Source organism: Macrobrachium nipponense, chromosome 5 (genome assembly GCF_015104395.2).
Source record: "Macrobrachium nipponense isolate FS-2020 chromosome 5, ASM1510439v2, whole genome shotgun sequence".
In the NCBI taxonomy this organism is placed as follows: Eukaryota; Metazoa; Arthropoda; class Malacostraca; order Decapoda; family Palaemonidae; genus Macrobrachium; species Macrobrachium nipponense.
In genome coordinates this window covers 79067815-79211993 of record NC_061107.1, presented here as the reverse complement: position 1 = coordinate 79211993, position 144179 = coordinate 79067815, and the positions used below count along the sequence as shown (strand labels likewise).

General features: G+C 43.2%; 2 protein-coding genes and 2 pseudogenes across 6 annotated transcripts in view; 2 read left to right on the top strand and 2 right to left on the bottom strand.

Moving 5' to 3' along the window:
- LOC135215449 (metastasis-associated protein MTA1-like) overlaps positions 1-21820 on the top strand; it is a 234983-nt gene extending 213163 nt beyond the window's left edge. For 3 of the 5 annotated variants that reach the window (XM_064250125.1, XM_064250124.1, XM_064250123.1), the window contains 2 exons: positions 16643-16946; positions 20095-21820. In XM_064250125.1, coding sequence (XP_064106195.1) covers positions 16643-16946; positions 20095-20227 — 437 coding nt within the window. In that variant the 3' untranslated portion in view covers positions 20228-21820. Of the gene's footprint in view, positions 1-6753; positions 8394-16642; positions 16947-20094 lie in introns of those variants that run through there. The other 2 variants (XM_064250126.1, XM_064250127.1) reach the window with 2 other exon arrangements.
- A 24804-nt stretch (positions 21821-46624) lies between these two features.
- On the bottom strand, positions 46625-48232 carry LOC135215837 (uncharacterized). The gene has a single exon (XM_064250790.1). It carries the CDS (start codon positions 48230-48232, stop codon positions 46625-46627), a length of 1608 nt encoding a protein of 535 aa, XP_064106860.1.
- A 25849-nt stretch (positions 48233-74081) lies between these two features.
- Positions 74082-135181, top strand: LOC135215836 (mitochondrial S-adenosylmethionine carrier protein-like; annotated as a pseudogene).
- Positions 135182-139141: 3960 nt separating this feature from the next.
- Positions 139142-141401, bottom strand: LOC135215448 (peptidyl-prolyl cis-trans isomerase-like; annotated as a pseudogene).
- Positions 141402-144179: the final 2778 nt, after the last annotated feature.

Below are 144179 nucleotides of genomic sequence, written 5' to 3'. Positions count from 1 at the left end.
GTGGACAGAATTTGAGCAGTATGGCCCAGTAAGCAATGAAGACCTGGCAGTATAACCTCAGTGAAAAGCTCATTATTTTATGCCTCTCTTGTTGAGTACTATAATGTAGGGTGAAGTACCGTATGCACTTCATGTCAATTGGTATGTGCATTTTGTCTGCTGATTTTATTCTGGGCAAATAGCCACAGTTTTATACTAGCAAATTGGAATTTTCACAAAAATCTTCAATATGCTCTGTACTAATACATAATCTACAAATAGGGAATTGTTCATGTTCTATAGATACATAATATAGAATCTCTTTTTTTTGTTTCACACCTGTTTACCTTCTTCAAGATTACAGTTTTAGATGGTGTTACCCTTCCAATTCTCATTTAAGCCCAATAACCATCATTTTGGATCCAGTCTAGCATCAGTTATATGACAGTACTACTTTGTAAGTCAAGTAACCACTATAAATACACTATGGGTTGGAAATTTGAACTTTCCAAGCACGTTTTCTTTCCTCAGTGAGTGCATGTAGTGGTTATGAGACCTGACTAGCTGACAAGAAGACTTTTGTTCAATTTCTGAATGAGGAGGGAAAAGGGTATTGTCATGTAAGCGACTGTAATATGTGTTTTCCTGTATGATGGGTGTGGGGCTCAGTCTTTAAATGAGAATTGCAAGGGTTACACCATATAAAACTGTCACCTTGAAAGAGAAAATATATTGGTGAAAGAATTGCTGTAAGTTTAGATTGTTTGCAAAAATAAATCATTTTTAGGGCTTAAGCAGTTTTGGGATCATAACAAATAAGTACTACAGTAATTCTGTATAAGGCAGTGGGATTGCATGTTCCATTGTAGGAATGAGTTTTCAGATGGTAATGAATTACTATTTTAGATGTGATAAATACTACTTGAAATTTAATTTTAATGTAGCAGTCTGAAAAATATCCCGGTTACAGAATGGTTGCATGAAAGAATATGGGGATATTGTTAAAACATAGCAGTTCTTAATTCTTGCATCTTAATTCTTGCAAAGAAATCTTTTCTGAAATGTTCATAGTAATCTGCAAATTTTGGATGAACACCCCTCAGTTTCAAATAAGGTGGGGCACTGTTTGCTTCGTCAAAATAATATTTTTAATTGATGCCTGTTCATTCTTTTCTGAGTACAGACAGTACTTGATCTTTTCTTCCTTGGTAAGCAAAGACTTAAGCCCACATCTGATCATTGCAAGCTGTGATAGTTTGTAAATGAGGAATTATCATGGTTAATAGCTTATTCCATCATAGCTTATTAGTACTTTGCATGCTTTGGTTTGGTTGGTTATCTTATTTCAGCCCTTCTTCCAGTAGGGTGCCCTCACTTCCAAACCATCCCATATTCAGATTATTACCAAGTCGCTGGCAGTCTTTCTGGACTACTGTCTCAAATAACAAGCTTTGTCCAGTTAAACCTACCATACTACCATGGTTAAACCCATGTTACAAGAAAAGACAATGGAAAACAGCACTTCCCCGACTACGTATTGGTCATAAAAAATCTAATGCACTCCAACTTGATGAATGGATCCCCTCCAGCACTGTGTCTAACTTGTGTCACTTTTCTCAGTATCCCATATAATCCTTTCTGCCCCCCAGACACAGTCGCACACAACCAAGCATTTCCCAGCCTAACCTCTCCCCCCCATCCACCTTACCTTCAAAATATTCTCACTTAAGCAGAACACTTCTCCAAAGAAAGTGTAATCTACTTCCTTCAACAAATAAACATTTTTCTTCATATATGACCTATCAAACATTCTTCATCAAATATGACCTATCAATCACTAACTCTAACCATACTTTATCTGTAAATAGCATAACATAGCACCATATGGTCTGCATGACCTGGTGTTTATGGATATTAATTCAGTTCAATTATTCCAAAAGTGAGTTAAGTTTTACCCACTGCAATGCAATGCTTTTATTGGTTAATATCCACTTCTTAAATGATTTTGTTGGTTTCCTGATGTGCTTATGGTTGGTACCACTGTTACTCGTTGGTTTCTATAAATGTGCAAGTGGTTTAGTTTGCACTTGCTAGATTTGCTTTAAGCACAGATGTTAATAGTCTCTTGCGTACACAATTTTTTAACTTCACCGGTTTCCAGCTGGTGCCAAGTTATTTATACTAATGTCAAGACCGAAGGGTTGTTAGTTATGAAAAATTTAAATTAATTAAAATTGTCATTTTTTTTTTTTTTTTTTGCTAATACCTTTATTAGCTAAACTCTCAACCTTGGATCATATTTCCCTTCACCTTGCCTTCCACAGCTATTGTATAGTGTTCCTTCGCTTATTATGCACAAGGACGGTTTCTCCTTATTTTTCAGGCTTACAATTTGGCCTACAGAATGTTTGTTAACTATTTGTTAGTCATGTCCTTAAGTTTTGCACAATTTTGTTTTGCTGTGTTTTCCATCACTTATTTGGTCAAGCAGGATTTTGCTAGTGAAGTCAATGGCATTGTAGCTTGTTTCAGAGAAGTGGACGTTCATTGAATAATAGACTATAAGGAAGGATGAAGCATATGTATTCTTATGGCTGCATGGAAAATCATTTTTGCCCCCTTCACTTCTTGTCATTCCTTTCCACCACATTTAGGTACAGAAATCCATGTAGGTTAGGTTTTCATTCAGTCGAAGTCCATGCTGCATTGTGGTTTCTTAAATTCCTCCTCCATTAGTAGGTCTGAACTAAACTGTAGTCTTCCTTTGCCTGACTGAATAAAGCTTACACCCTGATTGTTATTCAGACATTGTTAGTTGCCTTACCTTTATTGGAAGAAGACATGCAGGTAGGAGTAGGGAGAGAGATTCTGGCACTGATAAAGCATTGTTCATACAGTGCTAGTATTTTAATATCTTATAGTAATTTCTTCACACCCAGATCAAGCTTTTTTTTTTGCCTAAAAAAAAAAAAAGCACTTTGCTGTAAAGTCCTTGCACGTAGATAGATAGGTATATATAGGTAGAAATAATGAAAAAATAAATCACACTAAAAACTAATTAGATCATAGCATAGCTTAGCAAGACTGAGTCTCATGGTGAAATATGGAGAGTTGTCAATGTTGCTGTTGGATTTTTGGCAGTGTTGTAGTTGGATTTTTGGTAGTGTTGTTGTGTGTTACATGTATACACTAGTCAACTGGAGTGGGTAGTGTAAATTTGAGAGAGAGAGAGAGAATGTTGTACAGTACAAACATTATTTAATACTGCTTGAAACTTATTAGTATTTAATATGTTTCAGGAGAGTAAACTATGTTGTTAACAACTCTGCACCAATGATGGAGTTGGTGTCAGAAGTGCAACAACTCCTCTAGTACATTTTATATAGTGTACTGACTTAAGTGATTTAATTGATATTTATATGCAGCACTGCTACACCATTCATCAGACAACAGAGAAACATAGCGTTAATTACTTCTTAACATGTACAGTGCCAGTGATGTGCCGGTATGTGGCAGTGCAGCAAAAATTCATTGTGAATACTCTACAAGAAGTTTGGGTAGTCTATCATGATCAAGTCTTGTTCTTTCCTAGGTTATTCCTAGATTATACATGTCCTATTAATGTCATGTTGGTTACCCTCAGGAAAAACAAGGTCAAATTTTTATTTTCCTTCATAATTTTTTTCATCATATTTTGGAGATGTCTGCAACCTCCTTAAAAGAGGATAATATATTTTAAATGCTTGGGCTTATTACTGCTCTTGAAAGAGGATGATATATAAATTCAAGATATTAATGATTGAATACATTTACTCAATATTCCAGGCGTTAAATTAATTTCTGAACTAATTGTAATACAATCAGTAGAAAACTACCATGTCATAACCCAACCAAACTAATTATTGGACCTGCTCATGAAGTAGTAAGCTGCTTTGACTGCATACCTTTCTTGAGAGAGTAAATTCAAGCATAGTATTTGAACATATATATGAAGAAATCAAATCTAGTGAAGAAAAAAATGTGTTATATAGATCTAACTTTACATAACAATAAAGGTGGTTGAAGTATACAAATCCTACAGTGCTCGTGACATGCACCCAGTTGCAACACTTGCATTTCATAATGTCTAAAATTGGATAATGGTACAGACTCTTCCTACTTGCTTCCACTGTACTCACACCCAAAAAGAGCTTGCGAAATTGAGACTAAAGATAAGACATAGCCTAGACTATTTTGATATCTTGCATGAATCTTGGGCTGAATTCTGTCTCTTTCTTACTAAATTTTTTTCACAATAAAAATAGAAAACCTCCTTAAAATACCATCAAGATTAAAATTAAATCTGTGTATAGTGTTACTGATTTGTTTTCATATACGTATTTCTTTCTTTGGTTACCAGTTATAGTTGAATAAGGTGATATTAAGAAAACATCCTGTATACAGTAGGGTATAGATGTTTTCTGTGAAAGGTCTGTCAAGTGCAGAATAGGTTACCGTACAAAAGCTTTCATGTACCAGAAAGGAACCCATGTAATTAAGTGAAGATTCCTGAATAGGCAGCAAAAAACTATTAAAGATCTGGTGAAAGTATGTTATGCTAGCCTAGGCTTAAATGGTATGGATTAGTTATTAAAGATGTGGTAGACTTGAAAAAAACTTTATACAAAATTTTAGATATGAGGTAGGAGTCGGCACCCAGAGACCACACTGGAGAACAGTATTCCAGACAAGGAAGATACCAACTTTTTGAGAAACAGAGGAAGGAATGTTACTTATATGCATATCAGAAGTCAATTTCTCATCAAAAGTTGCACCTGAAATCATAAGGTTAAATTGAAATATTTGAGGTATGACAACTGAGCCCCACATCATCTATCAGGAAGTCTTTGTGTTTGAGAGCTTTTCAAGATGTCAAAGTAGTTAAAGAAAGTGACCATGGTTGCATACATAAGGAACAACACCCATACTATTTTCATTGTCATCAGTAGAGTATTTTAGTATGGGTTATCTGGTGACAGCATTTTTTGGTGGCCCTCATGAAAATTTCCCAATATTAAATTCCCTTTTCCCAGACAACCTAAAGATGGATTTCATGCAGTACCCTGTCAGTGTTCAAGAAGATTGTGATCATTTTTAATTCAGTAATGATATCTGAGATAGATATGCTTTTCGTCCTTAAGGACATTAATTGGAGCTGTTTGAGATGTATGCAACAGCTCATATGCAGCATGCCACTATGCCTTTACTCCAGAACCTTGTATTGTGTAGCAGTGGTGCGAAAAGCAATTCCAACTCGATGTAAGAAAGTATTCTTGGGAAATTTAGCATCCTTTGGTAATAGAGGTTTTGGGGTGTATTTCTTTTTATGTTGTTACGAGCGAAGCAAAGTCCCACTGGAAACGGGCTTATTTCTGGTGACCCAGCCGTAACACTGTTCAAATGCTAATATTTCCAAAAGTATTGAAGCTAAAAGAAAAATCCTTTTGGCAGATAAAACCTTATATCTTTGAATTTCATCCCATATAATATTCTTGACCACTCTTCACAAGATCTACCCATGTGTTGCCAGATATCACAAGATTCCTTGCTTTCATCTGCTTTTTAAGTGGATCCAGCTAGGCGCTAGAAATGATCCTATTGTTAAGGCCTCAGGTTTGTAGCTATGAAAAATACAAATTGTCTTAGAAAATTTGTCATTTTTTAATTTTAAAATATAAAGTCACATTTGAATTGCTTTAATTATTACATTCCCTAATGCTATTCAAATGCTAATATCTCCAAAATTATTGAAAATGAAAGAAAAATTCTTCTTAGCAGATGAAACCTTACAAATTTAAATTTTATCCCATATAAGATTTATTTTCAAAATATCATACATTCACATTTAAATGATGTTTTAATTTTGAATTGTAATTTTTGCCATGGCCCGGTTCTAATGCTTTTCAAATGCTAATATGTATCTCCAAAAGTATTGAAATTAAAAAGAAATATATTTCAGCAGATAAAACCTTACATCTTGAAATTTCATCCCTTATAAGATTTATTTTTAAAATATCTAATTCACATTTAAATTATGTTTTATTTTCTTAGGCCCTAATACTACTCAAATACTATTGAAGATAACAGAAAAATTCTTTTGGCAAATAAAACCTTACATCTTTAAATTTCATTTCATATAGGATTTATATTTAAAACATCAGTCTTACTGGAAACGGTCCTACATTCAAATGCTAATATATCTCCAAAAGTATCAAAGGTAAAAGAAAAGTTCTTTCCGCAGATAAAACCTTACATCTTTCAATTTCATCTCATATAAGATTTATTTAAGACTATTTGAAATGCAATTAATGATGATGATTATGTAGCAGAGAGTTCATAGATACCTAGTTAACCCGTTGATGGTTAAACTTGAAGTTTAGCTAGTTATCCCCTTTAGGGCATCCTATTAGTGTGTATTTGTTAGTCATCTTGGTAGGGAAGTTCATATTTGCTGATCACAGAACAGAAAAGTTTGAAATTCAATTTAATCAGTTTGAAAGTTTGCAAGGAAATAAAGGCACAATGTAGCTCTTAGCAAGAAGCATTACCGCACGTAACATGCTGAGAAATCCTTTGCCATTTAAAAATACCTTCCTCAGTATTGAGACAATGATTTAATCAGAGGGGCATGACAATTTGAATGGAAAATCTGGTCAGTAGTAAGCCAGAAAGGCTGGCTGGAAATTAGCCAGTTAGCTAGCATGGTCCTTTGACTGATTGGCACTTGCTTTTCAGATGTCTGTCTTGATGTCTTAGGAATGTGGTCTCTCCCCAAGTGTTGGTATAGAGATGGTAATTATCTCTTTGGAGAGCATATATGGAAATCAACCAGTATATCCAAACATGTAATGTAAAGGACAGGAGATTTTTCCCTGATAAGTTCGATATGACGTCAGAAGTGAGGAAAGTCGGAACTTTTCCATATGTATTTTCGCATCAGCCATCACATCGAGCAAAGCACACCCGTGTGGACGTGGCCTTAGGCATGATGTCTTCTGAAATGATCCATTGAATAGGCCTTTACTTGTACCTTGATATGCTTGAGAAGATAGACAACTGGAGCTATTTTTAAGTTGTCAGTCATCTTTTATCACATCTAAGTAGCATTGTATAGTTAACGGTCAAACACATTTGAGTAGATTCACACCAAATCTTGTTAAGGCATAGTATTTTCGTAGCTATTATTATCCTAGCCAGGGAACTGCTCTCTTAATTGTCTCCCTGCGTGAGCTATGTAAGTCAGTGGTTTGTCTGTTGTATACAATTTCAGCTCCCCTTTTGATTGGATGCAGGTGTATAAATTCTCAAATGGAGCTCCATAACAAATGAGAATCTCACCATCTAAGTTAAAAGGATCTTGAGAGTGTGTTTACGTGGTTACCCTTAAAAATGGAAGTGTAAGGTTGTGTGAGAAAATTATTTGAATTCAAAAAGCATGAAATTCAAGGTTGTATTTGTTCCTCCTTCAGTAGCCATCCTCTTTTAATTTCTCAATCTCAGTTTGCTTTTCCCCCATGTATATGAACTGAATGGAAGTGCATGAGGATCCCTTGAAAAGTTAAATCTCATGGGGTTTTATTTATTTGTTTATTGTCTCACAATTTTTCAGTTGGCTGTCAGAGACATAATTCAGCCCTTCCCTAACTTCAAAATTGGGTGTTTAAGTAGATAGCCTTTTAAGTATTTAGGTGTTCAAGTAGACAGCATTATGAGTTGAATTTTTAGTCCTTTAATAAAATTTTGGTGATGCATGCATGCTTTCTTTTGTTGGTCCCAAAGTAATTGACACTTTTAGTATAATTTAAAAAGGAAAACAGCCAAAACATGGTCAGATGGGGGATTGAAGTTTGATAACATTATGTCCTAAGTTTTTTCAATATTAATAAAAACATTATAAATTGTTTATACCCCATGAATAGGTTCAGAAAATCTCCTCCAGTAATATAGTATATATTCTACTGCTCTTGTCAGTTATTGGATTTTAAAAATTTGAGGAAAATAGGCACACTTGCTTGGGAAGTGGACTCCAGATTTTATTTGTTCCTCATCCTGCACAATCTCAATGTGTTTTTCATAATATGTATATCAGCTCTGAATGTGACTGCATGAGGTTTCCATAAATTAAAGCTAAATATCTTGGGTATTTACTTATTTCTCTGCTTATTGTCCCATACAGTTTTTCAACTGTCTTACAGGAGTTATGAGAGTGAAATGTTTCATCCCTTTGATAATTTGGTGGTGCATGTGTTCGTTTGTTGGTCTTAGAATTCGTTGTAGGTAAAATACATTTTGTTCTGGCATAGCTCCTATGAGTTTAAGAGACAATTATTTTTTATTCTGTGAGTGTTCATATGTGGAACAAAACTGGGTCTTGACTTTAGGATAAATCATCTGGTCATTGAAAACATGAATTTATTTACTTTTCAAATATTAATAAAAAAAACATAATGGATATTTATAATTTTTTATACCATGAAATAAAAACATAATGGATATTTATAAATTTTTTATACTATGAAAAACTATAGTAAATTTTATTTCCAGTGTGTGTGTGTGTTCACGGCCTTTTCAGTGGCACTATTGTAGCCACTATTATTGAGTTGTAGGATTTCATTCATGCCATTTCAAATTCACCAAGCCTCAGTAGAATTCAGCAGTCCAGGTTTTTGTTTAATGTATTCATTGTTTATTGTCTGAGATTTCTGTTTTGAACTTGAGAAAATTGAATCTATCATATCCTTTGTAACGAAATCTTACATGAATGTTATAATTATTATTTTAACTTGTTTATTATAAAGGCCTTGACTAGGGAAAGGCATCAGCAAAACTTGTCTTATTAGTATGTGCATGTAAAAAATACTGATTTTACTACAGATATGAACAATAGTATATCAGAAAAAAAGTATTGCTTACAAATTACAAATAACTTTCGTTCTCAATTTGTAATTCTTGATGGAATTACTCATCACATCTGAGTATATTGTGATTAAATTCCAGTATTTTCTTTGTGGTATATAATTGGGCACTATTTATAAAAAAGCATACCAGGTTTTTAAATTTCATCTATCAGGTGTTTTTGTTATTCTTTGTTTTGGTGGACATAACTACACTTATTGATTAGGTAAGTAGTGTTTGCATTAAACTTTGATAGCTCTTGTTTAATGTTATACTTTTTTATTTGTATTCCCTAGTATTTCTGTAGGTAAGTAGGATACCAGATATTCTTGGTACTGTAGTATCTTACTGTAAATGTGTTTCCTTTCTTGAAAAAGATTTCTGAATTATATTATTGGTTAGTCAATACCACTATTATGTTGATACTACTGGGACACTTTCCTACTGCCATATGGTTCATCCAGAAGTTGCATAAATGTAAAGTAAAAATGTGAGAGGAATAAGATTAAAGCTTGGCTGGTAATTTGTAAGAGATATACAAGAAAATGAAGAGGTGCTGAGTAAACTTTCAGATCATCTGAGTGTCGTGCATGATAAACTGTAAGTGGTATCCAGTATAGTATGGTCAACTCCAAAAGTCATACAATGACTACTTGATTCCTTTGGACATAGTGTACCTTATTTTGAGTGTCCCACCTTATGGACTTAGAAATATGTTTTCTAGCACCAGTATGAGAATAGTAATTACCTTATATGTATTCTAAGAGTATAAATATATTCAGCATCAGTGATTGGCAGGTGCAGGAATGTTTCATAAGTATATAGAATTACCTGGTGAAATGGACCCTCATCATTTGTTGTAACTGAAGTAATGATTGGTTCAGAAAGTGCAAGGGCTGGTCTAGTAAAATTTAAAGTTGGTTGAAAAGAGGTAGACATAACAGGAAAGATAGCATCAAACAGCATCAAACTTGAGGATACACGATTTTGTCAGCTTCAGTTGGAAAATCTGTATTACAGCCCCTTGTGACTAGGTTAGCCACCCTACTTCTTGTATGCAGAATAATCAAAGTCTAAGGGTCATGTTTTCTGGCTGCTACAGGCTCTTTTGAGTATACAAGCTGTTAAAGTAAAGTCTTAAGACAGGTGAGAAGTAGATGGGGTAACATTTAGGTAAATCTAGTACAGTGTGAAAAAGGGGATTTATTATAATAGCGAAGTGCATCCCAATTATAAAAAGGTGCAATAACTGAAGAGTCCATATTGATGATATGATATGTCTGGCACAAGTTGCAGCAGGAGGACGACTTATAAAATATAAAAGTTCAAACCTATGGTAAAATTGGTGATTCTTTTACAAGGACCACCTAATACAAAATTATAGAAGGAACATTAAACGGTATTGCGCAACCCAATAGGGGTCATTTGCTATAGAAAATAGGAAACAGCGGAATAGAATCTTATGAAGAGCTGCTGAGGATTGAATGTTACACAGGGAAAAGATATGGTGTCAGAGTTCATGTTTAGGGAGCGGAATGTAGTTGTAGCATGTCCTTGTCAAATGAGGATCTCTCTCTCTCTCTCTCTCTCTCTCTCTCTCTCTCTCTCTCTCTCTCTCTCTCTCTCTCTATCTCTTCTTCTCTCTCTCTCTCTCTCTCTCTCTCTCTCTCTCTCTCTCCTGAAGTTTGCAGACATTTCTGAAAGATAAATTTATGCGAGGTTAGTTTGTAGACCTTGTTAATCCCACTGTATAGCAGGGTCAGCAGCTTTAGTAAACTTTCTTCATTTATTTCTGTTCCCTGCATCTTCCCCCAGTCCCACCTCACCCATATCCCTCCTTACCACATCCATCCGTCTGATCTGCCAGTGCCCCATCACTGGCATGATCTTAGCCCTCTTCTTATACATGGCCATAGTATCTCAGACAAGCTTCCCTAGCCTTCTCCTTTACATTACATACACCGCACATTCTTATATCTTGACTCTCCCTCCTTTGCAACAGTGATGTTCTTGCAATCCATCTCATGATTCTCATCTCGGTTCTCTCCAGCAGTCCCTCTTTACTTGTTAAGTGCCCAAGTTTCTGCTCCTTATAATAGTACGGGCCTGATAACTCTCATAAGTCTTCATTTTGAGCCTTAATGGCATTTTCTTGTCTAAAACTACTCCCACTGCTTTCTCAGTACCTGTTACTATACAAGTGACTGACAAACTTTTAATTGCATTTTCAGGCCCAAAGCCCTTATCCAATCACCCTTTTCTCATTTTTGCTATTATAGCCCCTTTTTATGAATATTACAGCACAGTGTTCTACTTTTGAAATATACTTAAGAACATTTTTATTAGGTGTCATGTATGTTTATCCTCTGATATTGTAAGATCATATAAACTACCTTCACCCTTATTATTACTATTAGTTCTTGTTACATTTTCCTGTTTACTACAGAGAATTAGTACAATATGCTTGTTTTTCATGTCGGAGAGATAAGCAGTGGGATGGGGGTGAAATATAGGGGAAAATTTTTAATAGATTTCAAGTTACAATGCACACCTGGTAACATCTTATAACAAAATCATGAGGTAATAAGATTCTGTAAAGCTCTATAAATATCTTCCTAAAAATGATTCAGAGCTTATCCATTCTATGTATACATACATACATTGTACCAGGCACAAAAAAGGGAATTTTTGGCACAGAAAAGGGAATTTTCCTTACTGAGTTTAAATTTTCATGTGTCAGTTGAAATTGCTTTTGATTTTATGTGTGTGTATCATTCTCAAATGATTGCAATACACAAGGAAATCTAGAAAAAGTATTTTGTATCGCTAATTTGGCAGAAGTAAACCAATGAGACGAGAGAAGTGTCTGCCCCTCCATCTTCCCCAGCCTATGTTTTCTTTCCCACTTACTAGAGAGGTAAGGGAAGAGGTGGGAGAGCTACTTACAAATCCTAGATACTAATGAAAAAAATGAGGCAGACACACTTAATGGTGTCAGTTTATCCTATGCCTAAAGAGCTTTTGTTATGAGAAAAAGAAGTGATTTCACACTTGCAGTTAAGAAAGTTCCTAAGTTATATAAAATTTTATATCTACCCTTTTGTTTCCTAACCAAAAATCATTCTCTTTGAAAAGAAGCTTCTTCCAGCATACTGCTAAGAACATAAAATTTCTTGCCTCCAAATCTATTATTATAATTATTATTTACAACCTGATGTACCCAATCTGTATTAGGCTTAATATCATCAGAGAAGTGCAGGCTGCTGCAGCCTCTGATGTTTGTTTTCTTCTAGTTTTTTTATTTAAATTTCTTTTCTCTTCTAGTATTATGTTGTTCTTGTGTTCTAATAGGTTTTTGTTAAATATATAGATGCATGTCAGATTTCCTGATTTAAAATAATGTAAAAACAAATAATTCTTTCAAACCTCAGAAACACTTTATATTCTTTCTACTTTTTATGGTTTTCTGACACAAAGGTTTACTTTACTTCACTGCATTCAGTAATATTGTATATATGTTCATATTACTATTGTATTATAAAATACAAAGAGCAGTGCTTTGGTTTGGAAATCAGCTGAGGGCAATTGCAAGGAAAGTTTATTGTGCTGTATTGAACTCAAATCAGAGCGATTTTCTTGCCTCTAGTTAGCAGAAATAAATCTCTAGATACTACTCTTATTGATATGAGGCAAGGTTGTTTTACGTTATATGAAGTGTTTTCAAGTCAAAATATCACTTGAATACATATCATTGTCAACAAAATTGTTATTTTTTCGTTAGTAGATATCCCCGAGGGCTTGTTTATTGCGTAAAAAATCAACAGATTGTTTAATATTTTAACTTGATTTCATCAGAATACTACGAGCTTTACATATTTATCTTGTATTGGAGTGAAAATGGTAAAATGTGTTTTTTCATGCCAAATAATATTGATTAAAATATGTTTCTCTCAAATTTTGTTTACGGTTGAGTTTGATGGTTGTGGCAGTTGTCCTCCATGTTGCCAATGCATGATAATAGTCGTTAGTAGATGAACATTGTTTTCTCAGCTTCAGCTACAACTTGCAGCTTGAATATAGCAGTCTATGCCCTTGCTGATCCTTTCTCCATACCGAATAAGGATATACTGTAGTAATGTAAAATTATATTCGTCCTATTCTACTTAACGTCATTTGTAATATAACTATGGTAATTTTTTACTATCGTACAGTATGCAAGCAAACCGCTGTTGTTATCGGATTCGTTTCATAATAGATCAGCAGTTTATGGAGTTTGCGTTTACACAAGGAATACAATATTCCTTTTCAATATACAATTTCTTCAGTAAAAGAGTAAATAACATTAAAAAGACCAAATAACAGTAAAAAATTATTATAAAAAGTGTTCGGTGCTTCCAGTGAACCCTTTCTGGGCATGTCTGTGTGTTCGTGGCTTGAAGCACGGTTTGCAAACTGGAACAAAATTTTTTTGAACATCTGGTTCGTAACCTGATTTGTTTGTGAGCCAAGGTAGTACTATGTACTGTATTGCTGATTCTGTCATTTTAAGCCAGTCAAGGACATTCTTTCATTAAGTCTATGAAAAACAGTCATGTTCTCTACACATCAGTGCACTCAACAAATATTCAGTGAAGTTAACTAAATGCATTGCTGTGTAGAGGTATTATACATGATTATATTTTTTACATGGCTGATGTATATGTAATGAGTAGTATAATGTTGAGGCTAGTTGCTTAACACCCATATAATAAAGGCATTTGTTTAAAGCAAAATTGACTATACACTGTATGTATGTGCCCTTAGACAGTATTAACTGACATTGTACACCGAGACGCTTTATTATTCTTTTGTTTTTATAAGTATGGCAGTTACTAATAACAGAAACTAATAAAACTTTTAATGTTGAATTTTTAAGTTTTACATACAGGCAGTCCCCTGTTATCGGCGAGGGTTCCGTTCTCGGCCGGGTGCTGATAGCGAAAGCCATCATTAACCGAAACTCAGCAATTTATGGTGCTTATGTCGCCGATAACCAGTTAATGGCACCAATAACAGGGTAATGTCACCTCTGTTAGGTATGTTATTGCGCTATAAGTCATTATTGGCACCTTTTGGCACCGATAACTGAAACTTGGCCTGTTGTGGCACCATAAGTCTCTGATTTTATGGCACTAGTCTAGTGCCATAAAACCCTATCACCATTAACTGAGTCCGTCGATAGGGACTGCCTGTATATATATACATATATGTATTGTGAAATTGATATTCCAGATAATTATTGAATTTTATTTCATGTATTTGTTAGCAAATTTTTTTTTATTTATTTATCTGCAAGGGAAAGATATTTCATCTTATGGCATCAATTTAAACACATCTAGTGGTTTCAGCTTATGAAATTGTAATGAGAGAAAACAACTTTCAATTGTATACTAACACATAAATTTATTAGGCTTCCAGAGAGGTGGTGTTTCAGTAGTCTTGCCTGAAGCAATACATCACAAGTAATTATTTAATTGCCTTCTATTGTACAGAAACTTGTGTATTTTATTAAAAGCAGATTAGGGAAGTACATAATCATAAATACCATTGGCTTATGAGTAAATTTTTATGGGTAAATTATTTAGCCGTTATCTTATCCTGTTCATCAGTAAGTTTAGAAGTGTGCCTTTCTTGTCATCTATGAAGGTTTATAAAGATAAAATAAAGTTTTTGGTCATACGAAATTTAAATATTTCTTTCTACTTGAATAAATATTGGTAGGGCTGACCTAATCTTGGCCTTCATGTTTTCCAGTAGAAGCCTTGAATTAATTTTTATATGATGGCAGTGGATATCAGTGCCAATAACCGGAAATTGATGCATTTTGGCTCTAGACAAGACCCATAAAACCAGATTGCCAATAACATGGACTGCCAGTACTTGAGAAAAATTGTAATTTAAAGTGCATAAGTTGAAAGGTCAGTGGCTTGTGATATGCAACTCAAATAAAACGGGTACTGCACTATTAACGTTTTAAAATTTTTTGGATATTGCCGGAAAAAACTAATTTTAAACCACCTGTAGTAGCTAGGGAGGTACAGGAAATGCCTCCCAGTTATGTTAAATATTTCTTCAATTAATAACCTAGTAACAATTGGATTCAATTACAGTAACAACTACCTGACTTGTGAACATGTTATGTTCTGGAGAACCATTTATATCTTGAATTGTTCGTAAGTTGGTTTTTAATATGTAATCCCTTTTTTTTTTTTTTTTTTGTACCTTCCCGAGTTAACTTTGGAGTCATGGATTATACTGTTTTCACTGCATTTTCAAATTATGCAGTATTATAAAGAATACTTTGAATAATTGAACAATAAAAAGAAGAAAATAAAATTGAGATTTATGCAGCATTCAAAATTGAGTATTTTTCCACGCTTGGAAAGTTTTGAACTTGGAGAGAATTTTGAAGCAGCAGCCTCTGACGTTGAAAGTTCACACAGTAAACAGCCTGCACTTCCATTTATTGACAAAAATACATACTAAACATTTCACTTTGGGAGAGGAAATACGTATTTAATATGGTAATTCATCAAAGAACGAGTTAAGTAAGGAGGGATATCTTACAATTATGAACAATTATTCTTGATTGTAATTAAGGAAGGAGTTAAAAGAATAGGTTGTTTTTCCTCGTGCTCTGCTGTTCTTTGCAAAAATTCTTACTGACAGAATAGGTGCACAGAGCAAAATTTTAACCTGTGACTTTGTCTGCTTGTATCTGAATGTTTATAAGTAGGGTTGTAACTGTATAACAGTATTAGTATGAAAATAATAGTGCACGAGTTGTGGGATGGATAAGGATTTATATTTTGTGTGAGAGAGAGAGAATATTATCGTATTTGTGGCAACTGTGTACACAAAGTTGTAAAGGGATTTCAGTGTTGTGCATATTGCACCTATCTTGGATCAGTTATTGTAAGAAAATCTTGAATTTTTGTTGCAAATTTGTGCTAGTGAGAATTCTCTCTCCATACAATAGAAGTTAAGTGGTTGATTGAGTGTGTAGCTTACACCAAATTGTATCTTGGATGAGTTATGAGATAGCTTAAAAATTATTTAATTGGAATTTTAAGAGATGTCTCCTCAGTACACAGTATTTTAGATTTCCATGATGTTTGGATATAGATTGCTCTCAATGGAATGTTAATCATTTGAAATTAATAATTTTCTGTTGTCAGTTGGGATGTTGCATATTTCATACAATCTTGTGTTAGGTGGTGATTTATGTAATGCCTCTTGTCATTGTCTTTCACATTATAAATTTTATAGTTTTCAAAACTATAGTTTATAAAAATATAAGCAGTCCCTGCTATATAACCAGATTTTTGGCACCGATAAGTGATTTTAACTGCTGGTAGGCAGTTTATCGGCGCCGATAGGCAGTTTATCAGCACCAGTAAACAGTTTATTAGTGTTGATAAGCAGTATATCGGCGCTTATGACGTTATTACCATTATTATTGTAGTGTTCTGGCTAACAAGGATTTTCATTTGTCAGCACTTGGGCGGGAACGAAACCTCCGTTATTAACTGGGAACTCCTTATTGTGATTGCGACGTGTACGCTATTTAGAGTAGGACTTACAAGCTTGAATATATATTTAGAATAATTTAAAGGCACTTTATATGGATATTGCTAAACTGTAATATGATAACAAGGTTTTTTTTTCTTCTTTTTTTTTTAATATTTAGGGCTCCTGCCACCAAAACGACAAAAGGAGATGGACGCTTTGGACATGCTTCGGCTGAATCAGCTTGGAGTCAGCACTCCTCCAGGCCTGACAGTCACCCCAGTGGGAGTGAATGGTGGCCCTGGGGTGCCTCCACCACTAGGAGCCCCAACACCTCCATTACCTGGGGTTCCAACTCCGGGAACCACAAGTACCCCAGGCAGGACCAAGATAGCCACAGTATCTCGGGTGGGGGGTCGTCCCCGGATCATATCTTGGATGGATGCCCCTGATGATGTATACTTTTATGCAACTGACTTAACAAAGTAAGTTCTCTAAGTACTGAATTCATTTGTGTATTTAATTTGACTTGTCAGTATATTACCATTATAAATGTAACAATTGTTCTTGTAAGTGAAATTCTACATTGTTTAATGCTTACCAAACACACTTGTATACTCCATAGTTAATCATATACTGATGCAGTTTATAATGTTTAGATGTCATCCATTCTTTGTAAGATCATTTGTCAGGTTCATAGAGCCTGTGAGGCTCCTGTATTATTGCCTTAGAATTATACAAACAGTTTATGTTCATGAATTATTGCCCTAGAATTATACAAATCATCTTTTCATTGATTTTTTTTTTAATAGTAAAATGTAATATTTTCTGTTAACATTCTTATTTAATAAACTTGGTCATTTTATCACAGTGAACAGTCAGTTTTTTCTTGTGTTCCTAGAATGCAATGAATCTGCCCATATATCATTGTATTTCAACCCAGACAGCTGAGTTTTTAGATATCCAATGATCTATTTTCTTGCGGACTTCAGACCCCCTTTGTTAGAACTTGTTCTTCTAGGAAGGGTGGTCTGGTGGGTTAACTCCCAGCTGGTTTAGGGTACTTGTACCTCCATCCAAGTATAATTATATTCCATTGTCAAGATCGAAGGTTTCTTCTGCATATGAACAAATGACAAATTTTTAATCAAGTTGTGTTTTTCATAGCTAACAAACCTGAAGTCTTTAATGCTTACTGCCCACCTCTAGCCGCCCCTCTCAATTTTTTTCCTGGGTTGGGAAAAGACTAACGCGTCACGAGGTGCTTGCTTGGTCGACGACTAGCTTCTACACTGTATATGCTTGAGTTGCCAGATCTCACAGATTCCTTTTTATACAATCTTTGATTGTTTAAGCCCATTTCCAGCTGGCACAAGAAGACTTATTTTATTGTTAAGACTGAAGGTTTCTTAGCTAAGAAAAATACAAATTGATTAAAAATTTGTCATTTTTAGATTAATAATTTTATTACCTAATAGTTCAAAGTATGGGAGTTTACCAAGTGTTATGATAACAGATTATTTTTTTTAATCTTTACCTACATTCAGATTTCCAACAATGCATATTCCTTTAATGTGGTTAACTTAAAAAGAATTGACATTCTGATCCTATCATACTTCCTTATGATAAAGCAGTTTTAGTCATGAAAATTCCATCACAGGCTGTTATTTTTAAAAAGAACCTCAACAGTCCTTTCACCTGACCTCATTATATTCCCTATTGGGCACTCCTTATCCGACTGTGAAAGTATATCACCAAATAATTATGTGACAGGAATAGGCCAAATTCTTTAAATAGAAATGCCAAATCCACTAGATAGGACTGTGAACATTTCAAGAATGCAACCCCACCAAAATATATGTATTTAAGGGAGAACTATATTTTGAGAATCCCGACACCTAAACTGTTGACCCAAGAAATCCATGGGCTACTTTAGTCATTACTACTATGAATAGCCATGTTAATATCGCCTAGGCTTGAACATTTTTGGATAGTTGGCATCCCCAATATTCCTTCCAAATAATCAAGCCACTGAAACAAGCAAAGTAATGGTGATTTGATCGAAAATTAATGGTGGTTGAATAGAAAATGAAGAGTTGGTGAAGTACAGGTCTGCAGGGGTTTGGGGGGGGGGGGGGGGGGGGAATCCGGTAGTTAACCCCTTGTGGAGAGCTAATATACATATCCTATGTTTACTAACAGCTTTGGGCTGGAATCTGGGTTACATACATATGTTCAAGATTTCACACCATACAGTTTGAACAAGTTTTGCGGGAAAAGTGTTCAGATAACAGTCAGCTATAGGAGAGAGCCATCAGCTTACCTTAACCCCCACAGCTCAGGTCATATAGCTTCAGGGCAGTGGATGGGTATCGTAGATATACGATCAAGATTTGGCGCCATACAGTTTGAATGAATTTTTCCAGAGAAATGTTCCTAGTTCCATATATCACTATCGGCAACTCTTCAGATCACCCACCTTATAAGAGATGTAAGTGAACTGAGAAGCCCTGTCTTGCTTGAGGTAGTAGGGGGAATATCATCACAAATTCCCATCCAATAAATATATTACGAATCTGTTCACAGTTTTATTTCTTATCTTTCATGATATTGTTTGAGCTGTCTTTTCAATTTGACAAAAAAAAAAAATTAGAAAGAATGCTTATAACTTTGTAAAATTAGTATATATTTTATGACTGTCATAGGGGAAAAAATATAGAGAGAGAGAGGACCACAAGGTTGGGAAATATTCACTTAAACTTCCCATAGAAGATACAGAATTTTGCATTTTTTTTTCTTATACCATGTGAATATACATATCTTCCTCTTTCCATTGATAAGTTTTTTTTTTTTTTTTTTTTTTAATTGGCCATCTCTAAATGTAGCCAGGTCATTTGTGTTGCATTAGCATATATTAGCCCAGACTGTGGGGGTTAAGATGTCATAGGGGGAATGTTGTCCAAATTCCCATCCAATGATGTCTAGTAAATAGTTTACAATAAATATTAGTTACTCAGAATTTTTATTGATTTTATCAGTTATCTGTTATGATATTATTGCGCTGTAGTTATAATTTTACAAAATGACAGTACCTGAATTATAGGACCATCTTATGGTCTTGTCATCTTTCTGAAAATAGTTTGTGCAGCTGGCATCATATCTCAAGATATTGATGGCCTGAAAATAAAAAATAAATAAAATGACTACTGGTTTTCCACCTGGCGCTATAAGTTATCCTGATGTTAAGACCGAAGGTTTTTTAGCTATGAAAAATACAAATGGAATAAAAAAAATTTAATTTTTCAGTGCGGAAGAGAGTTGAATGGATTATGAACACCTTCTTACAAATTAACAAGACATTTTTGTAATCGTGAATTATTATCCAAATTTCAAGTTGCAAAATATAATGTAGCATGGATTGTGTTTGTATCCATTGTTATAAATATACATACTATATGATAGATGGTTTACACAAGTTCATGTGTTCCAGGACACACACACTTTTCACACATTTTTAAACTTAGGTGAAGGGTATGTGTTGTATATTATTTCACTTTATACATGTAAAAAAAAATAGTCTTATGAGATAGTGGGTTGTAGCTTACATTCAGTTCATATGGCTTTGTTTTCCAGGAAAATGCGCAAAAGTTTGTCAGCTAATGATCTAAAAAGAGCAGCCCGGCAACCATGGAAGAAGATTCAGGACAAAGAACCCACATCGCCTCCAGTAGCAGTTACTCCATTTACTCCTGTGATGGGTGAATGATCCACCCGAGACTCGGAAGAAGAAAAAACATAGCAAATACGGCCATGAGTCTTGAGAACAGAAGATTAGAGTAACAACACATTCCTTTCTGGAGTGAATGTTATGAAAAGTGAACACTGATAAGGCTTGTTGCATTTTGCAAAGAAAGCAACCAGATGTGCTTTGGCCTAAACATTATTACCAGTGTGAGTTTGAGTCTTATGAAGTGGTAGAAAAATATACTCCAGAAAAGTTGCTCTAGTACTATTTTTTTCTTTCTCTCCCTCCTTAAGGCAAGTGACCGCTCTTTTATGACAGGCCAGTGTTAACAGCCCAGAAATGGGTATTATAGCGCTGCCAGTACAAGTTAGAAACCATGCTGAATTGGAAGACATTATGTGGAGCAAATTGGTGTTAAGGTACTAATATAGCTTTATTAGTTACTGGAACATTTTTGAATTTATTATACATTGCAGGTGTATTATGGCCTTGTGCAAACTTTAAATGCCTGTGTACGAAAAAAAAATCAAAGTTCAAAGCCTCATTGTTGATGGGGAACATATTTTACGATTAAGTAGTAAGTGCTTTTATGCAAGTTGAAGGATCTGTGGACTAGCTGTTTAGATTGACTTTGTCAGTCCGAGGAGGAGGATGTGTGAAAACAGTGAGGAGTACCTGAGGTCAAGCAACATCCAAGATGATGCTTTGATAGTAATGAAATGATCTGACAAGGTGAAAAACTTTAGAGAAGTTTGAAATGAAAAAAAATTGTTGGATCACTTTATTAATTTGTTGAGAATGATTTTTATTTTTTGCGTGATTTTGAAAGGAAAAAAAAATCAGGAAAATATTTGACAGCTTCATTTACACTGTGCAGAAAGCAACTCTGGATATTAGTTGCAGCCTGAAAATGTCAAATAAACTCCTAGTATCATCACCCAAAGTTCAAAGTGAAGACTAACAATAACTTAATACCACCCTCACCATTTTTATTTATATTTTTTTCCTTGTAAATACGGTTGCCGCATGTTCATCATGGAATTTTCAGTGATTAGTAGTGATATTAGTGATAATTTTGTGTCATTTGTATTTTGTCCAGTTGAACATCATTTTTCTGCACCAGCATCAACTCTTGACTGGGTCTGAAACTTCCATTCGTGCTCTGCTGTCATCACTAGCAACTTTGATCCCAAGGTTCTGATGTTACCCTCGGCACTTACGTAATGTGGCAATTTACCTTTACTATAATGATTGAGGAAGGCAATTAGCAATCATAATAAACAATGCTAATGGCAGGGGAAAGGGTAGTGGTCAGGGTCACTCCATACCATTTCATCTTTCAACTATTCTACATACTTTCATTTCCTCCCATATCTGCACACATACATAAACAGACACACCATTTTCCATAGATCCTGTCCTTATCAGTTTCTTCCATTGGTATTACTTTTCTTTTGTTTTAACATCAGAAATATTGTAAAATTGTAAATTTAACAACAGATTTAGTGCACTCTTGTTATTTTTGTTTTATAATGATGGAATGTGAATGTGCTGTTATATTGAAAGAGAAAGATGTTATGAGAAAATAAAAAGTTGCTAAAACAGCTCTTCAACCACCTACTTTTGTATACATCCTTCCTAAGGCACTAACTGTAAGTGATGTCATTGAGAAACCTTCTAGTGTCTTAAATTTATTTGACTTTCACATTTCAGTAATGCTATTATATGTTGGTCATGTGTTCTTACATGCTGAATTTCAAGTAATCTTTAATGCAGCCAAAACAGATATTGCCAATAGCAATTGAAAACATCAATTGTTATATTTGTATAGCTTTTACAAAAATTCAAAATCATGTGGTCCACAACCTATGGGTTAGTACACAATAATGTCAAATTTACTTTTGTAGCTTAAGAGTGCAATTTGATTTTGTCCTGTACATTTCTCATTTAGAATAAACCACTAGTAAATTAAATAATTGCACAAAAATTTTTGGGTAAGTCCAGTATATAAGAACAGTTGACCAAAAGGAATTCCATGCAAATCATTATGAACCATACTACCAAATTATCAAGTCTAGTGGAGGAGTTGTAACGAATGGAAAATTTTACACCACTTTTGTATCAAAATGGCAATTTTGTTCTGTACTTAGTTCCGTTATTCATTCAGCCCTCTACAATACATAGATAGACTTTGTACAAACGAAGTTTCTTTTTAATCCTTGTAGTATTAATAATAAAAATGGTAAACAGTTAGTATATAACTTTTCAAGGATTAACTAGTAATAATAAGACTTTCAAGCTTAATGTTCTACTGTAATAAGTTAAATAGATTTTATTTTACTCATGAGATTATCTACTCTAATAAGTGGAACAGTTTATTTTATACACGCAACTGCAGTCATTCAAAACCCTTTATTCCAACTACAATTTTCCAGCAAATGTACAGTATTACAGTTTCTCCCATAAGAGCCAGTTACTTTATATATTTTCTTCATAAACGTACAAAATTCTGCCAAAGTATTAAAGAGCACTTATAGACCAAGTCATTTTAACTCTTTTGGCAGTTTTCCTGACAGATAATACTTGAATGAAAAATGAATCTCAAATTTTGTAAGGGACACTGAATTCACAGCTCAAGACATGCTGTATTCACTTTTTCATAACTTGTGTATAGTACATGTTAAGGAGCTTCATGAGAATTTTAACAATTCTTTCATAGTGCAACTGTGAGGTTTACCTCCTGTTATACCTTTCAAACCATACTATGTATACTTTCAATTTCCCTTCCTGTGCTGATTGACCTCTTAAGGTCCCAGGATTTGGCCTTTGGCCTAAGCTCTGTATTCGATTCCAAGGCTACTGCATTTGCATTTAAACTAAGCTGTTTACCTAGAAGGTAATGCAAAAGGTTAATTACAACTACAATGGAATCTCAATAATTCTCTGACTGAATACCCTCTTTCCTCTAAAATCTACGAATATATCCCAGAACATCATGAACAACATGCAGAAGAACAGAAATAATCAGGTACTTATCAAGTAATATACATACATGGGTCCCAATCTTCAAGTGTGGGATTTGCAGCCATATCACCCAAAACAAATGTTTTCCTTGCCTAACAACGCTTTTTTTCACAAAACCTACCATTAAAATTATTAAAAATATGTATATCTTTGCAAGAATCTGTAAAAAGTTCTGTGGAAACCCTTCAAAATTATAACTACAAAAATACCTTTGCACAAAAAATACGAGCTACACTTAATTTTATGAAGATGGTAAAAATGTGTTAATATATTTGATTCCTGCCCATGTAGACATTAAAGGAAACTAACTGATCAAGCAGCCACAGCTGCATCTAATACGACAAGTAGAACTATTTTTGTTAAAATTACTAATGTGAATAATGTCTTAAGTATAACACCAGGGAATGGCATGGTAAAAATCAATTATAAAGCAGACTAGAAACAATAAATGCATGTAGACCTAGACTGAGCACAAGTTAAAACATATAAATCTTGTTATAAGCACTTGAAATTCCCTGCCAAACGCACTATTCAAATCTTGTGAATTTGCGCACCAGACCCCAATGGTGAATAGATAGAATCCATGAATTGTTGAAACTCCTATTAAAATCCTTACAACTGCATATTTTTTAATAATTTTACCACAAAAAGTGCATTTTATGATGAAGCTATCACAAAAAGTGCATTTTATGATGAAGCTGATTAAAAAAAAATTTTTTTGAACATTTGTCATTGAGAAATACTACAAATAGGCAAATTTTCTCCGAATAATGGGGTGTTTCAGAAAAATACAGCGAATAGCCAAATTTTGTGCGAAATAATGGGGTATATGTTTCTAGAGAGAAAGCCTTGAATACGGGGGTTTCACTCACTCAAAAACGTTTCACTGTAGTCAAGGTCACAAGGAAGAGAGTCTTCCGGAAAAGGTTTCTCGGAAAAGAAACATAGGAGTTCAAAGTGGGACTATGTCAGCCACTTCAACACTACATCCCAGTTCCAGGAGACCTGATGTTCCTTCCTTTGCCTGGACATATCCAAGGACTTGATTAGGTTGTTAAGATTGAGTTGAAAGATCTAGGTCCTGAGAGGTTAAACACAGAGTCAAACACAACTCAATATCCCTTAATGGAGGAGGACAAGAGATTCTAGATCTCAGATAGCGGTGGAAGTCTGCAATTGGGTCGCAGATGTCTGAAGAATAGATGTGTCTTTGAGACACCAGTTCGGAAAAGCACCTACTTAGCCTGGTAAACACTTACAGAAGATTAACGCCTGCATCTTGCAATGGGCCGACCTAATCTAGTAACCAGAATCACTCAATTTTGAACTACACGCAGCAGAAGGTCTCTTGCTGTTGACAGTAGAATGAGAGAGGAATCATCTTCGAGGTCTGAAGCAATTTTCCTCACAGTACCCTGCAGAAACTGAAGATGGGGTCCAATGGTGCAATAATTATATTGGCTTATTGAACATTTTCACTTTAAATCTTAAATATATTCTGGATTTCATTTTATATTTATTCTACATTTAAGTAAGTATGTTTTGAATGTTCCAGATGTTCATTTCAGTTGCAAATTAGCAGTTTTAGTGATGCTGAACTCCTCATATCATGCTCTGCAAATTCTCAATGAAATTTTTTGACAAGGCTACCTAACTTAACCTCTATTAGTTGGGTGAAGGTGTAGTAAGGGCCTGGCACATTGGTCTGATTAGGTTATGGGGAAATTTTACAGTAGTATACCTAACATCCACTCTCACTGGTGCTGTTTATTACAATTACATGGGAGTGAATGTCAACAACATAAGCAATATGATAAATTTCTCGCTAACAGTAAATTTTTGACAGATTTTACTATGATGTTTGTATTACGCATATCTACGAGACTTGAGTGGATTGCATAATGGCTTCGATATGAAGGTGTGGCAATAAAGTGAAATAATACTGATTAGGTTAGGTAGTTGGAAAGGGATGGAGGGGGGGGGAAAGGTCAACTTTGGCATAAAACTGTTTCATGATTTAAGTTAATAGGTAGCACTTCTCCATGACTTAAGAAAATAGCATTTCATCATGATTTAAGTAAACAGTAGCATTTCTTCATAATCTATAGTGAATAGTATTTAGGCCAAAGGCCAAGCACTGGGACATATGAGGTCACTCAGCGCTGAAACGGAAATTGAGAGTAAAAGGTTTGAAAGGCGTAACAGGAGGAAAACTTCGCAGTTGCAGTATTATGGAGGAGTTATGGAGTTCCATTTGACAACGTCTGTGTGTGAGAGAGAGAATGAGGGTGTAATTGCTGTATGGATAGTTAGTGACTGAATTGGTAGTTGGTGGGTTCTGGGCTGTCTGCTGGTGCTGTTGATTGTCAGAGTTTTGTGTTTTTAGTGTTTTTTCAGTCAGTCTTGGGGTAGAGCCTGTGACAGCCAGTAGTGTTAGCAGCAGTGTGTTGAAGGCATTTTGGTCAGATAAGTTGTGTTTTGTTGATTTGTTTTTAGTTATTGTTGAGTTAGTGTTGTTTGCTTAGAGTTGTTGTGCCTGTGCTGTTGTCTTTGTTGTTGTTTGATTTCTTGGTGTTGTTAGTGGGTGTCTGTGTTGCCTTTTATTTTGTGTTAGTGATTGGTTGTGCAGTGGTCTTTTGTTGAGGTTGCATTCCTTGGTTGTTGTTGTTGTGTTCCTTGTTGGTTTGTTGTGTTGCTGAGTTGTGGTTGTGTTCCTTGTATGTTGTTGTGTTATGGGGTTGTGGTCCTTGGGTGTTGTGTTGAGTTATGGTCCTTGGTTGTTGTTGTTGTTTTGTTGGGTTGTGGCTCTTGGTTTTGGCTTGTGGTTGTTTATATCTCTGTGACCTCGACCAGTGGACAGCACAGGATAGCCTTGGAGTATCTGGAGTTGGTAAGTAGTACATTTTTTTTTGTATAGGTGTAGGTCAATTGTCCTGCTGTATTTTGTTGTGTAAAGAAGAAAGTGTGACTGAGAGGGGTTTGGCAGCTGGATCGATTAGGTTAATGTGGGGAGGGTTTTGCCACTTGTTTTTTTCTAGCTTGTGATCCCGACACATTATTTTTTGGCGCCCGAACAGGGACTGTTGGTGCGGCAGCTGCAGGGCAATTGGGGTAGTGATTTGTGGGATTGGCGGAGAAAAAGAGAATGGAAGGGTTGAAGGAGATAGAGAGGCTGAAGGAGGAATTACTGTTGGCGAGGAAAGCTAAGGGGAGGTTGGAAGTGGAGAATGAGAGGTTGAGGGTAGAGTGTGAGGAGCAGAAGAGGGAGTTAGAGGAAATGAGAGGAATGCTAAGGAGTGTGAAAGTGGAAATGAAAGAAGAGGTGAAAGGAGCGGAAGAGAGAATGGTTGAGAATATGGATGAAAAATTGGGGGTACTGATGAATGCAGTGCAAGAGATGATGCAGGAAATGATGAAGGGATTCGTTGGAGAGGGAGCTGTAGGAGGTAGGCCTACTGGGTCTTGTGACCGGCCAGGAGTGGTAAAGAAAGTGAAAGAGCGAGTGGATGAGAGTACGAGTGACGAAGGGGGATTTGGTTGTGATAGGTAAGGGAAAGAAGGGGGAAGACACAGGATAAGGATAAACCTGAGGACAAGAATAAGAAAGTGGCTGAGGAAAAGAAGAAGACTAAGGGACAGAAGGTTAGTAAGGCTGATGGACAGGATGAGACTAGGACAGACTACATTGGGGAAAGGGTTGAGAGTGATTTGGATAGCGGTGAGTGGAAACAGGTAGGTAGAAAGAAGAAGGGTAAGAAGAGCGTAGTCAGGGGTATCAGTATGGACGTGAGTATGGAAGTGGATTTGCTGTAATCGGAAGAGGGGTCAGAATGGAAATAGCGGAAGTGAGAGTGAGAGTGAACGGGATGTACGAATGGCTGTGTATATGAGAGAGGTACCCCGATGTGCACAATACGAGGAATATGGTAGTAGGGACATAGGGGACTTTTTTTTTTTTAAAGAATATGAGAGGTATTGTGAGGCAAAGTATGGGGATAACAAGAGAGTCTGGGCATGAGAGTTAGGTAGCTTTTTGACGGGATTCTTGTTGAATATGTATGGGGTAATGATGAGTGTGGGAAATGTGCCATATGAGAGTGTAAAAGCTAGGATTGTAGAACAGACAAAGAGGATAAAGAGTAGCGTTATATATAGGAGAAAGCAAGATTTTGAAGAGGCAAGAATGAATGTTGGTGAGTCGTTGACTCGTTGTCGATGTATGTCTGTAGGTTAGAAACATTAGCCAGGAAAAAGTTTGGGGACGAAGGGATAAATGAGTGTAAGGAGTTAGTGCGAAAGTTGTTGGCGACTGTACCAGAGAGTGTATATGAGTTTATAAATCTGAAACGTAAGGAGAAAATGCGATGGATGAATGAAAGGTTAACATGGAACGACGTTTTAGAAATAGTAGAGGATTACGAGTTAGACAGGTGTATGAAAGAGAGTAGATGTGTTAGTGTTAGGACTGAAGTAGCTGAGGTTGTACCAGAGTTTAGAAGCTATAGGAAGGCAGTTTTGGAAGGGCTAAGGCGAATGGCAGAGCGAGTGGTAGATAGGAGCATTAGGGCAAGTAACGTGAGTGTAGTTAGCCCAAAGAGAGATAGGAGTGCGAGTGTTGGAAGAGTAGGGTCAGTTAGTTGTAAGCTAGAGCAGCAGCAGTGTTATAGATGTGGTAAGCCAGGACACAGGAAGAATGAATGTTGATGGGTGTTAGGAGCGTGCTCCGAATGTGGTGCCTGAGGGTTTGGTTGTAAGAGAGAGGTTTGAAGGCGATGACAGTGTGTGTGTGAATGTTTGTTTTCGGCATTGAAAGACTTGGAAGGGAGAGGTCTGGTTGAAGAGGTACTTGATAGTGTGAATGAGTTGCGAGTGAGGTTGATGAGTGAAGTGCAGAAGGGAGTGGCATATGCGGAGGAACAAGGTGGGGAAGAGGAAATATTGCGTAAATTGCTGTTAGCAGTAGCTGAGTTTGGAATAAAGGTGTTTTTATATTTTGGATGGGATAGACCGGTCGAATATCGAGGGAGGATAAGTACAGGCAGTGAGCAAGGGGTTTTGAGGATTCAGTGCGGGGAAAATGGTTGTAATTGGTTGGTTAGGAAAGGGGACTATGAAGGAGTTTTGAATCAGGAGTATGGAAGTGGAGAGGTAGCTGAGGATGAATGGGGTGAGGATGACTGTGATATGGATAATCAGGTGGACTTGGCAGTGAATGTGTGTGTGCATGGGACACGAGGGAAGATGGTGGCGATGGTCAGAATAAATGATAGTGAATACTGTGGTTTGGTTGATACGGGGGCACAAGGTTCCTTGGTGAGTGGGTCAGTGGTAAGTGAACTGGAGAGATGCGATTGGGAAGTGAAAAGGCAGTGTACAGGTGTGAGGATACATGGGCTGGGACAAGGAAGTGTTTTGGTGTGGGAAGAGGTGTAGTTAAAGGTTATGTTAGGAGATTTGGAAGTTGTACATAACTATATAATCAGGGATGGATTTTTTGAGGATGCATGATGTAAGCGTAGACATAGGAAATGGGATTCATAGTAAGGGGGTAGCACAATAGCTAGGATTCAGGATTGTAGTGCATTTGTAGCAAACTTTGTGGGGGTAATTGATATTGCTAGAAGTGAGAATGATTTGTTGAGTGAGGAGGAGTTTGAGGAAATGCAAGATAAGTGCTTGGAGATAAGTATGTTGCAGCAGTGTGTCTTGGGGGGAGTACATGTGGAAGATTGGCCGCATGAGTTGGGTGTGTATGAGAGGGTTGCTAAACGGTTTGTGGTTTGTAAAAACATAGTGTAGTACTTTTTGCATCAGGAAGGGGTGTATGACAGGGAAGTGTATGTGCCGGTGTTTTCTGTTGAGTCAGCAGTGAGTATGTGTTTGTTGGTGCATGATCGGTTTGGGCATATGGGGAAAAATAAGTTGTGGGAGTGCATGAGAGAGAGATTGTATGCGCCTGGGTTGAATAAGATTTGTGTGGATGTGGCTGTTACGTGTGAAGACTGTCAGAGGAGAAAGTATCAGTGTGTGCATGCGAGTCCGCCTGTGTTGCGATTGCAGATGAAAGAGCCGTTTGAAATGCTTGTGATTGATTGTGTTTCGTTGCCAAAGGCTGTGAGGGGTCATGTGGGAATGATTGTGATGGTGGATCACATGAGTAAATTTGCCTATGTGGTTCCCATCAAAGATAAGAAGAGGGAAACCGTTGCACGGATGGTGGGACAAGTGATGTTGCCTATGTGTGTGTGTAAGCCGGCGAAAATATTGAGTGATAATGGGCCTGAGTTTGTGGGGTGGGAATTTAAAGAAATGTTGAAGGAATGGGGTATTGTCCATGTGTATTCTACTCCGTATATGCCCAGTGCAAATGGTTTGGCGGAAAGGACTGTTAGAACGATGACTGAGATATTGCAAATGATGAGTAAAGGCGACAATGATTGGGATATGTATGTAGGACGTGCAGTGTGGGTATATAACGCCACACTGCAGAAGAGTATAGGTATGTCTCCTTGAAAGTATGTGTTGAATTTTGAAAGGTTTGTTAGGCTGCGGTTGGGTCTGTCAGAGAGTGATCGAGATTTGTGGAAGAAAGCGAGTGAAAGATTTGAAAGTTTTAGGATTGGAGATAAGGTGTTGAAAAAGGTGGTTGAGAAAGGGAGAATGAATGTGAATAAGGTAAGGGAGAAATTTGAAGGGCCTTTTGAGATTTTGGAAGTGGGACCGAGTGGATTGAGTTATGTGTTGGGAAAATTGCGAGTAGATGGGGGTGTGGATGAGGTTAGGGCACACCATAACCAGCTCCGTAAGTGGAGGGATGTACCCCAGTATGTTTGGGAGAATGCGATGAGTGAGTGGTTGAGGGTGAATAAATGTGAGCCGAGTGTCAGTGAGCAAATGGGTCTGGAAGATCGGCAGTTAGTGTTGGTTGAGTATGGAAGAAAGCGGAAGAAGTTAAGGAAAAGGAATGAAAAGGAGAAACGTGAGCTGCATGATAGAGGGGTTAGTGTTAGGGTAAAAATGGTGGATAAGGCATGTAATACAGATGACTTTGAGGGGAGGAATGATACAAATAGCGTGTGTGGGTTTGAATTAACAGGGTTGAGTGAAGTTTCACCGGGAAGGGAATCAGGTGGTAAGGATGTAGTTGGCAGTATGAATGAGTCTCTTCAGGTGTTTGGCAGGAGTGTAAATGAGGTAAGTGATTTGGTGGCAGAGTTACGATAGATGTTCGGACAAGAGTTGGTAAAGGTAGATGAGATAGTGAATGGGATTTGGGGGGATGGTAGTGAGGGTGATAGTAATGGTAGTCTGACTGGAAGTGATCTGGGAGAAGTTGATGGTGGTGTAACTGAGAGTGTGTATGAGGGCCCTCAAACAAGATCCAGGGGACCTGCATCTGAGCATCCGTGGGTGTTGTGGAAGGCTATTTAGTGTGGGTGTTGTGAGTGAAAGGAGACGTTGTCAAATGTAACAGGGGAGGAAATATGGAGGAGTTATGGAGTTCCATTTGACAATGTCTGTGTGAGAGAGAGAGAGAGAGAGAGAGGGTGTAATTGCTGTATGGATAGTTAATGACTGAATTGGTAGTTGGTGGGTTCTGGGCTGTCTGCTGGTGCTGTTGATTGTTAGAGTTCTGTGTTTTTAGTGTTTTTTCAGTCAGTCTTGGGGTAGAGCCTGTGACAGCCAGTAGTGTTAGCAGCAGTGTGTTGAAGGCATTTTGGTCAGATAAGTTGTGTTTTGTTGATTTGTTTTTAGTTATTGTTGAGTTAGTGTTGTTTGCTTAGAGTTGTTGTGCCTGTGCTGTTGTCTTTGTTGCTGTTTGATTTCTTGGTGTTGCTAGTGGGTGTCTGTGTTGTCTTTTATTTTGTGTTGTTGTTTTTGTGTTAGTGATTGGTTGTGCAGTGGTCTTTTGTTGTGGTTGCATTCCTTGGTTGTTGTTGTTGTTGTGTTCCTCGTTGGTTTGTTGTGTTGTTGAGTTGTGGTTGTGTTCCTTGTATGTTGTTGTGTTATGGGGTTGTGGTCCTTGGGTGTTGTGTTGAGTTATGGTCCTTGGTTGTTGTTGTTGTTGTGTTGTTGGGTTGTGGCTCTTGGTTTTGGCTTGTGGTTGTTTATATCTCTGTGACCTCGACCAGTGGACAGCACAGGATAGCCCTGGAATATCTGGAGTTGGTAAGTACAGTGTTTTTTTGTATTTGTATAGGTGTAGGTCAATTGTCCTGCCATATTTTGTTGTGTAAAGAAGAAAGTGTGACTGAGGGTGGGTTTGGCAGCTGGATCTATTAGGTTAATGTGGGGAGGGTTTTGCCACTTGTTTTTTTTTTCTAGCTTGTGATCCCGCCACACTATAAATCAACTGTTATGAGAGGGTGGAAAGTAAGATGGAAGAGAATATGAAAGGAGGTACAGTAGAAGTAATGAAAGGGGTGGAAGCTAGGGGCCAAAGGCACACTGCAAATTGTTTGTTTGTATGGTGTTTTTACGTTGCATGGAACCAGTGGTTATTCAGCAACAGAACCAACGGCTTTACGTGACTTCCGAACCACAACAAGAGTGAACTCATAATATCACCAGAAATACACATCTTAGTGGAATGCCCGAGAATCGAACTCGCGGCCACCAAAGTGGCACGCCAACACGATACCAACCACGCCCCTGAGGCTTTCAGCACACTGCAAAGAACCTTAAGTAATGCCTACAGTGCACCACATAAGGGTGCACTGACGGCACTATCCCCCTACGGGGTTCCAAGCTAGGTCAGGTTAGGTAGCAACTGGCATGACCTAATAGGTTTATGTTGAGAAAAATTAAGCTTGACTGCATCCCTAGATATATCTGACTTATGGTTATCATATCAACCCACCATAAATTATTATTATTATTTGTTTAAGCAGCCATTTCCGACCAAGTCCGATCGGCTGTATCATATCAACCCACCATAAAGGCCCCATTTCTGGGACGGATAAGTAAAGTTCGTCTTGGTTAGGGGAACAGGCTTGTTCGGACCTTGGCTGATTCGGACCATGTACTACTGGCTCATTCGGACCTTTATCCAGGCTTATTTAGACCTTCGTATGATTGGCCGATATTTCCATGCAGTTTTACCTCCTGAACAAGAATTTTAAGTAATATTTATTCGGACGACTGTAATTAACCCCCAGGGGTTCGTACTAAACACGGCAAAATACATTTGACGCCCCAATTCCTGGTGGCTCTCGTATTTGCGGGGATGAACGATACGGAATGCTTATATAGAAATACCATTGCTATAATATAAAATTATTAGTATGTGACCGAATCAGCTTAGCAAATGGTCCGAATCAGCCAAGGTCCCAATATAGCCTGCATCCATATCAACAGTGTCTCTTCATCTCTGGCATCTTTCCTTCTTACCACCCCAACTGCTATTGCCACTTTTTTTTTTACAGTAATTTTCTTAATATTTACATCGTTTTTAAGTGACAACTTTTTATGTGACTTTATTCTCTAATGTGACAATTGAAGGCTGATTCGTCGCTTTATTCCCCTTCTACCTTAATTGTACTTTACATAGGTTAATAATTCTTGACTGTGCTAATCTTACCATCTGAATTCCACCGAATTCCTGTCAAGAATTTTATTTCCATCAATTCCTCGTAAGTAGTAACCACCTCTACTCAACACTCCAAAATGTCGTTCCTCCATCTTTCATTGTAAAAAGTGTTGCTACACAAGCTTCTCAATATCGATCCTTCATCTTTCATTGTATAAGGGTACACAAGCGTCACTGCTTACAAACATTTTGTTCAACTACAGCGTTATGGTAGTGAAGTGTCTGATGTTACGCGTTAAGAGGATCTTTTACGGGCTGCTCTATGAGCAAGCTTAATCTTCAAGAGGATCTGTAATTATTCTTTATGAGGTGTCCTGCCACAAATTGAAATTTCGTAAGTACTAACCATTTGTTTATGCATTGACCTTCCGGTTTCGTTATTGTTTTTAAATATTTTATTAGAGAAAATATACAATATTGTACAATTTTAATAGAATTACATTCGGAATTTTATCCAAGTTGACATAAATTTCCTAGAATTAACAAAAATCCTATCTTGTACTTTTTACAAATAAACCAATTTTGAGTGTATGACGGCATAATGGCCGCGGGAACAGGCTTATTCGGACCTTGGCTGATTCAGGCTGATTCGGACCATGTACTGGCTCATTCAGACCTTTATCCAGGCTTATTCGGACCTTCATATGATTGGCCGATTTTTCTATGCAATTTTACCTCCTGAACAAGAATTTTAAGTAATATTTATTCGGACGACTGTAATTAACCCCCAGGGGCTCGTACTAAACACGGCGAAATACATTTGACGCCCCAATTCCTGGTGGCTTTCGTATTCGCGGGGACGAACGATCTTCTTCTTCTTCCCAGCTTTTTCCCATTTTTATATGGGGTCGCGGGGACGAACGATACGGAATGCTTATATAGAAATACCCATTGCTATAATATAAAATTATTAGTATGGGTCCGAATCAGCCTAGCAAATGGCCCGAATCAGCCTGCATCCGTTGATATAATATACTTTTTTTTTTACATAGAATTTTTGTGCTCCTCTTATATGTATTGCTCTGGGAATTCCTAGGCTCGAGTGTTCAGAACTGACATACCAGAGTAACTATTCTAATATTGGATAAGTGAAGTGAATGTCAGATGTCAGAAAGGATACTAGAGGAAGTGTAAGAGAAACTTGAAAAGATTGAGCCTAGTGGAATTTATTGAGTCCACACTGACGATCCTTGGGTCTCTCACAGAGTCACAGTTGGAACAGACTCCAAATTATAGTACGGTAACTAGACTTACGCCTTTGGTTTAAGGTTAATTGAAACGGGGAAATATTAAGTGGCATGAGAATCATAATAAAATGCGTCCTATGTCAAGGGTTGAAGTTTTTGTCCATGTTGTTTCTTTCCCCACAAACACAAGGAGCGCCTCAGTGGCGTAATCGGTGTGGTCTTGGCCTGCCACCTCGGTGACCGCGAGTTCGATTCTCGGTCATTCCACTGAGGGGTTAGAGATATGTATTCCTGGTGATAGAACACTCTCGACGTGGTTCGGAAGTCACGTAAAGCCGTTGGTCCCGTTACTGAATGAATAATCACTGGTTCCATGCAACGTAAAAACACCATACAAACAAACACACACAAGGACCATTGGAGACTATAAGTGATTCACTTAAGGTAGATTCTCGGATGAGCCTTATTCTTACGAGACGTTTGTTTGGTGGCTGCTGATTGGCTGGTACTGGGAGGTAGGCAGCTCCCAGCCAATCAGCGGCCGCCAAACTAACGTCTCGTAGGCATAGGGCTCAACCAAGAATCTACCTTAAGTGAACCAGTTATAGGCCTATAGTTTACCCAAGGGTGGAGTAAACTAAATTGAATTGATAAAAAATTAATTTCGCCTCGTGTAAAACATTAATCATACTTAGGTATCGAGTAACAACTTTTAGTTTCACAGATAAGATTAACCTAGTTCATTTCAAATGTAAATTATACCTACTATAGTTTTTCCAAAATGTTTTTGTATGAACTAGGCTACTAATCTTTTAGGACTAGACGTCATTAGTAGTTGCTTTAAAATCAGCTGGCTAATGACACAAGGGACTGTATCGTAAGGGCGGTATGCTGTAAAAGGGACTGGGTTTCTTGAGAATGCAGTTGTTTTCTTCTTCCGATACACTATAGTATAGTGAAAATGTACTGTTGTCGTTGTTCATCCGCCATTTGGGTGAAATTTACACTCGAAAATTATTCATAATCCTTCGTTAGGTTCTAGAAACCACCCTAGCCATTGTCTCTCTTTAGGGTATCAGTGCTTAGGAAGGACAACCGGTTATTACCATTGAGGTAAATTGACTGATGTAGCAATTTCTGCTTACTTGCTTTTTTTTTTCTCCAGGTTCTTTCCGTTCTGCAAATCGCGCAAACCTCAATTGCCTTTTTGTTTTACCTGCTCTGTGATCTCTTTCCCTTCACTCTCATTGTTACATACGCGTTCCTATCACCTGTGTCCACCACTGCCACTCTTCTCTCTAATTTAACATCTACCAGAGAATTCGACGGGGCCCCTTTCCATCCAATTTTGCGCTAGCATTCTTCGATCTACTTTGAAAAAAAAAAATCCGGTTAATTTTAGGGGAAAAAATTGTGTTTTCGGTTAATGTCAATCCATGACTTTCATTCTCGAAATTGTGTATGGGCTGAACTTAGCTTACAGGTCATAATCGAGACTTTCACAGTAGTGTGGGTTTATACGATTAAATGACTTTTGCATCGGATATTCGCTTTCTTGTTCACTTGTCCTGCAATATGAATACATTTATTGCCTCTGCCGACGTCTGTTCACGGTCTGGATCTATTAATTTGCAGGACTATTTTTACCTATAGGTGGACCTTGTGACTGCTGACGAATAATGAACTTAGCGTAAATTACCTTTTAAGATTGAATAGCTATGACTCGTCGAGGCAAAGCGTTATTCATTTTCAACGTCGCATTTACATGAGTTCATAATTTCACAAACTCTAGATATCCCTGTTAAACTTTTGTGAAAGACGCAATAACTTATTTACTTAAATAATTTTTTTCTTCCATTATGCAACCTAGTCTCTTTCACTCAGCCATTGTTCATATTCGGGTCCTCTTTACAATTGGTGCACTATTTATTTTTTAAAACAATTTCCACTAATAGACAGTTAATACATAATTTGCATACTGTAGGATACCTTCGTTAATTCATCTTAGTTACGTATCTTCTTTTCCTTCCATACTCAGATTGACACGTACCATTAACTTTTTTTTTAAGTATTGTCAAGTTTTATCACCCATAAAGTATTAAGTCATTCAGCATGAGATTATATGCTTCTTGATATGGCATTGACGTTTCTTTTTATTTCTTCATTCAACTAACCTTTTAATACAGACTACCTTCCTTTTTGGGGCATACCTCATATATTGTTCTTACATTCCATGTCCTAATATTTACACTATGAAAAAAACTGACTCGCGTTTTACAGATTCGTTTAGTTTTCAAGTGTACAATCCTTGAAATGAGTAGGCAAACTCCACTCTCTCGTTCTATATGGTTAATTTTTCTTAGGTAAATAAACAACACTATTATTTAGCTTTTTAAAACCTTTTATTACAAAACGTTTAAAAAAAAAAAAGAGAGAAGATCCTGCAACTCAACACAGACGCATTTGCGAAATAACATTAATAAATAGTCACACATGTCTTGTATCTTAGCCTTACAAATATTAACTTAGCCTATTTAGGGAGATGAGACAAAAGCACTTTGTCATCTAAAATTTTATGACAACAGAACCGAAGGGCGGCAGCTTCGCAGCAAAAATGGTAGGGTTGAGGTGACGTGGTGAACGTTCAAGAGGAAATACGAAGAGCATTTTGAACTGCTTTTACTCAAACTCCTACGCCTGCTACAATGCAGCTTGTGATGGAATCTGAAAGTAAAGAAAAAGTTTTCTTAACCAATGCATCGTTATTAAGCAATTAGAGATAAGCTTTATGAGATGCTCTTTTATGATATAAAAGAAGTATGTTAGAAATAGTTACAGACGCATAAGGGACAAACAAGCCTCATGAACAATCCATTTTTATTATATCAAATCAGAGGAGTGATAAGTTAGTCTAATGAGAAAAACCGAGAGTAAAGTCAACAGAGGCTTGTATGCTTAGAAGCTTTTCATCACTTCTACACATATTTTCCACTTGAACACTTGAGAAGAAAAGGTGATAACTACTCATCGATAAACCCAAATGAACTTATTTGACGTTTTCATGGGCAAAAGTTTTAGAGTGGATTTCCTTTCTTTTTTGGGGGAAACTGAAAATTATAGAGGAAATAGAAAACTGTGCCTGAGGCTATAGGTGAGTGAGTGGTTCGACAACCCCAGCTTTCTCTCTCTCTCTCTCTGTTTCTCCTGCTAGGGAGTAGATGTGGACTGTAGTGTACGGAAGTATGGGAGGGGGGAGTGGGGGGAGCGGGTTTGATTACATCTAATGGGTAGTACCTGCTTCCCGGGCTGGCGTATATTATCATTTTCTTTGTTCTTACGCTATCACAATTTCTGTTGCTTCTGTAGGCTCTTGTGGTTTAAGGATCTGTGTATAGTTATCGTTTCACTTAGATATAGACATGGGAACGGTATAACCGTTAAAGTCTTTCCATAAGATATTTCCAACAAAGAATGCTCAGGGCTCACCACTGTCTTTCTAAAATAAACGTGAACACCTTTTTTTTTTTTTTTTTTTTTTTTTTTTATTTTTTTTTTTTTTTTTTTTTACCGTATAGATTGGCTGTCGTGCAACTGATCTTTGTAATAGCGTTCCCACTGATATTCGCTTTTAGCTGTCATATTTCCTTGTCATATATATATATATATATATATATATATATATATATATATATATATATTTCTTCATTTACAATGAAGCTAAAAATGTCATTTAATATCCAATTCGCTCTGCCTCGGTAATGATACCGAAGATGTACCACTTATCAGTTATAATATCCCTGGGTGCTATTGCCGAGGTAGATCGAATTTGATATTAAAGAACATTTGTTGCTTAAGTTTGTGGTTTTATGTACACACACACACACAATATATATAGATATATATATATAATATATAGTATATAAGGTGGATAAATAGATACATATGTTTATGCGCGTGATATAATCCAAACTTCAGTCGCGTGACTCATGAACACTACAAATCATCTGGCAAATTCCTTTGAAACGAAAACTAGAGGCGAATTTTATTCTGCACATAGTTGCAAAGGAAATTGACGATGCTTACCTGCGCACTTCAGTGATATCCTATCTTCTTGTAATCTTCAGGCTGAGTGAAGTAGTATCCCCAGGGAGCATGGTAATCGTAACCGATTTTTTCCTTGTTAGGTCCACGATAGACTTGGATTTTGACACGTCCCAATTCTTCCTTGTAAGGAGAATATCCTCCATCAGCAATCGCAATTGGACTCGCGTAAGCTACGGGCAGGGCATACGCCCTGGGCAAAGGTATCGCTGAAGCAATTCCAGCCAAGATGGCTAATCCCAGCAAAACGACCTATTGCAAATAAAACGGAAAATCTTATATATTTCACATGGTGTGATTTTCCCCTTCTTGGGAGGCAAAAAGAAAAAAAAAATGCACACTTCATCACATGATATAGCAAGATGTTGATACGAGAGATCTACCTACGGTTGGCAGAAAAGAAACTTACTCTGGCTCTGGACACCATTGCGGCTCAAGCTGTGACGGACGAATGTTGCATTGGTTGAGGTAGGAGGGTTTATATATGCCTGCTGGGGTAGGAGCACGCGAAAGCTTCTCTGGTGTTGGTTGGTAGGGGTGGGTGGGTGCTAGGTCCCCCTGGTTTCGGGGTAGGATAGGGGAAAATTGTTGCTTTGCAGTTTGACTGCTGACTCATCGTTAATGTGTCAATTACTTCAAGAGCTTTCATCAATAACCGCGTCTTTGTCGGGTGCTTCAGTCCTGTATAATCTGTTATTGATATTGTATTGTAGGTAGTGCTATGAGATTTAAGAGCCAACCCCCACTCTCTCTCTCTCTCTCTCTCTCTCTCTCTCTCTCTCTGGTTGGGAATTGAATTTCAAAGCATGGAGGTCCCTTTGTTAAAGAGCTACGACAGATCCCATCAGTATATCCACAGAGAAAGCCACTGGAAAGCTAATTAAAATAGTGTAAAAAAGGGGAGACCATTTTGAAAACTGGGAATGCATTTAAAAGTGAATTTTTAGCCACGCGAAGTTTTAAACTGGCCCCCCCCCCAAAAAAAAAAAAAAAATGAATGTTTGAAGCCAATGCTTTAGCTGGTTTAGTTTATACCTAAATCCAACACTAAAGTAATGTAGTATATCAGTGTTTCATGATACTTGAAATCTATGCTTGAACTTAGGCGTATTGCCGTCATTAATATACACAGGAAGACTTCTGGTACTATACTCTAGTTTTTGTCCATCTGTTCACCAGCCTGTGGTGTTTGCGTATGGTAACACTGCGTCCCGGCTTTAGATAGTTACATTCAGCTTACATTCAACAATAATAATAACCTTATTTCGAATATTAACGGTGTAATTCGCTTACTGTAAATTATTAAAACGCTTTTCAGTTGCAAATGTACACCCAGATATCCTTTTATTTACCTAAAACTTACACATAGCGTAACTATTTAAAGCCCGGGACGCAGTGTTACCATACGAAAACACCACAGGTGGATGGAAAGATGGAAAAAAAACAGAGTATAGTCAGTGTGATGACAAGGTGCTCTGCAAAGCAAAGTAGCGCGTACTAGTTCTTGTTGCTTCTTTTTACCATTTCCATGGATAGCAGAAGGACAGTACTGGAAAAATTGCGACATGCTTCAGTGTGTTTTCATACCGTGTGTCGACCATTTAGTGAAACCCCATATCTTGCTTCACAGACCATACGAACATTTTGGGTAAATACATAAGATTAGTCCCACTACTGTGCAAGCGGAATACAATGTATAGGTCTATGGTAGTATTGCACATGCACATTAACGACCGGTTATCGTTGCTGATTAGACTAGAGCTACGTCGACGAACTTGTTCCCAGCTTTCTCCTTTCTGAAGCAAATCCTCCATCTTGCAGAAATTGTTGTATTTTTTGCTAGATTCGTTTTTGTCTTCCTTGTATAAATCGTCATGCCTTTGATAACAATTTCAATGGTTGTACATTCATCCGGGTTGCTTCACTGCATGATAACTATGATGTCATCCTGCGTATTGGTCTACTGGCGTGGGTCTCTAATGTAAGCTCAGTACTAAAGGTGAAGCTTCATATCTCTGGGTGTTATTTTGTTTCCAGTTATCAATTTTATATTTTTATTTAACAGATAATTTTGATCATCATTTTCGTTTCATCTATATTTGAAGATATATTTTATCTTCTGTCTTTAATATTTTAGTTTCCAATTTGAGTGTTGTAATTTTTTTTGTCATACTTCATTCACGCCAGGAATTAATGATATAAAATCTTATTATTTTTATTTTATTGAAGTATATACTCCTTTCTCACAAGTCCACAGGTTTCTCTTATACCTATGAGAGAACACGGGAGTAAAAGACTTAGGGAATTGCAAAAGGCGACGAGAAAGTTTCGAAAACAAAAGAAAGATTTTTAGTATCTGTATTTTCAATATGTTGGGTGCTCAAGCTTCTCTGAAATTTTTTTTCTTTTAGTTTCGTCTTGAGGTTTTCTTATCGAAAGTACTTATTAAAATTATTTGTAAAATTTGCTTCGTCATGTCGTTAAAGATGAATGAATAGCTAAAATCAGCAATGGTTCTTAAATATAAATAACCTAATAATAAGAATTTGTTCCCGTACTACACAATCAAATTCTCGGAACGCATATATGTACATCTGATACAATATAACAACGAAACAATCTTTATGCTGTTTCGAGGTATACGGGGTAGCTTTGTTTTCTGCATATCAATAAGAAGTCTACTTTCAATAACTGGACGAAATTTTAATCAGTACAACGTTCTAAAACCAGCGCGCTTCTTATAATAGCTCAGTGAGACGAAGGTGCTCTCGTCAGAAAATGTTTGTATTTGTTCAAGTTACAGGTACTGCTTGTTTCCGCTTAGACTACTATACCACGGATGCAACCGTTATTGTAAGACCAGCCACTTTCCACCTCCCGCCCCCCATTTCTTGGCTTCCGCTCATGAGAAAGGATTTGATCTTATCTATTAAATCTTCAGTGCCCATCAAACCGATTATATGCGATCGAGAAAACTTCAAAAAAAAGCTTACAGAAAATCTTTTGAAACGATCAAAAGTTTTAGATGAAACGAAGTGGCATTAAAGTAGTGTTATTTGCTTTATTTTCTTTGTTAAATTCTAGAAAGGTTAGGAGCATATTATTGATATACTATGCTCCTAACCCCACTCACCCCAATAAGTCTGGGTTTATCACTGGGTCCCCCAAGCACAGGGGACTGGGTGGCTATACCCCAGTGAATTCAAATCCCGCCACAGAAGAAATTGAAAGGCTAATTTAGTATACTCATATTGTCTTCGTGAGATTTTCTATACTTTGAGTTATTTTGGTTTTATCCTCTTCACAGATAGGTACGTCCCATTGTTAAAAAACTTGCTTATAAATTAACAGACGTTTATGTGTTAGTACCATGTAAAATTTTAAATAATAATAATAATCATCATCATTATAAATTTAGAAGTGTAATAATAACCAGATAACAGTAGTAGATGAATAAAAAAAAGACTGACTTTTTCACTCTAGACGTGAACTGACAAAATACCAAAATGGAAAGGAGTACAAAATCACCGTCGTGTAAAAGGGCCGATTACATGATAATCATTAAGCTATACGAAAGCGAGGAAAGTGCAGTAGGGGAATAGGTTTTTGAAAGTGCGAATGATTAAAGCAAAGAATAGGTACTATTTAAAGTTAATGGCTGCCTTGGTGCACGAGTAATATCAGAAAGCTCTTCTTCGTGAAAGTAGAGAAGCAATGTTCTGACGCGTCCCGTTGTCGGAATCGGCCAGTGGAAGCATCCGTTGTATCCCAGTCCAGTTGCCTGTTCATTTTCACCCCCTTGAGAGTATTTGACCACTTTCTATTAACTGCTCCAGCTGAGTTCCGTACAGTTCATTCAGAGGATGAGAAAACTATCAAACTGGACCGAATTTATGGCGGGTTATTAAGCTCAAGAATCCGTCGGTTCTATGTCATGATTAAAAAGACATTTCGCACCACGATACATTGAAAAGAGGCAATCGTTCTTTTTCTTGAAAATCTTAGCTATAACACTTTTAGTTATTTTTTACACCAGGGGAATTATAGGGATATCACGACACACTTTCTCTCTGGGTCTAAAGAATAGAAAATATTGCTGGAGGGGGTGGCGGTCGTGGGCGGCAGAGCAGGCGGACCGTACCCACTATATGAGCAAGGCCTTCCCCGGGATGGAGCCGTTGCAGAGATAGATCACCACGACTATTATTTCTACTTATATATATATATATATATATATATATATATATATATATATATAATATATATATATATATGTGTGTGTGTGTGTGTGTGTGTGTATATATATATATATATATATATATATATATATATATATATAGAATTACTTGATCACCAAGTACATAAAACGTGATGCTATGTATATATATATATATATATATATATATATATATATATATATATATATATATATATATACTGGCTGAGATATAGTGAACAAATCTAAATAGCGCAGCGGTCAGACAGTCTTTTACTTTGATAACTGATTCACCAAGAGAGGAGCAGACCAATGACTTCTTTGAGACGTCATCTCTGATGAATATGCAGATATCCTGCAGACGTGGTATACGATGAATTCAGCTGTCGTATTTACTTAGTATTGAAATAACATTTTCAAGTGATCTAACCATTGTATAATAATATTCTAGTTTCAGGCAATTTATTTGGCATTCACACACCAATTTGGTGATAGTATTTAGTATATTTTGAAAAATTTTAAAGTTTTTTCGTCCATCATGGGATATATAGAATGTATATATATATATATATATATATATATATATATATATATATATATATATATATATACATAATATGTGTGTGTTTGTAAAATTATTGTTTTTAGACCTTATATGAATCTATATCGTATTAAAAATAAAAGATATGGTGACAAGTCTGTATCCCAGTAATAACTCTCATGACTGATTTCAACGATGCAGAAATGCCGACATAGGTATCGGAATGATACAGATTACCTCAAAAATTAGAGGTTACACTTACATCCAGTCTAAATGGATGCAGGCTTATTCGGACCATGGCTGATTCGGACCTAAGTCTTGGCTGATTCGGACCATTTACTAGGCAGATTTGAACAATTTGCTAGGCTGATTCGGACAATTGTTTAGGCTATTTCGGACCATTTGCTCGGCTGTTTCGTACCCATGCAAATAATTTTATATTATAGCAATAATATTAGGGAAACCTTTGATGAACTTTCAGGCAAGGTGGGTGTCATTGGGTCAGTTAGAGAGTTTATGGATTATGTTAACCCAACATGGTTACAGAGTCAGGTGTGGAAAATGGAGAACTGGTGAGTGTTTGGGCGTAGTATTAGGACAAACAACGATGTGGAGGGGTGGCATCATAAGCTGAATAAAAAAGCCAAAAAAGTAACCTCGCATCTTATTCACTTACATCTGTAATATACTTAGAGGCAAAGGAAATACCGAATCGGGTGAATTAAGCCTGTCAAGGAGGGCAAATTAAAGAGACATCAAAGAAAGCAGGTCAAGGAACTACAAGGGCGTGTCATGAAACTGTGGGAGGACTATATTGAAAGGAAAATAACTGGTCTGCTACTGAAGAAATCTGCACATATATACTACTATGTGCCAGTGTAAACCAAGGGGCTATTTCGGGTGAATTTGGGCTTTGTATTTAGCTTTATTTTTACATGAATTATTTAAAAAAATTAGAGCAATATGTAACTGTACGAAATAAATGGTCCTAGAAACGTAAGAGTGGATTTCCATTGCTTCCCCAATATATTTTCATAAGAGACTTTGGATTTATTATGGATTACAAACATTGAAACAATATTATAAAACAATATCACATATGTTACATATGTGAATACATATTAACAGTGGCGAGCACTGTGGAACTGCAGCACCCCCTATAGATTTCAAAATATATATGCACAAAATTATGAATATGAGAAATTAAGTATAGATTATCAAAATCCTTTAAAAATTACCATTCTCTTGTTTTTGTTAAAAAAAATTAATTGAAACAATATTTGGAACTGCTGGTGCTAAGCAGTTCTTATTTTGCTTAGTAGGGTGATAATGTAGCCAGCTCGCACGTAAGGGTGATGGGCCTGGGAGTAGCACTGCCCTCTCGAGCAGTGTTAGCCTACCTGTTGGAGGGCGGTGTGATTTGAAATTCGTCAATAGCCTAATCAATATGTAGTAGTGACGATACTAATGATATGTAATGTAATGCAGAATAATCAACTCAGTGGTGAGTTGCAATAAATGGCAATGATACTAAAATTCAAAATAGCTTTCAGCGGCGATTCTGCTGCTTTCCTCAGAGAGAGAGAGAGAGAGAGAGAGAGAGAGAGAGAGAGAGAGAGAGAGAGAGAGAGAGAGAGAGAGAGAGAGATTATTTAATAAATTTATTACGCCCAAAGACGTCAAACAAAGTTACATATTAGCAGTTACAAACAGTACATCAGAAATCTATAGAAAAAAAAAATTACAGCATTGAATCATCGGTATATCAGTTACAAAATAACATATATGAGTTCATATTCTATTATCACAACAACTGCAACAGACAGTTTAGCAGCCACCAAAGTGAGGATGACGAGTCAAAATCACGTCTAGGTGGTCATCTTTGAGTAAATATTGGCAGGTTTGAAGAAAATTTTGTCCTTGAGGTAACAGATTCCTGACAGTGGGGCAATGAAGGCAGTAGTGTTCAAGGTTATTGGCATTAGCAAGGTTACACAGTTTACAGGAATTGTAGTGTGGTATATCTAGTGTCTGTCCAACCTGCCACACAGGACGATATCCCAACCTTATCCTGGCACTTACGACATTATGCCTACGCACCATGAGTCCACGTCGCCGGTACTTGTGACGGCTCTGCAGAAAGTTATGATGTTGTATGGAAACACTAGTGCCCTTCTCTGCATCCCTACGCTGTACTGTACAGGCAAAAGTGGCTGAATGTATTATATGTTTAAGGCAGCGAAGTGAGGGCTCAAGACTGTCCACCATGTCATTCCCAGCAAGCCCAATATGGGAGGGCATCCACATGAAGGACAAGACAAGCGAGGCATTGTAAGCAGCAACGAATTGACACAATATGTCTCGCACAACACGGCCACAGCTGGGCCTAGAAGATGTCAGTGCCTGGAGTGCAGATTTGGAGTCACAGATCACCAATCCATTCACATTTCTTCTAACAAGTAGGGTTACTGCATCCCATATACCTTGAATTTCGCAATAAGTGGAACTGGATAAGTTTGGCAACCTGCGACCATGCCACCCACCCTCAGGAGATTCTAAAGTGGGGGAGAACATAGCACATGCTGCACTTCCATCTGCCTGTACTGAGCCGTCAACGTAGATGTGGTGTCCTGCAGGAACTGAACTTGACACTTTGGATATTGTTTCCAAAACCAGCTGCTTCTGTAGACTGGTATGGGCATCTTTAGAGGTTGGTGTGAAAGTGACAGCAGGAATAGGAACCCGCCATGGTGGCAAATCTTGGATGACTGCTTGCTCAGGTACACCGATATCAAGGTGTCGAAGATTTTCACATACTGCCCTAACTAGGTTATGGCCCCCTGGCCGGAGTTGAGGTCTTGGTGCATCTTCGTCAAGTGATGCTCTGAGGACAGCAGAGAAGTTTGGAGTAAATTGTGGAGAGTGTAGACATTTAACAGAAAACAAAGTTATATTGGCATAAATTCTCTCTCTATTAATGGAGGTAACATGAGTTCGGTCTGCATGTTGACTATCCGAGTGGAAGGAGGGCATCCTAGGATAAACCTCATTACTCTATTTTGGAACAGTTCTAGAGGTTGTAATGCCTGTCTGGGTAATTGAATTAGAGCAGGAGATAAAATAGTCAACAACTGACCTTAGGAAGAGGATAAAGAGGGTTTTAGCCACGGGGATAGATATACCTGTGGCCCTGGTGGCAAGCCACTTGATGGGAGTGAAGCGAGGCTCCAGTCGATCAAAAAGGTTTTTCACCATGGGGTGGATTCGTTGTCGTGCAGGTATAGCAGGGGTGATCCTGACTGGTGCACCTAGATATGTATACTGTGTGCAGTGAGGTATAATATTCCCACCCATAATGAACTCGTGGCAAGCCACTTGATGGGAGTGAAGCGAGGCTCCAGTCGATCAAGAAGGTTTTTCACCATGGGGTGGATTCGTTGTCGTGCAGGTATAGCAGGGGTGATCCTGACTGGTGCACCTAGATATGTATACTGTGTGCAGTGAGGTATAATATTCCCACCCATAATGAACTCTGGCAGGTCTCAGAGATTCCGGGCAGAGAAGATTCTGCTTTTTTCTGGGGAGAGTATGAGGCCACAGGAGGTACAGGACCTGTAGAAGTCTTGAAGGACACGCTGAAGGTCTCGAGGGGTAGTGGAGTGGATGCAGACATCATCAGCATAGCAGGTTACAGTGGTTCCAGGGATAGCAGGGAGGAGAGACAGTACACGATGCATAAGAATATTAAAAAGAAATGGGCTCAATACACCGCCCTGAGGTGTGCCAAGCTCAAAATTTCCATAGGAGCTACATGCACCCTTAAAAAAACACGTGATTTTCTGTTACTGAGATAACCGTTTATCCACTTCAGAAGGTTTCCTCTGACACCAAATTCGACAAGCTGATCAAGAATGATATCCCTGTTGGCTATATCAAAAGCACTTTTGAGGTCAAGGAAGGCAACTACACTGTTGGAGGACAATCGGGAGTAGAGTTCAGCTAAACAGTGATGAGTACTCATCTGTGGAAGAAAGCCATACAAATGGGGAGAAAGTTTTTCTTGTAACCGGTACATTAGCCTGGTTAGTAATATACGCTCAAACACTTTACTAAAACATGAGGTGAGGGAGATAGGCCGATATTTATCAGTTCCAGGGTTTGGGATAGGAATAATTGTGCTAATGGTCCAGCCAGCAGGTACATATCCATGTTGGTAGCAAAGATTATACAATTGTAGAAGAGGATTTCCAGGAACCTTCTGGAGGAGACGAAGCACTTGATAAGTAAGGCCATCTTCTCCAGGAGCAGAATTTTTTTTTCCCATAACAGCACGTCGCAGCTCATCCTCGGTGATCAGCTCTTTGTCCTCCTTATCTGATTCCAACAATGAAGCCATCAGACAAAGGTTGCGTAAATTGCTCTGGGAAGAAAGAGCTTCTTGGATTTGTACAGGGAGATTACTGGACCGTGACTGGGTTGACCAAGTAGTAATGAGATCCTGGGCATATGCTTGTGGACTGTGATGAAGTGCACATGTGGTTTTTTTCTTGACAGTCCTTTTGATGAGATGCCACATGGTCCCAACACTAGTCTGGTGGTTAATTAGGTCAATGTATTTATACCATGACTCAGTGTAGACACACTTCTGGAGAGCAACCAAATCATCCCTTGCCTGCTGATATTGAAGTAGATGATTAGGTGTCGGTTGTGTCTGAAAGGCAAGGCCAGCATCGGCCGCAACTCTCTCTGCTTGCATAATGCGTTGATCCAAGGTCCAGGCATGGGCAACAAGATGACTTTTAATGTGAGGTCTGACAATATATAGTTGATAGAAGTCATGGGTAGCTTTTACCAAAGAATTATACAGGTGTTCTGGAGAGTGTTTATCAAAGGTAGGTAGGACAGAGGAGATGTATGAAACATATGTTGGGCAGTACTTGGGTGGAATGGTGATGCGGGTACGATGATAGGGGTCACTTGGATGAGTCTGTATTGTGTACTGTAGACATAAGGCAACATGGTCAGAAAAGAGCGAGGGAACAGAATGACAGGAGACATGCGATGCCACGAGCCCAGATGTAAGGATATGATCAAGAGTGCCCCCCCGGATGTGTGTGGCACCACCTGTATCCCAACGGGTTAAATGGTAACGATGGATGTAGCTGAGCAGAAGAACTCCACTGCGGTTGGAAATCGGAGAGACATCACCAAGATCTGGGTGTCTGGCATTTAAATCACCCATGTAGATCATGCCAAGGTTTGTAGGTGTAGGAAGTGCCGAGAGGTTAATTAGGCCAGGGGCAGAGTAAACATTGCATAATCGAATATGACCATCACCTATCTTAACCTGAAAAAGTTGGAAGGTCATGTTAATATCTGCTGATGAGCGAAGGAGTTGATGAGGGAGAGAAGAGTGGATGTAAGTAATAAGACCATTCCTGACATGGTGTACATATGAAACATAACCGGAGAGTGTTGGAGCTTCATCACCTGGCTGAGCACTGCCAGGGAAGGCTTCTTGAATAAATATTACTTGTGGGTGATGGCGACAGACATATGTCCTGAGTGCAGTGAGTCTGGAGTATTGTCTAATTCCAAGGGCATTCCATGAAAGGACATGTAGTTGCATGAGTCTAGCGAAGTTTACCCTTAACGCTGCGAGAGACAGGTTGAGCATGTACCGGAGAAACAGCACTGTTAGATGGTGCACCAAGTGTAGGAGGCTGAGCTGGCAGGAGGCCACTGACCCTTTCAAGACAAGAGGCAACAGTATCTAGCTTCTCAGTAAGTGAGGCAGCAGAGGTTATGAGAACTTGTTGTGCCTTGACTAGTGTGTCGAGGTTACTTGCAGTGGTAGCCTGCTGAGCGATCAAGCTATCAAAGCGTGCATCAATAGCATCAAAGCGTGTCATTAGTGCTGTACAGTGCGATTCCAAGGCAGCAACAGCCTTACGAAGTTTTGAAATTTCAGCTGATTCAGGAGGGCATAATGAGGAGGCTGACACTGGTTGTGGTGGTGGTGTCAGTGAAAGTGACTGCGTGGCAGCGCGCAACCGTCTGGAACATCCATGCCAAACATTAACTCCTGCTTCACCACAACGAGGACATTTCCAATGCACAGTCTCTGGAGTTGATAATGATTCTGACAATGAGGTGGAAGCATCAGTAACAGGTTTACGGTATGGACAGGTGCGTGTGGAATGGGCTGCAGCACACCAGGCACACTTAGGTGAGGCAGAGCAATATCGGGAGATATGGCCAGTACCCCAGCAGTTGAAACAGTTGGGCTGATCATCCTTCATACTGCGTAATTCACAAGGAGGGAGGCAAGGTAGGAAGGAAAACTCATAAACAGATGGTGGTGGTTCTAGTAGACTCCATGTGATGACAATGCGATTAACCCTCTTACGCCGACTGGACGTATTTTACGTCGACATTTTTTTGTCTCCCGTGTGCCGACTGGACGTATTTTACGTCGACTTACAAAAGTTTTTTTTTTAAATTCGCGGAAAAATACTTATAGGCCTACCAGCCTAAAACTTTTGAATCACGCGCCTTGGGGGATGCTGGGAGTTCACGGATCAAGGTTTTGTTTTGTTTATAATCGTTACGCAGGCGCGCAAGCGCGAATTTCTTTCTTGCCGCACTAAAAAGTATCTGTGACACATCTCGGAAATTATTTCGTCACTTTGACATAATTTTTGTACCATTGTAAATTAGCCGTTACATGAAGTATTATATATGAAAATGTGCTCATTTTTATGTAGAATACAGCAATAAAATACTCATGATTGTAGCTTTTATCACTTTTGAGATATTTTCATATAAATAACGATAATTGCCGAAATTTCAACCTTCGGTCAACTTTGACTCTACCGAAATGGTCGAAAAACGCAATTGTAAGCTAAAACGCTTATATTCTAGTAATATTCAATCATTTACTTTAATTTTGCAACTAATTGGAAGTCTCTAGCACAATATTTCGATTTATGGTGAATTTATGAAAAAACTTTTTCCTTACGTCCGCGCGGTAACTCTTCCGAAAAAAATCATACATGCGATTGTGGTAATGTTTGCACCATTTTAAAATTAGCCGTTATATAAAGTTTTATATATGGAAATGTGCGCAATTTCATGCACAATATAACTAAAAACAACCCATGGTTGTAGCTTTTATCAGTTTTGAGATATTTTCATATAAATAACGATAATTGCCAAAACTTCAACCTTCGGTCAACTTGGACTCTACCGAAATGGTCGAAAAACGCAATTGTAAGCTAAAACGCTTATATTCTAGTAATATTCAAGCATTTACCTTCATTTTGCAACAAATTGGAAGTCTCTAGCACAATATTTCGATTTATGGTGAATTTATGAAAAAAATAACATTTTCTTTACATCCGCGCAGTAATCTTCCGAAAAAATCATACGTGCGATTGTGGTAATGTTTGCACCATTTTAAATCAGCCGTTACATAAAGTTTTATATATGAAAATGTGCGCAATTTCATGTAGAATACAACAACAACAAAAAATAATTGAAGGGTGTAGCTTTTCTCATTTTTTGAAATATTTGCACATAAATCACGATAAATAGAAAAAACCACGTTCGGTCAACTTTGACTCTACTGAAATGGTCGAAAAACGCAATTGTAAGCTAAAACTCTTACAGTCTAGTAATATTCAGTCATTTATCTTCATCTTGAAACAAATTCGAAGTCTCTAGCAAAATATTTAGATTTATGGTGAATTTTTAAAAAATCTTTCCTTCCCTCCGCGCGCGGATTCTCCGCCACAAATCTCCGAAATACGTACGTTCCATTCTCGGAATATTTGCTCCGTTTCATATTAGGCATTTCATAGAGTTTTATATATGAAAATGTGTGCAATTTCATGTAAAATAAAACGAAAAATATTTGAAGGTTGTAGCTTTTCTTATTTCCGAAAAATTTGCATATAAAATATATATATATAAAAAATTCGACATTCGGTCAACTTTAACTCGTCAGATATGGTCGAAAACTGCAATTGTAAGCTAATACTCTTACAGTATAGTAATATTCAATCATTTGTCTTCATTTGAAAAAAATTGGAAGTCTCTAGGACAATATTTTAGATTTATGGTGAATTTTTGAAAAAAATATTTGTTTATGTCCACGCGTTATGAATTCATGCATTATTTTGTGATAATATTTTCTCTGTGTTGCTTTTATTGTTTGACAATGTGTTATAAACCAAAATGATCGCAATTTAGTGTACATTACAACAAAAAATGTAACTTGTTACCTTTAACCGTTTTGCGCACAGCGCGATTTGAATACAATTATATATGAAATTTTGTTTTTGCGCTATCATATATCGCATTATTTATATATGATAATGATAATTTTTTTCATTTCTGATGGTTGCATACTAAACTTCGGCCAATGACAAAAAAAGGAACCAAAAATGAACTCTTAATCTTCAAAACTAAGCGCGCTGTGATTTTTTGAAAAAAATATTTTTTCCGCTTCTGCGCTCACTCCGAAACCCCTCCGGCACACGGGAGACAATTTTTTATTTACCGCTCCGGCGTAAGAGGGTTAATAGGGTGAGAGAGAGAGAGAGAGAGAGAGAGAGAGGATTGTATGTATATGCATGCGTTTGTGTTTTGGGTGGGTGTTATTAGTCCTTTTGTTTTATATAGGCCTATGTTATTTTATTTTACTGTCATACTCAGTTTTGTATCTTAATGTTTTTGTTTTCGAGTTTGTATTCTTTTTAATGGTTTAATTATTTTTATTTTGCTACGCTTAGTTTACAGTCTCTCTGCTGCCGAAAGTTACTGCTTTGAATTTTAGTATTCTGATACTTTTTCAGTTTTGTTTATAGTTTCAAATTTGATTTGGGTAATCATCCATTAATACTCAGTCATAGCCCAAGAAAAACAGACAATTAGTAAATTTGAAGAAATTAAGTTTTCGGCATTGTTTATAGTGTCATATAGTTATATTAATATATATATATATATATTATATATATATATAATATACTATATATATATATATATATATATAGATATATATATATATATATATATATATATTATATATATATATGACTGGTAAAAAATGTTATGTTACAACAGAATTCCATCTAATAAAAGAAGCCCATAAAAACACCAAAATATAGAGAGAAAAGTACTATATTTCAGAGACTGCTGTCTCTCTCTTCAGGTATATATACCTGAAAAGAGAGAGAGCAGTCTCTGAAATATAGTACTTTTCTCAATATTTTGGTATTTTTTGGGCTCCTTTTATTATTTAATTATTATTAAATTATAATATATATATATATATTATAATATATATATATATATATAATATATTATATATATATATATGTGTGTGTGTGTGTGTGTGTGTACTATATAATGTATGTCTATGCAGTTGATATCAAGGAATTGAAAAAAAAAAAAAAATTACGTAACAGCACCCTTGTGAATGATAGCCAGGAGCAGCCACTGCATATTAGGTCCGAATCGGCCAATCACATGAAGGTCCGAATAAGCCTGGATAAAGGTCCGAATGAGCCAGTACATGGTCCGAATCAGCCAAGGTCCGAATAAATGCATGGATAAGGTCCGAATGAGCCAGTACATGGTCCGAATCAGCCAAGGTCCGAATAAATGCATGGATAAGGTCCGAATGAGCCAGTACATGGTCCGAATTAGCCAAGGTCCGAATAAATGCCTGGATAAGGTCCGAATGAGCCAGTACATGGTCCGAATCAGCCAAGGTCCGAATAAATGCCTGGATAAGGTCCGAATGAGCCAGTACATTGTCCGAATCAGCCAAGGTCCGAATAAGCCTGTTCCCGTCTAAATATACGAATTTAGTCTCAGATCTGTTGAGAAAGACGTGGTTTCTTTGATAAACGGTTTCGCTGCGCTTTCGTGAGTGCGCGGTCCAGTTAATGTGGAGTGTTTGTTACCTTGTCGATTTTCCTCTTGTTCTACATAAATGAAGTAATGCAGTATACTTTCATATAATACTCCATAATTTACATTATATAAAAATCTCAGGAGCAACGTCTAAAGAGGTGTTTGGATTTTCAAGGAAACGCATCTGTGCAACTCCCTTCCTTCTCTGGATAGCGTATGGAACATTAAAGTCGATCGGTGTGTGAGATGCTATCTACGTAGCATAACTTTAGAGACAGAGTACGATAACGGTTATGAATGCATTCATAATCATTTCTCTACAGCTTCAGCCTTTTGATTATACCTACGGTTGCACTGACTCGTGTTAGATTTAGTTTTAAATTTCATTTTGCCTATAACTGTAACATTTGCTGACTGTAGTGCATATAGTATCTTGTCATCTTTTACAGTAGTTCCGACGCCACCTATTATTATTTGTTCAAAATGATAATGTCGCACTCGGTGTGGGATTTTCTGCGGGTATCTGTAATCGGGTGCTAGACAGTGATAACCACTTAAACAAAATTTGGATCATTCCTAATCACTAGACGTTATCAAGGTTGTTTTTTTGAGAGGAACGGCCATTTCAAAATATATTCATATCTAATTAGTTACGTTCCCATGTAGAATTTAAGCTTTTCAAATGCAAGTATAGACACTTTTTTTTTTTTCACCTGGTTGAGGTTACATAGTGTTTTCAACTTTAAGCACAACGAAATTTGGAAGAGATCACTTCGCGTATCGAGATAACATATTGCATCACCGCCTGGCAGCGCTTATCTCATACTCCACAGTAACCGTCACGTGCCGTGAAAGTGATTAAATTTAATTTGCCAGATACTGAAACATTTCGTGACCAAATTGGAAAGGTGGCAAGAGAATGGAAGCCTTTGAATGTCAGGCAATAGCTTTATAATGAAACAATTTAAGCTGTGAGATCGCAGGTTCGTGAATTCCTATTTCGGTTTAGAAAGAGGGCGGTTAGTTTACCAATGATCTCTAGTTCACATCTCAGTCAACGGTTTCTATCGCTTTCAGCTGCGTTTTCTCGTCGAAAATGAAAGCTGTTGATGCAATCCAAGAGAGATATTGCTGATGGGTAGTAAAACAAGGAAATGAAAGTTGACAGAGTACCTACCTACAGCGCAGGTAGTTATAGTCACTCAAGGGTGAAACATCTTTACAGGTGGTCAGTGAAATATTCGTATGCACTTCATGTTTGCTGGAGAATGTGAACATACTTATACATATTCAGTCACACGTGCATACACAAGTCTACACATATGACTATCTGTATTTTCAATTTTCTCACTCCATGGGGAGATTCCTTGCTTTCAACATTCTCTCATCGACAGTGAAAATTGTCAATTGGAATGAACACGTTAACTGTGGGTAAAGAAAGATGATAGCAAATAGGTAGGTATATGGACATGGTGAGAAAAGTGTCGTAAGGCACTGTCACACTAACGAAATTTCCGTCGACTTTTTCTGAGTTTTTCGTCGACTGTGGGAAATTTGTTTCGCTCAGTGGGAAGATCGAAGGAATATACTCTACAAAATTACAAGGGTAATTCCTTCCACTGAGTGTTCTCTAGTAGTAATTTAGTAAATGGTATAAAACGGCCTGTTAAGCACACAATTCTTCCGTGCGCCTAACGTGTTTTCAGACTTGTGCCAGAAAATCCAAAGGATTAATAATTGCTTGGTAAGCTTAAGTAGGCTAGTTAAATTCCGGTAAAAGTAATTCAGGTAAATGCAATTAATCTAAATAGGACTATGAATAAATCAAACCAAGGCCATAAAATTCCCAGGGTAGTTCAGTTTGGTCCCAGAATTCTATTAAGTTCCGACCCGGTTAAAGTAAAATTAAAGTAAACTAATCCCGAATAGTAATGCTAAGTAAACAGACAGACCTAATTTCGACTAAATTTATTACTACGCCCATATAATTATATAAGCCTTTGTAAAATTATTCAATCTGAGTCTATGCCTAATTAATTCTCACTAACTCCAATATTACAATAGCCTAACTAAATAAAAGGGCTTAAAATTTAGTCAAGGTAAAAAAAACAGTGTATTACGTCTTGAATAAGTAAGTTAAGTTAAATACGTAAGTTAAACGTTAAAAGACGAAACCGCTTCCTAACGAAAAGTCCGTTGGCTCAAATCAGCCGTCCAATAATGGTGGTCTAGTCTTTGTGGAAAATTAGTATTTTGACCTACCTTCAAGTTAACCCAGTTTGGACACACACCTCTTAATTCACGTGTAAACTAAAAACAAATCCTATATATTTAATCAGCAAACCCAGCGACCTCTAATCGTATTCGTGGAAATAAATTGGTACGTTGATAAGAAATGTTATTCCACTTACCGAATTTTCCGTCGACCGATCAGTGACGAAGGCTGTTAAAAGTTTTGGTTGCAGATAAGGATTTTTGGATAGGATGAGGTTTTAGGATAGGTACAAACAGGAAAGGAGATCATACAAACCAATTATTTACAGGGTTATTAATTTCTAAACCCTACACAACGTAAATTAAACTTAAAAGGGCGAAGTCGCCGACCTAGTTGTCGCCTTCTTCGCTCGCCGTCCGTTTGAACAAGGCCCAAAAAACCCGCGCCCGACCTCAGCCTACCCCTTGAAAAAGCCTATGTCAGGTCAATGGTTCTTATCACTCCCCAAATCAATTAAATAATTTCTTAAATAATTTGAAGGGACAGTTAAATCTATTTATTAAATCTATCTATCAAATATTTTAAATGCTAAGTAAAGTTAATCAAGTTATTCAAAATATAATATTAATTTTTCTGCAGAGCTTATACTAAAGAAAATGGGGTATAATTACTTTGTAGCTCTTAGCAGTGACTTCGTTAAAGGTTAGAAAATGTATATGCACAAATAAATTTACAACATCCTCCCGGGGGAGATAACACAAAACACAGAGTTTTGTGTTAGGTTAAACAGCTTCATCATTAATCAACTGCTGTAAGAATCGCCTCGAGTTGGTGGCGGCTCTTCTCTTCGGTCTCTCTTCTGCTTGATAGCCTTCAGAATTTTGACTGTCTCCTAAATTTTTCTCCGCAGCTTCTACAGTATACATATCCTCTGGCTTAGAGACCTCCAGTGGGTAAAGTTTGTCAACTGACCTAGTTGTCTCTCCATTGCTGGTCTGTAGCTTCACAACTCTGACCAGTCCATCAGAGCTGGGCATCAGCTGAATGACCCTTGCCAATTTCCACATGCAACGAGGGGTGTCATTATGTACTAACACCACATCTCCTACTTTAATCTTGGTTTGGAAACGGTTGGGTTGGATCCCCATTGAAATAGTGTCTATCTCTCAGGGACTGCAAGTATTCCTTCTCCCACTGTTCTTGGAATGCATGTATTACCTGAGATACAAAACTTGAATCTCTCATTACATAGTTTGTGGTCAAGCTCAAAATCTGGGTCATTCAGGTAGTCCCGGTCTATGGTAGTGGGTAACGAGTTTAACCAGTAGCCATACAACAGGTGAGAAGGGGTAAGGGCATCGACGGTATCTGGAGATGTAGCATCCACATATGTAAGAGGTCTATTGTTAATACGACGCTCTATCTCAGTGACAATGGTATTCAGTTCGTCAGAATTAATCCTCTTCTTGAATATAGCTTTCTTTAGTGCTGATTTCACACTGCCAACCATCCTCTCATAGAAGCCTCCTTGATGGGGTGCCCTAGGTGTGATGAATGTCCATTTACAATTTTCCCTAGTCAGTGTGGACTGTACGTCAGTGTCATCATACAAGGACTGAATCAAGGAAGAACCAGTTTTGAAGTTAGTGGACGTTGTCAGAAATCATTCGAACGAGGGCAAGATCTTCGTGCAGTGAATCGCCTGAAGGAATTGAGAAAGGCAGTGCTGGTTAAGTCTTTTACCACTTCCAGGTGACAAGCTCGTGTTGAGGTACAAGTGAATACGACTATGTAAACCTTGTCTAGTTCTTTAGTGGCTGGATTGCAGATAAGAATTTGTCCAGTCAAATCTACTCCGGTCACCTCAAATGGCCGGAGACTGTTCACTCTGCAAGCCGGTAGAGGTGGCGGAGGAGGCCTGCGCAATGCAGGTCCTTCCAGACGGTTACATAGGTGACACTTCGTTTTCATCTTCTTGACACACTGTCTCAGTCTTGGTATCCAGTATTCTTCTCTCACCTTGCAAATTGTGTCTTGAACGCCTGCATGAAGAACATTTTCATGTGCTTGAATGACTATAAGTCCAGTCAAAGGAGAATTTGGAGGTAAAAGCAGAGGAAATTTACTGCTATATGGAAGGTGGTCCGCATTTTGTAGTCTCCCAGTGCATCGCAAAAGTCCATTCTCATCCAGGAACAAGCCTAGGCATTTAATTCTGGCTGGAATTTTGTGGGAATTCTTGTTAAGGTATGACAACTCCTCTGGGAAATACTGACTCTGTGTGAAGCCAATAAGAATTCGTAATGCTTCTGAGTTCTGTACTTCGACATTTTCAGAGTTTACGGGTCCCGAGTTCTTAGTTTTACAATTCCCAATGGTACGTTTAAGGAGCCTAGTGAACTTAATTACTAGCTTAGTGACATTTATAAGTTTAGGAAGGGAAGCGAACCTACGGATCTCTATGGGACAAGTAGCTTCTTCACTGACAACTGTAGTTAAAACTTCTTCAGGTGTTTCAGGTGGGTAGCATGTAGATACATCTGCCTGCTCTGGCCACATCTCTGGGTTCGGGAGCCAACTTGGGCCATGGAACCAAATTTGACTTTTCTTAAACTGCCGCATGGAAATTCCTCTAGAGACAAGGTCTGCTGGGTTTTCTTCACCAGGTACATAGAGGTACTTCACTTCAGTGACCTGACTTATCTCATTCACCCTGTTGCGGACATAGATGTTTTTAGATTTGTTGTTCTGAATCCAGTGTAGGGCAACTTTACTGTCAGACCATATGACAGTGTCAGTAATCTTGACACCATCGGTAGTGAAAACGGTTCTGAGGTAGTCAGCTATTTGACTGCACTATAGTTGGCAGTCAGCTCAAGTTGTGGTATGCTTTTCTTTTTGAGAGGGGCGACTCTTGCTTTAGAGAAAACTAGGTTCGCACCTGCGTGTTGGTCCATCATAGGCTTGGCAGCCCCATAGGCCTTTTCACTAGCATCACAGAATACGTGAAGAGAGTAGTTGGTCCCTCTGTTGGCTGTGAAGCGTGGGAATTCCTGGTATGATATGTTCTCGAGGTCTTTCTTGATCTTCGACCACTCTTCTTGAAGTTCTGGTGGCAAAACATCATCCCACCTTTTAGATAGTTTCCAGATCTTTTGCATAAGAACTTTGGCTCGTACAATTATGGGAGACAAACAATCCTAGAGGGTCAAATACTTTTGAAAGGTTGCTCAAAAGTAGCCGTTTGGTAAGCAGAGCTTCCTCAAAGGTAGGGGGTTTTATGCTTAAGTGGTCAGTCTTGTAGTTCCAATGAAGTCCTAGAACTTTGACAAGATCTGAGCCTTCTGTTGTTCCATCACCTTCTTGTTTTACCATTTCGTTGAAGGTTGGGTCATTACTGATCCATTCTCTTAAAGGCATTCCGGCATCTGACAGGACTTCCTTTGCAACCTTGTAAAGGCTGTAGAGGCTGACTGTTGTTGGTAAGGAACCAATTAAGTTGTCCACATAAAATTTGGTCATGAGGAAACTAACTTCAGGTGAAGTGGGGTAGGTTTCAAAGTGATGTTGCAAGGTTGACTGGAGTAAAAAGGGCGAGCAGGTGGCTCCAAAGAGAACTGATCTAAACCTATAGGCTTGAAGGTCCTTTTCATTGTTAAGATCTTTTAGCCAAATGAAACGTGTATAATCACGATCCCTAGGTTGGAGACCTACCCGTAAGAAGGCTTTGCTGATGTCTGCCGATACCGCAAATGGGTCGAGACGGAATTTCAACAACAAGTCGGTTAAATGACTAGTCAAGGATGGGCCAGAGTATAAGCAATCATTCAGGCTAGGGGCCTGCTTGTCCATCCGGGCACTTGCATCAAATACAATACGAATGGGCGTTGTAGTTGAATCCTTAATCACAGGTAAATGGGGTAAATAATGGACATTTGTCCGGTTTTGGTCTTCTTCTGGCACTGTTTCAATGAAGCCGAGAGACAGTTGTTCTTTGATGATCTGGTCATAAATTTCCAGATACTTATTATTTGTTTGTTTCAGCTTGTGAATAGTACTGTTCAGTCTTTTCCTCGAGAGTGCTAAGTTGGTAGGGAGTTGTTTCTTATCGACTTTCCAGGGGAGAGATACCTCATATCGTCCTTCAACCATATTGATGGAATTCTTGAATTCTTCCAGTACAAATTTATCCTCAGGTGACATATCTTGATCAACGATTCCGACTGATTCTAGGGTCCAAAGCTGTTTGGATGGGGTCTTCAGCAAATTTGCTATCAGACATCTCAAGTGGTATCTCTAGAGCAGCTTTGGAAGGTTCATCAACTGCTAGTCTCATTACAGTTACAGAATTGAGCACTGATAGGGGTGTCATTACTAGGCAGTTTTACCAGCGACCGATATCCTAAGGAGGACTCAATCAGTTCACTCCCATTTGATTGTGGAGAATGGATAAAGTCAAAGTAGTGATCTATGCCAACAAGCAGTTTCACCTGGTCATCTGACTACTTGACAATTAGGATCAGCTAGGGTGACATTCTGGCTCTTCAGTTCAGACACTATCTTACAGAGTCACGAGGCCTAGCGCTCTGAGGTAGTTTAGGTACAACAATAGCCTTTAAAGTTACAAGGCTGTCATCGTTTACCCTGACAGGTACAGTGACCGTACTATATTCTCTAGGTTCTTTGGTATCCCAGAACCCACTGATGCTCAGCTGGACAGGATTGTCTCGTACAAGTTTACACTCTTCCACTGCCTCTTGTGTGATGAAGGTGCGTTGTGCCCCAGAATCAAACAGTGATCTAAGTTCCTTGGTGTTGCCTGAGGGCGGACACACCACTTTCATTAAGGCGGTAGGGAGAATTCCACTTGTTTGTGACTTTAAGTCTTTGTCACTGTCATTGTCTCCACAATAGTTCACAGCAGAGACCTCAGTTGAGGAGTCAGGGCACAATGCTGAATGGTGTAGTCCAGTTTTACACGACAGACATTTGTGGAACTTCACCAGACAATCGGTGGTCTTATGGTTAGGTGAAGTGCATTTCACGCAACGATTTTGTGCGGTAAGTCTTGAAATGCGCTCTTGTGTGGTCTTGTAAATGTCACACTGGTAGGCTTTATGTTCTGGTCTATCACAGAATACACAACTTTGGGTTCTAGCGGTCTTATTAGGCTGTCCTGGAGTGACAGAAATACTCAGATTCGTAACTTCGTTTTTCTTAGGGGTGTAAGAACTAACCTGAGTTTTGGTCTGATTACCTGGTCTATTGGAACTTTGGTTAGGCTTGGGTTTTCTATGGGAGTAATCCTTGTTCTTATCCCTGGGTTCAAAATCCAAGGAAGACAAGGTCAGGATTATCTTTCCTAGCCCCTCTCTAATATCTAGGAGTGAGGGGTAGTCCTGTCCACCACTTGTTTTGGATTTGTTTTTCTTTCACCTTGCCAGGTAGTTTTTGAAAAACTAGAAGTCCAAGCGTCCAGGTACAGTGATCCGAATTAGGTCTGTTTCTTTCTATGCCTCTAACATATTGTTCAAGTTTAGTCCAGAAGCCACGTAGTGAATCCAGGTCTGCAGAAGGTTTAGGCAGGCCTGCTAGTTGACAAATTAGAGATGAGATTATTTTCTCTGGATTAGCATAAGTTTTCTTCAACAGGTCAATGGCGTCTAAATAGTTTTCATTCGTGACAAGAATATTTCTAATCAGAGTTAGAGCTTCACCCTTCAAACATCCCTTCAGGTAATTAAATTTGTCAACAGCTCTCAAGTCTGGACGAGAGTGAACATTAGACTCGAAAACATCCCAAAAAGGGGGCCATTCTCCATCGGTCCCTTCAAATTCCGGTAGTGATAAAGACGGCAACTTAACCTTATGCCATGGCCTAAACTCTGTTGCAATACTCCTCTGGGGTTTGGCTTCCATGCAAATGATTTTTAGTTTCTCCAAAACTTCAGTGCTCTCTGTGATGACTTGGTTGGCATGACGCCGCTTTGTAGTGAGCTGTGTTCTATCAGGGTCTTGCTCAGAGAACCCTTCTTCTCCAAGTTGAACTAAGTACTTAAAGTTGAGTTCTTCATACTTCTTTATTTGAGACTCTAGCCTAAGACGATATGTCTCCAAGGTCGAGGACTCAACATCACTTGCCCTTTGAATCAAGTCACCAGCAGTTGTGCACAAATCCTTGCAGTTTTCCTCATAAAGTCGGAGGGAATATGCTAATTGTGTCGCAGACATTTTATGAGTTTAAAAGGTAACAAGACAAAAAATCCCTGGACAACAACACAGGCCTTAAAACATCCCGCTGAGGATGCCAATCTTCCTTTGTGGGAAATTTGTTTCGCTCAGTGGGAAGATCGAAGGAATATACTCTACAAAATTACAAGGGTAATTCCTTCCACTGAGTGTTCTCTAGTAGTAATTTAGTAAATGGTATAAAACGGCCTGTTAAGCACACAATTCTTCCGTGCGCCTAACGTGTTTTCAGACTTGTGCCAGAAAATCCAAAGGATTAATAATTGCTTGGTAAGCTTAAGTAGGCTAGTTAAATTCCGGTAAAAGTAATTCAGGTAAATGCAATTAATCTAAATAGGACTATGAATAAATCAAACCAAGGCCATAAAATTCCCAGGGTAGTTCAGTTTGGTCCCAGAATTCTATTAAGTTCCAACCCGGTTAAAGTAAAATTAAAGTAAACTAATCCCGAATAGTAATGCTAAGTAAACAGACAGACCTAATTTCGACTAAATTTATTACTATGCCCATATAATTATATAAGCCTTTGTAAAATTATTCAATCTGAGTCTATGCCTAATTAATTCTCACTAACTCCAATATTACAATAGCCTAACTATGTAAAAGGGCTTAAAATTTAGTCAAGGTAAAGAAAACAGTGTATTACGTCTTGAATAAGTAAGTTAAGTTAAATACGTAAGTTAAACGTTAAAAGACGAAACCGCTTCCTAACGAAAAGTCCGTTGGCTCAAATCAGCCGTCCAATAATGGCGGTCTAGTCTTTGTGGAAAATTAGTATTTTGACCTACCTTCAAGTTAACCCAGTTTGGACACACACCTCTTAATTCACGTGTAAACTAAAAACAAATCCTATATATTTAATCAGCAAACCCAGCGACCTCTAATCGTATTCGTGGAAATAAATTGGTACGTTGATAAGAAATGTTATTCCACTTACCGAATTTTCCGTCGACCGATCAGTGACGAAGGCTGTTAAAAGTTTTGGTTGCAGATAAGGATTTTTGGATAGGATGAGGTTTTAGGATAGGTACAAACAGGAAAGGAGATCATACAAACCAATTATTTACAGGGTTATTAATTTCTAAACCCTACACAACGTAAATTAAACTTAAAAGGGCGAAGTCGCCGACCTAGTTGTCGCCTTCTTCGCTCGCCGTCCGTTTGAACAAGGCCCAAAAAACCCGCGCCCGACCTCAGCCTACCCCTTGAAAAAGCTTATGTCAGGTCAATGGTTCTTATCACTCCCCAAATCAATTAAATAATTTCTTAAATAATTTGAAGGGACAGTTAAATCTATTTATTAAATCTATCTATCAAATATTTTAAATGCTAAGTAAAGTTAATCAAGTTATTCAAAATATAATATTAATTTTTCTGCAGAGCTTATACTAAAGAAAATGGGGTATAATTACTTTGTAGCTCTTAGCAGTGACTTCGTTAAAGGTTAGAAAATGTATATGTACAAATAAATTTACAACATCGACTTTCCAAAGAAGTCGACGTCATTCCTTACTCTGGTTGTCACACACATAGATATAAAAGTCTAGATGCCGCATCGGCCGGCCGGACATACGTCATCAAGTCCGCCATCTTGGCGCGGTAATTCAAACAATGCAGCAGGCTGCAGTATATGACGTTTTTTCGCCACTATTCGCTTAATATTGCACGGATTTTCTTGTCTGATGGTTCATTACAAAGCTTACATAATTTCCTACAAGGATCTAATAAAATAAAGTTGTTCCTTATTGTTTGAAAGTTAACTTGCAATGACTTTGTTTTAGCAGGTAGGGGGAAGGGGGCTAGTTGTACACAAATGTTAATATTTACCCATAACTATTGCTGTAAACAATAATTTGAAATGCTGTGATAAGACAGATTACTAAAGTAGGCCTACAGCTATGGATCTGTGCAACTTAAGTAAAATCTTTGTCTCTCGAAGTGCTCTGTTAAAAAATCCCCAATATAATTTTTGGCACAGGCCTACAAGTTTAAGTCATAAAACTGTAGGGTTGAGCCTAAAATAAACTACAGTAGGCCCTAGAATAACTAGGATTTCTGTGTTATCTAGCCTTTGCATCTCTGCCTGCTCCTTTGAGCTGGGGGGGGGGGGGGGGGGGGGGGGGGGTTCTTCCATTTTTTGGAACGGGATGCTCCTCAGTGAATTCTGACCTCTAGACCTGGCTTTGGAAAATTTAGGGGGTATCAAGAGACCTCGTCTAGTGGCAAAAGTGACCTATCTCTAGACCTAATTTTATATGGTGAAATAATTATATAGAACTTAAATTTTTCACAAAACTACCTTTAATTTGCTCAGACTAGGATATATCATGATGGCAAGCATTAACAGTTCAATATAGCTCATCTCTAGACCTGTGTTGTCAAGGACCCAAATTATTATACCTTATTTGGGATAAGGGCCTGGGCCATCTCTATACTTCTACCCTTCCAGAAGGGGACCCATCTATAGACCAAAATTGCCAAACTGAGCCAATCCTGACGAGCAACCCTGTATACCTGGTCATAGTAACCCCCCCCCCCCTCCACACCGAGCCTTTCAGCCCAAGCCACAATCATAAGGCCAGTCTAATTTTTTTTCAGCTAACTTTTCATTGGTATCACACATGTATAAATTTAAAGCTATGGGTGGCCTTATGGGTCATTAAGCCTATACTTTGAAGTAACAACTCTCAAAATGTATTGCACAATGATTTATTTTCATTATATTTGTTCTTACATTGAATGTATATATAACATTTATTGTACATCTGTGCATTTATTTATAAATATTCCCAGCAGTTTAAACAAGTTTTTTTTTTTCATTGCTGTTTCCAACAGCTTAATGATAGTACATTGTAATGATAATCTATATGCATTGATATGAAATTAGCAGGCTATATCAAAACATCAACAAAAACTCATTATGTGCCTTGCTTGGCCATTTAGTTCTTATTACAAGGACCAGATTAACACTTTAATATTACATAGCTATTATGCAGTGAAAGAAATCTAGAAACATCAAATTAGTGTCCAACATACACGATTTACCCTATTGACCTAATGGCTCTTAAACAATATTGTTTTAACCATTTTTTTCGTAGGCTGTCTTATCACAGCACTTCAAATTATTGTTTACAGCAATAGTTATGGGTAAATATTAACATTTGTGTACAACTAGCCCCCTTCCCCCTACCTGCTAAAACAAAGTCATTGCAAGTTAACTTTCAAACAATAAGGAACAACTTTATTTTATTAGATCCTTGTAGGGAATTATGTAAGCTTTGTAACGAGCCATCAGAAAAGAAAATCCGTGCAATATTAAGCGAATAGTGGCGAAAAAACATCAGATACTGCATTGTTTGAATTACCGCGCCAAGATGGCGGGCCTGATGACGTGCGCCAGCCTATTCAGCTACCGGCCGATGCGGCATCTAGGCTTTTATATCTGTGGTCACACACGTTATTCTATATACCGTGGTTGTCGTTGTCAAAACGTAAACAAACCATCTGAGTTGTGACTTCCCGGAATGATAAAACAACTATGCTTTATAACACAAAGCAACTAGTGAGTCGTGCTTGCATGTGTTTAATGATGCTGCATAGAATTTAAAAAAAGTCTTTGAGTTCGGTCCTGGTTAAAAAGACGCGAAAAGTTTTATTAAAAAAAATATGCTAGGCCTAGCATAGATAGGCTATTTGTAACCTTGTTTACACAACCACAGTCAGACTGTATTATAAATTAAGCTAGAGAAAATTTTAAAGATTTTTGTTTATATTATTTGCTAATGGAAAAAAAATAACAAACAAACAAACAAGAGCAGACCTAGGCTATATAACAATCTGATATTCACGATAGGCTATAGCATGCTTATCTGTATAAAGATCAGCAAGTTCAGGAAAGTTTTCCCTGAGTCGCATGGTGATCTCTTCATTTAAGACCATTTTTCATAAAACTATCATGCTTATTACCCCATAAGCATCGTCTCTACCCCATATCGAGATGACTTGAAATGCACGCTCTCCGAAATATAAACAAACAGTAAGTCGACGGTAGCGATGGGTTGAATTCGATCGGTACCGTTTTCAAAATTCGTGACGACGACACCACAAAGCCCTCGTCAAAACATGAAAAGTCGACGTCAGTTTCAAAATTAAACGGAAATTTCGCTAGTGTGACAGCGCCTTAACTCTGATGTGCGAAACATACACGCGTGTATCTAATTTGTTACGTGTGTACAAGTATACTGTATATAATATACCCGTAAACATGTATATACGAAGGCACGCAAATATTTCACGTCTGCGTATATATAAATATAGGATTCGGAATAACCTGTTACAGTAAAGACTAAAGACCACTGTAACGCTGGTATTTTATGCCTATTGACTTCTCAGTCATCATAGCGAGTCTCTCTAGGATGGGGATGCGCTAGACCCGTGCCCTTAGACATAACGAACGTTTATTTCACTCGGGAATTAAACCAGTGTTGCATCCTCGTCCTTTAGTACTTAGGTCCCAAGAAGACAGGTTGGTCATTCACGTACTTTATTCTGGTATATCAATTATTACAAGTAAGCAGACCCATGCTTCTGCTGGCGTGACAGTTCGTGGGTGGCGGCCGGCGGGAAAGCGAGCGACCAAACAAGTAACAACTAACAACTCCCAGAAGGTTCAACATAGCAGAATGAGAGAGTAGTGTTTCTTTTTCAATACATTACAACCAGGGACTCCTCTCTGATGATAAGAGGATCCTGTTATAAGGCCTGCATCTGTATGTGCATACATGGGTATAAACAGATAATTATATAATTAACAGCTGGTGTATAGCACAGAAATGCGGTGTTTATCTTAAGAATATATAACATTGGGCGGTTATATTCCATGAAGTTGAACGATGCAAATAATTTCCCCTTCTTTTTCCGTAACCTAATTGATATCCGTAAATATTCAACTCTTAGTTCATATTTTCATCCGAGTTAATTATCCATTGCCATTATTGCATCATCCATATCAACAAACAATGCTCTGTCGCCACAGTTGTCTTTTAACCACAATATCCAATTCGAACCTTCTATAACGAACACCTTTAAATTCCATAATCGGTTTCTACAGCTCTTCTCCGCTATCTGCAACTATTTCTATTCCGTCTGTTAACCCAGCTATTCCACATTCTATTTTCGTATCATTTTCTTTTCCCGTGATCTTATACCTACCTACGTCTCTTGCTCTTGCCTTTTGCCTTCTGTCATGGCTCCAGCAATAGAAGCATTAAACAATTTAGCCTTGAAGACAACAACCCCTTATCTAAGACCAGCTGTTATACTGCACACACCAAGCATGCGCGGCGCCATATGATGCGTCTGTAAGATGCAGAAGACAATACGATATGCGTTCACACACACAAGCACACCTGTATGGCTGATCTTAACATGTCATCGGTCTATAGTAAAGTTCTAATCAGCAAGGTTAGTAAAGTTCAAAATACCACCATTGTAGGCGCAGTATTGCTTGCATAACACTTGAAACACCCTGTCCTTCGGAGTATATTTTAGCTTTAAGAAATCGTAGGAATCAATATTCAGAGAAAATATAGATTCACCTGAAAACTGCAGTCATTAGCTGCTTAAACGGGGCACCTTCATTCTGGTGATGGTTCTGTTCAATTCAAGCCTTCATCAGATGCGTTCGGTTTGATGAAATCGTCTTCGCGTTGTTTTCTAAAGCTTCTGACAACCCCAGCTATTGTGAGCGGTATTGTTTTCTATGAAAGTTGTCGATAAATTCAAGTGAAAATCTTTAGAAAGCTGTCAGAAGGTGTGCACCCACCTGTGAGAAATCCAATAATGATAATAAAAAGGGGGGAGGGTGTTTGCGAAGCTGCTAAACTCCTCTGGTGACAGCAATGTTTACTTTATATTACACCGAGAACAATTATTGAGCAACCCATTAAACTAGATGGTTTTGATGAGTTAAGAATTGTGCAATAATAAGAGACTTTTCTCGTTTTCGTCTGAAACATCGCCCTGGGGGAATGTCTCTTTAGAACTAATAATGACAGCGGTAGTAATAGTTATTCGTGACAGTGATTAATGTCCATGCGCTACACCGCTGTACATTTTTTCCCTTGCCTCTTTTATTTAAAAAACTCTTCCATTTCGTACGGAAAAGTAAACACATCTCTGGGATGCGACAGCATCAACAGAAAGAGTAAGGCGGCGATTCGAATACAGCATGTGCATATAGGCACAGAAATGATCATGAGTGTTAGCCAGCAAAGAAAAATAGGCATGGGATTAGCGAAGCTTCCACATTTGCAACAAATTCTCATGACATTTTCGCAGACCGAGGTTGAATTTCTTCATTGGGATCATGGCATTTGCTTTGTTGAAGCTACAGTAAAATATGAAAACTACTATCAATAGCAACGGAAAAAAAAAATCCTGGAACCCATCTCAAAATCTGACGAAGTCTCACTGTTTCATATGACACCTCTAGAAACTTCATTAAAATCTGGTAGTACCTCTTGGAATATCTAACAGAAACAGATACAGGTAGGTAAGAGAGAGAGAGAGAGAGAGAAGATATTCTCGCGCCATATCCGGATACAAAATCGTCTAAAGACTACGTCATTTCTGCATATCATTGCATGAACCGGGATCCCACGATGTCCCAGTTTAATAACATCTCAGCCCAATCATGAGGACCTTTTATTTTTATATCCAGAGCATAAAGGCATACTACATGAGTCTACTGGAGATTGTCTCTTCCTCTCCTGTATCTTATCTTCAGGATGTCTTTCAGAGTACACTTTTGTGTGTAATTGGGCAACTGAGCAGGCTTTATACCAGCACGAACTCTTGCTCATAGAGTACCCCGTAACTTATAATCGTTGTTGGTTTTGATTAAGCTGGCCTTATGTCTGCACGGGCTCTTGCTAGTAGAGTAACCCGTAACTTCGGTGTTGGTTTTGATTAAACTGGCCTTATGTCTGCACAGGCTCTTGCTCATAGAACAGCCGTAAAAGTGTTGATTTAATGATCAAACGTGATGAAATGGTCATGGATAAAATGAGTAAGGTTTTATGATAGGCAAGTGGAAAAATGGCCAACTTATAGTCGAGATTTGATCCGTTTTTCAGATAGTATGCAGAACGGAAGTATGGTGTCTCAGTTCGAGGTTCAGTTGAAACCTGCCGATCTCCGCCTGAATCTATTTTGGCAGTGGAGGATGGTCTGAATACAGTCACCATTTCCTCCTGTGTCTCATGTGATATTTCATCCTTTTCCATAAGTGATGCATATCCTGCTTATCTCTGCTTTTAGGATTCTGAGAAATTTCTTACCAAATGCCGTTTGCAGGTCTCTAAGTTCATAGTTATGACGACTTCTTCAAGAAACCTTTGCGAATCCGGGTAATGTTTTATCGCCCGTGCCCGTGGATTCCTCGAGAACGAAATCTAACAAAATATTACAAAAACGTGTAGCTAGAGTAATTCTTACACATTATTGGGTGGATTATGTGGAGGGCACAGTGCAAGAAGTACAATAAGATAAAAATACAACTCGGTTGCGACACACAGGGTCAGGTGCGATCAGTGATGGGACAAGTGAAGCAAGCAAGCCCACGGATACCCGAATCCAACTCGAATAGAACTGAAATGCACCGAGGTGAAACAAACAAGTGAATGTATACTCTGCGTATAATCGCATATATTTGAAGAATTTATCTGCAGATTTCAGTAACCTTTTTAAGGGTTACTGCAGTCTTAAAGGAATAAATCAAAAGAACTTAGAATTTGGTTATTTTGTGGACGCTGATTGGGGTTAACCACAGGATCTGACTGATAAACATGTGGGCCTTTAGCGTCGAAAGGGACATGCACTCTATTAACACTTTCTAGTTTGCATTGTGCTTACATTCTTTATGAATCAAGCGATAAGGCCATTTATTTGAGCTGTAAGATTACACAAAATGGAATGCTTACAATGGAATGGTCAGTAAAGAGGCTAAGAATAAGATAAATCCAGTAACACCTAAACCTGAATAAATTATCGTTTAGGAATGAATATATTGCTATTACAATGCTTTCGAAAATCTTCGTTCAACGTTTGAACATTATTATCTAATATATAGCCAGGAAGGCTAATCCAGAGGTTCTTGGTAAAGCTAAAGATCCCTGGTAGCCTACTGGGCTGTGTGACATTCGTTACTCAACAGACTAGAATCAGCAGGCTGGTGTTCTTATCTTAACTTGTTTCAGTTGAGAATCTCGGTTACTATTGCATTTTTGTCCCTTCATATTGTACAGCCAAATTTCATTATTGTACATTTCCTGTAACTTATTTTTTTTATTCTCCTATCTTGAAAGACTTGATTGGTGTTTTCCTAGTTATTGTGTACGTGCTCCTCAAGTCTGCCATGTCATTCATTCGTCACATGCAGATTAAATGAATGCATAAGGAGAGAGGGAGAGGTAATAAACATTTGTCATCTTACAAAGAGAAGGATTTTTCATGGTGGTAGATATGACATTAACTTGATAACCTCTGAATCACCAAGGTCGTGTTATAGTTCTGTTATATCCTGCTGTGCCTCTCTTGATCTGACTAACTGTGCAGTTCGCAGCCAGTGTGGATACAGTTTATATTCTTTATTATTGTTCTTCGTCTATTCTCGACGGGGAGAGAAGCTTTCTTTCCCTCCAATGAACGGGAAATAACAATATACTTGACAAATTATTTTTTTAAAGTGTGCTCTGGTCATATTATTTTATACCCTTAAAAAAATATCTGCATGTCGTCGGGTAACGAACGTCTAAAAATGCAAGCCAGTACGTACGATTCTTGAACAAACCTAATCGTCGGCGGAAAGTTCCAACATTCTGACTAGGAGTCCGGGAGTAAGTACAGTTCCGAAGAGAAAGTGGTCATTAAGACCACATGGTGCTCTTCGAAGAACGCGCCAGAAATTTCACTGCCATATACTCAGTCATTTAGGAACACTTTCTATTTCTCGGTGCAAGACATGGCGCCAAAATCTCGCTCATTTCTCGGTGCATTTGTCGTGAGAAATATAACGACTAAAGAGTCTACCCTTCAGTCTAAAGTGTTCGTGGGCCGTGTAACTTGCTGATATAGTTTTCTTCTTCTTCTTCTTCTTATTTGATATTTCTAATGTTCTAGTGATGCAAACATATCTTGTAAGAACTAAAATATTTGGCCTAGATTATTATAGTTATTTTTGTGCATTAGACCAATAGCTATTCAGCTACATATATCTATGTAAATGTTATTTTTCGGAAGCGTGAAAAGCCATTGCATTTGCTGATATTACCAACGAACAAAGAACACAAAGAAAGAAGAAGGTACAAGAGCGGAAAAGTAAACTAACGGAAATTACCAAGATTTATTGTAAATAGACACCTCTTGAGAAGTGGGTCACTGCTCAATTACCGAGATCTCGAAATTCACGAACCACTGTCTCCGAATTAGACTTCTTTAGATATTGATAATGTTAGCCATCTGACCAATGACCCCCTAATTCAGCCTCCTAGTGAACCAAGTGCTTTCGTTATGAACCTGGTAGTTATTCGGCTGCGGTGATAGCGACCCCATCCTTAAGCCTTTTCCCTTTACAGTACGGTGGCACTAGAGAAAAATAAAGTTCATTCACATTCACGCTACCGAACCGTGAGCGAAACAACGGCAATATATATATATATATATATATAATATATATAGATTATATATATATATATAGTATATATATATATATATATATATATATATATATATATCATCACAGGTGGGCTAATCCTCGGTGAAATAGGCATGGGGATACGGAAGACATGACACATTACATTAGATTCTTTATTGCTAGCGATGTTTCGAGACAAAGTCCCATCTTCAGGATAAAGGCAAGAAATAAATGTTACATCAATACAAAACAATTAAGTAAGTTAACAAAATCATTATCAATTAAACTATTTCTAAGTAAATTTACGAATTTAAAAAAAGTCAAAGAATGAGTATTACATTATACGCTACACGCTTAAGAAAATTAACTGTAAAATTGTAAACAAACCATTTCTAAATAAAATTACGAATATAAAAGTCAAGAAGAGGCAAAGCACAAAGTGACGTGGCTTTATGCTACATACAAAGGCACTGAAGTGGTATGGTCGTTAAGTGAAGGTACCAGTTTCTTAATTGTCAAACTTTCAAAAACGAGGTGGTGGTGATCATATGTGACGTCATAATGACCTTAAAGGTATTATAATTTATTTGTCTGCCTTTCAGATTCTGGCGCGATTCCTGATATTTGATTGTTCACCTCTATGAGCATCACGTCTCACTTTGAGCAAACAGCGCGTACTTCCTACGTAGGAAGTACGCTCCGGTTGCTCAACGTAGGAAGAAAACAATATTCTATTAATATCATATAGGGGGTGGTGGCTGGTGAATCACGTGACCAGGTGCCACCCCCAACCATAGATATAAAAGCCTTTTATATCTGTGCCCCCAACCCCCCACTTAAATCGGCCACTGCTAACGTGATATCTGATGATGAGTCGAGGACAGATCTGATAAAATATCTTTTCAGATGAGTGACAAAAACAAATTCAGATTAACAAATAAGACTTCAATTGTTTGTGGTCAAAGAAAGTCTAACGTCTGCGCGATACTTATAGAATCAGCCGTTTTCGTGTTAAGGTTTCTTTGCACAGCAAACAAGATAGGGTGTTATACTCTGCTTATGAGTAAACTGCAGTTGTCACTTATGCATGATGATGACGGAACGTATTATTGGTATATATGTATGCCAAGATATGCGTGAGTAACAAGCATCTACTCCCAAATGTCAAACGTAAGTCAGGCAGTCACTTTCTCTTGTGTTCGTGACGTATTATTTTAATCCCCGCTTCCTGCTGTCCCTCTGTCCATGAATTTACTTGTAACTCGTCACAGAGAAACTCCTGTCAATATTTTATTTATGTACGTGTAAATAATTTCTTACTATGGTGTGGTAACTTGATAATGATATCCATTTGATTATTTAGATTTGATTTAGTGGCAAACCATCCACCTTCTATTCCATTGCACTGTTCCCACATCCACACTTGCTCGCAAACACCTGAATTAGGCAAGTGAGAAAGATCTCATATCATAAATTACTCGATCAGAGCGGCCAAACGACCACAAGTCGACAAACACCATCTGTTACTGTTGGCAGACAAACTCAGATGAAGCAAGCGTCCGTGTCGGCGTACTTTGTAAGCTGCAAAACTACTTGAAGTAAATATAAAAAGTTCTTTTCCAATAGTTCACCCATTGACAAAAGTTATTCCCGCGCAACCTCTCGTCCCCCAACCCGCTGTCATTTTTTATATATTCTTAATTTAATCGCAGTCTAGATTCATTCATATTTAAAAGAAGATGGCTTGATTTTTTTTCATTTTTTATTATTTTTCTTTCAAATTTTAACCATGAAATAATAGCGTGAAGTATTTTGCCGTTAGACGACGCCACATATTTTCTGAGTGTTATGTCTGCTGCATGCGATCTATGGGAATGTTACATTTGGCATTGACAATGAAGTTTGCCGTGTCTATTTGTTTTGCTGACTTGTTTCTCACAACCCCTGTAGGGGTGGGGCAGTGCTGTCAGTGCACCTCATTAGTACAATGTAGTCATTAATTAAGGCTTCGTAGCTTCCCTTCGTCCACTGGTTGCAACATCATTCACTCTTTCTACTGTACCTCCGTTCATATTCTCTTTCTTCCTTCTGACTTGCACCCTCTCTAACAATTGTTTCATAGGTCTTTCCTCCCGTTAAACACCTTTCAAATCTTACTTTCAATTTGGCCTAAATTCTATATTCTGTTCTTGTTACATCGATGCCGTAGTATATTTACTGCCTACTGTGTTTTATGTTGTTGATTTAAGTTCTAAATAACCAACTACCTTTTAAAGTTGTGTAGTCCTTGATACTATTCTTACGTTTCTGTCACCTGGTTGAAATCAAGGTAGACTATTTTATCTTTCACCCCTCCGATTCATACCGATTAGTTCAAGAGTCAGAGTTCAAAGTCTTCGAATTTCTGGCGCTTACTGTCATCTTGAAATTCAGCAGTCTGCCCCGTGTGTTGCAATTGTGAAACGTCTCTTGCTTCTATTTCACGTTTGATTCGGTCTTATGGTCGTTTAAAAATATGTCCTAAGCTCAACAATTTTCTTATAAATGTTTACTAGCCCAGATAATCATGATACCGAACTGCAGAGATAAGAGGGATTTGGAGTTTGCTCTGTCCCATAATCATACGAAGAAAGAACTGAATTACCCAATGGTGGGTGGAACATTTCACTCACAAAAATCTCTAAACAACAAAAGTAAATTATATTGAAAGCACTGAGGCAAATATTCACCCCCAAAAAATGCACCTTATTACAGTATCAATACTTTACCGAAAGAAAAAGGAGAAAGATACCTATTGATCTTCATGACTGCCAGAACAAAATGGACCAAGAGACAAAGCAATTCAATCATAACTAAAGAAGGTGATTGCTTGAATGTAGAAAAATGAAAGAATTTTAATAATTAACTCAAGATAATAAAGAACTTTTGTTTTAAGTTACTAGAAACGAAAATCAAGAAATTCTAGGGACAAGAAACTATAGAAAGCAAAAATAGTAAAAGCTACTAAGATTACGGAGCTATTAGCCTACCTTTCACGTCTGTCTAGAAGTAACTCAGAACTGCAACAAAAAAAATGTATCGAACATATTAGATATCAAACTAACGAGAGAGCTGTTTCAAAGAATGTCCATGCTTTACTACTACTATTCGAACGTCTGTGCAATAGACATTTTGCTGCAACAGGCATTCAGCAATCGAACTTTGTTGCCGATCGCACGCGTATCGTAACCAAACCTTGTTATTATAATTGGTAATGTAATAGGTTAATTCTACTATAATTTATCGCCAAATAGCTACCTTAGCCACACCGTTTTCCGACTAATTGACTTGTATTTTAGTATAGGTAGGTACATTCCTTATGAATTTTGTTGGCAGGACCATAACAGTTGTAGAGGGTGACCTGGGTCCCTAGGTGAACCAGAAATTGGTCATTTGCACTAACAGGATTTGTCGAATATCTACTAGGGTAAAAAAAACCGCATGGTACAGGGGTGGACCATGTACGATCAATGTGTACAACCCCAAGAAAAGTACATTATACCTATAACGCGTCCTGACACCGGAGTAGAGGTCTTTAGCTGCGTTTCTCACCAACAACAAGTCGCGTCTGATGCCCATCTCCGATGTCAGTACTCGTTATAATGTACTTTTTTGGGGGTTGTACACATTGATCGTACATGGTCCACCCCTGTACCATGCGGTTTTTTACCCTATGTATAAATCACAGTTTGAGTTGGCCGAAAAATACTTGGTTCCGTTCTTAAAATCAGTAGGTAGTCGAGTCGGGTACATAGGCTAGGCTAAAGGTAGCCTACTAATAGTAGGCTATCTAGGTAGGTACTAGGTACCTAGTATGGGGCAAAGGTGTCACTAATTTTACCTTCCCCAACCTAACCTCACCTTGGGTACATTCCTTATTCTAGAAGAGGTTACCAGTATGTCCCAGGTATCTTTGTTGCTCAGCTTTATGTTGGTTACGCAAGCTGATGTGTTAAGGGCCCCATACACTGAACTATTGTATGAACGACTGTCTGAATGATTGTTGTTATCAACACACACACTATTCACGATTTCCGCACATAGGGTAAAAAACTGCATGGTACAGGGGTGGACCATGTTCGATCAATGTGTACAACCCCAAGGAAAGTACATTATAACGCGTCCTGACACCGGAGTAGAGGTCTTTAGCTCCGTTTCTCACCAACAACACAGTCCCTGGAAGTCTGTAATACTGATCATCCCTTGGTGTTGAAGATCTTGCAGTGGATCTTCTTGCACCAAAATAGAGGCAGCATCATTGTTTCATTTTGTTGGGTTCCTGCCCATGTGAACGTATCGGGAAATGAAGAGGCAGACAAGCTAGCCAAATCAGCAGCGCAAACTTTAGTACCGAGAAAAATGCCCTGTTCCATATCGTGATACATTCTTCGATATAGGAAATCTGTCCAGTATTTATGGGCACTTCAGTGGGACAGAGTAGGCCCCAACAAAATGAAAGAAATTACTATACAGACACACCCTTGAAAATATGACCTAATACCAAGGAAGTGGGAGGTTGTATTGTGTAGATTACGTATTGGCCATACGCGTTTAACTCACGGCTATCTGATGGATGGGGAGAATGAGCCCTTCTGTGATGATTGCTTAGTTCCACTAACTGTTAGGCATTTGCTGGTTGAGTGTCCCAGTCTAGTGGAACTTAGGAATCGTTTTTTAGCTTATAGTAGTGAAGCAGGTGGTAATTATAGCATGGCAAAACTGTTGGGAGAAAGCATGTGTGTTAATAACGTTATCTCTTTTATCAAAGAAGCTGGTCTTCTCAAATATATCTGACAGCTGTGCTGTCTTAGTATATACTTTTTTCCCTTTTGTTTTTGTTTTATATTTGTTCCGATACGTAATACAAACCCTCGGTCCTTTAACAATAGGAAGTAGCTAGCGGCAGCTGGAACGGTCGTAAGCTTCGAACAAGGGGAGAACGGTAGTTAACTGCTTGTCCGATCGTCGCGCGCCGCGCGACTGGGAGGTAAACAAATCACTTTTGCTTTCGGCCGCGGGTGTGAAGGACGTGTTCGTCATCGCTCTCTGCCCGCTTCATCGTCGTATGCTTTGTTTATATTGTGTTTTCTACTAATGGTTTGTTTGACTTGAAAATGAAACTGTAAGTACACTGTTTTCATTTTCATTACTTAATTATGAACCCTTGAATTATGTCTCGGTGCCGAGGACGGGCACGCTCGCGCCGAGTCATGTATTTGGGCGAAGGGTGTAATTGAAAAATGTAAGTACTTTTTTCATTATATTTTTGCCCTGTGCGTTCGTTACCGAGAGTGTGATTGCGCTCGGCACGAACTTTTAAGTTTGTATAATAGAATGCAATGAAAGTGGATTCGCAATTGCAATATTCTTTTCATTTTCATTTATTGATTGCATGAATTTAATCTGGATCAATTTTCGTTCTTACCCGGGAATTGATCCTTACGATTTTTTATGTGAAATGAAATCGCAAGTGCAGTATTCTGTTTCATTTTCATATATATTTATGATAGCATCATATTATTGGATCAAGTTTCCGTTCTTACCCGGGAATTGATCTTTTCTCCTTTAAGTTCTATGAAGTGAATCGCAAGGGCAGTATTCTGTTTCATTTCATATTACTTTGCACTGCTGTGCGGGGTGGGGGAAGCGAAGGTCTGCAGGAAGTCGTCGGAAAGCTCCCGCGACTCCCTTGGTAGCCGATTCTTCGTCTTCCTTCCTGCCCCCCGCTCAGCTTCTTCATTGTATTTTGTATTTGGGGTCTTCCTTGCGTTCGGATGGGGCATGTCTTCCCCCCGTGCGTGAGGGAACCCCTCTTACTAATCTATCTATGTTACCGCAGGTGCTACATCCGTGGGAGACGACCTTGGATGTAGATGTAGATCCTCACGAGGTTGTACTCGTTGTCGGGGGCGAGAGTGCTCCCGCAACGAGCCCTGTGTAACGTGTATGCATTCGTCAGAGGCGCAGTGGGTGCTGTACGAGGACACAAGAAGTCATCGGAAAGTCCAGTGACTCCTTTGGTAACGGACGTCCAGCTGGGTGGGGTTCTCTCCCCCCAGGCGCGAGGAAGCCCCTCTAACTAACCCGACTGTTGCTTCCGCAGGTTGCCATCAGCGAGGACGACCTGGAACAGGTGTGGGAGTCGCTGGGACTGCAGGGGTTGATTCAGCGGTTTGGCGGGGTCGCGTGGTCACTCATGATACGGTAACCACTACAACAAACCACAATCTCGACACCAGCATATGAGATGTCACCGCACCTGGTGTACACACCACATGTCATGTCGGTAACACCCACGGCTGCAATCCAGAACCAATTCCTGCCGTGCCAATCAGGACGGTGCCACCGCCACCTGGGTTCTTTGTATTGCCGACCCCGGACTGGGCCGCTGCCCAAAGAGTACCCCCCTGGACCTGCCGCCAGTGCCGAAGATGACGGTAGCGGGCCGACAGGACGCCTGTCTCTCCTGTGGTACCTGCCGTGCCTGCCGTACACCTGTTGCTGTCCCGCCGCTCATTCCTTTTCAGATCAGGTGCCTGCTGCTCATTCACTTTCAGATGTTCCTGCTGTTCCTGGACCTGTTCCTGTTGTTCCTGCTGTTGGTGATGCTGTCACAGTCTCAGGTCTTTCCGGACAGGTGCAGTCGGGCCCTGTTGCTTCGGCAACTGCCCCGGCTCCCTCCTGGATGGAAGACCTGACGACGTCCTGCGGAGCCTGGCGAAGAAGAAGAGAAGATGGAAGAAGGTGTCGTCGTCGTCTTCGTCGTCTTCTTCGTCGTCCGCTGCCTCTCCTTCCCCTTCGACTCTAAGGCCAAACAGCCGAAGAAGAAGAAGGTTGCCTCCTTCCCCCCTAAGAAGACTCCTTCGGGATCTTCTAATGCCCGGCTCGCTCAGGCGAGCTGGGGAGCTCTTCTGCTGGTCCTCCTGTTCCTTCGGGAACGGGGCCCAGTCGCTTCTTCTGCAAAGAAGAAGTCGACGGGGACCAGAGGGCACCAGCCTCGGCTGGTGCGTCCTCACCTGGTGTCTAGCGGGTCTGCCGCTAAACCAGGTTCCGTCTCGGCCGCTTCTCGTTCGCGAGAAGCACCGAGTGGACGCTCTTCCAAGAAGACCGTCCAGCCAAAGTTTTGACGCCCGAGCTCGCTCGCCGTCAAGACAGCGGCGCGGAGCAGAAGACTGGCGAGAGTCGTGCACACAACTCTCGCCAGGCCAGTGGACGCTCTCGCAGCGATCAACTGGCTGCTCGGGCTAACGTGACGCCGAGAGGACGCTGGCCGGTCTCGACGCGATACAGAGCCTAGCAGGTCACCCGTCCGCCGCTCCCGATGGGACCGGGCGGAGACGGTGACCAGCGGTAGCTCGCCTGACGCTAGAGATCGGTCTCGACGTTCTCAGCCGAGCCAATCGCCCCAGGCGAGCGGTAAGGCTAGGCCTGCTGCTCGACCGTCACCGCGGGTTGACGATCAGCAGCAGCCCTCCACGCACGCTGGTCCTGCCAGCGAGCGGAGAGGGGAGCGTCAGGTCTGCCTCTCCCATAACGGGTTGAGGCGAGGAAGGGGTCCCCGCGGCCGTCGGTACCAGCCACGGTTGGTACCAGCGGCTCGAACGCGACTAAAAACCCGAGAGGACGCTCGCCGGTCTCACCGTGACAGCGAGCCTACAGGTCACCTGACGCCGCTTTCCCATCGCAGGGACTGCCGCCGCTCCCATCGGGGGGAAACGGGCGGAGACGGTAACCAGCAACAGCTCGCCTGACGCTAGAGATCAGCGTCGACGTTCTCAGCCAAGCCTCTCGCCTCAGGCGAGCGGCAAGGCTAGGCATGCTGCTCGATCGCCACCGCGGGTTGACGATCAGCAGCAGCCCTCCAAGCACGCTGGTCCTGCCAGCGAGCTAGGGGGAGCGTCAGGTCTGCCTCTCCTGTACCTTCAACCTCCTCGGGCTATACGCCGGAGGAGCGAGGTACCTATGAGTGATCGCGAGAGGTGCGCCGCTCGCGACCCCCGCTATGACGCCGTATGGACCAGGCACGGTTCTAGGACCGACCAGGACATACGCGCAATTAGCTGGAGGCGACCGTCAGGGGTCTGCGCTCTTCCTCCTTCTGAAGGAGGAGTATCTAGGGATCTATTCTTGTTGGAGGGACTGGACGGTCCTACTCCGCAAGACGCGGTTACTCCCGAGATACAGAGGAATTTGCAGAAGTCATTAAGCTGATTCGTCAGCATAATGACCCTGCGGAAGGATTGCCGCTCCCACCAGCGAGCCCACGTCTCTGCTCGAGTCGTTTTGGGGCCCGAGAGGGAACCCAAACCGACGGTGGGTCTGCCGCGATCGGAGCTTCTTGCCGATTCTGTCTCGAACCAGTGTCTCTCGTCTCCGGACAAGAAGGCTCTCTCAGTTCTGGCGCGGTCGATCAAGCTACTTCCACCTCCTCTACTGCGACAGCGGCGTTTTCTACGTGTCTTCGGACACCGTATTTAAATACTCCTTCGGTCCTCCTGAGAGGTTTCGACCTCGACGAGGACTGGGATGAGTCCGGAGGACGGTTTCGGCTCTCTCCTGTCAGGTGTCGATCAGCCCACCCAGACGACGTTCACAGTGGCGGCAGACCCTTACCTACAGTGAGAGTTCGTAACCCTCCGCGGGAAAACGTTTTCTCCTGACGATACGTTTTCCCAGACTCTGAGAGGCCATCGCCGCAAGGCGATGGCTGCTCCTACTCTTCTCCAACTGCTAGTTCCACTGGGAAGGCGAGCGAAGTATCCAATTCCTTCCCCATTCCCTCTCTCCTTACGGCTACGAGGGAAAGGGGAAGGATCCTACAGAGATTTCTTTGTAGGATCCCACGTTCGGACTGCGCTACCGGGGGGACCTTCGGGTCCTACCTGACGTAAGCCCCGGTCGTTGAGGAGGAATCCTGCTCCATTCTCGATTTCTACGGGAATCGAGAGGACCACCAGCCGATATCGTTTGACGAATTCGGTGGGGGTTTCGCAGACTGCTTAGAATTCTACGGAATTTCTAGCGCATTCAGAGTGTTCGAGTTTTTACGATCTTCAAACACTTACGCGAGACCACGGTCCAAAGTGAGCGAGACGAGAATCCCCGATATGTTACACGATAATCGGGAACCTCGCCTATGCTCGAATTCCTGGAATTTCTAGCATTGTGAAGAAGACTGCTGCTGAAAGAAACCATCTCACAGTAGGCGACCAACCTGGAATAGAGGAGATCGGACGGGAAATATCCAGTTTGGCTTGAACTATCGTCTTAGTATTCTGTTCACCATTGAAGCTTTCCTTCGAGGAAGACTTCTCCTTCACTCTCTTTAATAGAGAACGAAGGTGGTCGATCTCCAATCCTTATTTTGTTTTCTTGAAGGAAAGAATTTAGGATGGAGATCGTTGTTCAGAATCCTACAAATATACTACGTATTAACCTCGCGACATGATTCTGCTAAGCAGTTGAATTGTCCGAGGGGTAGGCGCATATCCTAGTTATTCTACGAATTGCGACTTAGACGAGAAGTATTCTAATTGAACTGCAACTCGGGGTTGCCTGCAACCTCCCAGGAGTTTTCAGTTTCAATTTTATATACTTATGGTTTTTGTCACGACAACACCATTTCAACTTTTATATTTACCGAAATTCGTTTCGCCTAAATATAATTGCCCGAGCATATCTTTTATGCTCGGTAGTTCTAGCCGAACGCATTCCTTCGTGGAATAATGGATTACCTGGCAACTCAGGATGACGGAGTCAGCAGGCTCAACCACTGCGTATTGAACTGCCTCATAGCAGCTCAGTATCAGCTGGCCTCCGAGATTCACGGTCAGTATGTCTCTCTCTCCCTGCTTGATTGACTACCGAACCGTATCTCTGCCTAACAATCATGGACTTAGGTCTCTGATTAACGGGGATTCTCGCAATAATGAAGGACCATCTACTGCGGTGACGCTAGATTCCATCGCCTTCGACATTGCGAGAATTTTCAACAGAGATATCTCTTGGACTCTTTCATCTTTCTGTTTACCGCACGGTAAACAGAAGTCGTACAAGTCTCCCGCTGCATCGCACTGCGATAATGCGAATGATTTTGCAGACATCTGAGTTTGTCTTCAAAATATCTCGTATTCGTAGGTGTACAATTGTTCATTGTTCAACCCGAATACAAGATGTGTCAGAAGACATCGCCTACTCTCCGACCTGACAGCTCTACCTCCAAATGTTCAGCCCATGAGAAGCAGTTCTTCAGGCGGCTTTCACCTGTGTTTTCATTACCGAAGAACGCCCCGCTTTCATTGCAACTACGACTTCTCACCGGACAGCAATGAAATAGCGGTTAGCGTTTTCAGTCATTTGTAAGCACAGGTTATGAATCTTGAGATCCTTCTCTCGATTCATATGTGAAGACGTAGGTTGCATTCAATATCTACCTTCGTCTTCAATGATACATAGTGTTGTTTCTCCTTAGCTGAGATTCAACAAACATGAGAGTTTTACCTTCAGGGACCTCGGTCTCTAGAAGGTAATTGACTTTCGCCTGTTGGGTACTGCCTAAGAGAATCATCACCTCGCTGTCCGGCATTGGTGACAAACAAATACATCATTTGTTTGGTCTCTCGGCATAACCCTTTAAAGGCGAAGGTCACGTGACTTACTCGGATGCTTTGACAACTTGCCTCCTACCGAACGCAGTCAGTCGGCAGCTGTCAGAGCGCCCGAGTTCCAGGTTACGCAATTAACGCTGTTTGACATTAGTTCGGTTGTTACACAGCAACCATTACTTCGTTTTAATAGCTTGTCACAGTACCATACCATTGACACCCACCATGGAGTGTCGGTGTCCTATCCACTACGAGAACTTCGCTGCATGGGGATAGGAGGATGCGAGAGACTTCGTTGCTAACGGACAGACAGTATGGGTACTGGACATCACCGAAGTAGAAGAGGGATAGGTCATGCGACTATTTCCTTCTTTTCCTCTGAGGAACTGCATGACTTCTCCTGCGAAGTCAGGCACCCAGGGGATGGGGATCCGTGACGCTCGATTTCGTACCGAATTTCGTAGCGAAGACTCAAACCCTTCGGTCCCTGACGATTGGTTCGAGTCGTTCACAATCCCCTCCCTAATGGACTTCACCGCCTTCGATGCGAAGGAGATGCTGCCTTGTCCACAAGAACTTCTCCTTGGCGCAGGTACTGAAGGCAGGGGTCTGGTCCAACCAGACCACATGCCCTCCTTCTACCTTCGGGATATTGCCCACAGGTCCTTGGATCTTTTTCCTTGGGACCCGTGGTGGCTGCTCAACGTTGTGTAGCGAACCCAGACCCCTCGCAGGCTGAACAGCATCGAGTCCTGGTGTGACCGTCCGTAAGAATGGATGGTGAATGAGAGTGTGACTGGCTCCTCTTCCCATCTTTTTCTTCCCCTCTACCTGTGGTTAGAGGGACACGGTCGTCACCCTGCTGGATAAGGACAAGATGCAGGTGAGCTACTCAACAGAGCCCCATCCTATCCCTTTCACTAGGGATAGGAGCGATATCCACCACTTCCTCCAAACAAGGGGGAGGAAGTGGATGCCAGCTTGAGACAACCCATACTTTATGTTGCCTCTTGCAAACAGGAACAAGTTCTTGATTGCTGGTACGAAGAGATACGCTTGCCTCTCTCTAGTTACTCGGCCCAGAGGTCTGACCATTGATCCTGCGGTGCACACCCCGATCAATCGGACAGAGGCTTGGATCCCTCCCTCGCTCTTACGACCAGGGAGGCATTCCAGGGATGGACGAACACCAGTCTGTTCATCAAAAAGACTCAGATTCCTCCCACCAAGAAGTGAGTCTTTCCTATGTTAAAGGACCGAGGGTTTGTATTACGTCGAACAAATGACAATTTGTCGAAAATTGCATTTTTCCTAACTATACAAACCTGAGGTCTTTACATATAGTCCCCACCTCATGCCACCCCTCACTCTGGCGTATTTTGCATGGGCCAAAAGCAAAAGTGATTTGTTTACCTCCCAGTCGCGCGGCGCGCGACGGTCGGACAAGCAGTTAACTACCGTTCTCCCCTTGTTCGAAGCTTACGACCGTTCCAGCTGCCGCTAGCTACTTCTATTGTTAAAGGACCTCAGGTTTGTATAGTTAGGAAAAATGCAATTTTCGACAAATTGTCATTTTATTCAGATTAATTAACAATTCTTTTTATTAGAATTTTATTGGATCAGAATTTTATTCTTATTTTTATCAGAATTTTTTTTTAAATCAAATTTATATGTATCTCTTTTAAAAAGATAAAATTTATAATATATTAAACAAGATTTTAAATAACGTTAAAAGATCACACTTAGCATTCGGCGTCGGTGACCCTGGTAGTTGTGACGCCAGAAAACCTACAATCAATCAATCAATCACCAACAAGAAGTCGCGTCTGATGCCCATCTCCGATGTCAGGACGCTTTATAATGTACTTTTTTTGGGGTTGTACACATTGATCGTACATGGTCCACCCCTGTACCATGCGGTTTTTTACCCTATTTCAGTCTGAACAAAGATTTTGTCTCGGGAAGACTTGGCATCATCTCTAGAAGAGACGTGCGCAATAGCATTATATCGGCAGACAAACCCATATATTAAACAACCTGTGTATGACAGATTTAAATCTCAAGCCAGCAACCTGGTCTTAACAGATTCCCGCTGAGATCGTTCAGACACGAAACTCCGCCCACTTTTGCATTTAGACAAGTCCATACACAATGTTTTTGTGAACGATACAGACAATCGTTCAGTGTATGGGGCCCTTCAGTCTTCCCAGCACCCTCATACCTACCTACAAGTTTTGATTTGCCTAAGTTTCATGGTTGGGTTTATGGTGGATGAAGAGATGCACCGGATGCTGCATCTCTTTCCCTCCTCTGTGCCCTTCTCAGTTGCAGACAGTCCAATCCAATGTTTGCACTGAGCACCAGTCAAAAGTCTTAGGTCTCTTCACCTATTGCTACCTGCTGACCTTGACCAAGAAGCTGGCAATTCCAGGTGGTGATGAGCTGTCACTCCAGCATTTCACCATATAGCCTAGTCAGACAATGATATGATATGTGGCATAAGCTCATAACACGTTCCATTTTCTTTGGAAAAGAGCCAGTCTTCATCTGTGATGCATAACCTACCGCCTAAAAATTAGGAAAGTGATGTTGTTCCGATACGTAATACAAACCATCGGTCCTTTAACAATAGGAAGTAGCTAGCGGCAGCTGGAACGGTCGTAAGCTTCGAACAAGGGAGAACGGTAGTTAACTGCTTGTCCGACAGTCACGCGCCGCGCGACTGGGAGGTAAACAAATCACTTTTGCTTTCGGCCGCAGGGTGGGTGTGAAGGACGTGTTCGTCATCGCTCTCTGCCCGCTTCATCGTCGTATGCTTTGTTTATATTGTGTTTTCTACTAATGGTTTGTTTGACTTGAAAATGAAACTGTAAGTACACTGTTTTCATTTTCATTACTTAAATATGAACCAACATGGAGCTATCGCCGTAGATGCGGCGATTTCCTCTCTTTTCATGAATTGAACCCTTGAATTATGTCTCGGTGCCGAGGGCGGGCGCGCTCGCGCCGAGTCATGTATTTTGGGCGAAAGTGTGTAATTGAAAATGTAAGTACTCTTTTCATTATATTTTTGCCCTGTGCGTTCGTACTGAGAGTGTGATTGCGCTCAGCACCGAGCCTTTTATTTTGTATATAGAACAATGCAATGAAAGTGGATTCGCAATTGCAATATTCTTTTCATTTTCATTTATTTATTTGCATGAAATTTAATTTGGATCAATTTTCGTTCTTACCCGGGAATTGATCCTTACGATTATTTTATGTGAAAGTGGAATCGCAAGTGCAGTATTCTGTTTCATTTTCATATATATTTTATGATAGCATCATATTATTTGGATCAAGTTTCCGTTCTTACCCGGGAAAAAAATTGAATTTGGATCTTTTCCCCTTTAAGTTCTATGAAGTGAATCGCAAGGGCATATTCTGTTTCATTTTCATATTACTTTTCACTGCTGTGGCTGGGGTAGGGGAAGCGAATGGTCTGCCAGGAAGTCGTCGGAAAGCTCTCCCGCGACTCCCTTGGTATCCGATTCTTCGTCTTCCTTCCTGCCCCCCGCTCAGCTTCTTCGTTGTATTTTGTATTTGGGGTCTTCCTTGCGTTCGGGGTGGGGCAGTCTTCCCCCGTGCGTGAGGGAACCCCTCTTACTAATCTATCTATGTTTACCGCAGGTGCTACATCCGTGGGAGACGACCTTGGACAGGTTATGGACCACCGCGGCGGCAGGGCGTGCCTAGCATCCACGGGCTGCTGCAGCGTCTAGCGAGGTCTGGGGCGGTCTCCACTACTACCACGGCGCTTATGCTGCTCCCCCCCCCTCCTGGTCTACACTCCCCATGCTGTGTCGGTGACGCCGTCTGCCGCTACTAGGGCTGCGCCGTACCGAGGGGGGGTTGCCGCCGCCGCCTGTTTTCTTCGTGTTGCCTGCCCCAGACTTCCGGTGTTCCAGCAGCTCGCCCCCTGGACCGGCCGCCAGTACCCAGGTTTCCGCTGGCTGCCGATGATTCTACGAGGCGATCGCTGGGCCTGCCATACCTGCCGCTGATGTGATTTTCCGCTGTTTGCTTGGCTGTCCCTTCTGGGTCTACCCGCTGCCGCTGTTTCCTGCCGCTCCTGAGCTGGTTGCTGTTCCTGTCGCTCCTGGTTCCTGAGCCTGTCCATGCTGGTCCTGCCCCACCCCGGTGTGGTCTTCCCCAGTCCCAGTCCTTCCGTACAGGTGCAGTCGGGCCGTGTTGCTTCGGCAATAGCCCCGGCTCCGGCCTGGATGGAGGACCTGACGACTGTCCTGCGTGAGCTGACGAGGAAGAGGAGAAGAGGAAGCTGTCATCTTCGTCTTCATCGTCTGCTGCTGCCTCTTCCCCTTCGACTTCTAAGGCCCATAAGCCGAAGAAGAAGAAGGGCTGCCCTTTCCCCCTAAGAAGTCCTCCTTCGGGAACTTCTAAGGGCCCCGTTCCCACGCCCACCCCGGTGGGACGGGGGGTCCTTCTGCTGGTCCTCCTGCTCCTTCGGGAGCGGGCCCGTCTCCCCTTCCGTAAGGAAGAGATAGACGGGGACCAGAGGAAGTATCGGTTAGCTCTGGTACTTCCTCGCCTGGTGCTAGCGGCGATTGCCGCTACGTCAGGTTCCGGCTCGGTCTCTCGTTCGCGAGAGATCCCGAGTGTACGTTCTCCCTCGGGAGACCGTGCAGCCAAGTTTCGGCGCCAGAGTTCGCTCGGCGCCAAGACGCGGCACGGAGCAGAAGGCTGGTGAGAGACGCTCAGGTGACTCTTGCCAGGCCAGCGGCCGCTCTTGCAGCGACCAGCTGGTAACCCGGGTTTTCCCCCCTAAGAAGGCTCCTTCGGGACCTTCTAAGGCCTGTCTCGCTCCGGCGATTCGGGGAGCTCTTCTGCTGGTCCTCCTGCTCCCTCGGGAACAGGGCCCGTCTTTTCTTCTACCAAGGAGAAGAAGACGGGGACCAGAGGAGTACCAGCTTCGGCTGGCACTTCCTCGCCTGGTTCTAGCGGTTCTGCCGCTAAACCAGGATCCCGCCTCGGCTTCTCGTTAGCGAGAAGTACCGAGTGGACGGTCTCCCGCGGGAGACCGTCCAGCCAAAGTCTTGACACCGAGCTCGCTCGCCGTCAAGACCGAAGCAGCGGAGCAGAAGACTGGCGAGTGTCGTGCAGACGACTCTCGCCAGGCCAGTGGACGCTCTCGGAGCTACCGACCAGCTGGCTGCTAGGGTTTGACGTGGACGGGGTCCTGCTGGGACCAGGCCCCACCGGGTTGAGAGGCGAGGAAGGGGGTCCCCAGCGGCCGGTCTGGTACCAGCCACCCGGATGGTACCCAGCGGCTCGACGCGCCGAGTTTTCGAGGACTGCTCCGGCCAGTCTCAACCCGCGACAAAGCGAGCCTAGCAGAGTCACCTGATGCCGCTCCCATCGGGACCGGACGGAGACGGTAACCAGCAACAGCTCGCCTGACGCTAGAGATCAGCGTCGACGTTCTCAGCCGAGCCTCTCGCCCAGGCGAGCGGCAAGGCTAGGCCTGCTGCTCGATCGCCACCCACCGCGGATTGACGATCAGCAGCAGCCCTCCAAGCACGCTGGTCCTGCCAGCGAGCTATGGGGGAGCGTCAGGTCTGCCTCTCCTGTACCTTCAACCTCCTCGGGCTACACCGGGAGGAGCGAGGTACCTATGAGTGATCGCGAGAGGTGCGCCGCTCGCGATCCCGCTATGACACCGTATGGACCAGGCACGGTTCTAGGACCGACCAGGACATACGCGCAGTAGCTGGAGGCGACCGTCAGGGGTCTGCCGCTGTTCTTCCTTCTGAAGGAGGAGTATCTCTGGATCTGTTCTTGTTGGAGGGACTGGACGGTCCTACTCCGCAAGACGCGGTTACTCCCGAGACACAGAGGAATTTGCAGAAGTCATTAAGCTGATTCGTCAGCATAATGACCTTGCGGAAGGATTGCCGCTCCCACCAGCAGAGCCCACGTCTCTGCTCGAGTCGTTTTGGGGCCCACGAGAGGGAACCCAAACCGACGGTGGTCTGCCGCGTCGGAGCTTGCTGATTCTGTCTCGAACCAGAGTCTCTCGTCTCCGGACAAGAAGGCTCTCTCAGTTCTGGCCGGTCGATCAAGCTACTTCCACCTCCTCTAACTGCGACAGCGGCGTTTCTACGTGTCTTCGGACACCGTATTTAAATTCTCCTTCGTCCTCCTGAGAGGTTTCAACCTCGACGAGGACTGGAATGATAAGTCGGAGGACGGTATCGGCTCTCTCCTGTCAGGTGTCGATCAGGCCCCACCCCCCCAGACGACGTTCACAGTGGCGGCAGACCCTTACCTACAGTGAGAGTTCGTAAACCCTCCGCGGGAAAACGTTTTCTCCTGACGATACGTTTTCCCAGACTCTGAGAGGCGATGGCTGCTCCTACTCCTTTCATTCTCCAACTGCTAGTTCCACTGGGAAGGCGAGCGAGTATCCAATTCCTCCCCCATTCCCTCTCCTTACGGCTACGAGGGAAAGGGGAGGGATCCTGCGGAGATTTCTCTGTAGGATCCCACGTTCGGGACTGCGCTACCGGGGGGACCTTCGGGTCCTACCCGACGTAAGCCCCGGTCGTTGAGGAGGAATCCTGCCCCATTCTCGATTTCTAACGGGAATCGAGAGGACCACCAGCCGATATCGTTTGACCGAATTCGGTGGGGGTTTCGCAGACTGCTTAGAATTCTACGGAATTTCTAGCGCATTCAGAGTGTTCGAGTTTTTTACGATCTCCAAACACTTAGGCGAGGACCACGGTCCAAAGTGAGCGAGACGAGAATTCCCCCGATATGTTACACGATAATCTGGAACCTCGCCTATGCTCGAATTCCTGGAATTTCTAGCATTGGGAAGAAGACTGCTGCTGAAAGAAAACTATCTCACAGTAGGCGACCAACCTGGAATAAAATCCAGTTGTTCCGATACGTAAATACAAAACCTCGGTCCTTTAACAATAGGAAGTAGCTAGCGCAGCTGGAACGGTCGTAAGCTTCGAACAAGGGTAAGGGGAGAACGGTAGTTAACTGCTTGTCCGATCGTCGCGCGCCGCGCTACTGGGAGGTAAACAAATCACTTTTGCTTTCGGCCGTGTGTGGGAAGGACGTGCTTCGTCATCGCTCTGCCCAGCTTTGTCGTTTGCTTTGAGTTTGAGTATTTTGCCCTCTCTTTCTGTATAAATCGAGTGATTGTAAGTACTTTGCATTTCTTTTGTTAATCATTATGATGAGTGAAGAAGAAATGGAGATTTCACCACGCCCCCCGGTCGCCCGTAGAGTGTGTCCCGGGCTGGAGGGGCGTAGATGTGGGGGATTCAGATCGTTTGTCGATGTAGATCCTCACGAGGTTTGTACTCGTTGTCGGGGGCGAGAGTGCTCCCGCAACGAGCCCTGTGTAACGTGTATGCATTGGTCCGAGGCGCAGTGGGTGCTGTACGAGGGCAGGAAGAGACTTAGGCCGCCCAAGAAGTCATCGGAAAGTCCAGTGACTCCTTTGGTAACGGACACTTCGTCCTCTTTCCTGCCCCCCGGCCAGCCCCACGTTTCGCGCCTTCCCCTGCGGGGGGGGTAGCGGAGTCCTTCTCCTCTCTCGATCGTCGAGTGTGTGGAGGAGGGCGCCCGCTACCCGGACGTCCAGTTGTACTCGGGGTCTTCCGTCCGCTCTGGGGGGGGTTCTTCTTCCCCCAGGCGCGAGGAAGCCCCTCTAACTAACCCGACTGTTGCTTCCGCAGGTGTGCCATCAGCGAAGGACGACCTGGGACAGGTGTGGGAGTCGCTGGGACTGCAGGAGTGCCGAGCATACAGGGGTTGATTCAGCGGTTGGCGGGGTCGGCAGTGGTCACGCATGGTGCGGTGACCACTACAACAACCACAATCTCGACACCAGCATATGAGATGCCACCGCATCTGGTGTACACACCACATGTAATGTCGGTGACACCCACGTCTGCAATACAGAAACCAATTTCTGCCGTGCAAAGAGGACGGTGCCACCACCACCTGGGTTCTTTGTATTGCCGACCCCGGACTTCCGCTGCCCAAAGAGTATCCCCCGTGACTTGCCGCTAGTGCCGATGATGACGGTAGCTGCCGACAGGATGCCTGGCTCTCCTGCGGTACCTGCCGTGCCTGCCGTACCTGTTGCTGTCCCAGCCGCTCATTCCTTTTCAGATCAGGTGCCTGCTGCTCATATTCACTTTCAGATGTTCCTGCCGTTCCTGCTGTTCCTGGACCTGTTCCTGTTGTTCCTGCTGTTGGTGTGCTGTCACAGTCTCAGGTCTTTCCGGACAGGTGCAGTCGGGCCCTGTTGCTTCGGCAACTGCCCCGGCTCCCTCCTGGATGGAAGACCTGACGTCTGTCCTGCGGAGCCTGGCGAAGAAGAAGAGGAAGAGGAAGAAGGTGTCGTCGTCGTCTTCGTCGTCTTCTTCGTCGTCTGCTGCCTCTCCTTCCCCTTCGACTTCTAAGGCCAAACAGCCGAAGAAGAAGAAGGTTGCCTCCTCCCCCCCTAAGAAGACTCCTTCGGGATCTTCTAAGGGCCCGGCTCGCACAGGCGAGCTGGGGAGCTCTTCTGCTGGTCCTCCTGTTCCTTCGGGAACGGGGCCCGTCACTTCTTCTGCAAAGAAGAAGTCGACGGGGACCAGAGGTGCACCAGCCTCGGCTGGTGCGTCCTCACCTGGTGTTAGCGGTTCTGCCGCTAAACCAGGTTCCGTCTCGGCCGCTTCTCGTTCGCGAGAAGCACCGAGTGGACGCTCTTCCAAAGAAGACCGTCCAGCCAAAGTTTTGACGCCCGAGCTCGCTCGCCGTCAAGACAGCGGCGCATAGCAGAAGACTGGCGAGAGTCGTGCACACGACTCTCGCCCCAGGCAGTGGACGCTCTCGCAGCGATCAACTGGCTGCTCGGGCTGACGTGACGGTCGCTGACCGGCCACGGGTTGAGGCGAGGAAAGGAGTCCCCCCCGCTGGCCGCCGGTACCAGCCACGGCTGGTACCAGTGGCCCCTCGACGCGCCGAGAGGACGCTGGCCGGTCTCGAGCGACAGAGAGCCTAGCAGGTCACCCGTCCGCCGCTCCCGATGGGACCGGGCGGAGACGGTGACCAGCGGCCAGCTCGCCTGACGCTAGAGATCGGTCTCGACGTTCTCCAGCCGAGCCAATCGCCCCAGGCGAGCGGCAAGGCTAGGCCTGCTGCTCGACCGTCACCGCGGGGTTGACGATCAGCAGCAGCCCTCCACGCACGCTGGTCCTGCCAGCGAGCGAGGGGGGAGCGTCAGGTCTGCCTCTCCCGTACCTTCAACCTCCTCGGGCTATACCGGGAGGAGCGAGGTACCGAGGAGCGATCACGAGAGGTGCACCGCTCGTGACCAGCTATGATGCCGTACGGCTCAGGCACGGTTTTAGGACCGACCAGAACGTACGCGCAAGTAGTTGGAGGCGACCGTCAGGGGTCTGTCGCTGTTCCTCCTTCTGAAGGAGGAGTATCGCGGGATATGCTCTTGCTGGAGGGACTGGACGGTCCTACTACCACAAGACGCTGTAACTCCCGAGATACAGAGGAACTTTGCGGAGGTCATTAAGCTGATGCGTCTGCATAATGACCTTGCGGAAGGATCGCCGCTACCACCGGCAGAGCCCACGTCCCGGCTCGAATCATTTTGGGGTCCCAAGAGGGAGCCCAAAATGATGGTGGGGTTACCGCGATCTGAGCTTGCAGACTCGGTCCTGGATCAGGTGGAGAATCTCGTCTCAGGACGGGAGGACTCGCTAAAGTCCGGACGGTCTTCTAAGCTCTTCCTCCTCCTCTAGGCGGGGCAGAGCGATTCTACGTGCCTTCGGAAGACCCGATACTGCCGAAAACAGGTTAACCCGGAGTTAGCGAGCTGACTCCAGGTGTGTCCCTGCAGCAGCTCCTGTCGGAGAACCTATGGTTCTCGCAGCAGGAGGCACTTGCCCTGGAATCTACCGCTATGGCAGCATTCCAGGCAGTTTCCTGGTTGGATTTGTGGTCCCTCACAATATCCAAAGTAGCGGCCGGCTCTGGGAGCTCTGCTCTCGAAGACGACGCTTCTTTTAGGAGACTGTGCCAGTTCTGGAGGAAGAGCAATCTCTTACCTCGCCCATCAGACTGCTAACCTGTGGGCCAACTAGGTTCTTCGACGTAGGGACGCAGTCCTTACCCGAGTGACCAAGGGGGCCGGGCGTGAGGCGGCACTCGGGCTTCGAAATGGACCTCTAGGAGGATTCCCCAGCTCTCTTCCCTGGAGAGATGGTGGACGCTGCGGTGGAAAGGCGGCGCACTGACGAGAGTGACCGCTTAGTTCACCAGCAGTCTCGAAGGTTACTGGGCAATCTCGAGCGACTGCGGCCAAGCCAAAGAGCTTGGCTAGCGCTTCCACGGCGGCGAAGACGGTTGCACCGTCCAAACCCCGTTGTGCGAAGACTCCTGTAGTTTCAACTTCTGCTAGAGGAGGCCGCAACCAGCCCTCCTCCCAGCCCTCCTTTCCCCGAGGGGGTGCTGGAAAGAAGTCGAAACGAGGTGGGAAACGCTAGGGACGGCGTTCCCCCTCACCTGCTGCCGGAAGTGGGGGGGTGCCTAGCGAGCCATTGGGCGACTTGGCAGCGCTACGTCGCCGAGAACTGGATAGTAGACGTCCTTCGGGAGGGATATCTACTACCCTTCGAGTCTCGGCCCCCCCTCATCTCCAATCCGGTCCACCTACAGACCTATGTCCGGGGATCAGCAAAGGACAACGCTCTTCGACAGGAGATCAAGACCATGCTGGCGAAACGAGCTGTAGAAATCGTGGAGGACCAGTCACCGGGCTTTTACAGCCGCCTCTTCCTAGTGGAGAAGGCATCGGGGGGCTGGCGTCCGGTGATAGACCTCTCTCCCCTGAACCGCTTCGTTCGCACGACGCGGTTCACGATGGAGTCGGCACGATCGGTGCTCGACTCGATCAGGGGGAACGATTTCATGCTTTCAGTGGACTTGAAGGACGCGTATTTTCAAATACCCATCCATCAGTCCTCCAGAAAGTACCTCCGCTTCATCTTCGACGGGACGGTGTACCAATTCAGGGCACTTTGTTCGGTCTCTCAACCGCCCCACAGGTGTTCACGCGAGTGTTCACTCTGGTGTCGGCTTGGGCCCATTCGCACGGGATACGTCTTCTGAGGTATCTCGACGATTGGCTAGTCCTGGCGAGCTCCCGCTCGCAGTTGCTACAGGACAGAGATCGACTCCTCAAGTTTGTCGCGATCTGGGGATCGTGTAAACTACGAGAAGTCCGATCTCGAACCCAAGCAGAAGATGCAAGTACCTGGGTATGCTGATAAGGACACGGTAGGCAGGGCAGGTCTTTCACCCGCAGACTTGCGTATCAGCAAATTCAGGGAGGCAGCCGGCCGGTTCCTGTCTCGGCAGGAACAGGCAGCACAGCAATGGCAAGTCGTGATCGGCCATCTGTCGTCACTCGAGAAGTTAGTCCCTCACGGGCGTCTTCACCTGCGGTCTCTCCAGTGGAGACTAAGGGAGAGTTGGTCTCAGGCCAAGGATCCTCCTTACTTTCCCGTGGCTATCACGGACAAGGTGAGGCAGGACCTAGCCTGGTGGCTCGACGACAAGAACCTCTTAAGAGGAGTGCCCATACGCACTCCCCCCCCGGAGATACTTCTGTTCTCAGACGCATCGACCGAGGGATGGGGCGCACACCTGGAGGAGTTGCTGACTGCAGGTGTGTGGGACCATCACGAAAAGCACCTTCACATCAATGTCCTGGAACTCAAGGCGGCGTTCAACGCTCTCCAAGAGTTTCAGGACCGCTTGGTGGGACACTCAGTGGTGTTGATGTGCGACAACACCACAGTAGTGGCATATGTCAACAAGCAGGGGGGGGCTAGTGTCTCTTCCGCTCCATCAGTTGACGGTGCAGGTGCACGAGTGGGCCACGGCTCACTCGATTGAGCTGTCAGCACGCTACATTCCAGGCAAGAGGAATGTAGTAGCAGACAAGCTCAGCCGTCGGGATCAGGTGATAGGGACCGAATGGTCTCTACACCAAGACGTAGCGGAAAGGCTCTCAACCTGTGGGGGCGACCGGTCGTAGACCTGTTCGCCACCCGGCACAACAGAAAACTTCAGGTTTTCTTTTCAGCTGTGCCGGACCCATGGGCAGCTGCAGAGGACGCTCTCCAACACCCCTGGGACAACCTCTTCGCTTACGCCTTTCTCCCTTCTGTCTGATTCGGAAAGTGGATCAGTCGAGCACTGGTCACTCCCAATCTCAGAATGATCCTGGTGGCTCCCAAACGGCCTCAGGCCGTTTGGTATCCGGACCTGCTGGCTCTTCTTGCGGACGCACCGAGAGAGCTACCCACTTGGCACAACCTTCTAGCCCAGCCACACGTAGAACGGTACCACCAAGCAGTCCAGTCCCTTCAACTTCACGGCTGGCTGTTATCCACCATCTCTTGCGAACGAGAGGCTTTTCTCGTAGCGCAGCAACAGAGATGGCTGGACACGTCCGACAGTCCTCTGCAGCTGTGTACCAGGGGAAGTGGGCCGTCTTCTGTGGTTGGTGTCGTAGACAGGGTCTGTCTCCTCTCAGAGCCACTCTTCAGCAGGTAGCGGATTTCCTGTGTTTCTTCGCCGAGAGAAGCTCCTCTCAGTACCCACAGTTAAAGGATATAGAGCAGCACTGGCGCTCGTCCTAAAACTGAGGGGACTGGACATCTCGAATTCGTTCGAGATCTCCTTGCTAATGAGGAGCTTCGAAAGGTCTTGCCACCCAGGGAACTCAGGCCCCCTGCGTGGGATGGTGACTCTCGTACTTAGGAGTTTGACTCGAAGACCCTTCGAGCCAACTCCGAGAGTCGTCAGACAGGGATCTGACCCTCAAGACCCTCTTCTTGCTGGCCCTGGCATCGGCGAAGAGAGTAGGGGAACTACATGGCCTTTCTTATGATGTTAAACATACCAGAGGCTGGGGATCTGTGACGCTCGATTTCGTCCCCGAAAACTTCGTAGCCAAGACTCAGAATCCGTCGATCCCTGACGACAGGTTCGAGTCTTTCACGATCCCCTCCCTTCTGGACTTCACCGACAACGATGCGGATGAGATGCTGCTTTGTCCTGTGAGGGCGCTACGGCGCTATCTGAAGAGAACTCGACATCTCAGGCCTGAGTGTCGACGCCTCTTCGTTAGCACTGGGGTTACCAAGAAAGAAGTTTCCAAGAACACGCTTTCTTTCTGGCTGCGTGAGGTGATCAGGAGAGCGTACGAGCTGATGGTAGCGACGACATCCGTACGCTCCGACCGAGAGCCCACGAAAAGTCAGAGGTATCGGACCCTCCTTAGCGTTCCGTAAGAACTTCTCCGTGGCGCAGGTCCTGAAGGCAGGTGTCTGGGCCAACCAGACCACCTTCACGTCCTTCTACCTTCGGGATATTGCCCACAAGTCCTTGATACTTTTTTTCCTTGGGACCTGTGGTGGCTGCTCAACACGTTGTGTAAGCTTACCCAGCCCAACACCCGAGCAGGCAGAACAGCATCGATTCCTGGTATGACTGGGAGAATGAATGTGCGAATGAGAGAGTGACTGGCTTCTCTTCACCATCTTTCTCTACCTCTACCTGTGGGAGAGGGATCGGTCGTTACCTCGCTGGAAGGGAGTCAGATGCAGGTAGCTATTCAACAGAGCTCCATCCTATCTCTTTAAATAGAGATAGGAGTGTATATCCACCACTTTCTCCAACAAGGGGGAGAAAGTGGATGCCTACATGAGACAAACCCATTACTTTACATTTGCTCATGTAAAGGAAAAAGTTCTTACAATGCTAGTACAAAGAGATACGCTTGCCTCTCTCTTAGTACTCGGCCCAGAGGTCTGACCATTGATCCTGCGGTGCACACCCCGATCAATCGGACAGAGGCTTGGATCCCTCCCTCGCTCTTACGACCAGGGAGGCATTCCAGGGATGGACGAACACCAGTCTGTTCATCAAAGACTCAGATTCCTCCCACCAAGAAGTGAGTCTTCCTATTGTTAAAGGACCGAGGGTTTGTATTACGTATCGGAACAAATGACAATTTGTCGAAAATTGCATTTTTCCTAACTATACAAACCTGAGGTCCTTTACATATAGTCCCTCCTCATGCCACCCCTCACTCTGCGCATTTTGCATGGGCCAAAAGCAGTTAACTACCGTTCTCCCCTTGTTCGAAGCTTACGACCGTTCCAGCTGCCGCTAGCTACTTCCTATTGTTAAAGGACCTCAGGTTGTATAGTTAGGAAAAATGCAATTTTCGACAAATTGTCATTTTGGCTTGAACTATCGTCTTAGTATTCTGTTCACCATTGAAGCTTTCCTTCGAGGAAGACTTCTCCTTCACTCTCTTTGATAGAGATCGAAGGTGGTCGATCTCCAATCCTTATTTTGTTTTCTTGAAGGAAAGAATTTAGGATGGAGATCGTTGTTCAGAATCCTACAAATATACTACGTATATTAACCTCGCGACGTGATTCTACTAAGCAGTTGAATTGTCCGAGGGGTAGGCGCATATCCTAGTTAATCTACGGATTGCGACTTTTAAGACAAGTATTCTAATTGAACTGCAACTCGGGGTTGCCTGCAACCTCCCAGGAGTTTTCAGTTTCAATTTTATATACTTATGGTTTTGTCACGACAACACCATTTCAACTTTTATAATTTACCGAAATTCGTTCGCCTAAATATAATGCTCGAGCATATCTTTTATGCTCGGTAGTTCTAGCCGAACGCATTCCTTCGTGGAATAATAGATTACCTGGGCAACTCAGGATGACGAGTCAGCGAGAGCTCAGGCTTCAACTACTGCGTATTGAAACTGCCTGATAGCAGCTCAGTATCAGCTGGGCCTCCGAGATGCATGGTCTGTATGTCTCTCTCTCCCCTGCTTTGATTGACTACCGAACCGTATCTCTGCCCAACAATCATGGACTTAGGTCTCTGATTAACGGGGATTCTCGCAATAATGAAGGACCATCTACTGCTGTGACGCTAGATTCCATCGCCTTCGACATTGCGAGAATTTTCAACAGAGATATCTCTTGGACTCTTTCATCTTTCGGTTTACCGCACGGTAACAGAAGTCTGTACAAGTCTCCCGCTGCATCGCACTGCGATAATGCGAATGATTTTGCAGACATCTGAGTTTGTCTTCAAAATATCTCGTATTCGTAGGTGTACAATTGTTCATTGTTCAACCCGAATTACAAGATGTGTCGGAAGACATCGCCTACTCTCCGACCTGACAGCTCTACTTCCAAATGTTCAGCCCATGAGAAGCAGTTCTTCAGGCGGCTTTCCCTGTGTTTTCATTACTGAAGAACGCCCCGCTTCATTGCAACTACGACTTCTCACCGGACAGCAATGAAACAGCGGTTAGCGTTTTCAGTCATTTGTAAGCACAGGTTATGAATCTTGAGAATCCTTCTCTCGATTCATCTGTGAAGACGTAGGTTGCATTCAATATCTACCTTCGTCTTCAACGGTACATAGTGTTGTTTCTCCTGAGCTGAGATTCAACAACCATGAGATGTTTTACCTTCAGGGACCTCGGTCTCTAGAAGGCAATTGACTTTCGCCTGTTGGGCACATGCCTTAAGAGAATCAGCACCTCGCTGTCCGCATTGGTGACAAACAAATACATTATTAATAAACATTACCAATAATATAATTTATCTAGCCCTAAATCCCCAAAAACCGCACCAAAATTTACCACATTGGCAACCCTGTTACCTCCTATTCTGTCCGCCAGTTGGCAACACTGTCGTTGACAGATACGAAAAACCTTCCCTCAAATCAGTTGTTAACGAGCGCCCGTGTTGTTTTACATCACGGCCGCTCTTTATAAATTTCCTTAAACATTTTTGTGCCTTTAAAGCTTTCATTATTTGTTAAATGAAACTTTATATGAAATTACCACTCACGCATTACATCACGAAATAGTGAATTAACTTTGATTTCTGTTGTGGTTCTTATCTTAAATTACGAACTTTTGCGCGACCCGGAACTACTGACCTGTCCAATTCTACAATGGATTACCAAGAAATTACGATGCTTCCTTCTGCCAGCAACATCAGGAACTGCCCAGGTTTGTGGGACAAGGATGAGTAGCAGGGAGTATGAACCCCATGACATTTGTAGTTCTTGTCGTGGACAGGTTTGTGACTTGACTTCTCGTTGTGACGTATGTAAGCCCTGGTCTGACGAGGATATGACTGCTTATATGAAACGCCAAACAATCTTGCAGCGTAAAAGATCGGTTAAGGAGAAAAAGAAATCGATTGCTAAAACTGTATCTAACGAATTCTTTGACTTGGGCGCTCATGATTCTGGCTCTTCGGTTTCGGTATCGTACGACTCCGATTCCGAATTAATTGATGCTTTGCCCCTGTACAACCGGTAATTAGTGAAGTTAGTTCTGATGTAGATTCGAAGATTTTGGCATGGAAACTACACCTGGAAACAGAATTTTAAGAAATTACAGCTTAGTCTAGATAGAGATATTTCTGCTAAGTTTAACAATCTGTCAGAGAATTTTCAAGAAGCCTTTACTAGAATGTCTAACACACTTTTAGATTCATTTTCAGCTCCTCGTCAGGTACCTGTTGACAGCACCATGGGTAACGGTGCGACAGATACCACCCCGGCTTGTGAACCCCGTCGTGGCGAAGGCCTAGGGGGGATCCGGTCCGGGCAGGTGCCTAACGAATCTTTACCCAACGTGTCCCCTGTTAGTCCCGTAACAGTGCCAAAGGGCGCTTATTAGGAGAAGGGGGGAGGGATATTAGTGTGCAGACCTAAGATAGCTAGTCGTCAGGATTTTACTTCAGAGGAAGTTTTTAAGTTAGGATCCTGACGATGATGATGATGATGACGCGGATTCGTGTGATATTGATGTTTCTCGAATGGATGTCATGATGTAGAATTCAAGAAACTTTTTTATTTAATTTTGAGTTTTCTTCCTCAGGCGAGGCCTAAAGAGCAGAAGCAGCTTCCGCCTCGTTGTATCACAGAAGGGATTTTTCTTGACGGTCCCTTCCCGGTCACGGGAATTTTTACGTTTTCCGCCCTTTGCCCAGAGGTTCGCAAGAGTGAGGACGACGTTGCCGCTAAACTTTCGAAGGTGATCGGGGAAGGGAAGAGGAGCTCTCTTCTCTTCTACGACACCGGAGAGGAGTTTACCAGGTGGCGGATGATTCTTCATTCTCTCGACCCCCCAAGCCAAATCCTGATTTTGTCCGACTTTCAAGTCAACCCTTGCCTTCTAAGGCTTCGGTCTCTGTCTCAATTGAAGATTTTATTGCTATGGAGGCTGTTATTAGCTCCTTACAAGAAGCTCAATCCTTCAATATGTGGGTCCTCGGAGGGCTTTTAATGTATATAAAGGACTCCGGGTTTGTTCCTCCTGATGCTCTCTTTTTGAGAAATTCTGCTCATCCATTTCAATCGCTTCTGTACATCAGAACGAGCTTGCTGCTTCAATGCAGGCCTTTCTTGTTCTCTAAGGCGTAACCTGTATTTGTCGCAGTTACCCTCCTCTGTATCGGAGATTCAGAGAACCCGTCTGTTGTCCTCTCTCCTTTTGGCGATTTCCTTTTCGATATTTCTGTGCTTTCTGAGGTTTTGAAGGAACATCAAGGTGATGCCTCTTCCCAAGCTCACTGGGCCTTATCAAGAGCTTTTTCCTCTGGTCTTCCTCCCATTCCTTCAAGGAGTAAGCGTAAGTTTAGGACCAGATCTGTACCTTCTGCTCCAGCCAACAACCTCCTCCTGGCTCTTTTTTTCCAGAGTACATCTCAGGTTGCTGGTGCCTCCTCTTCATCCTCTGGTGCTCACCCTTTGAAACGCGGGAGAGGTTCTTGGCGTGGCTCCAAGGGCAGAGAAAGAGCTCAACCTCCAGGAGGACCTTCTTCTTCTTCTTCTTCTTCTTCCTTGTCTCTGCGTAAGAATTTTCGGAAGTAGGAGTCATCACCTCGCCTGGAGACCGCAGTAGGAGCTTGTCTCTCCCTCCAATTGGTCAGCTTGGCAGGGAGAGCGGTGGGATGCTTTGGGTGGGTTGGAGGTCCTGAAAGGGAAGGTTACGAGATCCCTTTTGTTTCCAGACCTCCACTTTCCAATCGCCTCTCGAGTTCAGCAGTTATTCCCCTCACTCAATCAGGGGTCAAGCCTTGGAGAAGGAGCTTTTCGGCCCTCTTGGAGAAGGATGCCATAGTAGAGCGAGCTCCTCCTTCTACCCAGGTTTTACTCTCGGATGTTTGTAGTTCTAAAGGCCCTCGGGTGCCTGGCGCCCCATCATAGATCTTTCGGTTTTGAACAAGTTCATTCTAAAGTCCAAGTTCAGGATGGAGACGGTCCAGACTGTTCTTTCATCCGTCAGGAGGGGGGACTGGATGATTTCCATCGATCTGCAGGATGCTTATCTGCAAATCCCCATCCATCCAAGAAGCAGACCTTACCTTCGGTTTTTCACGGACTCGGGAGTTTTTCCAGTTCAAGACCCTTTGTTTCGGCCTCACCACTGCTCCACAGGAGGCTTTTCTCGGGTGATGGCTCCTGTTTCAGCTATTCTGCATCGGTTAAATGTAAGGATGCTTCGGTATCTGGACGATTGGCTAGTCCAGGCTGAATCTCTAGAGAAATGTCTCCGGTCGAGGGAGATAGTTCTGTCTCTTTGTGTCGAGTTGGGCATTCGTGTCAACTTCGACAACCGTCCATCTAATCCCTTGCCAGATCATGACTTATCTGGGGTATTTGGTTTTGAATTCCCAGATTTTGAGGGCTTCTCCCGCTCGAGAAACGGATAGACAAGCTTCTGAGTCTGATCGAAGAATTTTTGTCCTCGTAACGCAGCCAGTTTCTCTTTGGAGGTCTCTCCTGGGCCATTTGTCATCCCTCATCCAACTGGTTCCCGGAGGTCGTCTCAGAATAGGTCCCTTCAGTCGACACTTCGCCAGTCATGGGATTTCGTGTCCGAGGACACGATAGTCGCCTCTTCTCCACAATGTCGGAAGGATCTCCGTTGGTGGATGCAAGTTCACCGCCTCAAGTCAGGGACATCTCTTCTTTCGGTTCCTCCGGACCTAATGTTTTGGTCAGACGCCTCGGATCAAGGTTGGGGCGCACACCTGGGCTCCGAAGCCGCTTCGGGCCTTTGGTTAGAGGAGGAGAGGAGCATGTCAATAAATTGGAGGGAACTGAGAGCAGTGTACCTAGGCCTTCTTCATTTCAGGCAACAACTGTTGGAGTCGGTTGTCGCGATCTTTGTCGACAACACCCACAGCAGTCTCGTACTTGAGGAAACCAAGGCGGCACACAGTCGGATCTTCTCACTCAAGAAGCCCGATCAATCCTGTGTTGGGCAGAAGACAGGGGGATTACGTTGGTCCCTCAGTTTATCCTGGGCCATCACAACGTCTTAGCAGACGCCTTGTCGAGACCGAACGAAGTTCAAGGGTCGGAGTGGACACTTTGCCAGGAAGTCTTCGACAGCCTAGGAAGAAATGGCCTGTCACAGTCGATCTGTTTGCCACCCACTGAATTTCGGTGCCAGATATTCTTCGCCCCTTACCAGACTCCTCAAGAGTGCCGGGACAGACTCTCTTTGCAGGACTGGGAGGGACTTCAAGCCTATGCTTTTTCCTCCGTTCTCTCTGGTGAGGTCAGTCCTCAACAAAGTGAGGGCAACCAAGCGTCTGGATCTCACCTTGATCGCCCCCCCCCCTTCTGGCCACAGAAGGACTGGTTTCCCGACCTTCTGGAAGCACTGGTGGAACCCCCCATTCGCCTGCCAGAGAGACCAGATCTTCTCAAACAACCCCATTTTCATCGGTTCCATCAGAGGCTCCACATAGCTCATCTTCATGCCTGGAGACTGTCAGGAGGTTCTCCAAGCACGAAGGGTTCTCCTCCAGAGTGGCGCGACAGTTGGCTCTTGCAGGCGGCAATCAACCAGAGTAAATTATCAGGCTAAATGGCGTCGGTTTACAGACGTTGGTGTAAGTCTCAAGGACATTCAATTTCTAGACCTTCCTTACCGAAAGTAGCGGAGTTTTTAGTTCATTTACATCATGACAGGGCCCTGTCACCTTCGTGCATTAAGGGTTATAGGTCTATGCTTTCCTATGTTTTTAAGGCAAGGCTTCCTGAGATCTCTTTCATCTTATGTCATTAGAGATTTACTTCAATCTTTTTCCCTATCTCGACCCAGGCCGCAGTGTTCGCCTCCGACATGGGACGTTAACAAAGTCCTTCAAGCCTAAGGTTCCCTCCGTTTGAGCTCTGAATTCTGCCAAATTTAGGGGACCTCTCTTCTAAGACACTCTTCCTTGTCTCACTGGCTACAGCAAGAGGGTGGGTGAACTGCAAGCACTCTCTTTTCTGGTTGCTCAGATCTGGACAAGACATGATTTTGTCATACCTTCCTGAATTTGTCGCAAAGACTGAATCGTCTGATAATCCCATTCCCAGGTCTTTCGTACTGAAGTCGCTAGTCGACTTTGTTGGTAATTTAACTGAGGAATTAGTTCTTTGCCCTGTTAGGGCGCTCTCATGTTATTTACGCCACACGAAGGACATTCAGGGTCGTCCCCGTCATCTGTTTGTTTCACCCCGAAATGTCAAGAGACCTATTTCAAAGAATGGTGTATCTTTTTTTCTCAGAGATCTGATCGTTAAAACTGGTGGTTCGGCTGCTGGGGAAGACCAGACGCCGAGAGCACACAGTATTAGAGCAGTTGCTACATCAGTAGCTTTTATGAAGAACGTCTCAGTCGCCAAGGTGCTTGAGGCGGCGACTTGGCGTTCTAATTCTGTTTTTGCCTCTTTTACTTGAGGGATAATTTTTCTCTAGTTCTAGGCGACCTTCGTTCTTTGGGCCGTTGGTGATGGCAGGACAGGTCGTCAGACAGGAGAATTAGGTAGTCTTCCTGTTTTACGTTTGGTTGCTACCTGTATATTATTCATTAATTTTTGTTTTGTTGTATATATTTTTTTGTTTTTGTATTATAACCCATGGCAGTTTTTGTTTACGTAGTTATAATGGGAATTAGGCAGTTTGGTATTTAGGTGTTTTGATGACAAGGACTGACTGCTTGGCAACTCATGCTGCTTCCATTTTCAGTGTTAAATGGTTCCAGCCACTGGGTTGTCGGCACTGGCGACTACGCCTTCTCCCAGAGGTCGATAGCTGACCTAGGACTAGCCACTGGTTCGCTTGCCTGACGACTCCTGCTTCTTCACTGTCCTGGACAGGGAATTAGTCGATGGATCGTCTGCTGTCATCTGGTGACTCGCTCACCATCTACTTTTTGTCTCACCTGTCTTCTCAGAGTCAGACACTCGTGGAGATCAGGCGACACCTTAGTAGCCTGAGTTCTTGTTGACGAAGTCGGTTGCGTTGATACACCCCCGATGATCGTGTAACATGAGACCAGGTTGGACTGTCAGGCATTCGTCCTTCGGGACTGAATCGCCTTTTTGCTCCGCGCTCCTTTCTCTTGGCACCAGAAAGCTCGAGTTAGGAGTTGCTCATGAGCCGATTCGTTGCTGGCGACTTCGGGTTGCGTTGATACACCCCCAAGGTTTGCTTAGCTTTGAATCGCCCAGACAGTCCAGACACTCATCCTTTAGGGAAAGAATATGCTTGATAGTCTTCAGGGTGCAGCCTTGCTGTCCACAATTCGTCTGACTGGTCACCTGGTCGGTCACCTGACTTTAGTACAGACGGACTGACTATGCACTTACTCCTTGTCCTGTGCTACCGCAGTTGGTGGCATTATGGTAGGAGACTTTGAGTGTTAGTATCTTTGACCTTGGGTTGAGTTTTGACTGCCTATGATATATATTTCTTTGTTTGTTTTCTCCTATTCTGTCCGAAGGGGAAATTGTATTCAGATTCCCTCCTCCTTTTCAATGTGGTTAATCGGGCTAGATAAATTATATTAAGGTAATGTTTATTAATATGGAATTTTTATTCTAAAATTATATTAATAATACTTACCTGTATAATTTATCTAGTCCCACCCATCCTACCCCACGATCTGCCTATCACAACTGATTTGAGGGAAGGTTTTCGTATCTGTCAACGACAGTGTTGCCAACTGGCGGACAGAATAGGAGGTAACAGGGTTGCCAATGTGGTAAATTTTGGTGCGGTTTTTGGGGATTTAGGGCTAGATAAATTATACAGGTAAGTATTATTAATATTAATTTTAGAATAAAAATTCCATATTTGTTTGGTCTCTCGGCATAACCCTTAAAGGCGAAGGTCACGTGACTTACTCGGATGCTTTGACAAACTTGCCTCCTACCGAACTCAGTCAGTCGGCAGCTGTCAGAGCGGCCGAGTCAGTTACGAACTACGCTGTTGACTTAGTTCGGTTGTTACAGAGCAATCATTACTTCGTTTTAATAGCTTGTCACAGTAACCATACCATCGACACCCACCATGGAGTGCCGGTGGTCCTATCCACTACCAAGAACTTCGCGCTGCATGGGGATAGGAGGATGCGAGAGACTTCGTGGCAAACGGACAGACCAGTATGGGTACTGGACATCACCGAAGTAGAGAAGAGGGATAGGTTATGCGACTATTTCCTTCTTTTCCTCTGAGGAACTGCATGACTTCTCCTGCGAAGTCAAGCAGTCCAGGGGATGGGGATCCGTGACGCTCGATTTCGTACCGAAACTTCGTAGCGAAGACTCAGAACCCTTCGGTCCCTGACGATTGGTTCGAGTCGTTCACAATCCCCTCCCTAATGGACTTCACCGCCTTCGATGCGAAGGAGATGCTGCCTTGTCCGCAAGAACTTCTCCGTGGCGCAGGTACTGAAGGCAGGTGTCTGGTCCAACCAGACCACATGCCCTTCCTTCTACCTTCGGGATATTGCCCACAGGTCCTTGGATCTTTTTCCTTGGGACCCGTGGTGGCTGCTCAACACGTTGTGTAGCGAACCCAGACACTCGCAGGCTGAACAGCATCGAGTCCTGGTGTGACCGTAAGAATGGATGAGTGAATGAGAGTGTGACTGGCTCCTCTTCCCATCTTTTTCTTACCCCGCCCCTCCTACCTGTGGTTAGAGGGACACGGTCGTCACCCTGCTGGATAAGGACAAGATGCAGGTGAGCTACTCAACAGAGCCCCATCCTATCCCTTTCACTAGGGATAGGAGCGTATATCCACCACTTCCTCCAACAAGGGGGAGGAAGTGGATGCCAGCTTGAGACAACCCATACTTTATGTTGCCTCTTGCAAACAGGAACAAGTTCTTGCTTGCTGGTACGAAGAGATACGCTTGCCTCTCTCTTAGTACTCGGCCCAGAGGTCTGACCATTGATCCTGCGGTGCACACCCCGATCAATCGGACAGAGGCGTGGATCCCTCCCTCGCTCTTACGACCAGGAGGCATTCCAGGGATGGACGAACACCAGTCTGTTCATCAAAAGACTCAGATTCCTCCCACCAGAAGTGAGTCTTCCTATTGTTAAAGGACCGATGGTTTGTATTACGTATCGGAACAAATGACAATTTGTCGAAAATTGCATTTTTCCTAACTATACAAACCTGAGGTCCTTTACATATAGTCCCTCCTCATGCCACCCCTCACTCTGCGTATTTTGCATGGGCCAAAAGCAAAAGTGATTTGTTTACCTCCCACTGTCGGACAAGCAGTTAACTACCGTTCTCGCCCTTGTTCGAAGCTTACGACAAGTTCTTACACCAGCTGCCGCTAGCTACTTTCCTAGTTGTTAAAGGACCTCAGGTTTGTATAGTTAGGAAAAATGCAATTTTCGACAAATTGTCATTTCTGATTATTTAATTGGGTGATGAAACATTTCATTGATGTCATTGTCTGCATAAGATTTTGTTCTGGTAATAAAGTTGCATTTCATGAAACCGGAACACTACCTCTGTTAAAGTGCATTATGTCCAATTCTCAAATCTTAGTACATAGTGGTGACTTGGTTTCCTATAGATTTTGTGTTGCCTTTGTTTGGATTTAGGCAGGAATAAAATTTTATAGCCATTGGGTTCAACAAATCAAACTTTGCTTAAAATTGTTTGATATTTAGATGAAATGAAAGTATAACTGTAGTAGGACCTGATTAATAAGGAAAACTGATTAGTTTTGATTTGTCGGACCTATATTAAAATTCTTCATAGTTTTCTAATAATATTATTTATTTCTCTTCTGCAGGTTAGCCTGTGCGATTAATGCTGGGTAAAATGGACTGAAGTTCTTGAAGCAACAGAAATTTTTACCACAGCCATGAGTTGCAAGGAGCCTTCATTTTCTGTTTCTTTGATTGTAAGATTTCATAGCATTGTGCTGTAATGTTTTTATAATTCTGTTTTATGTAAATATTTTGTAATCCAATTTATTCATGAATTATATTTTGTTCTTACAAAAATACTATATAAACCTCCATCTTTTATACAGTATCTTGGACAATAGCTAGAAATCAGTCATGGAAGCTTGTTAACAAGGTAGTTGAGTGGAAGCAGGTAATGACTGGTGATGGTATCATTCATTCACCTGTTTGCAACCCCTCCATGTTGCCTTTAGCCATCCTGTCGGTTAAGATGTCTCTGCATTGCTGGACTATTCATTCTGTTTATTGACAATTGTTAACCTTTTCACTGAGGGCATGTTTTCTCCCCTAGCAGCGAGAGCAGCGTCCCTAATCATATAACTAACTAATTTTCTCCCTTTTATATTTGTACTTCAGTTCTTTGTTATTTTCATTACTGTCATACTATTACACTGTACTATATTATGTTTTTATATTGTTTCATTATAGAAGAGTGATATCATATGCAAGTGATATGTAGGTTATTATTGAGATACTGAATTATGTATGCTATAGCTATTATGGGTGATTCATTTCGGTTTGATAATTCTCAAAGCACAGAGTAAAATACGTGATGCTATTTTCATTTACTCAGTATGAAAGTCCTTATCACAAACTTTGAATGCTTGCTCTTCTCATTACCATAAAAAACATTTCGGTTTGATAATTCTCTAAGCACAGAGTAAAATACGTGATGCCATTTTCATTTACTCAATTTGAAAGTCCTTATCACAAACTTTGAATGCTTGCTCTTCTCATTACCATAAAAAACATGGTATAAGAGCCAAAGTCAAGAGTAGACGAATGAAGTTTTGGATGTATTACAGGCAGGTGGCATTGCGGGTATTGCTGTAGATGTTGCCCTTTTTCCTCTTGACACCATCAAGACTCGTTTTCAAAGTGAAAAAGGTTTCAGGGCTTCAGGAGGATTTCGAGGGATATACAGTGGATTAGGACCAGCTGCAATTGCTTCTGCCCCAAATGGTATGCATCCACTGAGTGTGTTATGGATTTTGTTTGTTCATAATGCCGTTTTATTTTGGGTGAACTTACCTACTCTTAAAGTAAACTTACATATTCATGCCATTATGCGTGATCAGCATTCAAAATAAGCAAAAGAATAATGCATGGCTGATCTGGATGGACTGTCTGTAACCACCTGTTTCCAATTTTGAGTTTTTTCTTATGAAAGCAGTGTTAAAATTAGTGTACATAATAATGACAGTATAGTACATCATTCACATTCTATTTAGTATTTTGCTGTGTTTATTTATGGAATCCAGCCCATCTAATTAGTATTTCCAAGTTTATGAGTTAATTCTTTTGTTTTATAAATTTCACATCCAAACGAGAACTTTTTCAGTTATTGTGTATTTTGGTAATTTCATAACTAATGGTGGAAGGGCATGTACCTTGGAAAGTACGTCAGTAGGCAGATTATAAGTGCATAGATTCTAGGGGTAAGGTTTTCCTTTGGCAAAACTTTGCATTCTTTTCAGTTGTTTATCATTATAATTAGATTAGGAATAATTGCTTTCTTGTTGTCATGCCAGTCCTAGAATAAAGGTTACAGTGAACTTTATCCTATCTTAATTATTTTTATCCCATTCATTTTTAAGTAAAGTAGTGGATAAACATTTGGGAGTCAGTTTTCACTTGTTATGGCAAAGAATTAAACTTCACGAAAGGTACCAGAAGAGTACCATCTTGTTATTGGTCATAAGTTACAAGACTGTTGATGATCACATTGCGTGCCAAAGTTATTTAGTGAAGACTTCCCAGCAGCTTTTAATCAAAGAGAGCAAACAATTAGAATTTGAATGTTACATGTAGCTAATCAGAAAACTTAATGTAGTTACAGCTCTAAAGGCATAGTATATCTTGAAAGATGTATTGTTAAAGTACCAAAAGAAAATGACAGGAAATAGGAAAAAGCTCTCTCTCATACATAAATCACTAATACTTTAATTTCAAGTATATTTTAAAGATATATACGATAATATTGTTATGGAAAAATAGGTTATCATTATACCATACAAAGTATCATCATCATCATAACATTGTAAGGTCATATTTTACACTTTTTCTATCATTAACTGGGCCTACTTTTAAATCTAGTGCTTTTCAGGCAAACTGCTCCTTACACTTTCCCATAACATGCCCTGTTTCTTGATACATATCATTAGACCAATTAATCATTTGTAATGTGAGCTTCCTATTTTACTCTTTTCATGTATCTTACATTCATTGGTTACACATAGTCAAAATCTTTATACAGTATTCCATGTCAGGGCCCTTGTTTTGTGGTCAAAACAATGACAAATATTATATATGAAGTCATGATAAAGTGAGATGACTTATAATACTTGATTGCCATAATATTTGATACCCACCAGGTAAGATATCCACCAGGTAAAGCTAGAACTGTCTTTGAAGTTTCAGTAATTTTTAAGTCTTACTGTTTATTTTAATGATTTCGGTAATAATTTAAGAAACCATGCCATTTTAATTTTTCCTTATTATGTACACTAATCAAATTATTTTTTAACAGCTGCTGCATTTTTTTGCACTTACGAAGGTTTCAAGAAGATATTAGGCCCAAGAGTAGCAGATCCTTACCAGCCTTGTGTACATATGGTTGCAGCATCTGCAGGAGAAGTGGTAAGTCTTTTTATTTAATTTCATTCTAGTTTTTATTTCTTATTTATATTGGTCTCTCACATATTGTCATGTTCGTACAAAGAATAAACCTAATAGTCTACATATTTATATGAAGAATAAACCTACTTCTTATTCTAATAATGCCTGTATAGCTGACCTTTGGGATGTTAAATGGCTTACCTATTTGTTCCGATGCGAGATACTTACCTCGAACCATTCCATTGGAGATTCCCGGATGTCGATCCGGGTCCAACCAGAAAAATCTGGTTATATGCCACACCCAGGTCAGGCCTATGCCCCCAAGGGTCGAAGACCACGCCATCCTAATGACCTATAGTCAGTCCTTCTCTGGTCGCAGGAGCGTGCATACGCCCCTGCTCGTCCGGTGTCCGGCCCTTTTCCTTTGTCCGTGTGTGTGCTTTGTGTACGTGTGTCGTGTTTATGTGCGATGTCGGCTTCGGAGCCTCAACGTCGTTGCCCCGGTCCTGAAGGACGGGCTTGTGGAGCTTTTCTCTCGCTCCATCTAATTGATCCACACTCTTTGTGTAATTCGTGTAGGGGGGGCGCTTGCTCTAAAGCTAACACGTGCGTGGTGGAGTGCATTTCTTGGCCATCGTATCAGTGGGATTTGGCTTCCACTAAGAAGAAAAAGAGAGCTAAAGCTTCGTCGGCAAAGATTTCGCGGGAGTCGAGGAGTGAGAGCAGCAGCAGAGATGGCGGCGCCCCTTCACCTTCGGTATCGTCGGAGAGGAAGTCTCCCGCCTTTCTACAGGTTCTTTCTCCTGCCCGCTCCCAGCGAGGGAGCCTAGGTGAGTCCGTTGCCGGGTCCCCCCCCCAGGGGGGGTCCCGATGAGTCGTTTCCCCAACAGGTGATACCGGAGGCGTCCGCGGTGCTGAGGGACTGCTGGTCGCGGTTGCAGCTTCAGGGCTCCCCGTCCTAGTCCTCTCTCTTAGCATCAGTGCAGGGGGGGTACCCGTCCCTCCCCTCTGCGGAGCTTCCCGCTTCGACTCTCCCCGCTTCGCCCCTCCCCGCTTCGGCTCTCCCCGCAACGGCTCGCCTCGCTGCACCTCCTCCTGCTCTCGAGCGGAGCTCGCCGCTCGTGGAGCCGGGGCGGTTTACCCGGTCACGGAGCCACCCAACCACCCGGCTCCGGCCCTTTTCCCGTCTGCCATTGGGGATGTCTTTCCCCTCGTACTCCGGGCAGATCCCCGGTGAAGGACGATGCCTTCCCGTCCTGGGTCTTCCCGTCTAGGGGACAGGAGGAGCCAGGAATGGCCTTGGGAGCGGCCTTCAGGGGCGGTCCCGCTGTGTTAGGGGTGTCCCTGAAGCGGCTGAAACGCTCCCCGCGTTCCCCCCCGCGACGGGAGTCGCCGGAGGAGAAGCAAGAGTCGGGATACATCAGGGGATAGGAGTTCTTCAAGTTCCTCCTCAAGGGAGCGATCCTCCTGTTGGAGGAAACGCTCCTCCAAGAAGAGACACCGTCATGGGAGACGCAGGAGCCGTAGCTACTCCTCGTCCTTGAGCGGCTCTTCCCGCTCTCATTGTCGTAACCGGGATTGTAGAGGGAGTGACAGGCGTCAGGACAACTCCCCCCAGGGGCGGCTGCATTCTCCTTCTTCCCGAGGGTGGCCCCCACCCCAGTGGCCCCCAGGACGGTTTCTCACGAGGGGTTCCCAGCCGTCTCCCTCCCTACTCGTCCCTCGGTCCCGGTGGATCCTGCCTCGGTCTCGTCAGCCATAGGGTTGGCCTCCATGACCGAGCGGGCTCCCTTCTTCCGTGTTCCCGCACGCTTGTTGCCTTCGCGGATGGAGCCTAGAGCTGATACCTCCTTAAGGGGTTCAGACCCCCTTCACCGCTCAGGTATGAGTCCCCCCTCAGGGCGGTCCAGGCGTTCGGGGCATCCCCCCTTGCAGAAGACCGGTGTGCAACCGGGTTTAGGAGTCCCTCTCCGGGGAGCTTCTTCAGCTTCCCTCCATCTAGGGTCTGGGGCCTCTCCTCCGTCGCGGGACGCTGAGGAAGAGACCCTTATCCAGGAAGTACTCCAGAATGCCCTGGAGGAACTGGGTCCAGTGGATGAAGGTTCAACTTTTAGGAGAGTCCTCTCTCTTATTAGGTCCATGAACCGGCTAGAGGAGCCAGCCCCGACGGTAGAGGACAACAGATCCATGGCGGTGGACTTTCTGTTCAGGGACCCAGAGGAACCCAAGCCCTCTCTCAGCCTCCCTAGGTCCAACAATACGGAGAAGGCCCTGACGGTGGTGGAGAAACTCATTGCAGGCTCCAGTAACTCCTTACGGTTGGACTCCTCGGCTAGGCTACTCCCAGCGTCTAAGCCGAGTCAGAGGAGGCTATATGTCCCGGAAGGTGTCCCGAGTCAGAGGAGGCTATATGCCCCGGAAGGTGTCCCTCTCCTCCCCAAATCCGTGGAGGGTAACTTGGCAACCCTAGCGCCCGGACCCTCGGAGGAGAGGCTCACGTCGGGACTAGTCTCCTTCTCTCACCAGGAGGCTATGGCTATGGAAGTCACAGCGTGGACCTCGATTCACATGGCTTCTTGGTTAGATCTGTGGTCCGGGGCGGTAGCCAGGTTCTCCACCTTCCACGACTTGAGGGACGAGGCCTCTCTTGCCCAATTCAAGGAACTGATTTTGTCGGGGGGTAAGTCCCTGGGCTTCCTCACGACCCAACTGGTCTCGTCTTGGGCGAACTGGATCTTGAGGAGGAGGGATTCGGTGCTAGCCAAGCTCCCTAGGAGCATTCCAGAGAGGGAGCTAAGGACCCTTCGGAACGCCCCAGTGGAAGGAGCTGCTTTCTTTCCGGAGAAGCTAGTGGAGGAGTCTGTGCAACGGGGGAGGAAGGCCAGCCAAGGCCCAATCGTTTATAGGGCCCCTCCCCTACGTCAGTCGGTGCCGAGAAGACCTAGCGAGAGGCCGAAGCCTCAGAATAGGACCCTCGCGGCTCCCCCCACGGAGTCACCCCTGCAGAACTGGAGAGACCAGGGAACTCAGCCCTCCCCCAGGACCCTCCCGCCTTCCCAGGCACCTTTCAGGTCCAGACACCCTACTTCTTCCAGGAGGGGTCGTAACAACCGCTTCCCTAGGAGGAAGTAGGAGTCGAGGCACCCTACCGTGTCTTTCGCCACCGGTGGGGGGTTGCCTCTTGAGCTGTTGGCAGAACTGGGAGGGTCTCGGAGTCGAGCCCTGGACAGTCCAGGTCCTCAGGGACGGTTACCGAATCCCCTTTCTAGACCAGAAGCCTTCTTTGACAGGGGAGCCGGCCAATCTGGCCTCTCAGCCCCGGAACCCCGGTCACAGGGAGGCCCTAAGGCTAGAAGTTCAGGCACTGCTGGAGAAGGGAGCCCTCCAGCAGGTGGTAGATCACTCCCCCGGGTTCTTCAGTCGACTTTTCCTGGTGGAGAAGTCGTCGGGGGGGTTGGCGACCGGTCATAGACCTTTCGGTCGTCAACTCATTCATCCTAAAGACGCCCTTCAAGATGGAAACGCCACGCTCGGTGCTGGCTTCCGTGAGGGAAGGGGATTTCATGATGTCCCTGGATCTCAAGGACGCCTACTTCCAGATCCCGGTACACCCGTCCTCCAGAAAATACCTGCGCATAAGTTTGGAGGACCAGACCTTCCAATTCAAGTTGCTCTGCTTCGGGCTGGCAACAGCTCCGCAAGTGTTCACGAGGGTGTTCTCCCTGGTGTCGTCTTGGGCCCACAAGAGGGATATACGCCTTCTCAGGTACCTAGACGACTGGCTACTCCTTTCCTCCTCAAAGGAGCGCTTGGTAGAACAGAGGGACGCCCTTCTGCAAAACCCTGGGGATCGTGGTGAACTGGGAGAAGTCCCTTCTAGCTCCCTCCACCAGGATGGTGTACCTGGGGATGGAATTGGATACGGAAGTGAGGCGAGCGTTCCCCTCGGAGGACAGGCTGGCAAACCTCCGAAAAATTGCCTGCAACTTCATAGGCCACCCCCCGAGGCCAGCAAAGGAGTGGCAAAGGCTTTTAGGCCACCTGGTCTCCCTGGAAAAACTAGTCCCCCAGGGAAGGCTGAGATTAAGGCCACTACAATGGGACCTGAAAGTAGGGTGGTCCCAGAAGGAGGAAACACCTCAAAAGCCGGTTCCCATCTCACTGGCAGCAAGGAAGGCCCTCGGTTGGTGGTGGCTGGATCCTGCAAACTCTCGTCGGGGTGTGCCCCTCGGGTCAGTGCCCCCGGAGATGCTCCTGTTTACGGACGCGTCGAAGGCAGGCCGGGGAGCCCACCTGAATCTCGGTGGGGGGGATATGGTCGCAAGAGGAGAGCACCTTCCACATAAACAAACTGGAGCTCTTGGCAGTGAAGCGTGCCCTGGAAGCTTTCAAGGAGGCAGTGGGAGGACACTCGGTGTGTCTGATGTGTGACAATGCCATGGTGGTCGCCTACGTCAAGAAGCAAGGAGGCCTGAGATCACGGGATCTCTGTGGATTGACGGAGGAGATCTTGAGCCGAAACCCCGAAGCCCTCGGGACTCTCCTTGACCAGCAAGATTCATTCCTGGCAAGAAAAACGTAATTGCCGACGGCCTCAGCAGACGGGGTCAGGTGGTGGGATCCGAATGGTCTCTACACCCCGAAGTAGCGAGGGAGCTAATAGGGAAGTGGGGCTCCCCATCCCTGGACCTGTTTGCTACAAGGCTAAACACCAAACTGCTGGTGTACCTTCGGTCCCGGTGCCGGACCCAGCCGCGTTTGGGAGGAATGCGTTCCAGCACCCGTGGGACGGCCTGGACATGTACGCGTTCCCTCCCTTCGGAGTCCTCAGGCAGGTCCTCAACCATCTGAGGAAGGCGAAAGGGGCGGCCCTGACGTTGGTGGCCCCTTGGTGGCCGGACAGGGAGTGGTTCCCGGACCTTCTAGAGTTGGCCTCTCTTCCACCTTGGGAGCTGCCCCCCAGGCCAGACCTATTAAGACAGCCCCACTTCAAAAGGTTCCACAGGAACATTCCAGCCCTCTCCCTTCACGGCTGGAGACTATCGAGCGGCTGTTAAATAGGAGAGGGTTTTCTGGGAGGGTGGCCTCTCACATGTCCAGTTACTTGAGGGAGTCCTCCTCTAACATCTACCAGACAAAGTGGAAGGTTTTCGGGGCCTGGTGTAGGAAGCGGAACCTGGAGCCTCTCCGAGCGAAGATCCCAGACATCGCAGAATTCTTGACCTACCTGAGGTTGGACAGGGGCCTGTCAATTCTGGCAGTCAAAGGAGCCAGGGCCGCATTGAGCCAGGTCTTCTCCCTGAAAGGGCTGGATCTGGGGAACTCGAAGCCTCTGTCCTTGCTCATAAGGAGCTTTGAGCAGAAGTGTCCTCCCAGCGCTGGCTTGGTTCCCCGCTGGGATGTCGCGATAGTCTTACACTCCCTGAGGAAGCCCCCGTTCGAGCCGCCCTCAAGGACATCCTGGATAGGGAACTGACTCTCAAGACAGTGTTTCTGCTAGCCCTGGCCTCCACGAAGAGGGTGGGGAGCTCCACGGCCTGTTGTACGTAGTGACCCACACGAGGGGATGGAAGGAACTCTCATTCAGGTTTGTCCCCTCCTTCATGGCTAAGAATCAGAACCCCTTGCGCTCGGATCTCAGGTTTGTGGAGTTTTCCATCCCTGCCCTCCTGAATCGGACCAGCCTAAGGATCTCCTCCTTTGTCCGGTGAGGGCAGTACGGAAGTACATGGAAAGGACAGCCGATTCAGGCCGGAGGTAAAGAACCTCTTCGTCACCACGGGGAGGGTGAAGAAGGCAGCCTCGAAAAACACCATCTCCTTTTGGCTGAGAGAAACCATCAGAGAGCCTACGAGAAGGGGGGCCTTTCCCCTCCACCAGAGGGAGCCAGGCCCCATGACATCAGGGAAATTGGGGTGCCCCTTTCGTTCTCAAAGAACATGGCAGTGGACGCCAGGTCCTGAGGGCAGGAGTCTGGAATAGGCAGTCGAAATTCACAGCCCACTATCTGAAAAGACTGCACGAGGAGGTCGCTCGATGCCTTTGAGATTGGCCTCGTGGTGGCAGGCCAGCAACAGGTCTAGGTCCCCTCTCCAATCTTCTTGGAGTGGACGGGCCAGTGTGTATGGAGTGTATGTGAGTGTGTGTGTGGCTTTTCTTCAAACCCCCCCCTAATCCTTGTCCTTGTTCCCCTGGGCCTTTGGTTGGAGCGAGGAATCCAGGATACTCGGGTAAGATATGCAGGAGTGCGTATGGTTCTCAGTGCAAACCACAGTTTTACATGTCAAGGTTGGTTATACTACCACCCGCCACCAGGCTTGCTTTGCACCCCTCCGAACCAACCCCCCACTATAACGGGGCTGGGTTGAGTTCTAAGGGGAGCACCCCCAGATGCTGAAGCCTTGCCGGGGATGGGGGGCTTAGGGTTCAGCAGCTGGGCCCTGATGTCCTGGTGGGAACTACTTTTCCTTGCTGGGCCTTGTGCCCAGCTGTTGATCCAACTAAATAAGTCAGCCCTTTTCCTTTTTCTAAAACTTTCATCCTTCTGCTTCCTTCCCTCTATAAGGCGGATTTTATGTTTGATGACTTGGATTGGTTTTGGACATGATTTGGACTTTCTCAATGGATTTGGTGGAGGGTGAGGATGGTTGGCATGCCACCTCACCCGTAGAACTCGAGTACCTAACGTGGTCGAGCGAGGGAAAGTTTATATGTCAAACCCTGCTCCTTAGTGCTGGGTCTGATCTCGACGGACATCATGAACGCCTTAAGCACTGAGGTGGGGTGTATATCTGGGTGGTACCCCTATGGGCAGCCCTGTATGTGGGATAACAAACTGTCCTCTAAATGTGGCTTCCATGGTGGGTGGGGGGCTACCTGGACGAATCATCAATTGTACGTCTTATGGAGACACCAAAAACCTTCTGTTGACGACTTGGGCAAGGATAAGGACAAGGAAAATTTTGATAATTCCTCTATTGTGACTTTGGAGCCTTTTTCAAATGAGCTCCTTGTTACAAGCATTTTGTATGTAAAACCAGTCCCTTTAGACTGGAATTATGATACCTTATTTAATGATTTTGTAAATTTGGAAACGTAAAAGAATTACGGAATAGACCTTGGCAAAAATTATGGTTGTTTTGAATTTTGGATATTTTTCAACAACGAATCAGAAGCTCACAGAGCCTACAGAGAGTTTAGGTCAGACTCTATGAGTGTTGGACTTGTAGAGGCGAAGAGGTCCCTAGGCATCTTGAGATATATAGACCACCAACTGAAACTAAAGATTCAAGTAAAATAAGTAAAACCTCCAGATCACCAGACCCAGCTAAGTGGTTGATTATTACAACACATGGTGAGAGAGGCAACCTCTTCAAGGTGAAAAGGTTGGTAAGCCAGAAGATCGGCAATGTTGGGAGCCCAGAAGTAACTCGCTTGGGCGTAATAGTTTTTTAGTTCATGCCAAGACCAATGTTCAATCAGTAATGCTCCTAAATTTAAAGCTTAATCCTGAAGGTATGATAAAAGAGGATAAACCTCCACTATAATTTAGTTATGCAAAGGGTGGGTTTCATTTTCAAAATGAAGATTTACATGAAATGGACGAAGAGGAAATTTTGGAGATGTGTCCAGACGTGGTTTGGAAGGTTTTCAAGGTGTTCCGCGCTCGTCTATGATTATTTTAACATTTGTAAGTCCTTTTTTGCCATCTGAAATTGTTCTTGACAATGAAATTATGAAAGTTCGTCCTTATAGACCGAGAGTGCTCCAGTGCTTTAAATGTTTTGGCTTTGGCACTCTCAAATGTTTTGCACCAGAAATAAACTTTGTGAATCGTGTGGCAAGCCTGAGCATGAGGAATGTTTCTGAACCGGTAATTGTGTGAACTGTAAGGGTGACCATCGAGCCCGAGATAAGAAATGCAGTGAATTTAAAAAAGAACAAGAGGCATTACTTAAATCTATCACTGAACACATCAGTGTGGGACAGGCAAGAAGCTGTTGGGAAAGAAAAAACTTTTTCAGATGCCTTGAAGGCACAAACAGCCGGATATTGCTACTTCTGGTGCCCCTTCAGGTGGTGCTCCCCGGGGGTCCCCTAATGGGTTTCCCATGCCCTCTCGGTGGGGCTCGCCCGTGCCCCCCCTGTTGGGGCTCCCCCTGCCCCCCCTGTGGGGCTCCCCGTGCCCCCCTTGGTGGGGTTTCCCACGCCCCCCTCTGGTGGGGCTCCCCACGGCCCCCCTAGTGGGGCTTCTCATGGCCCCTCTGGCGGGGCTCCTCATGTTGTAGAGACACTGGTCAAGCCAGGGGACCCTGTTGTTTCAAGGGTTCAAGCCAGGTCTCAATTTGTTGACGACTTTTCTCTGTCAGGGACATTGCCTGACATTGAGCCCTCACCTGATCCTGTCATTACAGTGCACCGTGGAGATGACGGTGAGGAGATAGAGGCCCTCTTTATTCGTCAGAAGAGGGCCCTTTCTCCCTCTTCGCCTCATTCACGGTCACTCAGCAATCGTAGAAAGAACAAAAGTAAAACTGAAAGGGCAAGTGAAAGCCCATCTTCTAAAAGATCTGTAACACCTAGATCTAGGTCAAATAGTACTGGTAAAACTGATAAGATCTCTCTCACCAGGACACAGATTCCTAAATTAGTAGGGAATTTTAAGATCCCTTCCTCTAAATAATGGCTCTCATGCAGTGGAACATCCGTGATTTATACCAAATAGAGAGCAAGTTCGGGTTCTGTTTAGGGAACATGATTTATCTGCGATGTGTCTACAAGAGACAAAGTTGGGAGAGCACACACCCAATGTGGGTTTTAATTATTCATTTCACAGGTCTCCACCCCTGATAGGTGTACGTGCTCAGGGAGGCACAGGCATCATAGTCCGCAAGTCTGTTAATCACAGGGTTGTTCAATTGAACACTGTGTTGCAGGCATGTGCAGTCCAAATTTTTAATTGTAAATGGATCACAATTTGTTCTCTCTACCTTGATCCATCATTAGAAAGTAGATTGCAGGATGCACAGGGTAATCCTCGTCAGCTAGAATTAAACGATCTTCAGACATTGATAGACCAGCTTCCTAAACCCTTCATTCGATGGGGGATTTTTAATGCCAAGCACACCCTCTGGGGAGAGCCAAACTGCGACCGGTTGGGGTTTAATAATAGAACAGCTGCTTGACTTAAATGACATCACTTTAATGAATGATGGTTCCCCTACAAGACATGATTGTTTTTCATAATACTGATTCAGCCATTGACCTCACTATCTGCTCTTCGTCTTTGAGGTTAGATTATCAGTGGGTAGTAGACCAGAATGATCATGGCAGTGATCATTGGCCCATTCACTTGAAGTATATGAAACAATATTCCATCTCCATGTTTACCAAAATGGAAAGTAGGGGAGGCTGACTGGGGATTATTCAAAAAATCTAACTGAAGTTGATAAAGAGATAAACTGATTTCAGAGCCCAACATCTGCTTATGAGTATTTAATCAATATATTGCTGTGTGGTGCCATGCTGTCTATTCCTCGAACTTCTGGTAAACCTCGTCGTCCTCTAGTACCTTGGTGGAGCGATTCATGTGCTTGAGCCGAAAGATAACAAGAACTTGCTACAAGAGATATCGTAGATATCCTTGCTTGGTCAATAAAATTATCTATAAAAGAGCTCTTGCTAAGCAAAAGAAACATTTAAGCAGGCAAAGAGGGAATCGTTTATCAGATATATAAGCGAGTTTAAAATATGATTCCCTATGTCATTAGTCTGGAACAGAATCCGAAAGCTGCAAGGGAAATTTCTCCACCTCCCTTGCCTATATTGAAAATTGATGGCTTACTCATATCTGATTCTGGAGAAGTTGCAGAAACCTTGGTAGGCATTTCTCCAATATTCTAGTGCCCTACATTACTCTACTGCATTCAGGAATATTAGGGACGGTACCACGGTTGTTCCTGCTGTTAGTTCAATTCAGAGTCATATAATCTTCCTTTCACATCCCCAAAGAATGAGATCAAGCAATCTCGTTATCTTCCCCAACATCTCCTGGGGAAGATGATATACTGTACTCAATGATTTTTAATTTGCCTAGAAGTACAAAACAATTTCTTTTAGACATTTTAAACAGTTTTTATCTTTCAGGAACTTCACCAGTGTCTTGGAAGATATCGATTATTGTACCTGTTTTAAAACCTTTTAAAGATTCCTTCCTTCCTAAGAACTATAGCCAATTGCTCTAACCAGTTTGTGTTAGCAAGATTTATGAGAGGATGGTCAATGCTCAGACTTGTGTGGTATTTGGATTCAAAGAATCTTTTATCTAATCGGCAGTTTGGCTTTAGGAAAAATAGAAGTACTTCTGACCCTTTGATGTTCCTTACTCGGGAGATACAGAATGCTTTTGCTGTCAAAACAACCAGACTGTTGCAGTGTTTTTTGACTTGAAAAAGCCTACGACACTACCTGGCAAGGGGTATCCTTTTGCAACTTGTAGAGTGGGGTGTTGTGGGTAATTTGTTCTATTGTCTGAAAGATTTTTTGTCAGAACGTTACCTGAAAGTAAGATGGGCTCTTACATTTCCTCTGCTTACCCTCAAGAAGAAGGGTTACCTCAGGGAAGCGTCCTTAGTCCAACACTCTTTAATGTAGCTGTCAACGGCCTACTAGAACAATTCCTGTCGGGGTGCATGGTCTGGCCTTTGCTGATGATTATGCAATAATCTGTAGCAAGTCTACAGCTGTCGAAGCTTGTCAAAAGATCCAGACTGCTATTAATGCTTCAACTTATGGGCCAGTGCTAAAGGTTTCAAATTTTCACCAGAAAAAACCAAAGCTATACGATTTTTGCCGATTATTTTAAGAAGAGTGGAAGAGATCCCTACGCTGTTTTTAAATGATTCGATTTTACCTTATGAAGATAGCATTAAGTATCTAGTATTACATTGATAAGAAAAATTAACTTTTGCTCAACATGTTAATGAAGTTGTATGTAAACGTGAAGCTTCGTCTTAATATTCTAAAAGTTGTTTCTAATTTTTTTTAATTGGGGGCAGATCGAATCACCCTTTTGAGGATGTACCAGATTTTATGCCTAAGCAAAATTGATTATGGTTGTCAAATTTATGGTGTGCATGCAAGACAAACACTGCAGAAATTAGATGTTGTCCATAATTTGGCTTTAACGTATTTGTACGGGAGCCTACTAGAACTTCTCAGTAGAAAAGCCTATATGTTGAGTCAGGATTTCCACCCACTATTTATCCGTAGGGAGGAGGATTAGGCTTGAGAGTCATATCAAGAGTACTTACATCAAAGCTGAACCCTAATTATAAGTATGTTAGAGAACCAACTGATAGAGCCCCAAATAGACCTAGACTGCCAAAGCCGCTTGAAGTTCGACTAGCAAGCTCTGCCAGGGAGGTGGGATTACTACCCCTGCAGTAGCTGAAATTTCGCCCTCAAAATTTCCTCCTTGGAATAGGCCACTCTAGAAATCTGCCCAATTAGGGAAAGCAGGAGTATCAGCTCTGTGATCAGTTGAGGGCAAGATTTTTGGACCATGCTTTTGAACATGGTGATTCTCAACATATATATACTGATGGTTCGAAGGGTTCTGATGGTGTTGGTTGCTCTGTAGTGACTAGTGATAATATTATTAAAAAGAAGCTTCCATCTAATTCCTCTGTTTTTACAGCTGAACTGCTGGCAGTTTTGACTGCTCTTAAGTATATTTTTTATAGTTCTTATACTAACAAGTTTTTACTATTTTTACCGACTCTTTAAGTGTTTTATCTTCTCTTAAAAGCCTAGTCTCTTGCAACCCTTTAGTGCAAGAAGTACAAGATTGGTTTTATCTTTTAATTAATAGAGGTTTTTCTGTTAGGTTTTGTTGGGCTCCGTCCCATGTTGGAATTGTTGGGAATGAGCGAGCCGACGCTGCTGCTAAGGCTGCAACTAGGCTTAGGCACATTTCCAACATGGGCGTCCCTGTTTCCGATTTTAAAAATACCATTCGATTTTATTGTAGAGACCAGTGGCAGGCCCACTGGTCTACTTTAGATAATAATCTTAAAATTAAAGTCGATTAGGCCTTCTGTTTCATCCTTGGCCTCATAGCCGGATGGATAGAAGGTCTGAGATAGTTAGCTAGAAAAAAAAACTACGTATTGGCCACACTAAATATACTCACGGGTATCTAATGATGAGTTGGAGCGGATAGGCAGGTTCCTCGCTGTTCCACCTGTCATGTGGATTTGACTGTGGTGCATATTTTGGTGGAGTGCCCTCATTTTGAAAACAAACGTAGAACTTGTTTGCTGGCAAATAAGACTCTTGCCGATATTTTAGGTGAAGGTGCTCAGGCAGAGCAAATTATGACATTTTTTAAAAATATTGGTCTTTTTACGAATTGTAATTATCTTTTAATTGTTTTAGGTTTCTTGGTTTGGTTTTTATGAATGAATGATTTGTATGTTAGATTGGTTTGTTTGTATGTTTCTTTGTGTGATAGCGAATTTTTTATTCTTAAGATATATATGCGCTGAATGGCCCCTCGCTCCGGCGCTTGGCTATGTGCCAAAAACTTTATAATCTAATCTAATCTAAGGGGAGCATTCGCCCCTTCTCTGACCTGTCACCTTTGGGGGCCGTTCCTCCGCCCCCCTAACCTTCGCCCTCGCCTCCTAAGGAGTAAGTCTCCAAGGAATGGTTCGAGGTAAGTATCTCGCATCGGAACAAATCACAATTTCTTGGTAATTTGTATTTTTCCTAGCGATAAACTTACCTCGAACCATGGAAGTTATTTCCCTCCCTTCCAGCCCCGCTGAAGCTTAGGGGAGACACCTCGGAGTTGAGTAAGAAGGACTGATTATAGGTCATTAGGAGGATGGCGTGGTCTTCGACCCCTGGGGGCATAGGCCTGACCTGGGTGCGGCATATAACCAGATTTTTCTAGTCGGACCCGGATCGACATCCGGGAATCTCCAATGGAATGGTTCGAGGTAAGTATCGCTAGGAAAAATACAAAAATTACCAAGAATTTGTGATTTTTTCTGTTATTCTTCTTCTGAATAATCTCTTCCATAATTATCATGATTTGTTACCTGTATATTAATATTGGATATTGTTTTTTTTTATGCAATGCTATGCTCATCATGCCTTGTTTTGTATTTTTTCCTTTTTATTGTCAATAGCATGAGTGGGAACTACTTCCATGGCTATATAGTTTGGTAAACAAGGGTGGCAAACCTGATTTTACCCACTTGGTAACCTCAAATAAAAAATAATTGTATAATATTATATTGGATTACTGATAATTATTACTAGGCTAGCAATCTACTCCTAACTCTTCCCCTTGCCAGAGACTTACTGGGTCACCCATTTGTTTTTAACAAATATAAGCCTAGCTGTTAAAATTTTAAGGAACTAAAACTTTTCATTAGGTCTTAAAACTATGTACATACTTAGCTAGGGTGGTGTTAAGATGATCGACAAATGCACTGTCAAGCACTGCTTCCAGAGCAAACTGGAGATGTGTGGAACTCTGTCACATACGTAATGTTTTTACTAATGTGCAAGTAGGTTGAAGGAAAAACTATTCTGGCCAAATCCAGCTAAAAAAAATTCTTTGTAATTGGTTGTGTGTCTTATGGAGCTCAGAAGGGACCATGAATGTTGACTCCTTTGAGGACTCACAGCAGCTACCAAAAATAGGATTTTCCTATGTCAAAACCTATTTTATAGTCTATTTTTGGATCCTATGTGATAAACTATTTAATTTTTGTATAGATGCATATATTTCCAACCTTATACTAAGAAGTATTAATATTTATTTTGTTTTAAAATCAGATTTTCACTTCAGGTGGCTTGTGTAGTAAGAGTACCCATGGAGATTGTGAAACAGAGACGTCAGGCTCTTCTGTATCAATCATCTCTTCAAGTAATTAAAGACACACTTAGACATGAGGGAATCAGAGGATTATACAGGGGTATTTTCAGTACAGTGGCAAGAGAGATTCCATTTTCTTTTATACAATTTCCTCTATGGGAACTACTTAAGAAATGGTGGTCTCAATATCAGGAAAATATGTGGACTCATGGCAAGCATCACTGTGTGGAGCAATAGCTGGTAAGAATGTAGTTAATTAGGGTTCTTCAGTCTAAACTTTTCATATATATTTCTGCATAATACATTCAGCCCTCAACTAATGTGGGGTTATATTACAATAACTGTTTCTGAAACTATTTAAATGTTAGGTAAATAATGTATATTTATTGTTTTACTCCTTTGTTTAATGAAAACTTTATGACAAAAACAAGAATGTTTTGTACCCATTGGGTACTGTGCTTATTACATGATCAGTGTAGCCCTAAATGCATAAGCAACTATTCATCTGTTCAAAATTGTCTTTGTTCCGGTACGTATACAAACACTCGGTCCTTAACAATAGGAATATAACTTAGCCGCAGCTGAACCGGTTTGTAAAGCTTTGAAACTAGGGGATAGCGGTAGTTAAACTCTTGTCCCGCAGTTGGCGGTCAGCTCGACTGCGAGGAGAGGAGTCACTTTGCTTTGCAGCCGCCGACGGAGACAGACGTGTTGTTCGCTCTCTGCCCGCTATCCTCGTATGTGAAGATTTTCTTTTGGCTTTCTCTTTTTACTGTGTGATTGTGCAAAAGGCTACGTAAGTACGTGTGTTTTTTTTTTATTCCTTCAGTGTTTTTGAATTGTCAATGATGGATTCTCAGAACCGGAGAGACCCCTGCACCCCCCCATCAGCCGGAGATTGTGCCCTGGTGTGGAGGGACGAAAGTGTGGGGCCTTTCGGTCCTTCCGTTGAGGTGGACCCTCATGAGTATTGTACTCGGTGTAGAGGGTGAGAATGCTCTCGCACCGAGCGTGATGTATGTGTTTCTTGGTTGGAGGAGCAGTGGGAGCGCTATGGGGGGGAGGAAGAAGCTGCGTAAGCCGGGCAGGGATTCGTCGGAGGATTCTCCGGTTGCTTCCCTGGTCACGGACACGTCTTTCTTCCCTCCATCGCAGCTCCCTCGTATGGCTCCTACCCCTTCGGGGAGGTATCTCGTTCCTTCTCTTCGCTCGATCAGTCGAGCGTGGAGGGGGGCAAGATACCCTGACATCCAACTGTATTCGGGGTCTTCCATTCGCTCGGGGTGGGATCTGCCCCCGCCCCCCCCCCTTACTAACTCGACTGTTTTCTTCAGGTTTGCTTGCCACGGGTGACGATCTCGGCTGGGCCTGGTACTCGTTGGGGCTCCAGGGGACACCGACGATTCAGGGGCTGCTGAGTTACCTGGCGAGGGGGTCTACACCTGTGACACACAGCTCGACAACCACTACAACTACGGTATCCACCGGCCTGGCTACGCTGTGCTGCCACACCTGGTGTACACACAGCACGTAGCCACGGTGACCCCGACAGCCGCTGTGCAGACGCCGCTGACGGGGATGAGGATGCCTGCTGTGATGCCACCACCTGGTTTTGCCGCTCTCACCTCAGCGCCTGACTTCTGGTGTCCTAAGAGCTCTCCGCTGGACCTGCCACCGGTGCATAGGATGCCGCTAACTCCTGTCCTGCCTCCTGTTCCTGCCCACGCTGCCGCTCCAGTTCCAGTATCCAGTTCCTGCCGCCGTCGTTCCTGCTCATGGTGTTGCTGCTCCCACCCCAGGTCCTTCCAGACAGGTGCAGTCGGGCCCTGTTGCTTCGGCAACTGCCCTGGCTCCGTCCTGGATGGAAGACCTGACGGTGGTCCTGAAGAAGCTGACGAAGAAGAAGAAGAAGAGGAGGAAGGTGTCGTCGTCGTCTGCCGCCGCTTCCCCTTCGACTTCTAAGGCCTCACAGCCTAAGAAGAAGATCGCCTCTTCCCCCCTAAGAAGGCTTGCTCTGAGACTTCTAAGGGTCCATCCCACTCCGTGGGAAGGTTGGGGCTTCCGCTGGCGCCAGGTATCATCTCAGCCTCTCGTTCGCAAGAGGTACCGAGTGTACGGTCGCCCACCGGTGACCGTGCAGCCAAGACCCAGGATCTAGGCACGGGGCGGAAGACTGGCGAGAGTCATCCAGGTGACTCCCGCCAGCCAGCAATTGCTCTCGTGGTGAGCCGCTGGTACCCAGGGTTGACGCGAACGGTCCCAGACAGCTGAGGCAGGAAGCGGTCCCCTCGGTCACCTGAACCAGCCTCGGCTGGTCCAAGCACGTGATAGCGCCTGAGGACAGGCCTTACTCTCACCGCAACAGCGGACTCTGCAGGTTTTTGTCCCCTGACCGCCGCTCCCACCAGGACCGGGCGGAGAGGGGGGACCAGCAGCAGCTCTTCTGACGCTCGGGACTGTCGCCGCTGTTCTCGGTCCAGCCGCTCTCCCAGGAGAGAGGCTGCCGACTAGGCCTGCAGCTCAATTCGTCACGCGGGTTGGCGATCGCTGCAGCCCCCTTAACACACCGGTTCTGCAGTGGTCGCGGGGGGAGTGTCAGGTCTCCCTCTCCTATCCCTTCAACTTCCCGTGGAAGAGCGAGGCGATCCTGCCACGACGCCCTATGAGCCTGGCACGGTCCTCGACCGACCAGATCGTATGCGCAAGTGGCAGGAGGGGTCTGTTGTGGTTCCTCCTGTGGAAGGAGGAGGCTCTCAGGAGGCGTTCTCGCTGGATGGGCTTGACGGCCCATCTCCGCAGGATGCAGTCACTCCAGAGATCGTTCTCAGAGGTTATTGCGCTGATTTGTCAGCACAACGCCTCGGGGAAGGATTGCCGCTCCCACCTTCCGAACCCACATCGGGTTTGGAGTCGTTCTGGGGTTCTTAAGAAGGAACCCAGGACGGACAGTGGGTCTGCCGCGATCAGCCTTGGCTGATAGTGTGCTGAGCCAGGTGGACGCTCTTGTCTCAGGACAGGAGGGTTCGCTTCGGTCCGGTCCGGTCCAGGTCATCCTATAGTAAGCTCCACCTATACCATGACAGAGGAGATTCTATGTGCCTTCGGAAGATCCTCTGCCGCCCAAACAGGCTAACTCCAGGGGTGTCTGCAGCAACTCCTGTCGGAGAACCTCTGGTTCTCGCAGCAAGAGGCACTTGCCTTGGAGTCTACCGCAATGGCAGCATTCCAAGCAGTCTCCTGGATCGATCTGTGGTCCCTCACAGTGTCGAAAGCCGCGGCCTCTTTGGGGAACATCACTCCTGAAGGAGACCCGGCTTTTGTGAGACTGTGCCAGTCTGGAGGTAGGGCCATCTCCTACCTGGCCCACCAGACGGCTAACCTGTGGGCCAACCTGGTTCTTCCGGCGTAGGGACGCTGTCCTCACCCAAGTGACCAGGGCGGCTGGGCTTTGCGAGGAGGCGGCTTTGGTCATCTCAACGGACCAGTGCGGAGTTCCTCCTCTCTCTTCCCCAGAGAGATGGTGGACGCTGCGGTAAAACAAGGGCGCACTGACGACAGTGACCGTCTTGTCCACCAGGCAGTCTCAAGGTGGCTGGGCAACCTCAAGCAATTGCGGCTAAGCCCAAGAGCTTAGCTAGCGCTTCCTCTGCGGCCAAGACGATCGCTTCATCGAAGCCCAGAGGAAAGACTGCCTTCGACTTCTTCGGTAAGGAGCAACCATAACCAGCCCTCTTCCCAGTTCTTCTCTCAAGGAGGATCTGGGAAAAAGAAGTCGAAGAGAGGCGGGAAACGCTAGTGGGACAGCGTTCCCCCTCACCTGCTGCCAGATGTTGGGGGTGCCTGGCGAGCCATTGGGCAACTTGGCAGCGCTACGGAGCAGAGACCTGGATAGTGAACATTCTTCTGGAGGAATATTTACTACCCTTCGAGTCTCGGCCACCCCTCACCTCCAACCCGGTCCGGTCCATCTTCAGACGTACGTTTCCTGGTTCAACCAAGGACGTGGCGCTTCGGCAGGAAGTAGAAGCCATGCTGAGCAAACGTGCTGTGGAGGTAGTATGGGGATCAGTCGCTGGGCTTCTACAGTCGACTTTTCCTGGTGGAGAAGTCCTCGGGGGTGCTGGCGCCCGGTGATAGATCTCTCTCCCTTGAACCGATTCGTTCGCTAGACTCGGTTCACGATGGAGACGGTACATTCAGTGCTCGGTTCCATTAGGGAGAACGACTTCATGCTTTCTGTGGATCTGAAGGACGCGTATTTCCAGATACCCATCTATCAATCCTTCAGGAAGTACCTCCGCTTCATCCTCGACGGGACGGTGTACCAATTCAGGGCACTTTGGTTTTGGTCTCTCAACCGCCCCACACAGGTGTTCACACGAGTGTTCATGCTGGTGTCGGCTTGGGCCCACTCGGTAGGGATACATCTTCTGAGGTATCTCGACGATTGGTTGGTCCTGGCGAGCTCCCGTTCGCAGTTGCTACAGGACAGGGACCGACTCCTTGAATTTTGCCGCAATCTGGGGATCACAGTGAATTACGAGAAGTCGGATCTCGTACCCAAGCAGAGGATGAAGTACCTGGGCATGCTGATCGATACAGTAGCAGGGCGAGTCTTCCCCGCAGATTCGCGGATCAGCAGGTTCAGGGAGGCAGCAAGACAGTTCCTGTCTCAGAGCTCAGCAGTGGCAGGTCGTGATTGTCACCTGCCGTCTCTCGAGAAGTTAGTTCCTCATGGACGTCTTCACCTGCAGTCCTTCAGTGGAGGCTAAAGGGAGTGTTGGTCACAGGCAAGAGACCCGCCTTTCATTCCCAGTTTCCCTCACCACGGAGGAGGTGAGGCAGGACCTAGCTTGGTGGCTGGACGACGGGAACCTCGTAAGAGGAGTGCTTCTTTGCACACACACACACACACACACACACACACACACACACACACACACACACACACACACACACCCCCGGGAGATGTTGCTGTTCTCAGACACATCGACCGAGGGATGGGGCGCACACCTGGAGGAGTTGCTGGCTGCTGGTGTGTGGGATCTCACGAACAAGCACCTTCACTTCAACGTTCTGGAGCTCAAGGCACGTTCTTCGCTCTCCAAGAGTTCCAGGATCGTCTGGTGGGGACACTCAGTGGTGTTGATGAGCGACAACACCACAGTAGTGGCGTACGTCATCAAGCAGGGGAGCCTAGTGTCCCTTCAGCTGCACCAGTTGACGTTGCAGGTGCACGAGTGGGCCGTGGCACACTCAGTAGAGCTGTCAGCCCGCTACATTCCAGGCAGAGGAATGTGGTAGCAGACAAGCTCAGCTGTCGGGATCAGTGATAGGAACGAGTGGTCCCTTCACCCAGACGTGGCGGAAAAGGCTCTTCAACCCGTGGGGGTGTCAGTCGTAGACTTGTTTGCCACCGGCACAACAGAAAACTCCAGGTTTTCTACTCAGTTGTGCCTGACCCATGGGCAGCTGCAGAGGATGCTCTTCAACACCCGAGGGACAACCTCTTCGTTTACGCCTTTCCCCCGTTCTGTCTGATTCGCAAGGTGATCAGCAAGGCGCTGATCACCTCGAATCTCCAGATGATCCTGGTGGCCCCCAAATGGTCTCAAGCCGTTTGGTACCCAGACCTGCTGGCTCTGCTCGCCGAAGCACCGAGAGAAATTCCCCCCTGGCACAACCGCCATGTGCTAGCCACAACGATAGAGTGGTACCACTGGTTGGTCAAAGTCCCTGTGTCTTCACGGCTAGCTGTTACCAACCATCTCTTGCGAGTGAGAGGCTTTTCTCGCAGTGCAGCAACAGAGATGGCTGGATACTCCGACAGTCCTCTGCAGCTGTATACCAGGGGAAGTGGGCCGTCTTCGTGTTGGTGTCATGACGGGGTCTCTCTCCTCTCAGAGCCACTGTTCAGCAGATAGCGGATTTCCTTGTTTTTCTTTGCCGAGGAAGCTCCTCTCTGTCTCTGCAGTTTAAAGGATACAGAGCCGCCCTAGCACTAGTCCTTAAACTGCGAGGTGTGGACATCTCTTCTTCCTTCGAGATCTCCCTCCTGATGAAGAGCTTCGAGAGGTCTTGCCACCCAGGGAAGCCAACAAGAGACAACCCATGACTTCATCTTGGCTCTTGAAGTAGGAACTAGTTCTTGCATTGTTGCTATTTATAAGAGGTACGCTTGCCTCCCTCTTATAAATTTGGTCCAGAAGTTCTGACCACTGATCCTGTGCACACATCCCGATCAGTTGGGCAGAGGCTAGGATCCCTCCCTTTGCTCTTACAACCAGGAGGGAAGGCTTGGCTCTGAGACTTCTAAGGGTCCTTCCCACTCCAGTGGGAAGGTTGGGGCTTCCGCTGGTCCTCCTGTTCCTTCGGGAACGGGGCAGTCTCTCCTTCCGCAAGGAAGAAGAAGACGGGGACGGAGGAGCTCCAACTGACACCGGTACCTCCTCGCCTGGCGCCAGGTATCATTCTCAGCCTCTCGTTCGCAAGAGGTACCGAGTGTACGGTCGCCCACCGGTGACCGTGCAGCCAAGACCCAGGATCTAGGCACGGGGCGGAAGACTGGCGAGAGTCATCCAGGTGACTCCCGCCAGGCCAGCAATTGCTCTCGTGGTGAGCCGCTGGTACCCAGGGTTGACGCGACGGTCCCAGACAGCTGAGGCAAGGAAGCGGTCCCTCGGTCACTGAACCAGCCTCGGCTTGGTCCAAGCAGCGTGATGCGCCAGTGAGGACAGGCCTTACTCTCACCGCAACAGCGGACTCTGCAGGTCCCCTGACCGCCGCTCCCACCAGGACCGGGCGGAGAGGGGGGACCAGCAGCAGCTCTTCTGACGCTCGGGACTGTCGCCGCTGTTTCTCGGTCCAGCCGCTCTCCCAGGGAGAGCTGCTCGACTAGGCCTGCAGCTCAATCGTCACCGCGGGTTGGCGATCGCCTGCAGCCCCCAATTAACACACCGGTTCTGCCAGTGGTCGCGGGGGGAGTGTCAGGTCCCTCTCCTATCCCTTCAACTTCCCGTGGAAGAGCGAGGCGATCCTGCCACGACGCCCTATGAGCCTGGCACGGTCCTCGGACCGACCAGATCGTATGCGCAAGTGGCAGGAGGGGTCTGTTGTGGTTCCTCCTGTGGAAGGAGGAGGCTCTCAGGAGGCGTTCTCGCTGGATGGGCTTGACGGCCCATCTCCGCAGGATGCAGTCACTCCAGAGATCGTTCTCAAAGGTTATTGCGCTGATTTGTCAGCACAACGACCTCGGGGAAGGATTGCCGCTCCCACCTTCCGAACCCACATCGGGTTTGGAGTCGTTCTGGGGTCTTAAGAAGGAACCCAGGACGACAGTGGGTCTGCCGCGATCAGCCTTGGCTGATAGTGCTGAGCCCAGGTGGACGCTCTTGTCTCAGGACAGGAGGGTTCGCTTCGGTCCGGCAGGTCATCCAAGCTCCACCTATACCATGACAGAGGAGATTCTATGTGCCTTCGGAAGATCCTCTGCCGCCCAAACAGGCTAACTCCAGGGGTGTCTGCAGCAACTCCTGTCGGAGAACCTCTGGTTCTCGCAGCAAGAGGCACTTGCCTTGGAGTCTACGCAATGGCAGCATTCCAAGCAGTCTCCTGGATCGATCTGTGGTCCCTCACAGTGTCGAAAGCCGCGGCTCTTTGGGGAACATCACTCCTGAAGGAGACCCGGCTTTTGTGAGACTGTGCCCGTTTTGGAGGTAGGGCCATCTCCTACCTGGCCCACCAGACGGCTAACCTGTGGGCCAACCTGGTTCTTCGGCGTAGGACGCTGTCCTCACCCAATGACCAGGGCGGCTGGGCGAGAGGCGGCTTTGGGTCATCTCAACGGACCAGTGCTGAGTTCCTCCTCTCTCTTCCCCAGAGAGATGGTGGACGCTGCGGTAAAACAAGGGCGCACTGACGACAGTGACCGTCTTGTCCACCAGGCAGTCTCAAAGGTGGCTGGGCAACCTCAAGCAATTGCGGCTAAGCCCAAGAGCTTAGCTAGCGCTTCCTCTGCGGCCAAGACGATCGCTTCATCGAAGCCCAGAGGAAAGACTGCCTTCGACTTCTTCGGTAAGGAGCAACCATAACCAGCCTCCTCCCAGTTCTTCTCTCAAGGAGGATCTGGGAAAAAGAAGTCGAAGAGAGGCGGGAAACGCTAGGGACAGCGTTCCCCCTCACCTGCTGCCAGATGTTGGGGGTGCCTGGCGAGCCATTGGGCAACTTGGCAGCGCTACGGAGCAGAGACCTGGATAGTGAACGTCCTTCTGGAGGAATATTTACTACCCTTCGAGTCTCGGCCACCCCTCACCTCCAACCCGGTCCGGTCCATCTTCAGACGTACGTTCCTGGTTCAACCAAGGATGTGGCGCTTCGGCAGGAAGTAGAAGCCATGCTGAGCAAACGTGCTGTGGAGGTAGTAGGGGATCAGTCGCTGGGCTTCTACAGTCGGCTTTTCCTGGTGGAGAAGTCCTCGGGGGCTGGCGCCCGGTGATAGATCTCTCTCCCTTGAACCGATTCGTTCGCTAGACTCGGTTCACGATGGAGATGGTACATTCAGTGCTCGGTTCCATTAGGGAGAACGACTTCATGCTTTCTGTGGATCTGAAGGACGCGTATTTCCAGATACCCATCTATCAATCCTCCAGGAAAGTACCTCCGCTTCATCCTCGACGGGACGGTGTACCAATTCAGGGCACTTTGTTTTGGTCTCTCAACCGCCCCACAGGTGTTCACACGAGTGTTCATGCTGGTGTCGGCTTGGGCCCACTCGGTAGGGATACATCTTCTGAGGTATCTCGACGATTGGTTGGTCCTGGCGAGCTCCCGTTCGCAGTTGCTACAGGACAGGGACTGACTCCTTGAATTTTGCCGCAATCTGGGGATCACAGTGAATTACGAGAAGTCGGATCTCGTACCCAAGCAGAGGATGAAGTACCTGGGCATGCTGATCGATACAGTAGCAGGGCGAGTCTTCCCCGCAGATTCGCGGATCAGCAGGTTCAGGGAGGCAGCAAGACAGTTCCTGTCTCAGAGCTCAGCAGTGGCAGGTCGTGATTGGTCACCTGCCGTCTCTCGAGAAGTTAGTTCCTCATGGACGTCTTCACCTGCAGTCTCTTCAGTGGAGGCTAAAGGAGTGTTGGTCACAGGCAAGAGACCCGCCTTTCTTCCCCGTTTCCCTCACCACGGAGGAGGTGAGGCAGGACATAGCTTGGTGGCTGGACGACGGGAACCTCGTAAGAGGAGTGCTTCTTTGCACACCCACACACACCACACACACACACACACACACACACACACACACACACACACACACACACACACACCCCCGGGAGATGTTGCTGTTCTCAGACACATCGACCGAGGGATGGGGCGCACACCTGGAGGAGTTGCTGGCTGCTGGTGTGTGGGATCTTCACGACAAGCACCTTCACTTCAACGTTCTGGAGCTCAAGGCAGCGTTCTTCGCTCTCCAAGAGTTCCAGGATCGTCTGGTGGGACACTCAGTGGTGTTGATGAGCGACAACACCACAGTAGTGGCGTACGTCATCAAGCAGGGGAGCCTAGTGTCACTTCAGCTGCACCAGTTGACGTTGCAGGTGCACGAGTGGGCCGTGGCACACTCAGTAGAGCTGTCAGCCCGCTACTTTCCAGGCAAGAGGAATGTGGTAGAAGACAAGCTCAGCTGTCGGGATCAGGTGATAGGAACCGAGTGGTCCCTTCACCCAGACGTGGCGGAAAGGCTCTTCAACCCGTGGGGGCGTCCCAGTCGTAGACTTGTTTGCCACCCGGCACAACAGAAAACTCCAGGTTTTCTACTCAGTTGTGCCTGACCCATGGGCAGCTGCAGAGGATGCTCTTCAACACCCGAGGGACAACCTCTTCGTTTACGCCTTTCCCCCGTTCTGTCTGATTCGCAAGGTGATCAGCAAGGCGCTGATCACCTCGAATCTCCAGATGATCCTGGTGGCCCCCAAATGGTCTCAAGCCGTTGGTACCCAGGACCTGCTGGCTCTGCTCGCCGAAGCACCGAGAGAAATTCCCCCTGGCACAACCTCCTGTGCTAGCCACACGTAGAGTGGTACCACTGGTTGGTCAAGTCCCTGTGTCTTCACGGCTAGCTGTTACCAACCATCTCTTGCGAGTGAGAGGCTTTCTCGCAGTGCAGCAACAGAGATGGCTGGATACCTCGACAGTCCTCTGCAGCTGTATACCAGGGGAAGTGGGCCGTCTTCTGTGGTTGGTGTCATGGACGGGGTCTCTCTCCTCTCAGAGCCACTGTTCAGCAGATAGCGGATTTCCTTGTTTTTCTTTGCCGAGGAAGCTCCTCTCTGTCTCTGCAGTTAAAGGATACAGAGCCGCCCCTAGCACTAGTCCTTAAACTGCGAGGTGTGGACATCTCTTCTTCCTTCGAGATCTCCCTCCTGATGAAGAGCTTCGAGAGGTCTTGCCCACCCAGGGAAGCCAACAGAGACAAAACCCATGACTTCATCTTGGCTCTTGAAGTAGGAACTAGTTCTTGCATTTGTTGCTATTTATAAGAGGTACGCTTGCTCCCTCTTATAAATTTGGTCCAGAAGTCTGACCACTAATCCTGTGCACACATCCCGATCAGTTGGGCAGAGGCTAGGATCCCTCCCTTTGCTCTTACAACCAGGAGGGAACCAAGGTAGGACGAACATCAGTCTGTTCACAAGACTCAGATTCCACCCACCAATAAGTGTCTTCCTATTGTTAAAGGACCGAGGGTTTGTATACGTACCGGAACAAATAACGATTTGTCGAAAAATTGTATTTTTCCTAACTATACAAACCTGAGGTCCTTTACACATAGTCCCACCTCATGCCACCCCCTCACTCTGCATTTTCCTGGGCCTAAAGCAAAGTGACTCCTCTCCTCGCAGTCGAGCTGACCGTCAACTGCGGGACAAGCAGTTAACTACCGAACCCCCTTGTTCGAAGCTTACGACCAGTTCAGCTGCCGCTAAGTTATATTCCTATTGTTAAAGGACTCAGGTTTGTATTCTTAGGAAAAATACAATTTATGACAAATTGTTATTTTTGAAGCATTTTCTTATCTTGAGAACTACAACACCTGTGAAACCACTCCAAAACACAGGCCAGCATTTTCATTTTTTATACTTAAGGTTCTGATGAGTTTAGTCAGTTTTCCACCTTATCATGCCTTTTCTGCTTCAGTTCTTTTAGGAAGTCTTGATGTCAACTCTGTAGTCTGGCCTGGCAGTCATATGGAGGTACCAAATATTTAAATATTTGTACATGTGGAGATGTAACACAGATGGCCTGTCCTCATCTTTTCATTTTTATTTTTCTGATGTCATGGCCTTTCTGGTTTTTTTCAAGCCTACATTTTTATGAGCCTATCGTGTCTCCATTTTTTTCCCAGGAGTACCCTTTAAACTTGTAATTACTTTGATGTAATCCTCTAGACCTTACATATACCAACACCTGATTTTCTTTAAAGGTACAGGCCAGATTGCTCATCTAAATCCCAGAAGCTTTCAAACAGATCCTTATTTCCAGTCAACCAATTCTTGGGTTTTTAGCAGCTTGATCTTTCCTCTTGGGTATTTGGGTATTCAGGGTAAATTGTAAAATATGCTGGATCTTTCCTCTTGGGTATTCAGGGTAAATTGTAAGGTATGGGGTTGTGTAACACATGAAGTTCTTCAAAAGGAAAATTGATTTTTTTATTCAAACCCATTATCTATTATCATGGTGCTACCTTCAACCTCAATTATCCCTTGCAGTTAGTGGCTAAAATACACACAAGTGAGACTCTTATCTGCCTGGAATGTGAGGATTCAAGGATTCTATTTGCTCTTGATTAGTGTGTCAAGGAAATTTGCAGATCACCAAACATTTAGGCCAAATGATAAGTAGTAATGGGTTTGTATATAAAAGACAAGTTTTCTTTTAAGAAAATTATTTTCTGCTGACATGAGCCCTGTATTAATTATGAATTACATTTATGTGGGGAAACCTATATTTGGATTTTATATGTTTTATAACCTTGAGTGCATTATGGTGTGTGACTTAGCTTGAATATATCTATCCACAGGTGGACTGTCAGCAGCAGTAACAACTCCATTAGATGTTGCAAAAACAAGAATAATGTTGGCTGAACGAGAAAGTGTTGTTGCTAGAGGGAGCATTAGAAATGCAATTCAAACAGTATATGCTCAAAAGTTTTCTCAGGGTAGTCTTCTACTATTTCCTTACAATTTTTTTTTATGATTTTATATAAAAATGACCCTGTTAATGTTGTGATGTTTTACATAATTGCTGGTCTGTGTCAACTCCAATCTGTAAACCACAATTCCAAAGTAGCAAAGCAATTATTAGTGTCAGGGGAAAGCAGAGGTTAAAGGGAGTGACAAAAATTCTTATAGGATGGTAGACTGTAGGCATCTAAAAGATATGAAAAAGTAACTCCCATATAGCAAGTTCTCTACAGAATATTCATTTTTGGAAATGGAGGAATACTCTTGTATGAGAAGAAGATTAATTGATTAATTAACTGAGCAGGTCATGAGCATGGTCAGCATCAAAGTTGGTGCAAGACAAGCATGGCAGGGTTTGTTGAGCAGTATGTATTAAGGTTCAGTGAACAGCCTGGAAGGTCTTAATACGTACTGCTAATTTTGGTTTGGGAGAGTAGGACTAGTGAAAGGGTATAGTTGAGTCCATAAAGGAGCCAGTCATCTGAATATCTCACGCGACAAAAGAGGGTTTCTCATTTGTGGATGAGTCGCACAGGGAAAGAAAAAGGACCATTCCGACAGCCAGGAAAGATATATATGGTGGTCTCTCTCCCCCATACAAATGAGGTTACTATTATTAATAGGATTAGTTTTTCCATACAAATGAGGAATTGGCACAAACACGTGTCAATTTTTTTCTTAAGTATAGATACCAGTACTGTTTTAAGAAATAAATAAAAATCAATTAACAAAATAGGATATACTCCCTATCAAAAAAAGTTGCCAGGGGGTACTTGCTGTCTTTGCTCTACTCCTTCTTGTTATAACAATGGGATGATAACGATGATGTATTTAAAATGCTTACTCAGTTGAAGCAAGGTGGATTACAGTTTTCATAACCCCTATTATGTTTGCATAATATTTTAAAATGAATGTTTTAAATAAATGATTGGTTACAAAAATTTATTTTGGCAGTTGTTGTGACCTGTTTAAAAAAAAATTATTTCCAATTTCAGGTTATTTGCAGGAGTGATCCCAAGAACCATGTGGATATCAGTTGGAGGAGCAGTGTTTTTGGAGTATATGAAAAGCAAAATATGTTGTAAGTATGACTTCTGAGAAGTTATGATGTACCCAGTGTTAAGTCCATGTTCTGTTATCCCTTTTAAAGAGCAGTATATATGCATATTAATTTGTAATATTTCCATAGAAGTTATTGTACTTATGCGCTGTAAATATATTTGAAGATAATGTTCATAGATATATTTGTTCCGATGCGAGATACTTACCTCAAACCATTACAGTGGAGATTCCCCGGATGTCGATCCGGGTCCAACCAGAAAAAACTGGTTATACGCCGCACCCAGGCCAGGCCTATGCCCGTAGGGGTCGAAGACCACGTTATCCTAGTGACCTATCACCCAGTCCTTCTCTGGTCGCAGGAGCGTGCATACACCCCTGCTCGTCCGGTGTCCGGCCCATTTCTTTGTCCTTGTGTGTGCTTTGTGTACGTGTGTCATGTACGTATATGTGTGATGTCGGCTTCGGGAGCATCAATGTCGTTGCCCTGGTCCGAAGGACGTGCTTGTGGAGCTTTTCTCTCGCCCCTTCTAATTAATCTTCTCACTGTGTAATTCGTGTTGGGGGGCCACTTGCTTGAAAGCCAACACGTGCATGGAGTGCACTCTTGGCCCTCGTTAAGAAGAAAAAGAAAACCTAAAGCTTCATCGGCGAAGCTTTTGAGGGAGTCGAGGAGTGGGAGAAGAGACGGGGGCGCCCCTTCACCTTCAGTATCATCAGAGAGGAAGTCTCCCGCTTTTCTACAGGTTCTTTCTCCTGACCCCTCCCAGCGAGGGGCCCTAGTGAGTACGTTGCTCCCCCCCTGGGGGGGGGGGGGGGTGTTCCGATGAGTCGTTTCCCCTAATAGGTGGTATCGGAGGCTTCCGCGGTGCTGAGAGACTGTTGGACGCGGTTGCAGCTACAGGGCACCCCATCCTGGGTCCTCTCTCTTTGCATCAGTGCAGGGGGGGGGGACCCGTCCCTCCCTGCTACGGAGTTCTTCCCGCTTCGGCTCTCTCCGCTACGGTCGCCTCACTGCGGCTCCTCCCTCTCTCGAGCGGAGCTCGCCGCTCGCAGCCAGAGCCAGGCCCGGTGTACCCGGTCATGGAGCCACCCACTCGCCCGGCTCCGACCCTACCCCAGTCTGCCGTTGGGGATTTCTTTCCCCCTCGTACTCCGGCAGATCTCCGATGAAGGATGATGCCTTTCCCGTCCTGGGGGTTCCCGTCTAGGGGGCAGGAGAGCCGGGGGTGGCCTTGGGAGTGGCCTTCCGGGGCGGTCCCGCTGTGATAGGGGTGTCCCCAAAGCGGCCGAAACGCTCCCCCGGTCTCCCCCCCGCGACGGGAGTCACCAGAGGAGAAGCAAGAGACAGCAGGACTCGTCTGAGGATGTGAGTTCTTCGAGTTCCTTCTCAAGACGCTGTCATGGGAGAGGTAAGAGGCGCAGCTACTCCTCGTCCTCGAGCGGCTCTTCCCACTCTCATTGTCGTAACTGGGATCGTAAAGGGAGTAGGGAGTGACAGGCGTGGAGTTTTCCATCCTTGCCCTCCCGAAATCAGACCGGCCTAAGGATCTCCTCCTTTGTCCGGTGAGGGCAAGTACGAAGTACATGGAAATGACAGCTCGGTTCAGGCCGGAGGTAAGAACCTCTTCGTCACCACGGGAGAGTGAAGAAGGCACCCTCGAAAAACACCATCTCCTGGCTGAGAGAAACCAAATCAGGAGGGCCTACGAGAAGGGGGGCCTTTCCCCTCCAAAGGGAGCCAGACCCCTTGACATTAGGAGAATTGGGGCTTCCGTTTCGTTCTCAAAGAACATGGCAGTGGACCAGGTCCTGAGGGCAGGAGTCTGGAATAGGCAGTCGACGTTCACAGCCCACTATCTTAAAGACTGCACGAGGAGGTCGCTCGATGCCTTTGAGATTGGCCCCGTGGTGTAGGCCAGCAACAGGTCTAGGTACCCTCTTCACCCTTCTTGGGGTGGACGGTCCAGTGTGTATGGAGTGTGTGTGCAACTTCCCTGATCCTTGTCCTTGTTCCCCCTGGGCCTTCGGAGGAAGTGAGGAGTCCAGGATACTCAGGTAGGATACGCGGGAGTGCGTATGGTTCTAAGTACAGCCCACAGTTTTACATGTCAAGGTTTGGTTATACCCACACCAGGCTTGCTTTAGGACCTCCCCGGACCAACCCCCAGTATAACAGAGCAGGGTTGAGTTCCAAGGGGAGCAGTCGCCCCCTCCTCTGACCTAGCAACTTTGGGGCCGTTTCCTCCCCTAACCTTCGCTCTCCTCCTAAGGAGTAAGTCTCCACTGTAATGGTTCGAGATAAGTATCTCGCATCGGAACAAATCACAAATTCTTGGTAATTTGTATTTTTCCTAGCGATACTTACCTCGAACCATGGAAGAATGTTTCCCTTCCTTCCATCCCCGCTGAAGCTTAGGGTAGGCACTCGGAGTCGAGTAAGAAGGACTGCGATAGGTCAGTAGGATAACGTGGTCTTCGACCCCTAAAGGTGCGGCGTATAACCAGTTTTTTTCTGGTCGGACCCGGATCGACATCCGGGAATCTCCACTGTAATGGTTTGAGGTAAGTATCGCTAGGAAAAATACAAATTACAAGAATTGTGATATTTGTCTCAGTCTGAAGTAGCCTTCATTAACCTAGGATGCAGTTACATTCTTAAAACTTGAAAGGCTAATTAGATTGCAAACCCTCCAAGGCCTCTGAAAATTTAATGACCAATGTTTTACCTCAATGACCACTATTTTAAATACTCAACGTACTGCTGTCTTGCACGGATTTAGGTGCATTGATGACATCTGCATCTGTGATAATGACAACAATGATAACAACCCTTAGAACACTGTTACCTTCATTACTCGTGTGCGGGCCATGACCCCCTTTGAAAAAAAAAAAAAGAAAAAAAAAATAAATCCACTTGAATGGATGAATGGATTTGGATGAAATAATGGGGAAATGTTAATGGTTATTTCCAGTAGATAAACTTTGGTAAACACCATTTTCATGAAAATCAGCTGATTAAATTTCATGAAATTCTAACAAATAAACAGTGAAACAAAACCATTATTTCCTTGGTAGATGTAACAAGAATATACATCTCTATATCATAAGGTGTCTAATAAAATATAGAATAAAGTAACTTTTTTGAGCCTATTCAGAAAAATTCCTCTTCCCAAATAATGGCACATTTTTTTTGTTTTGGGGGAATGGCATCTGGGCCAAAGCAGATGTGTCTGATACTATAAAATACAATTCTTCAAGGCTCAATACTATAAAATACAATTCTTCAAGGCTACATACAGCAAATTTACAAGTCAACTTTAATGACAAACTATACAGTGTTTTACTAATCATGAAAATTTTATTCTTTTAATTCATTACAATCTGATATCAACACCATTTTTCTAGTTCGCCCAGAACGTGATCCTAGTTTTTCTATCTCTCTTACAACATCCATTCCTTCAACAACAGATCCAAAGACAACATGGGCACCATCTAACCATGATGTTTCTGCTGTTGTGATGAAAAATTGTGAACCATTAGTGTGAGGTCCAGCATTTGCCATTGACAGGATACCAGGACCCAGTGTGCCTTAGCTTGAAATTTTCATCCCTGGAAAAGATCAGAAATATTTATCTCTGGAATTCATGTCAAAACATATGCACAATGTATGGTGTTTCACTGATACAGAATATTTTAAAGCTAAGTTTTGTTCAAAGTACATTGAAGCTAAGTATAATTCATTTGTACACAGCCCCCATAGAGGGGTAACACTGTCAGTGCATCTCAATTATTATTAATAGGGCTTAGTTTTTCCAGACCTCTGAGTCTCAAGTAGACTCTTCTCAGGCTGGTGGTTGTGCACCTCAAAAGATAAACTGTATGCATTACTAAAGATTCTTTCCAGAGTCTCTTAGGGGCCCCAGCTGCAACCCCTTTCATTCCTATTACTGTACCTCCATTCACATTATCTTTCTTTCATCTTGCTATCCACCCTTTCCTAACAAATATTTCATAGCGCAACTGTGAGGTTTTCCTCCTGTTACACCTTTCAAACCTACCTGCTCTCGGTTTCCTTTCCAGCACTGAATGACCTCATAGGTCCCAGAGCTTGGCCTTTGGCCTAAACTCTATATTCCATTCCATTCCATTCCAAAATACAGAGGACAGTTTTTATATAAAATTATTACCAATGTTGGTTGGTAAGGAGTTATAAAACTGTTAAAAATGAGGTTGACAAGAGGACCATAGTATAAGCATGCAAGTTTTGATTAACAAGTACAGTTCCTGTAGAGGTGGGGATGTGTACTCAATGTAAAATCCAATTTAATTTCAAAAGTGATTCTATAAACTTTAAAATATTGCAAGGGCATTTGATAAATTAATTATCAGTTTTATTCTAATAAATGCCAATCACAACAGGAGCTCAAAAATGTATTAAACATTAAAAAAAAACCATTAGGTACGTATTAAATTAATCAAAAATTTTTATTTAGTCAGATTATATAACTAGTGAAAATTGACAAACAGTAGTACAGTAATGTGAAATTGATAAACAGCAGGGCAGGAAAGTAATGTAAACATCTCAGAGAGCCAGTTTCAGATAAATTTCTATTCACTGGGATATGGCTTTATTGTATTTTTTACCATGAATATGTAGGAAATCCTGTATGTGCATCAATTTTTGCCCAAAAAAATCTATTCTATGAACTTTTCATTTTCACCCCTATAAAACCAAATGACTTCCCTTTATGAAGTACTTTACATACATAATTAAAACCTTTGAAAAAAACTTCAAATGATGTCTTTTAATTAATTAACAGATGTCTATATTTTAAGTTTACCATCACAGATAAAATATTGCGCTAAACTATTGATCCTTTCAAATTTTAAATAAAATTGTCATTTGGACAGATTTGAGCTAAAAAGTATGAAATAATAATGAAGTACAATAGTTTTGAATTTAATAACAGTTAACTTTTATATGTTAATGCACGTGGCTCTCGTAATTTAAGAACAAATCTTCAAAGGTCTTTAGTACCTACTGTTTTTTTACCTTCTTCTTTCCACTTAAGTGTCAAAACCATGTTGATCTTGAAGATGTCTTCTTATTATTTTTTCTCCTGCCTTTTGATACCACATTTCTTCAATTCCTATCATTTGCAAGTTAGCTAATGTATCACATGTCAAAATACACCTTTCTTTTGTCTTACTTCTTCCTAGAATTGGCCTTTTACAGTTTAATATTTTAATAACCTTCCTTCCACAAATGAAAAGACTATACAGATTCTTCTGTTCTTGAAAAAAGGAAAATTTGTATGCAAATTCTGTATGAACTTACTTAAACTTTGCTCCATAAATTGATTTACCACCAGTCCCATTTCCATGTGTGAAATCTCCACCTTGGCACATAAAATTTGGGATAACTCTATGAAAGATAGAACCCTTATATCCAAAACCTTGCTCTCCTGTACACAGCTGGCGAAAGTTTTCCGATGTCTTGGGGACAACATCTGATCGTAGCTGCAGGATAGAGAATAACTTCATAAAATCTTGCCATTTTATAAAAAGTATTAAACGGAATGGCCTAAACAAAATTAAATTATTTACAGTATTGTAAAAAAATCTTTTGTTCATGAAACTTACCTGTCAGATATATATATAGCTGTATTTTCTGAAGTCCGACAGAATTTTAAAAACTTCCGACACACGCAGTGGTCGGCCAGTGGTTAGTACCCATTCCGCCGCTGGGAGGCGGGTACAGGAACCATTCCCATTTTCTATTCATAATTTTTCTGTCGCCGGTGCTGAAAACACTGTTTTCAGTACCTCCGTCTTAGGATTTGGAAACTTCATTGCCGCTAAGTATCCTAATTGTCTTTTGATTTATTTACTTGGATTTGTGGGATTTGTGGCTAGGCATACGCTATCTTAAATTGATTTGAATTTGATTCATTTTTGCATAAAATATCTGAATCTAGTTAGGCTAGTTTCAGACGGGGTTGTCTGCAAAGATAGGGTGTGGCTACCGAAAGCTTCGGTAGATCCGCACTTGGTATGTACGAGGCCTGGCTTTAGTGTTAAGGAGTTCTTTCAAAAATGCTCCTTCATTGTGTTTGCACAAAGATTTGAAATCTTTTTTATCTGAATGCTCACGAGGTGAGGGCGCGGCCTCGGAAGCATTTTCAACAGAGCATGGCACTCAGCAACATCCTGAGTCCCATGTTTTTAGCGAAGCAACTCTGTGTTCACTTCACACTCCCTGCGAGATGTGAAGATGGCATATGAGATCTGCTGCTCGCTAGGGCCATACGTGTCTGCAGACACAATCTTGGGGGCAAGAAGTACCACTCATCCTATCCTGTAGAAAATGGTTAGGAAGAGCTCTTAATTTAGTTGTTGAGTCGCCGACAACGGCGACTTCTTAACTCTTAGCCTTAGTTCAAAACACCTTAACTTTGGCTAGGTTGGTCAGGTGGTGATATATGTGTATGATATATATATATATATATATATATATATATATATATATATATATATATATATATATATATATATTATATTTATTTACTTCTTAGCCCTCATGGTATGGTCAATATGGTCTAGTCTCGTCGTGGTCTCGCCCCTGTTGACAGATCATCTGGAGTGCACCAGCTATATAGGTCTCTACCTCGCTGGCAACTCTAGTAGCACAAGCAGACTTACGTGGCAGTAACCACGAAGCCAGCTATGCTAACAGGTGGAACCAGATGTAAATCATCTGCATGCATTTGTTTCCCAAAATCCTTCTATTCTGTCCCTTCCACCTCCAAAGGTGGGATTCAGCTATATATATCTAACAGGTAGTTTCATGAACAAAATGATATTGTTATGATACAATAAAGTTTGTTCATACTTACCTGGCAGATATATATAATCAAGTACCCACCCACCTCCCCTCAGGGGACAGTGGAAATAAAATTATGAATAGAAAATGGGAATGGTTCCTGATACCCCGCCTCCCAAGCGGCGGGAATGGGTACTAACCACCTGGCCGACCACTGCGTGTGTCGGAAGTTTTTTAAAATTCTGTCGGACCTTCAGAAAATACAGCTATATAATATCTGCCAGGTAAGTATGAACAAAACTTTATTGTATCATAACAATATCATTTTTAAATACATACAAGCCAAAGGGATAATTAATGAAGACTTCTGAATGGTAAGAGATATTCTGTTAGCCTAGTAAGAGCTAAACATTAGCTCAGTGATCTGGTTAAACTACTTGATAATGTAAGAAAACACAGAAAAGTCAAGTCAGATATCTTCTTTAAGAGTATAAAGGCACACTTTTACTACATACCTATATTTCATAATGAACTGACATAGCAATATTATTTTTTTAAAATGCATCCTTAGTTTTAACAAATAAAATAAAAATGAAAAAAAACTTGACAAACTCAAAACTTGCATAGCATTTTGTGGAAACAGGCCAAGCTAGATGGTGTAAATAAATTAATAAAGAATTCTTGGGTATAAATAAATAAATTTAAGTCACGGGAGTACTGCTGCCTTTCTTACTGTTATTGGTGGTAATATCTTGAGACCTAACAAAACAGTTCCATAGCTTTTTATAAGTGATTAAGTAAGATGTCTGTGTTCACTGGAGATGCTCGGGAAAGTTGTGCTGAAATTACAAGTTTAGGGTAAAACATCACGGACGACCAACCCTCATCATGCTGGACGGGTCTTATTCACTCTATATTTAATTGATTAAACAAGAATACAATTACAACTCTAAGCATACCATTCAAAAGATTAAAGTTTTGTCAACATAATGTGATATATTGAAAGCCCCATATGAACCAAAATAAGCATGTGACGCTCTTCGTAAAATATGTTTTCAAGGCAGTTCTGAAATCCAATATGGCAGCTACCGTGTGGATGGAAGGGTCTGGTCAGTGATGGACACCATCTTCCCAGCACTCATTTGAACAATGTTAGCGTATATATGTAACGTTATTGATCTTACTCAAGATTGCAGTTGTAATCAGCACAATAAAACAACATTTTGTTGCCTATATTAGTGATTAGGGTCAGTAATGAAACTTGTTATTCCCGGGGTCATGGTTTGAACTGAATTCATTTTTACCTTGTAATCGGTGGTTTTTATCCTTACTGCCATCACAACTGAAACTCCACAGTGCTTATTTGATTGTTATTATACACATTTTGGTCTCAATTCACTCCACATTGCACTTTAAACAAGTTGCTGCTTCTGGTTCCTAAGCGCACTTGCCACACAGTTACGAACAGCAGACGACGACACTGCAAAGTTTTATTCCTTAAATTGTTTACTTTACTCA

What these genes read in the sequence shown, in the direction of transcription:
- LOC135215837 (XM_064250790.1), bottom strand. Translation starts at nt 48,232, where the DNA reads ATGACCTTCCAACTTTTTCAGGTTAAGATAGGTGATGGTCATATTCGA.